Source organism: Amia ocellicauda, chromosome 5, assembly GCF_036373705.1.
Source record: "Amia ocellicauda isolate fAmiCal2 chromosome 5, fAmiCal2.hap1, whole genome shotgun sequence".
NCBI classification, from domain to species: Eukaryota; Metazoa; Chordata; class Actinopteri; order Amiiformes; family Amiidae; genus Amia; species Amia ocellicauda.
Genome location: NC_089854.1, coordinates 52,896,574 through 53,040,752, shown reverse-complemented (window position 1 = coordinate 53,040,752; position 144,179 = coordinate 52,896,574). Strand labels below are relative to the sequence as shown.

Here is a 144,179-nt window from a genome sequence, read left to right as displayed (position 1 = left end):
AAGAGGCTACAATTTGCACAAGCTCAAAAAAATTGGACAGTTGAAGACTGGAAAAATGTTGCCTGGTCTGATGAGTCTCGATTTCTGTTGAGACATTCAGATGGTAGAGTCAGAATTTGGCGTAAACAGAATGAGAACATGGATCCATCATGCCTTGTTACCACTGTGCAGGCTGGTGGTGGTGGTGTAATGGTGTGGGGGATGTTTTCTTGGCACACTTTAGGCCCCTTAGTGCCAATTGGGCATCGTTTAAATGCCACGGCCTACCTGAGCATTGTTTCTGACCATGTCCATCCCTTTATGACCACCATGTACCCATCCTCTGATGGCTACTTCCAGCAGGATAATGCACCATGTCACAAAGGTCGAATCATTTCAAATTGGTTTCTTGAACATGACAATGAGTTCACTGTACTAAACTGGCCCCCACAGTAACCAGATCTCAACCCAATAGAGCATCTTTGGGATGTGGTGGAACGGGAGCTTCGTGCCCTGGATGTGCATCCCACAAATCTCCATCAACTGCAAGATGCTATCCTATCAATATGGGCCAACATTTCTAAAGAATGCTTTCAGCACCTTGTTGAATCAATGCCACGTAGAATTAAGGCAGTTCTGAAGGCGAAAGGGGGTCAAACACAGTATTAGTATGGTGTTCCTAATAATCCTTTAGGTGAGTGTACAATGATCCATTGAATACACATATGCAACAGTTATTATTATTATTCTGTCTCTTGGTTGCGGTTGTGCTTATTATTATTATTATTATTATTATTATTATTATTATTATTATTATTATTATTATTATTACTTCTTGGCAGACACCCTTATCCAGGGAGACTTACAATGTAAGTGCAAACAAAGTGCAAAAATACAGTGAAGTACAAGGCATCAATCATTACAAATTCAATTTAACTAAAACATGAATTCAAAATAATACATTTCACAAATTCCAATTTACAATTTACACAAGTACAGTAAGTGACTTCCTACATCCTGGATGGTGAAAACTAAGTGCTGTCAAGATGTAGGGTTACAGACAAGGGCTACGGGAAAGGGAGAAAGGAGGAAAACAATCAAGAACGCGAGAAGCATAATAAAAACTGTGAAGTGCTATCTAGCAGGGATAGAGGACTAATATTACAAGTACTGTCGAAAAAGATGTGTCTTGAGTAAGCGCCGGAATGAGGTCAAGGACTCTGCTGTTTTGACTTCGGTGGGCAGGTCGTTCCACCATTGAGGGGCCAGGGATGAGAAGGAGCATCTCTGGAGGAAGGAGAGTGGAGAGGAGGTAGAGTTAGTCTTGAACTGAATGTGTGCTGCTATCGGGAGCCAGTGGAGGGAGCGGAGCAGTGGAGTAGCGTGTGCGAATTGTGGCAGAGAGAATACCAGACGAGCAGCAGAGTTCTGGATGAGCTGGAGCAGCAGGTAGTAGATGCAGGCAGGCCAGCCAGGAGGGAGTTGCACTAGTCCAGGCGGGAGAGGACCAGTGACTGGACGAGTACCTGAGTCGAGTAGTTGGTGAGGAAGGGACGGATCCGGCGTATGTTGCTCAGGAAGATGGGGAGGTCAGCAGAAGGTGAGGAAGAGTGGGGAAAAAAGAGGAGATCCGATTTGGAGAGGTTGAGCTTGAGGTGGTGCGAGTGCATCCAGGCGGAAATAGCAGACAAGCAGGAAGAGATGCGTGAGGGGATGAGAGAGTCAGAAGAGGGAAAAGACAGGAAGATCTGGGCATCATCAGCATAGAAGTGGTAGGAGAAACCATGGGAAGCGATGAGGGGGCCCAGGGAACGAGTGTAGAGAGAGAACAGGAGCGGGCTCAGGACGGAGCCTTGGGGAACGCCTGTGAGGAGAGGTTGGGGGGTGGATGAGGAGCCTCGCCATGTCACTTGGTAGGACCGGTCACTGAGGTAGGAGGAGAACCAGGTGAGAGCAGTCCAACGAGGCGATTGCTGTGCATGTCTGAAAAAGAAAGGCTTATTCTGTCGTATTCTAGTACTTTCATATGTTTATTTTGTCTAATTTACATAATTACAAAATGTATATACTTGTAGAAAACCTATACACTATTTTTTTATAATACAAAAAGAAAAGTTGAGCAGCTTAAGAAAAAATCAAACTCACTCTGGACAGCGCGGGGGGAACTCAGTGCGCATGCACACACATGACGCTCATGTGCAGATGCATGGATGTGCACAGAAAGAGGAATTGTCATCATACCATCAAACACATGCCTACAGTGGCCATTCACGTCTAGAAATTATGGACAATTCCCTGCAGTTTACCTTTGGCATAACTCGACAGCGCAGACTCTCCCATAGTGAAAACTTGAATCTTTTTCTTGCAAACCCTACAATGCTGTCTGCAAATGTGGACCTTGCTTTAACCATAGTGTATATTCAATTTTATCGAGCCACCTCTCTTTCAACGGCAGCACTGCGACACATTTGCCTCACTGGGCGCTGATGTGCGCTGTCTCAGCGGCTCACACTCGCAACCCATCAAACACACCAGCAGATCAAACAGGAGTCGTATTGGCCGCGGCATAAAGCAAGTAACTGGCTCTCTCCAACCACTGTAGTTATATCCCGAAGTTAATTCATTTAATCAGATTGCCGATTTATTTTGACGGTGATTAGCAAATTAAAAAATATATATTCACAAAATCCCAGCACTTTCAAGCACTTTATTCAAAATTCAAGCACTTTCACAACCTTGAAAATATCACCTTAAAATTCAAGCATTTGCAAGGATTTCAAGCACCCGTACGAACCCTGAATAATAATAATAATAATAATAATAATAATAATAATAATAATAATAATAATAATAATAATAATGTATGTATGTATGTATGTCACACACACACACACACACACACAGAGACACAGACACAGACACAAACACAGGGACAGACAGACACACACACACAGACAGACAGACACACACACACACACACACACACACACACACAGACGGACAGTTGTGTCATTTTGAACAGGTGATTTTAGTTCAATGAACAAATGATCTGAGGGTGATTTGTATTGTATCCCAGCAATTGGAAAAAAGTGTTAGAGTTTTGAAAAATGCGCATTTTGATCATCGGTTGTGAGTTTTGTGTCTAGAGTTTTGAAAAATGACATCAAGGTTCTGAAATAAGTGCCAAAGTGATTGTAAAAAACTGTAATATCAGGGGACAGTGGCTATTACTGATCTGGCCTTCCGTGGCCTCTGTATTAATGTAACAGGTCACATTGTATGTGTACACTGATACTTGATAGTATAATATAGTGCAACTAAAAAACATACATATGTATCATAGAAGTATTTTGCAGAAATGATTATGGATAGTTATCAAAATGGAGAGGAAATTCTAAATCCAGTCTCCCCAGGCTGAGCTTCTATTGCTGCACCTGCTAAGTCGCTGCTGGCCCCACTATATGGATAGGACCACACCAAGTACAGGAGTCTCCCCATTGCTATTTATATCTCCCTATCCAGCCTTCTTTATATGTCAGGGTGGGGTGCCTATTCCCCTTAATCCTTTGTAACCTATTGCACCTGGGACGCACACTTGGGTTCCGGTTCCTCTGCCCCTCACATTCACATGAGGAATCCTAGGTGCTCAACACGTCATACTGTCTCTTTCATCTCATTTGTAAACTATGGACAAAACATGCATTTTGTTGCTTTTCCCAGAATCCTTTGTGCAAATACGCAATACGCAAATTACAGGAACTGTGATTGGCTCCCTGACATTACCCACACTGCGACTGATGCTACCTATTTCACTACCCATCAAAGAGCCATAATATGTGTGTGTCTGTCTGTCTGTCTGTCTGTCAAAGTATGTGTGTGTGTGTCTGTGTGTGTGTGTGTGTGTGTGTGTGTGTGTGTGTGTGTGAAAGTGTGTGTGTGTGTCTGTCTGTCTGTCATGTAACTTGCACATCTGTGAGGGCACCATTAATGCAGAAAGAGATGTACACATATTGTTTCTTTTCCATACATATGTATTTATGTATGTATGTCCAATTGCTTTGACAATACAAATGCACTGAATTGAGAGAGACAGACAGACAGACAGACAGACACTAACTGTGATTAAACAATTATACCAAACGGGTGCTAATTTAAGTCATTTGTTAAGCCTACCCTACACCAGGCATAAATGGAAAAAAGTATGTTTTGCTATAGAAACTGACATGAAACCAACATGGCAGCAGATATGCCAGTTCATTTTGCATTTTTAAAGGGCATTTCATCGAGGAAAGATATTTAAGGACAGGTGTAGACAAACTGGTATTTTGTCCCTCTGTGCCAGCCATACTGTGATGACGTGTGATGACACCAGCGTGTGCATGTCATGGAAATATATACCTAATACCGATATACAGGCTTGCACCGTGGTCTGGTGGTTAATAAAGGTTACCTACTGTTCTCCAATACAAGTGCCTCCACTTGAAAAATAGCAGTTTATTTAGGTTCCATATGCCATGTGCTCTTCAGAATGGGACATGGGAAATGCCATTTCTTCACCTCCTCATCCAGGCTCTCCTGAATATCTTAAAGCGAGAGAGGAAAAAACAAGCGATATTACTTTGAAGCCTTTATGAATACATGAGTCCCTGCTCCTTTCCCCGGCTACATCATAGAGGTTTTATTCCATTTGTCAAAGGTTTAATTCTGCATTCTGTCTAACAAGATGTTAGAAACACGCCATCGACCCTTCAAAGCCAATGGATGAAGCGTGTGTCCACTCCCCACCAACTGACCAGAGAGATCTTGGTCTTCTCCTCCTGCTGACCCTCCTCCTCTTTCCAGACACCCCATGAATGTAGCATTGTGTGAAATTAACCCCCAGGGCAATTTCCTCATCACTCCCCCTAATTTGTCCTCAAGATGGAGAACACTTTTAAAATTAAATCCCTTTCAAGACTGCCATGGAGGAGAAAATGGAAACCTCTGCATTTAAAACCTAGATATGGTTTGAATGGCATCAAGCACCATGAAAACATAACCAAGATTTCCTGCAGATCTGGCTTGCAATTCCTAGATGTTGAAGTTACCTGAAATTATAAAATGGTGATGAAAGACACCTCAATTGGTCATCAATTTGCTAAGTTTTGGTACAAATTTCTAGTAATCTATACTACAGTAGTATATTCTTAAAATATAACCATCTATTTTCAACTGACTCTGTATCCAGTGTGCTCCAGTCTACCTCTTCTAAGTGCCGCCTCATACCTTCAAGGTTTGCTTTTCTAAAATTGTAGACCATTGTTTTAGACTTGGACCTTGTTTTTTGAAAGAATGTCTCAAAGCTAACCATATTGTGATCACAAGTTGCCATTGGTTCCCTAACTAGTGTCCCTCTGACTCTGACTGTCTTGGTCATTTGAAAATATCAAGTCAATGTATGCTCTCTCCCTGGTTGGTTCCCTGACAAATTGAGTTAGAAAGCAGTCATTTACCATCTCAACCATTTCTATGTCTGCTTCTGTAGTCCCACTGGGCTTTCCCAGTCTAAGTTTGGGAAATTGAAATCCCCCATTATAAAAGCCACATCCTTGCTACATGCAGTCCTGATTACATTGTGCAATGCAGCATCTTTCTGAATATCTGAGTTGGGTGGCCTGTAACACACTCCTACCATTAATCCTCAAGATCTTGTTTAAAAGTTTAACCCACAAAGATTCTGTTTTGTTACTGGGATTTAATTTGAGTTCTTCTGCCTCAATGTCATTATTCACATATAATGCTACCCCACCCCCTCTTTGATTTTGCCTGTCTCTCCTAAACTGTGTGTATCCTTCCAACTTGTATTCATCCCCATCATTTTCTGAGAGCCATGTTTCCGTCACTCCTACAACATCATAGTCACATGCTAGCACTGTGGCTTCCAAGTCTAACATCTTGTTCCTTATACTCCTGGCATTGAGGTACAAACATTTCAGGACTTTCCTACTAGCAGTTTCCCTTGGTTTTCTTTCCTTAGACGAACATCTCCCATTGTCAGAGCTCCCTGCCCCCCTGGTTCCTAGTTTAAATGATTCTCAATTTCACTGCACATACGCTCTCCCAATGCATTAGCCCCCCTTCTGTTTAGATGTAGACCGTCCAGTTTGTACAGGTCCCATCTATCCCAGAAGAAAGACAAATGCTCCATAAACCTAAACCCCTCTTCCCTACACCAGGATTTCAACCACGTGTTAAACTTTCTAATCTCTGCCTGTCTCCCTGGCCTGGCACGTGGTACTGGAAGTATTTCAGAGAAAACTACCGTGGAGGTTCTGCTCTTTAGTTTTGTTCCTAACTCTTTAAAATTGTCTTGCAGAACCTCTGTCCTACCTTTTCCTATGTCATTGGTTCCAATGTGGACCATGACCAGTGGATTCCCTCCGGCTTTGGCCAGTAGCCCATCTACTAGTTTAGGGAGATCTGCAACCTGAGCACCAGGGTAATTTTCACCTGGGTCAGTTTGCAAAAAAGGGGCATTATTTCAGTGTTATGTATATATGTTATTGAAAAACAATAATATATATATAAGATATCGAGTCTCCTTCTGTTCTGGGGGGAGTGGGCACCATGGTGCTCTGGTGCTCACCTGCCATCCCATCACCCTCTGAGCCGTCACTGTCCAATTTGGTGTCCAGCAGTTGGAACTTGTTGGGCATTTCTAGCTCTTGGGGTGTCTCTAGGGGTTGTGCGTGCCATTTTCCGCGGTCACGACCTACTGTAACCCAGCAGTTCTCTACGCTGTCCTGCTCTCCTAGGTTTTGGCTGCACACCATCTCTCTCATGGGCAGATTGACCAATTCTTCTATATCCCCAATGTAGCGCAGATCAACAACCTGATCACAAACCTTGATCTCTAGGATTTCAACATGCTGACAACGTTCACAAATGAAATCTTTTTATATGAGTTCATCCAGGAAGGCAATCATCCTGCAAACCCAACACTGTAGTGGCCACATGCTTCTAAACGTTAGTTTTTGTTATTGTTAAGGACAGCATTGATTATAATGTAAGTCCCTTAAAGATCAGCCACAGTGGTTTTATTAATTAATGGAACGTTTTTGTTATTTAATACTGAAACGCCTCTTTTTTGTGAGAGATGGGTCTCTTGCAAAATGCATACATCTGCCTGATCACTCTCCTGTAAGACTGCACTTAACAACATTTTTCATTCTACTTGCCTAGCATTACTAGTACTCATATTGTTAATTTGATTTCCCCTACGCTCGTTATCCCTTGGCCCTTGCCTGTGACCTAACATCTTGTCTGCATTTGGCTCTTACAATCCAGGATGTAAGTGCTCATTTTTTGTATTCACTTGTGTAAATTGGAATTTGTAAAGTATTTGCTTTGAATTGCACTTTATTATGTAAATTTGAATTTGTAATGTTTTATGCCTTGTGCTGAACTGTATTTTTGCACTTTGTATTGCGCTTATATTTTGTAAGTCGCCCTGGATAAGGGTGTCTGCCTAGAAATATAATAATAATAATAATAATAATAATAATAATAATAATAATAATAATAATAATAATAATATTCTGGGGTTATGGGGCTCTCTGTGAGTTCTGGGATGAGGTACCGCCGGGGAGCGGTGATTGGGCCATGCGAGTGACGAGGGCAGGGGGTGACGTCACTCTGATGTGTTCCGGGTCAGAACTGAGACTGGGGGACACGGGGTCCATGACAATTCGTCCCCGTGATAATTAGTCTGCGACAATTGGTCCCTGTGACAATTGATCCCTGATGACAATTAGTCCCCGCGTCAATTCGCCCCCATCATTATACGTTCTCCACTTTTTGCATTTGTAACCATGAGTGCATTCACTTATTGTAGAGCCATAGAACACATATATGTGTATAATATAGTAGGCAGGCTTTATATATATATATATATAAATACACACACACACACAACTATTTTGTATTATTTATTATATGTTTTTAATTGATACATTAATCTGATACTATAACCCCAGTAATTAAGTTTTATACAATTAGTTTTGACAGCTGGCTGTGAGTGAAGGGTAGGGTGTCGCTTAGTGGAACAGGTGCGCCCCATTAGCTGTCAGTGGCTATGTACTCAAACACACGTGATAATAAAGTGCAAACAATCATACAATTAATATTCAATTAGTGATACAAAGTGATAATAAACCAATTAGTGAATTAATAAGAAAATAAAAAAGAATAATAAAGAATACATAAGTGCATAAGTGAATTAAAGAGATATACAAAACACTGGGCACCCTTTGCGAAACACACATTTGTTTAAATATTTGTTATTTTTCGCTATCGTGCACAGTAAAACATTTATCATATATTCATTAATATTGTACCTTTTTTAAGTCTTGTACCACAATTCTCATAACCGACCCCTGTCCCCAAATTAGAATTTAGATTTGAAAGCTTGTTAAAATAAAACATGGTTATTATTTGTATTAAACCCTTCATGTGTGTCCCCCCATTTTCCACATAAAATCTCATAAACGACATCCTAAGGGATTTGTGTATGAAAACAGCATTTCAATAAAGTTTTCTGAATGAGGTGAAAGATCAAGGCCTTGTGTCAGTGAACACCACAGACCCAGGTACGGACTGATTAATATTTTCTTAAAAATATTAATTTAACTTAGAAGTGCCTGTTAGCACATTGCTGTAGCACATAACCAACACCCAAGGAAAAAAAATGAAACTGAAATATTAAAGGAGAATGAACGTATTTGACCAAAAACGGACTCTTTCTCAATGCTAATTTAGTTTTGAGCAAGAAATAAAATGGTTGCCACATGTGTTAAAATGGACAAGAGAGTGGAATTTCTCACAGCCGACACCTTGCAATTGATTTCATAGCTGACACTTTTCAGGAGATAGAAAATGTGTTGGTTGTGATAAGTTGGTGTCGGTTATTATTTTATAGTGTATTTTATTCAAATTCTTAGTTCAGTTGTTTGGTATTTCATGTTTTTATTTCTGTGTGTTTTCTAAAGCCAGTTTTAATGTTCATTATAATATTGGGCAAAGTTAAATGTAGCTGTAAAATCAGAAAAGTAGTATTATAGAACTGTAGAGGTTAAGGGTAAGTCTGAGGCCTTTAGCTAAAGCCTGACAATGGACAGCGGTTGAAAATGAGCTTTGGCATTTTTAAACATTTGTGTTTGCCATTATACAAAAAATAAGAAATTACAAAGAAGTAAGATAATTTGTGTCCGTGACTAGTGTGGTATTTCCAGAGTGGGAAAACAGTTATAACTGACTGTAGCACAAATAAAACAAGTAAATCGCCATTTTTCTTTTTGTTGTTTTGCTTAAGTTTTTTTTTTCTTCCTGTGGGACACTAGTTTGGGTGTTTATTCCCAGTTCCACAAACACTGCCCCAGCGTAACACTACTGTAGGTTTAAAGGGGACCCTTAATACTATAAATTGGACCTAACATAATTTTGGAGCCATTTGGAGCCTCTCGTGATTTTATTATTATTATTATTATTATTATTATTATTATTATTGTTGTTGTTGTTGTTGTTGTTGTTGCATTTCTCTTTATACTTCTTTTAGTACATGTCTTAATGCTACTGGGCACTGCAGCATGTACAGTGAGGAGCGGCCTGTCCATGCCCACTGAAGTGTATGTGTTACCTGTAGCCTTGATGTAGTGCTGCCCAGTTACAGAATGTAATGTTACTTCGTTACCATTTTTGGATGTGCTATTTATGTTTCTTCCAGATCAAATAGACAGAAATAAATAAAAGAAAAATAATGTCCTTCCTGGGTAAACAGAGTGGAATTCGGTTCAACCCCCCAGCCATCGTCTTAATGTATGAAGATGAAGCGCTGAAGAAGATGTGGAAGCATGTGATGTCTGAACTTCTCCATGTCTTCAGACGAATTGGCAGGCCTGTGCACAGCTGAACAGTACTGAAAACGACAAAGGATTCAGACCAGTGTTCAGTGTGCGACCCCGTGTTTTTCAATGATCGTGTAGCGCGACTCCTTCACCCGCGAAACACAGCAATTCAGCGAAAACCGGCCGTGAAGAGCGAGCTGCGCATGCCCGGAAATAAAAATCGGATCACGGTGTAAAAGTCGTGCAGTGAGAGCCGGGCTAAAGGCTGCTGTTCGCTTGTGGATGCTAACCGTTGGCGTGACTCAATTCAGTTTGTTTGGACAGAAATGGAAATTGGTCTTTAAGGCATTCAGGACAGAAAACAGTAGACACGTATTCACACAGAGAGTTTTTACAATCTGGGACAAACTTCCCAGCGATGTGGTTGAAGCTGCAAACTTGGGACATTCAACAAGAGACTGGAAAGCATCCTTGGATCACTTAGTTATTAATGGACATCAAACGAGCACGATGGGTCGATCTGCTGTGGTTTGTAAATGTATGATCTTACGATATCTGTTCGCTTATGACATCACAGTTGCCATGATTCGATGAGTTTTGCTTTGGAGCTCTGATAGCTCTGTTGGTGTATGGAGAATTAGCGAGTGGTCGTAGTTTTACAGTGAGAAACTCATTCTGAGTAGCAATATAATTTTCGAGTATTATCAGGATAAAATAATGAAAGGGATTGTGGACTTTCGTCTGATAGACAATCCCAGACTCAGGTAGGTCGTTTCATTAGTCAATGGGGTTTCTCTTATTGCAACAGGGTATGCTAAGCCTACATTTTGTGTGTAATAATGAAAGTAAAGTGTACAATGTGCGCACAAAATGTGACTAATAATGTATATGTTTTTCCGCCAGCTATTGTATTGAATCTTTTTCCATGTGATAATTAATTCACTGTCTTTGATAGATTCATAGTGAAACTGAAATATGGTATACACATGGTACCATGGTGTAAAATTTCAAACAAAGCTCTACGCTGGATGTATGTATATGCCACTGTACAGTTTCTGTTCATTTACCTTTGGCTGGCTATATATGCCCGTGCAGTTACAGTATGTGAAGTCTATACATGATCTTCAATTCAAAGTTTTAAAGCATGTATGTCATTCAATTCTTAGCTATCATTTGTCTGTTCTCTAAATGTTTATAAATGTTATTTGGTGCCATGGGTGCATAAAAGGGCTAAGTGCTTATATTCTATAAAAGGGCTTTTTGTTGCAGGATGATGTACCATTTTTTTCTTTAAATAAACATTAATTCTAAGGAAACCTTGCTGATTACTACTTAAAAAAGGTTTACAGAATACAGAATTAACTGCAGTCTGTTTTATAGATATTTGTGTCGTTTTTTTTCTTTGTTTCCTAGATTAGATTGAACCTATAGACTAGTCACGAACTCCAGGGCTGTATTATAAAATTCTAGAAAGGGTTTAAGAGAATGAGAACACAGTTACAATTAATAGCAAAAAAAAAAAAAAAAAAACTTCCAGTATTCAGTGTGTGCTTTGCAACTTTATCCAGAGTTAGACATTTTTTTTACAGCTGTAGCATAGGTTGCAAATGGCAGTTTCTTCTTGAAGTGCAACTTAATTCCAAGAAGTGGAACTGTGAGCCTTCAGAATTACAAATTATTTTCTTACCTGGATATTTTTATTTGTTTTATTGTTTTTGTCTTTTTTTGTTCTTCATTTTTTCCTGGTATTTTCACAGGGCACAGAGAGAACTGCTGCACCTGGAGTCCATGATGGATAAGGTGAGGAACCCTTCAGGATTTGAAACTGTCCTTGCATGATGAAGTCAGTTTAACATTATTTGCATTCCTGTAATTCTTAGCAGAGTATATTGGTAACCCATATGGCTGTAGGCCAGTGTGCATGTAAACACATTCATCTGTCTAAATGAATTGTAGGTGTGATTCTTCCTGTAAAAGTTTCCCTTTGAATATCCAACAGCTAATGTAAAGTGTCCACTTTAGTATAGCTCAAGTAAGCAATTCAGAGATTGTGTGCAATGAGAATCTATTTAGATTAATGTGCTACCCTGCCCTGACCAGCCAACTGACTCTTTGTCCCCCCAGCCCTCAAGAAGGGGCACCTGGAGCTCCCAGCAGGACCAGAGGAAGCAGCCACGTAAGATCATTACTGGAGTATCATTCACAGCTGAGGTGAAGCTCCACAAGACAGAGAAGGCCTGGAAGCCAAACATAAGGAAGGCTACCACAGAGGACACTGAGACCATCAAGACAGAGGTATGTAGGAGCAGTGGACACGGTTCTTGTTTGTGGGGTGGGATAAATAACTAGCTAGTCTTAAAGGGGATTGTGGGTAAACTTGGTGCCCCTGTAATGATCTTGTCTGGACCTCTAATGATGGAGAAGCGGAACTGAGAGACTACATATGCTCACAAGCACCCACCTCTCCAGTACAAATAAAACCATGGACTTGGCCAAGGTTTACAGAACTAACCCTTTTTCCTTCCTTCCCTCCTCCCTCCTTTCCCCTTCACCAGGAGCTATTCTGCAGGATGCGCAGTATCCTGAACAAGCTGACCCCACAGATGTTCCATCAGCTGATGCGTCAAGTGACCGAGCTGACCATCGACACAGAGGAGCGGCTCAAGGGTGTCGTTGACCTAATCTTTGAGAAGGCCATCTCCGAACCCAACTTCTCTGTCACATACGCCCATATGTGCTGCTGCCTTATGGAGGTGAGAGAAGGAGTGTGGCAGGGGTGAGAGTGAGGTAAAAGAGGGAGGCAGGGAATGATAGAAGGTTGCAGAGATGCTACATGGATCAGATTCGTTTTGCTATGGAGTTGCATGAATCCTGGACCCCTGTTCATCTGTGGGTTTTCTCTCTGTACCTGTTAAAGCAAGAAGCTAGCCTACCACACAGACCATGCTTAGCTAATTCAAGTTTCCATCTTGCTTATGGTTTATGTTCTCCCTCCTCCTCTTTCTGTAGCTCCACGTCCCTACCACTGGCAAGCTGGGCGTGACTGTGACTTTCCGCCAGCTGCTGTTGAGAAAATGTAAGACAGAGTTTGAGAAGGATCAGGGTGGCGCCGAGGTCGTTGAGAAGAAGCAGAAGGAGCTGGATGCATGCTTGGTAATAAAAACTAAATTAATATTTTTTAAATGTAAAGTACTGAAATTTGATAGTCCTTTATTGTAAATAAGGCACAGGTTGGTTGTGCAATCGCAGTATGAATAACATACACATATGTTAGTCCCAGTGAGAGATCGAGATCAGGCACGAGAAAGTTTTATGTGATCCTGCAGATTCAGCCCGAGTTCAGCCAATCAGCAGAAGAAGGCACTGCTGAGGTCTCGCGGACTCCAACTTTAAAGGGGCAGCTACAGTTCATGAGCTGTGTGAGTGACACAGCAGCAACACCATCGTGTGATTAACTGCATCAACTCAGAATTGTTCCTCTTAGAAAACGCAGGGGGACGGGGGCTGTACCTGCAATTAACATTAAGTTTCTGATGTCAACTCTACCAAACCAGTGTGGAGTCCAAAAACACATTTTAGCCGCCAGCAATATTATTTGGCCCCCAAAGCCCCCCAAATTAATTATAAATATATATTTTTAAAAAATGCTAAAAGTCCCAAATGCAATTTTCCAAGAAGGAAGTGACCCAACCTAAATAATGCAAAAGTTACATTTTAACTTAATCAACTTAACTTGTTATGCAAGTGGCGCCCAGCAGCAGATGGAGAAAAACGACACCAGTCAAGTAATTCATTTCAACAGTAATAATTTTGACTTCATTGACTTTACAAACAACAGGAGGGATTAATTGGAGTCTGTTTCTTCTGAGACAAGGCCCATATAACATAACTTCACTGGCTGAGGTAGGATATGTGGCTTAACAGCGTCTGATTTTATTTTTTATTAGGCCTAGTTACAATTGCAACTGGCCAGATAGGTAGCATCCTTCATAAAACAATAATTAAAAGAAAAAGAGGCAATGTCTGTGTCTTAATGTCTGTATCGGGAGTCTGGATAACCTGCTCCTGTAATGACAAAACAAACAGAAAATACTGTCAGCATGAGACCTAAAATAGCCCTGGATAAGCACTAATCATAATAATAATAATAATAATAATAATGATAATAATAATCACAATAATGTTAGGAGCCTATATGACTATTAAATACTAAGTTACTTACTTAATGGGAAAAGTTGCATTTCCCCTCGGACACGATCTTTTGGATGTCAGGTGAGAGGGATGTGATTCTGATGCGCAGGCAGTCCTCGATTGACTCGTGTGCAAGCCGGTTCCTGTCGTGAGTCTTCATTGCATTCAGAGAGGAAAATGAGGACTCACAGGTGTACGTTGGTCCAAAGATTGTTAGCACATAAAACGCAAGTTTCTTTATTATGCTGTATTCCTCTGAGCATGCCACCCAAAACGCACACAAGGACTCGGCACTCCTATGCGCATCCCTGATTTGGCTCGACGTCTGGAATTCAGTCAGCTCATAGGGGCGCCTTATCCAGCGAGGATATCGTTGTCTTATCAAGGGAGGAGAATTCTCCACCTGGACGGACTGTGAAAGGATCACGTACAAACGCAATGATGTCCTTGGGCATGCTGTAGTCTTCAAATCTGGTGTAGAAGTTGTCCCTCAGCTGCTTGATAAAATCTTTCATCACCTCTGTGACAATACTGCAGCCTGGTCCCTCTGCCTGTCGTTTCTTCAGTGTGCTGAAGTGCAGTAGCCTTCCAGATGACAAGTCCAAATCGAACAAGTCAAGCTTCCTAGTAAAGGTTTTCCACCATGTCCACGACTGTTGTTATTCTAACTACAGATTTAACCAGTTTAAGTGACAGAACATGTCAGCCAAGAAAGCATCATTAGAGAGGAATTCCACAATTTCCAAAATATGAAGGTGGTCAGCTGCAGTCCTCATTTTGCTTTTTCTGAGAAAATCCACAACCTGGTCATGCAGCTCACAGAATCGTTCTAGAGCTTTTCCTTTACTCAGCCAGCACACTAATCATTGTGGGTGGCCTCCTCTGATTCTGTCACAAGCTTGTGGTGTTGGGTGCTTGATGTAGTGATACATAAATAAAAACATTAACGTATTTAAGAAAGCAATAGGCTATTAGTCTTGTTGTTTTCATTGATTCTGTTGGTTGCATTATAATTATTACTGCATTTGAAAATGACCCCGCTAATACGCAGCGTTGCAGCAACTTAATAATACATGTGTTAGGTGGGAAGCTCTTTTTAATTGTTGTTTTATAAACAACAATCCCGAAATCCCGGGATTGATAAAAGTGCCCGGTATTGGATTCCCTACCCGGCACCCCTCCTTTCCACAATGTGCAGGGCCCCTCTCTGTGAATGCCAATGTGGACTGTCATTAAGTGCTGTCTGTGTGTGCAGGGCGAGGAGGCCAAGGGCAAGCGTCGCCGCCGGGCACTGGGCAATATCCAGTTCATCGGGCAGCTCCTCAAGGTGAAGATGCTCAATGAGAACACCATGCACAACTGCGTCATCGTCAAGCTGCTGAGAAAGCAGGATGAGGAGTCCCTGGAGTGCCTGTGCCGACTCCTCTCCACTATTGGCAAGGACCTGGACTCGGAGAAGGCAAAGGTAATGCCGCTATGCCAGACCGTGCCCTGGCTAAACATCCAGGAACGTCAGACTGCATACTGGTCCTCATATTCTTCTCTAGACATAATGAGCCAATACTGGAGTGGCAAGTTTGCCAGAAGAGTAAATTCCGTATCACCAGCACTCCTGCGTTGTTTTAAAATGAGCAAACTAGCCTTTCTTCTGCCATCAGCTTTCTAGAGTCACTGGGCCTCTAGACAGTGGTCTGAATAATTGCTTCTGTGCATCTGCAAGAGCTTTCCAGAAGGAACGCTGCTTCACTCAGTAGTATGAAGTTACTGCTCTGCCACGCTGTCTGGAATGTTTTCTAATCGTTCTGTCTGATCTTTTTACAAGCCCCCCATGGACCAGTACTTCAACCAGATGGAGCAGATCGTCAAAGAGAGGAAGACCTCCTCTCGAATCCACTTCATGCTGCAGGACGTCTTGGACCTGAGAAAGGTAATGACTGTTGAGAGAATAGAAACCTTCCTTGCTTTTAGCTTCCCACCCCCCCATTCCCTGCCTGGCTCTTGTTTTCTCTCTCTCCACTAATCACTGACTCATTCTCCCGTTCCTCAGGATAACTGGGTGTCCAGGAGGGGTGACCAGGGCCCTAAGACAATTGACCAGATCCACAAGGAAGCCCAGTTGGATGAGCACCGTGAGCAGATCAAGGTGCAACAGCAGCTCATGAACAAGCAGGACAACCGACGTGGGGACAGGAATAGTGTCCCTGTCTCCAAGAACAGGCCCATCGACACCACCAGCCTCAGCAAGATCTCAAAGGTAACTGAGAGACACACACATGCTGCCACCCACTACACCCATCCACTTTTGGAGATTTTACACTCATCTTTTCCACTGTCTGCATAACCCTAAGTATAGTGATACCAAATTGACTTTTACAATGACTTTCAGCAAAACCCCAGTTTCTGATCCCTGTTTTGTTGGCAGCACTTGAGTGGTTTGGCAGGCTGTGTACTTGTTTACCTGCTTTAACGTTGGCATTTTTGTTCTGTGGATCGTGCTTCTGCTGAACACCTCCATCAAAAATATACAGCATCATAGCTGAGGAAAGTTCAATGAATCTGCCTGCAATAGGATCAAGTCATGAATGTAACTCCAATAGAATGTATACTTAATACAGCTCAAGTAGGCAATTCAGAGATTGTGTGCAATGAGAATCTATTTAGATTGATGTGCTGCCCTGCCCTGCCCAGCTGACTGACTCTTTGTCCCCCCAGCCCTCAGGAATAGGCCACTGGGGCTCCCAGCAGGGCCAGAGGAAGCAGCCACGTAAGATCATTACTGGAGTGTCATTCACAGCTGAAGTGACGCTCAACAAGGCAGAGAAGGCATGGAAGCCAAACATAAGGAAGGCTACCACAGAGGACACCGAGACCATCAAGACAGAGGTATGTACAGGGTTCCAGTCATGGAAAATCCTGGAAAAGTCATGGAAAATGACCAAACAATTTTCAGTCATGGGAAATAGCTACACATATAACCCATTTACAACATACATGGGATATAATGTACACTCTGACAAAAAGAAACAGTTTCATGGTGCAGAATAAAATTGTATTAAATCCTGTTTAAACTTACCTTTTAGTACGTATTCTGTAACACACATGGTTATTATGAACGTCCCAGATGAATGTGCCAGATATTATGTATACAGGGATTTTCAAGACTTGGGAGAGTCTGTGTGAAGTACATATACGCTAAGCACAACTCCTATAACCATATAGCAACACAAAGAAGCTCGGTGCGTTCACAACACGCAGACTTCTGGCATTCTGCACAGATTCTCAAGATCATTGGTTGCGATCTTGTACTTCAAATTTACATAATTCTGAACAGAGTCTGACCATTCAGCCAGTAAACCCACAGTGTTTGTGTAGATTCTGAGCAGAATGACGTAAATCTGTGTACATGATCGTGACTAAATTGGTCAGGATCTGCCAGAATGAGGATCTCCCTTTTATGTGAAATAAAGTTAATAGTAAAAGTTAATCACACGCACGTCCAACTTAATTAGTAGGTGCAGGGTAGATAAAAATCCATATAAAGTAAAAAGAAAGAAATACCTGCACACTTACCACAGCTCCAATGCACAAATAAAAAGTATTTATGTAACCCATGCTTCACTGGTTTTTAGCTAAAACTTTTCGATCTACACAAGATCTTCAGGATATGGATGTATAGACCAGGATATGGATCCTGATGAAGATCTCTTGTAGATTGAAATGTTTTTGTGAAATATAGTTGAACCTCGGATTCAGGAGGAACAATGTGGATTCCGTCCGGGCCGCGGAGCAATGGACCTGCTCTTTGTCCTTTCACGAATATTTGAGGGGGCATGGGAGTATGCTAATCCAGTCTACATGTGTTTTGTGGACTTGGAGTAGGCATACGACCGTGTTCCCCGGGATTTCTTGTGAGAGATGTTGAGGGAGTATGGGGTGCCGGGGCCGCTTATGCGTGCCATCCGGTCCTTTTATTGCCAAAGCAAGAGCTGTGTCCATATACTCGGTGTTAGGTCGAAAACGTGGTGGGTGTTGGACTCCGCCAACGGTGCATCTTGTCTCCACTCCTGTTTGTGATTTTCATGGACAGGATATCAAGGCACAGCCGAGGTAGAGAGAGTATCCAGTTTGAGGGCGTGGAGGTGGCATCTCTGCTGTTTGCAGATGATGTTGTGCTTCTTGCCCCATCCGACTGTGATCTCCAACATGCACTCGAGCGTTTTGCTGCCGAGTGTGAAGCGGTTGGGATGAGAATCAGCACTTCTAAGTCTGTGGCTATGGATCTCTCTCGGAAAAGAGTGGATTGTCCGCTTCAGGTTAGGGGGGAGCAGCTGCTCTTAGTGGAGGAGTTTAAGTACCTCAGGGTTTTGCTCACGAGTGATGGAAAGGGGGAGCGTGAGATAGACAGGCGGATCGCTGCAGCGTCTGCAGTATTGCGGGCGCTCTATCTGTCCGTGGTGGTGAAGCGGGAGCTGAGACCTCGGACAAGGCTCGCGGTTTACACGTCAATCTACCTCCCCATCCTCACCTGTGGTCATGAACATTGGGTAATGACCAAAAGGACGAGATCGCGGGTGCAAGCGGTGAAAATGAGGTTTCTCCGCAGGGTTGCTGGACTCACCCTTTGGGATAGGGTGTGGAGCTCAGTAATCCAGGAGAGCCTCGGAGTAGAGTCGCTACTTCTCCAGATCGAGAAGAACCAGTTGAGGTGATTTGGGCATCTGGTAAGGATGCCCCCCGGGAGGCTGCCTGTGCAGCTCTACCGGGCACTCCCCAGTGGGCAGAGACCCCGAGGCCAACAAGTGAGCGCTCTGTTAGAACAAAAACCAGCAGACACAGGGGTTCACCAGGACCAGTGTTGAGAACCCCTGCCTACATCAAATGCTCAAACTTTATGTGTCCGTTGCATTTAAATTATGTAGCCAAATGTATGATATGCATATTTATTTAAAATCAAGTAAATAATAATACATATTGTTCTATTCAACAGATAAAAAAGAATTTCAAACCACAAACAAGTTCTACAAAAGTTACCAATATACACTGTTTATCCCAAAGCAGAGTTTCTTGTGCTGTTTGCACTGTCCTCAATGCCACAATGCTGACCAACCTTCATATGTGTGCCAATCATATAGCGCGATATTAATCACATGACCTCCAGCAAGCGTCTGTGTGTGCTGTACACTGCAAAACAGCTTCGATGTGAGTGCTGACAAGATAATGTCATAATATCAAACAAGCTTGTGAAGTAGTGTTTCATAACAAATAATTTCTGATAAGAAACTGAAAATAATATTGAGTGTTTAAAATGGGTATAAATCAGTAAAATCTAAACTCCTCAAATACAAAAATCAGGTAATTTATTGGTAAAAATCATTATTTATATATATTGTTTTAAAGAAAGAGAAAAATAATAGTAAAAGCTTTTAGGTTTAAACAATCTAAACAGGTTTAAATCTAAAATACTTCTTTAGCAGCGTACAGGAATGGATTACTGTAGGCCCTGGCCATTTGTATATAACAAGGTATGTTTTTATTAATTAATTGAGCTGATTTATAGAAGTTTATATTCAAGGCAATTCAGAATTAATAAAAATACAGACTGTTAATGTTGTTTTGTATAGTTTCTACTGTAATCAACATTTATACTACATATACATTGATCAGATAGTACTAGGTTTACTTTTGCATTTACATCTTTGTGTGCTCTTTATTAGTTGAGGGTAGCATGTTTTATAAAAGTGGATGGATTGGATGGCTGTAAGGGGAGGAGGAGGAGGCTGTCATGACAAAGCTGATTATGTGGTTCTTTCCTATTGTGTTTATCAATATCTTTATTATTTTCTGTGTGCATTTCCAACTTTCCCGCATTTTATTGTAATAATAATTTAGTTATGGAAAATCAGAAAATGACCATGGAAAAATCATGGACAAGTCATGGGAAAAAAAGATCTGATTTGCGTGGGAACCCTGTATGTAGGAGCAGTGGACACGGTTCTTGTTTGTGGGGTGGGATAAATAACTTGCTAGTCTTAAAGGGGATTGTGGGTAAACTTGGTGCCCCTGTGTTGATCTCCTTTTAGTGCCATCATGTCTGGACCGCTAATGATGGAAAAGCGGAACTGAGGGGCTACATATGCTCACAAGCATCCACTGCTCCAGTACAAATAAAACCATTGGCCAAGGTTTACAGAACTAACCCTTTTTCCTTCCTTCCCTCCTGCCTCCTTTCCCCTTCACCAGGAGCTATTCCACAGGATGCGCAGTATGCTGAACAAGCTGACCCCACAGATGTTCCATCAGCTGATGCGTCAAGTGACCGAGCTGACCATCGACACAGAGGAGCGGCTCAAGGGTGTCGTTGACCTAATCTTCGAGAAGGCCATCTCTGAACCCAACTTCTCCATCACATACGCCAATATGTGCCGCTGCCTTATGGAGGTGAGAGAAGGAGTGTGGCAGGGGTGAGTGAGGTAAAAGAGGGAGGAAGGGCATGGTAGAGGGTTGTGAAGATGCTACATGGATCAGATTCGCTTTGTTATGGAATTGTAATTTGTGGGAGCTCAGTTTTGAATGGACCAGCAGATGCCGGTCTTGTGAAGAGCATATCAAGAAGTATTGCTGAGATGGCACTAGTGCTCTTGCCATCACTCACCCACACTCTGTGTAAGCCAAGGTGTCGGTTTGTCCCAGTCCGTCTTAGTGTAGAGCTCCAGTGATGATCTCTTATTAGTGCCATGGTGTCTGGGCCTCTGGCATCTAGTGATGGAGGAGAGGAAATGAGGAGCCTCATTGAACACTTTCAGTTTCGTCCCACTCCAGAGTTATCTGGAATTTGTTTTGCATTCAATTCCAAACCATTCAATGAGATGAGCTGCATGAATCCTGGACCCCTGTTCATCTGTGGGTTTTCACCCTGATACCTGTTAAAGCTAGAAGCCAGCCTACCACACAGACTATGCTTAGCTAGTTCAAGTTTCCCTCTTTCTTAGGGTTTATGTTCTCCCTCCTCCCCGTTCTGTAGCTCAGCGTCCCTACCACTGGCAAGCCGGGCGTGACTGTGACTTTCCGCCAGCTGCTGTTGAGAAACTGCAAGACGGAGTTTGAGAAGGATCAGGGTGGAGACAAGGTCCTGGAGAAGAAGCAGAAAGAGCTGGATGCATGCTTGGTAATAAAAACTAAATTAATTATTTTTTTAATGTAAAGGACTGAAATTTGATAGTCCTTTATTGTAAATAAGGCACAGGTTGGTTGTGCAATCTCAGTATCAATGGGCCAATCATTAAGCAAGCATTTGAAGCATCGTGCAAGCATGAATGTAAGTGGTGTGTACGTTTATTTTAAGGACTTTCATTTAGTGCTTGGCCATTTTGGTTTTTGACAACCTCATGTAACACACACCTGTACAACGGGCACGTGGCACAACGGGCTCAGAAATGCAATTTGAGACTTCCCAAAACAATTAGCATTGTGCCTAATTGACCATTGTGGTGCGAGGGCGCCTGCCTGTGGTGCTCTGACTGTCAGTGTTGGCTGGGTGAGGGGGCGGACCTCTGCAGCTCGGTGCAGCAGAGCAGATTGTTGTGATCTGGAGTCGATAGCAAGGCTGGATTTAGTTAATATAAAAATAACACTAGTGAATTAGTCACTATGTGGACAGTAGATAGTCAACCTTTACACCTGTGTTAGTACCAGTGAGAGATCGAGATCAGGCACGAGAAAGTTTTATGTGATCCAGTAATTGCAGTCACATGATTTACTGTGTATGTAGCTCTGGGTCTGATCCAAACTGCAGCGATCTCCTGGCACTAGGGAATCCAATCCCGGGATCTTGGACAGTTTTCTAGTCCCAAAATACCAGTATTGAAAACGTGAAATACACGGGATCAGGCGATTGTGGCTAATGAAAAATGTGACAGCACAGTAATTCTTGAACTCCATGCTGTAAGCTATTTATCAAAGAAAATGTGCAATAATTAATACAGAGGCTCATGATCTGTTCAAAATGTGAATCTGAAGTACAACCACCTGCAGATTCAGCCCGAGTTCAGCCAATCAGCAGAAGAAGGCACTGCTGAGGTCTCGCGGACTCCAACTTTAAAGGGGCAGCTACAGTTCATGAGCTGTGTGAGTGACACAGCAGCAACACCATCGTGTGATTAACTGCATCAACACAGAATTGTTCCTCTTAGAAAACGCAGGGGGACGGGGGCTGTACCTGCAATTAACATTAAGTTTCTGATGTCAACTCTACCAAACCAGTGTGGAGTCCAAAAACACATTTTAGCCGCCAGCAATATTATTTGGCCCCCAAAGCCCCCCAAATTAATTATAAATATATATTTTTAAAAAATGCTAAAAGTCCCAAATGCAATTTTCCAAGAAGGAAGTGACCCAACCTAAATAATGCAAAAGTTACATTTTAACTTAATCAACTTAACTTGTTATGCAAGTGGCGCCCAGCAGCAGATGGAGAAAAACGACACCAGTCAAGTAATTCATTTCAACAGTAATAATTTTGACTTCATTGACTTTACAAACAACAGGAGGGATTAATTGGAGTCTGTTTCTTCTGAGACAAGGCCCATATAACATAACTTCACTGGCTGAGGTAGGATATGTGGCTTAACAGCATCTGATTTTATTTTTTATTAGGCCTAGTTACAATTGCAACTGGCCAGAAAGGTAGCATCCTACATAAAACAATAATTAAAAGAAAAAGAGGCAATGTCTGTGTCTTAATGTCTGTATCAGGAGTCGGGATAACCTGCTCCTGTAATGACAAAACAAACAGAAAATACTGTCAGCATGAGACCTAAAATAGCCCTGGATAAGCACTAATCATAATAATAATAATAATAATAATAATGATAATAATAATCACAATAATGTTAGGAGCCTATATGACTATTAAATACTAAGTTACTTACTTAATGGGAAAAGTTGCATTTCCCCTCGGACACGATCTTTTGGATGTCAGGTGAGAGGGATGTGATTCTGATGCGCAGGCAGTCCTCGATTGACTCGTGTGCAAGCCGGTTCCTGTCGTGAGTCTTCATTGCATTCAGAGAGGAAAATGAGGACTCACAGGTGTACGTTGGTCCAAAGATTGTTAGCACATAAAACGCAAGTTTCTTTATTATGCTGTATTCCTCTGAGCATGCCACCCAAAACGCACACAAGGACTCGGCACTCCTATGCGCATCCCTGATTTGGCTCGACGTCTGGAATTCAGTCAGCTCATAGGGGCGCCTTATCCAGCGAGGATATCGTTGTCTTATCAAGGGAGGAGAATTCTCCACCTGGACGGACTGTGAAAGGATCACGTACAAACGCAATGATGTCCTTGGGCATGCTGTAGTCTTCAAATCTGGTGTAGAAGTTGTCCCTCAGCTGCTTGATAAAATCTTTCATCACCTCTGTGACAATACTGCAGCCTGGTCCCTCTGCCTGTCGTTTCTTCAGTGTGCTGAAGAGCATGTAGCCTTCCAGATGACAAGTCCAAATCGAACAAGTCAAGCTTCCTAGTAAAGGTTTTCCACCATGTCCACGACTGTTGTTATTCTAACTACAGATTTAACCAGTTTAAGTGACAGAACATGTCAGCCAAGAAAGCATCATTAGAGAGGAATTCCACAATTTCCAAAATATGAAGGTGGTCAGCTGCAGTCCTCATTTTGCTTTTTCTGAGAAAATCCACAACCTGGTCATGCAGCTCACAGAATCGTTCTAGAGCTTTTCCTTTACTCAGCCAGCACACTAATCATTGTGGGTGGCCTCCTCTGATTCTGTCACAAGCTTTTGGTGTTGGGTGCTTGATGTAGTGATACATAAATAAAAACATTAACGTATTTAAGAAAGCAATAGGCTATTAGTCTTGTTGTTTTCGTTGATTCTGTTGGTTGCATTTTAATTATTACTGCATTTGAAAATGACCCCGCTAATATGCAGCGTTGCAGCAACTTAATAATACATGTGTTAGGTGGGAAGCTCTTTTTAATTGTTGTTTTATAAACAACAATCCCGAAATCCCGGGATTGATAAAAGTGCCCGGTATTGGATTCCCTACCCGGCACCCCTCCTTTCCACAATGTGCAGGGCCCCTCTCTGTGAATGCCAATGTGGACTGTCATTAAGTGCTGTCTGTGTGTGCAGGGCGAGGAGGCCAAGGGCAAGCGTCGCCGCCGGGCACTGGGCAACATCCAGTTCATCGGGCAGCTCCTCAAGGTGAAGATGCTCAATGAGAACACCATGCACAACTGCGTCATCGTCAAGCTGCTGAGAAAGCAGGATGAGGAGTCCCTGGAGTGCCTGTGCCGACTCCTCTCCACTATTGGCAAGGACCTGGACTCGGAGAAGGCAAAGGTAATGCTGCTATGCCAGACCGTGCCCTGGCTAAACATCCAGGAACGTCAGACTGCATACTGGTCCTCATATTCTTCTCTAGACATAATGAGCCAATACTAGAGTGGCAAGTTTGCCAGAAGAGTAAATTCCGTCTCACCAGCACTCCTGCGTTGTTTTAAAATGAGCAAACTAGCCTTTCTTCTGCCATCAGCTTTCTAGAGTCACTGGGCCTCTAGACAGTGGTCTGAATAACTGCTTCTGTGCATCTGCAAGAGCTTTCCAGAAGGAACGCTGCTTCACTCAGTAGTATGAAGTTACTGCTCTGCCACGCTGTCTGGACTGTTTTCTAATCGTTCTGTCTGATCTTTTTACAAGCCCCCCATGGACCAGTACTTCAACCAGATGGAGCAGATTGTCAAAGAGAGGAAGACCTCCTCTCGAATCCGCTTTATGCTGCAGGACGTCTTGGACCTGAGAAAGGTAATGACTGTTGAGAGAATAGAAACCTTCCTTGCTTTTAGCTTCCCACCCCCCCATTCCCTGTCTGCCTCTTGTTTTTTCTCTAGCCTCTAATCACTGACTCATTCTCCCATTCCTCAGGACAACTGGGTGCCCAGGAGGGGTGACCAGGGCCCTAAGACAATTGACCAGATCCACAAGGAAGCCCAGTTGGATGAGCACCGTGAGCAGATCAAGGTGCAACAGCAGCTCATGAACAAGCAGGACAACCGACGTGGGGACAGGAATAGTGTCCCTGTCACCAAGAACAGGCCCATCGACACCAGCAGCCTCAGCAAGATCTCAAAGGTAACTGAGAGACACACACCCACTACACCCATCCACTTTTGGAGATTTGACTCTTTTCTACTTTCTACATAACCCTAAGTATAGTGCTACCCAAATTACTTTCAGCAAAACCCCAGTTTCTGAGCCCTGTTTTGTTTTGTTGCAGCACTTGAGTGGTTTGGCAGGCTGTGTAGTTGTTTACATGCTTATATTACAGTTGAAGGCAAAGGGTGGTCACACCAAATATTGATTTGATGTAGATTTTCTTGTCTTCACTCACTTTGCATTTAGTTAATTGATAAATATAATCTATTAACATGTCTATTTGTGAAAGCATTCTTACTTTACAGCATTTTTTCACACCTGCCTAAAACTTTTCTACAGTACTGTGTATATATATGTGTATATTTTGTAAGTCACTCTGGATAAGAGCGTCTGCTAATAAATAATAGTTATATATAATCAGCACACATATTGTGGGGAAATTGAACAATTGTAGCATTTTTTTGCATTTCTCTCCATCCCTTCTTTCCAAGGAGACTGAGAAGAATAAATGTGAGCAGCAGTTCCTGCTGGACTTAGAGTCCATCTGTGCCGGCATGCAGAAACTCCACATTAGCGATGTGGTCCTGGAGAAGGTATGCAGCCCTCTGCTTGTGTAGAGGACCCTAGAGTTTTATATTCTTATTTTCTGCAATGTTCTGATGGATGTGTTTAATGCTGATATTGGACGGTCTCATTTGTACTTGTATACCATGTTGCATGTTTCTTGTCAGTTGCTTTGTAATTGTGATTGTAGTTGAATGCTGTGTGTGTGTTACCTGTCCACCGAGCCAGTTATTAGAAGACGTCCCAGTTTGCGTTGACTGATCCTCAGGAATGTCTTTTTGATTGAAAACATCAACTGAGTGTTATTTGACATCTGAAAATATGATATAGTGCAAAGTTGGTCAGCTGAAGCCATTCTGTATGTGGGGAAAGGACTCATTTGCATGCTCTGTTGCCTGTTTTTCTCTCTCTCCTGCAGCCCGGAGCGATGCACTCCAATAATCAGCAGGAGGAGAGCTTCTACAAATGGCGGTTCCGTAAAGACCTGCCCTCTCTGGGGTCCCTGGAGCGCCGTAGAGACAGAGCAGAGCAGGCCAGGAAGAGAGAGCGGAGGACTTCTGTGAAACATGGCTGGCATTAGAAAGTGAAGGGGGGGGCGGGGGGATGGTGTATATATACAGTTTACTGTACATCAATAAAAATGACAATTTCAAAAATTGAAGCACCAATCCTTCTCTGGCACCGATGAAAGCTGGAGAGTTATAATGGATCAACACACAATCATTTATTAATTTATTCTTCTCTGGCGAATGTCTAACCTACAAAAGGTGCCTAATCAATCCGAAACAGAAGTAGGATTGCTCTTAACAATGTATATATATATATATATATATATATATATATATATATATATATATACAGTATATATATGACACTGATAACAAAGTAGGTGATTATATATTTTTAGGTGTAGGACAGGGATGGGTAACTTTGACGGTGGTGAGGGCCAATACATTTGCATCTTTACTACCAGAGGGCCAGATTACAAACCCGCACTCTCATTAATAGAATATTGTAAACCACTTTCCTCTACTTGGCTAATATAACTACTAATTAATTAAATAATCCTACATGTGTGATTATTGTTTTAGTTTTTATTATAAAAGCACTCCAGTTGCCCAAAGCTTTAGTTTTAGTTTAAATAAAAAAGCAGACCCATTATAGTGATGTGTGAATTATAACACAAAAGCAACAAAAGCTTACAAAAGCTTTAGTTTTAGTTTAAATAAAAAAGATAATCTGTCTCCCATCTTGGCTGGAATACACGGTTCTCGTGATGAATTTTTTATTTTTTTAGAAGTCATTGTATCCCGGCTCCTCTACTGCTGGCTATAGTAGTTGTGTGAAGGTTAAAAGTGCTTTTAATATTATTATTAGCCTAATTATTCTTGTAGTAATTAACTGAGCAAGCAATTCTTGCATTGAACTGCGTTTGTAGCTGCCTGTTTGCTGGTAGGATGAAGCACAACTCCACCCCAATTAGGCTGTCCAAAATATTTCCGTGGGCCGCTATGACAGGTGATGCGGGCCGTATGTGGCCCCTGGGCCGCGAGTAGCCCATCCCTGGTGTAGGAAGATTGGAGTGCACTTATTTTTGATGAAGGAGAAATGTAAAAAAAAAAAAAACAGGTCAGTTGGAAATGCAGCTGGGACATTTCAGAAGACGACAGTGGATGTATGAAGAGTTGGGATTTCTCATGCGATGAGCCGGGCTGAGTCTGGACTGAACATTTTGATTTGCTGTTTGGAATCCACCCACCTCTCTGTCTGTCTGTCTGTCTTTTTTTTCCTCCTACACTTAACATGGGGACAAGAAGCCTTTAACAAGCCTGTAGTGGATTTAAAAAAATACAATACAAGTAAACAATACAAATCCTACATCCTAGACTGACTGGAATAACAGAAAGACACAGCGTGAATAAGAATGAAAAGTGCAGAAATGTCACAGATATGGAGCGTCGTGCTGACCTGGTTTATTCTGAGCAGATCCTTGATTCTTTCTTCTTTCTTGAGGGGCTCGTCCTGCCACTGCTTCAGGTAGGCTTGAAGGTCGACTTTGCCCTTCCCTGATATGGAGCAAAGCCCAGGTTAAATGCAGTAAAGTATATGTATTTCAATCCATCAATTTCCATTTGTATAGTGCCCTTTGCAGGGTAGCCACAGAGCGCTTTTACAGAGTGGTAAACATACAACAAACATAAAGCAAAAGAACAATACAATAAAATAAAAACTACAATAAAGTAAGCCAACATTAAATAAATAAACCATTAGGCACATTCTGTGAACATGTAATCAATAACTTAATAACTTAATAAACATATCTGACTGAACTGTCACATGGTTGTGTTTTGGGCGACACTCATGATTAGGCAACACCAGCTTCCTGCTTTCGGAGTGAAACACTATTGTTGACCATTCAGACTCATGACATGACACACAGGACTGTGTTGGTTATCTACAGGAGCTCAGTGTCTTTGGCACAACTGTCTTGAACTCTTTGAACTCAGCCCCATTGTTTTCAACCCACCAGCGGGTTGAGCTGTATCTATTAATAACGCATTATTATGGCCAGAAACATTGTTGTATCACTAGAAACTATCAAATGATAGCAAGATTGTAAAGATCACATGTTGCTGTGTGGAGATATTGACTTGCAAAGTAGGGGAAACATGTACTACATAATACATATCAAAAAAAATATCATAACTCCTTAAGTTTTCATCCAATTTTCACACAGTTTGTGTTAATGAGGGCTCTCTGTGAGTTCCGGGGTGAGGTACCGCCGGGGAGCGTTGACTGGGTGGTGGGAGTGATGAGGGCCGGAGAGAGAGAGAGAGCAAGAGAAAGCAAGAGAGAGAGAGTTTTGAGTTTTACAAAGCACTTTATTGAAACAAACACCAAGGAAACATGGAACAATCAGTAAAAGCAATTATACCATTAGACAACATAAACAAAACTTAGAATGGCAACATAAAGAGGAGTTCCCCCTCTCTGAGGGTACTTAGTGCATCATCTATGCACCACAATCGACTAAAAGTTTCAAGGTCCTTATTAAGTGTATAAAACCTATAATCAAGTAAAATCCTGGCCTTAATAAAACATTTAAACAACACAAAACAAGATTCTGCTCAACACTGGCACTAACTTTAGTTTTTCTTGACTTATAAATGGCCATTTTGGTCTGCCCAAAGGTGAAAGTAGCGATCTGCTGTCTCCCACACAGTTCCTTCCCACCACGAACACCATATATAAAAACAATAGTTAAAAAAACTGTTTAAGACCATTAAAAACTCTACTGACTGCACTCAAGTGAGGATCTAGCTGGGCACAATATAAAAAACAATGAAACACAGTCTCCCACTCCTCACAAAAAGGGCACCTGTCGGACTGTGCAGGGTTAATTACCGACAGGAGGGAGTTGACAGCAATGATGGTGTGGAGCACCTCCACTGCAAATCCCCAGCTCTCAAATTCAGCTGATACACACTGCGCCACACAGTGGAAGACACAAACACCACCACCGCGCTATTCACTCAAGAGGCTGAGCCAATGCTCTCGCCTCCGGTCACCTCTCCACGGGGCCCATCTTTACCCCGTACCAGCGAGGCAGCCTCTCAAAAGGGATTCCTTGACCTCGGCTTCCCCAGTCAGGGCCAACCCCCCCACAGAGACACCGATCTGCTGTTTAAACACCTCTTGTGAGAAAAAACTCCACCACAAAAAAAAAAAAACACGATAACAAAAGTGTAAAACCAGAGAAAAAAGACAAGGAAAACACAGTCCAGACCTGCAGCGCACTCCCACACACTCACACGAGAAGAGAGAGAGAGAGATTCTTTATAATTGTATTATTTATTTTCCATACATGTATGTAAGTTTAATTGCTTTGGCAATACACATTTGTTTGTTTGTCATGCCAATAAAACACCTTAAATTGAAATTGAAAATTGTGTGTGTGTGTGTGTGAGAGAGAGAGAGAGAGAGAGAGAGAGAGAGAGCTCCTGGATGGAAGAGACTGGGGAACACGGGTGCCTGTAAATGAGATGAACGGTCCTGTTTACATTTCAAATAATTATTCTCATCTCTTTATTTACTTCACCATCAAGAAGTAATTACCCTCTGGGTCGTTACAATAGTATCCACTTAGATCATGTCATGCTATTGTTCAGTGTGTAGGAGCATGTGATTTGTTTGATGTCATTTTGTCTAAAGTGTTATAAGCAGGAAGCAGTTGAAAAACACTTGGTGGGTTTAGTAGTTTTCGGGGATCACATGTCTCCTGATATGTCGGCTGCTACTACTACTATACTGGAGCGGTCAGAAGGATTTGTTTTGTTGGTGAACAGTGCTCAGGTTACAGTTGACGAGCAGATGGGTAGTGCTGGTGAGTTTTATGCCACTGAAATCTAATGTAATAAATAATAAGAGTGATCTTTAACAATCTCCAAAAAGGTGGAAGCACCTGGAATGTAGTGCTTTAAAGTCACCTGTTCTTTTACATTTTAGTTGATAAACAATATGTATTAGCTTATAAACCACAACAAAAAAAAAAAAAAAATATATATATATATATATATATATATATATATATATATATATATATATATATATATATATAGTTTTCAGGACAACCTCAGCAACACTTACATGCTTGTATAATGTAGTATTAAATGTGGCAAATGTGTAATAATGTTTTTTTTTTGTTTGTTTATTATTGATTGCACACCACATAAAGTAATATTGAAACGTTTTGACACTTAGAACATGCTTTGCATAGCCTTAGGTATTGAAATATGCATTGTTTTTCAATAAAATATATACATAACACTGAAATAATGCCCCTTTTTTGCAAACTGACCCAGGTGAAAATTCATTTCTATTTCCTCTTGAGTTATTCTAAGCCCTATAATATATGATCAAATATAATAATATAATATATACTGTGTTATAAGTACATAATACCTGTATATATGAATAGCTGTTCTGAATCCAGAGACACCTCATACATGACAGTAGCATCTCTAACAGCTGAGATATGAGCTGAATTGTATCTGCCTCTCTCTCCCTGCCAGCTCTGCCCCTCCACCTCTCTGCCTGCTCGTCTGTAACAGAACCTGTCACCTGACCTGTTCCACAGCAGCCTCAGGCAGGCTTCTCTGGATTGGCTATGAGTCAGGTCTCAGGCACATGACACGCCAGCGTCCTCTCCATTGGGCGATTCAGCCCCATGTGCTGCATTGCGTAGTGGATTTCTAAAACCAGGAAGTACGAGAGGTAAACAAACCGCATATGTATAGAAGTTTTAAGTGGAATCTCAGCTACACAGGTACAAAAAAACCGCGTTTTTATCTCTAATCGTTTAAAAGATAATTAATATTTGTTTTTAGGCGGTACCGCCTAATCCGTCTCCATTTAAATAAAACACGATCGGCCTATCGTTTTGTTCTCTGCACATTCATTAGCCTGGCAATCGATGGTCTGGCCATGCAGCTGAGTATTGAACTACACACCGAGCTGGACAGTGACAGCTCAGAGGGTGATGGGGGGGCAGTTGAGCACCAGAGCACAATGGTACCCACTCCCCCCCCAGAAGAAGGAGGTAGTTATAGTAGGAGACTCAATATTTAGAGGTGTAGATCACACAGTGTGTTCTAGTGACAAGGAGACCCGCATGGTATCTTGCCTGCCTGGTGCTCAGGTTGCAGATCTCCCTAAACTAGTAGACGGGCTACTGGCCAAAGCCGGGGGGAATCCACTGGTCATGGTCCACATTGGAACCAATGACATAGGAAAAGGTAGGACAGAGGTTCTGCAAGACAATTTTAAAGAGTTAGGAACAAAACTAAAGAGCAGAACCTCCACGGTAGTTTTCTCTGAAATACTTCCAGTACCACGTGCCAGGCCAGGGAGACAGGCAGAGATTAGAAAGTTTAACACGTGGTTGAAATCCTGGTGTAGGGAAGAGGGGTTTAGGTTTATGGAGCATTTGTCTTTCTTCTGGGATAGATGGGACCTGTACAAACTGGACGGTCTACATCTAAACAGAAGGGGGGCTAATGCATTGGGAGAGCGTATGTGCAGTGAAATTGAGAATCATTTAAACTAGGAACCAGGGGGGCAGGGAGCTCTGACAATGGGAGATGTTCGTCTAAGGAAAGAAAACCAAGGGAAACTGCTAGTAGGAAAGTCCTGAAATGTTTGTACCTCAATGCCAGGAGTATAAGGAACAAGATGTTAGACTTGGAAGCCACAGTGCTAGCATGTGACTATGATGTTGTAGGAGTGACGGAAACATGGCTTACAGAAAATGATGGGGATGAATACAAGTTGGAAGGATACACACAGTTTAGGAGAGACAGGCAAAATCGAAGAGGGGGTGGGGTAGCATTATATGGGAATAATGACATTGAGGCAGAAGAACTCAAATTAAATCCCAGTAACAAAACAGAATCTTTGTGGGTTAAACTTTTAAACAAGATCTTGAGGATTAATGGTAGGAGTGTGTTACAGGCCACCCAACTCAGATATTCAGAAAGATGCTGCATTGTACAATGTAATGAGGACTGCATGTAGCAAGGATGTGGCTGTTATAATGGGGTAGGGCTGTGCGATATCGTATGACAATAGAAAAACGTCTATCGTTTCATATTATGCTATATCGTGGTGTCGCAAATCGCACTCTTTACGGCACTATTTTTCGTCATTTGGACGCTTTGCGTTCTGCCCGGTTCTTCCACACGTGCCGGGTGCGGCAAGAAATGTGCATCAGAAACACAGACAGACACGAGGAGAGAGAACTGACAGAATAACCAACATAACCATGAGATACTTTATTGCGCAAGCGCACAAGGTCCGCCCCGCTCTCCTGCCGGACTAAACTCGATCTGCAAGCAGCACCCACGACAATACACGATCGCACCCCCACCCCCACTAATTTAGACGGATATAATTTGTATAAAATTAAAGAATAATAGTTTGTTTGCATTTTAATAAATTGGAAAGCAATTCAAACAGATGCAGAAAGTTTCATTAGATGGTAAAGTGGTATAACAGCTTTTATTATTATTATTATTATTATTATTATTATTATTATTATTATTATTATTAATAATAATAATAATAATAATAATAATAATAATATAACTATTTAGTATTAACACGTGCTGTAAGTAGAATCGAAACGCGACAGTCAAAGAAATGTCCCTGTCTAGCAGATGTTAATGCGCCACTGTAAACCCGACTGTGGTAAATATAACTGAATCTATACCATTTTACAGCACATGTGTAAAATTTTTTTCGCCTTCAGAACTTCCTTAATTCTACGTGGCATTGATTCAACAAGGTGCTGAAAGCATTCTTTAGAAATGTTGGCCCATATTGATAGGATAGCATCTTGCAGTTGATGGAGATTTGTGGGATGCACATCTAGGGCACGAAGCTCCCGTTCCACCACATCCCAAAGATGCTCTATTGGGTTGAGATCTGGTGACTGTGGGGGCCAGTTTAGTGCAGTGAACTCATTGTCATGTTCAAGAAACCAATTTGAAATGATTCGACCTTTGTGACATGGTGCATTATCCTGCTGGAAGTAGCCATCAGAGGATGGGTACATGGTGGTCATAAAGGGATGGACATGGTCAGAAACAATGCTCAGGTAGGCCGTGGCATTTAAACGATGCCCAATTGGCACTAAGGGGCCTAAAGTGTGCCAAGAAAACATCCCCCACACCATTACACCACCACCACCAGCCTGCACAGTGGTAACAAGGCATGATGGATCCATGTTCTCATTCTGTTTACGCCAAATTCTGACTCTACCATCTGAATGTCTCAACAGAAATCGAGATCATCAGACCAGGCAACATTTTTCCAGTCTTCAACTGTCCAATTTTGGTGAGCTTGTGCAAATTGTAGCCTCTTTTTCCTATTTGTAGTGGAGATGAGTGGTACCCGGTGGGGTCTTCTGCTGTTGTAGCCCATCCGCCTCAAGGTTGTACGTGTTGTGGCTTCACAAATGCTTTGCTGCATACCTCGGTTGTAACGAGTGGTTATTTCAGTCAAAGTTGCTCTTCTATCAGCTTGAATCAGTCGGCCCATTCTCCTCTGACCTCTAGCATCAACAAGGCATTTTTGCCCACAGGACTGCCGCATACTGGATGTTTTTCCCTTTTCACACCATTCTTTGTAAACCCTAGAAATGGTTGTGCGTGAAAATCCCAGTAACTGAGCAGATTGTGAAATACTCAGACCGGCCCGTCTGGCACCAACAACCATGCCACGCTCAAAACTGCTTAAATCACCTTTCTTTCCCATTCAGACATTCAGTTTGGAGTTCAGGAGATTGTCTTGACCAGGACCACACCCCTAAATGCATTGAAGCAACTGCCATGTGATTGGTTGGTTAGACAATTGCATTAATGAGAAATTGAACAGGTGTTCCTAATAATCCTTTAGGTGAGTGTATATATATATATATATATATATATATATATATATATATATATATATATATATATATATATATATCCCATAACATAACACACATAATAGTGATCACACACCACTTGCACTGTTATATATTGCATTCTGCATATATTTACCATGACAGCCTGCATGTAGTATTTGTTAGTTTTGCATATTTAATTATTAAATAAAGACTTGTTTAAATGTCTTTGGTCTTATTTTGTAGCTTGATTGGATAAAAACAAGGCATATCGAGGTATATATCATGTATCGCCCAAACTTCCAAAAAATATCGAGATATCATTTTTAAGTCATATCGCCCAGCCCTATAATGGGGGATTTCAATTTCCCAAACATAGACTGGGAAAGCCCAGTCGGGACTACAGAAGCAGAAATAGAAATGGTTGAGACTGCTTTCTAACTCAATTTGTCAGAGAACCAACCAGGGAGAGTGTATGTATTGACTTGATATTTTCAAATCACCAAGATAGAGTCAGAGGGACACTAGTTAGAGAACCAATGGAAAATTGTGATCACAATATGGTTAGCTTTGAGGCATTCTTTCAAAAAACAAGGTCCAAGTCTAAAACAATGGTCTACAATTTTAGAAAAGCAAACCTTGAAGGTATGAGGCGGCACTTAGAAGAGGTAGACTGGAGCACACTGGATACAGATTCAGTTGAAAATGGATGGGTATATTTTAAGAATATACTACTTGAGGCTCAGGAGCAATTTGTACCAAAAAACATTGGCCAAAATGGTTTAATAGAAGTATGACAAAAAATATCAAGAGATAGAAAATGTTGTATAGTGCATACTAAAGGGACGGAGACAAAACAAAACACAAAGAATATGTTGAGCTGCAAAGAGATCTTAAGAAAGGGATCAGGAAAGCAAAGAGGGAAATAGAAAGAAACATAGCTCTTGGAGCTAAAACTAATGCAAAGAGCTTTTTCAATATTACAACAGCAAGAGATCAATAAAGGAGAAAGTGAAACAGATAAAGGGCAAAAATGGAGGTATCTTGGAAAATGAACAGGATGTGGCAAATGTTCTAAATGAGTATTTCACAGAGGTTTTCACAAAAGAAAAAACAGATAACATGCCACAGGTTAACAATCAGTCCAGTCAAAGCCTAAATCAGGATAAATGAGGAGGAGGTACTAAAGGGACTAGCAGAATTAAAAACAAACAAATCACCTGGGCCAGATGGGATATTTCCAACAGTACTTAAAGAAATGAGGGAAATTATTTACAGGCCACTAACTCAAATATTCCAAATGACACTTAGAACAGGGGATGTGTCAACTGACTGGAAGACAGCAAATGTCATACCAATCCACAAGAAAGGGGACAAAACTGAACCAGGAAATTGCAGACCAATCAGTCTCGCCTGCATCAACTGTAAAATGTTGGAAAAGATTATTAGACTAGATTAGATTAGATGATTAGAGGAGCATCTTCATGAAAACCATATTCTTGGAGATAGTCAACATGGGTTTAGACAAGGCTGATCATGTCTTACTAATTTATTGGAGTTTTTTGAACATGCAACTGCAGCTGTAGATCAGGTGAAAGCATATTGTAGCGTTATGTTGGGTGTATTTTGATAAGAGCATTTGGGCTCTGAGCTGAAGCACTGATCTAAAGAAGACCTCTCCCCCCCCAAAGTTATCAGATTTCCTTAGCTCATCAGCTTGGAACTGGTTTGCATCAAAGTGACAGTTTTGGGGAGGATGGCACCGAGAAGAGGCCAAATAGGTTGGAATCCTGCTATGAGATGTCTGGAGAAAGGGGCCTGTAGGTGATAAAAAGTCTTTGAAGTGGACGAGAGCCGAAATTGATGGATTGACATCAGTCATAAATCAAGACCCCCTCCAATAGGACACTGGGGGCTGAAACCGAAATCCAATCTCAAAAACTCAAGAACCAATCACCTATTGATCTGACAGACTATAAGGAACAGCGCACAGTCTCTCTCTCTCTCTCTCTCTCTCTCACCTGAACCAGAAACTCACTGCCACACACTGCCACTAAGTCGACTGTATACGAAAGTGTCAGTCATTTAAATAGCTATTTGAGTCTTAAGAAACTTGACCCTTGGAACAAACAGGGCCCTGCTTTCCTCAAAGACTTTGTCTTCAAGTAACTACGGTGGAACCCTGCTTACAAAAAAGATTTTGTACACAACCTTGGAGCCTTCAAACCAGTGGAAAATCTGTTTGGAAAAGACTCTGTTTCGCGAAACCCCAACTTCCAGGTGCATCGACTGATTGGAAGTTCTTGGACGAAGCCGAACCGGACTGCCTTTGTTCCAAACCACACGGACCTCGTGCCGTGTGCTGTTATCTGAGCCCGAAGCCAGAGAGGCCTCTCTGTGACGAAGTTCAGATAAGTTTAACAGTTTGGAGTTCATGATTCATGACATTTGAGAAATCAATTAGAAATGTTAATCTGTGATTCATAACTCTAGAATGTGTAATATCATTTAGTTTTCTTAAATATAAATGTGTGTTGCATTAAACTGTTTTGTTGATAATTTTAGAAATAAAATCTGTCAACGCCGAGAAATATCTTCTCATTCCTGTTTAACTGTTTAGTCTGAAATTGACACAAGTTAATAGACGTTAGATTATAGGTGGCCCTGCCTATCCTTAATCATTGAATACTAATCAGTTAAGGGAAATTGTGGTAACAAGTAATGATAGGATCTTTCTCGGCACTTAAACGTAAATGAGACTGATATATATATAACGAGAAGTTACCTGACATAAATACTAACCTGCGTAGTTATTTGATGTCCGACTAACAATACTAATGAGAGACTCACCTTCGTCTTACTAACCGGTATTTTAGTCAATGTGTTTATAACCTTTTTTGTTTAACGATTTGTGTTATCATATGCGATCCCATGGTCTTTGATTTGGTCACGGAAGTGATTTGTCTTTGATTTGTTGATCTAGAGTTGAATTAGTTTTTCCCTTTTGTATAATTAGTGTAGTGCTACATTTAGTCTTTGTTTTTGAATAAATTTGACAATTTATATCTTTGGAATTGGTGTCTGCGTCCAATTATTACAGAAATTGAGATCTACAAGATTCCAGGATTCGTGATAAGGTGATACTATAAATTCACTTCTTTAATTGAAATTTATAAGCGTACCTTACGCTACAAAAGGGACTTGAATAATATTTAGTTGTGGGCCGACACCTGGCAGATGAAATTCAATGTGGACAAGTGCAAGGTAATACGTGCAGGTCACAAAAATGTCCACTGTAATTACACTATGGGAGGAATAGAACTAGATGAAGTATCGCATGAGAAAGACCTAGGAGTCTATGTGGACTCCTCACTTTCTCCATCCAAACAATGTGGGGAAGCAATACAAAAGGCAAACCGAATGTTAGGTTTTATCGTCAAAAGTGTAGAATTGAGAACAAGGGCAGTAATGTTCAGACTGTACAATGCACTAATTAGAGCTCATCTGGATACTGTAAACAGTTCTGGGCTCCACACTTCAAGAAAGATATCGCTGCTCTAGAGGCAGTTCAGAGGAGAGCAACCAGACTTATTCCAGGTCTGAAGGGAATGTCCTACTGAGAGACTGAGGAACTGAACCTTTTCACCCTGGAACAGAGGAGACTACGTGGGGACTTGATCCAAGTCTTCAAAATCATGAAAGGCATCGACCACGTCAAACCAGAGGAGCTTTTCCAGATCACCAGGGACACACGCACCCGGGGACACAAATGGAAATTAGGCTTCAAGGCATTCAAAATGCAAAACAGGAGATACTTCTTCACACAGAGAGTTGTCACAATCTGGAACAAACTCCCACAAACTGTGGTAGAAGCTGAAAATTTGGGAACATTTAAAGTCAGACTGGATAGAATCCTTGGATCACTCAGTTATTAATGGACACCAAAGGAGCACGATGGGTCGAATGGCCTCCTCTCGTTTGTAAACTTTCTTATGTTCTTATGACTTTATATTATATCAGTTGTATTTTGGTGTTACTAGTCATTGTGAATGTGTTCCTGCAGATTTGCGTCCAGAAGCTGGTATCAGTGTGGTTTGCCAGATCTTTATCCCATTCTCTGATTGAAAGGGATATTGCTGAATCATTTGTGGATAAGAGCTGATATCATTTTGATAAGGGTTTCTTGGAGAGGGATATTTTGTAGATTTTTCCCAGTAAAGGGGGTTGTTGTAAATTGTAATTGATTTAAATTAATTTTAGATTTTATAGCATTTTTCAGTTGGAGATATTGGAGAAATTGTTCTTTACCAATACCAAGCTTCTGTTTCAAATCAGTGAAGGTGAGGAGGTTGTTATTTTCAAATTTGTGATATAAATGTGTAATACCTTTAATTTTCAACATGCTAAAGACTTTTGGTGTTTTGTTAATAAGGAAGTCAGCATTAGACCATATTGGGGTGTACTTGCAAGGTAATTGTAAACTGAGTGATTTTGTTAGTTCTTCACCAAGATGTCAGAGTTGTGCAGATTACAGTGTTCTTAAAGCAGTTATGACGTTTTACAGTTGGGGTTATGAAGGGTAAGTCAATAATTGAAATGTATTTACATGCAGTCTGTTCGATTTCTATCCATGGGTTGATGTGTTTTTGAGTATAGCTATTTTGGAATATATTGTAGTTGATTAGCCATGTAGTATTGAAAAACAATTGGTGTATCCTTGTAGTTTACTTTTCTGTAATGTGGTTAACTTAATCTGATTTTGTTTTACATTTTTTAATGATTGAATCTAATGTTTGGAACCAAGTGGTTGTAGGTTGTACTGGAACCATGGTGAACATTTTGGGCAGAATGGACATTTTAATTGTTGCAATTCTGCCAATGATGGAGAGTGGCAGGTTCATCCATTGATTGAGGTCATCTTCTATGATTTTTATAAGTGGAGTAAAATGTAAATGGAATAACTCTGACAGATTGGTGGAGGTAGGTATTTTATATTTCCAGTGGTGAATGGGAGAGCAAGGAGTTCGGGCTGCATTATTTAGGAGTCTCCACATACGGGAAGGATTATAGATTTAGTCCAGTTTATGGAGTAATCAGATATATCTGAGCATGTATTCATGACTTTTTATTGTATTGAATCTAAGGGAGTTTGAAGGAAGAACAAAACTGTATCTGCATAAATACTGATCTTGTGGTTTGTACTGAGAGTTTGAATTCCAGAAATAATGTTGTTCTGTCTTATTGAAGCAGCTATGGGTTCAAGAAATATAGTGAGGGGGAGAGGACATCCTTGTCTGGTGCCCCTGTGCAATATGAAGCTTTGTGAACTTATCACCGCGAATTGAGGTGTATAGTGTCTTTATCCAGTGAATGAACGATTCTCCAAAACAATTATTTTTAGTGTTGCAAGTAGAAATGTCCATTGTTATTATTTCAACGAACAGTGTTTTCACCTGGCCTGACAAGGATGCTTTAAGTGCTGTCTCTAGTAGATGGATTCATGAATATTCATGAGCTCATTGCAATCCCACAATGCACTGTTTCGGGTAAGACGGAAGTTCCCATGTTAAAGAGACTGGTTGGCTGAGTTCACGACACGCATACTTTAACGAGTCTGCACAGACTCTGCGACATACCTGTCCAAACGCATACATTTTAACCTACTTTTCACTTATTATGTGCATTTGTGAGTTGCACACCTGGCAAGGAAATCCATAATAATGTTTTACATGTGTATTTCTTTCAAATCACACATTTAATGTAGATTTGAAACTACGGAAGAGCATTAGGGCCACTTAAGAGAGAAAAAAAATATATATTTTGAGAAAAAAGTTTGAGATTTAAAGTCGAAATAAACTTTTGAGAAAAAAAGTTGAAAGTTCAGGTTCAAACACCAACATATGGTGTTATAAGAGCCGAGGAGGCAGAGGGCAGAATGGAGCTGCCGCCGGTAACCTTTCATTATTGATCTGCTTTATTCACACACAGAGGGGTGAAAAGTAGTCACAAGTCATACTTCAGTAAAAGTAAAAATATTCTATCAAAAACTTACTCCAGTCAAAGCAAAAAGTCTCCCATTCAAACAGTACTTGAGTAACAGTAAAAAAGTAGCTGCTTTCAAGAGTACTCAATACCAAAAGTAAAAGTAAATTGTGCTTTTTAGTAATAATGTGCATGTGTTAGTGTGTGGGCCTTATAAAGGGGGCACGCAATAGGTTCATTTGATGTTTTAATCGAACATTTTCTTTTCCAATAATTATCTAGGTAATTTTATTTTTATGGTTCCTTAATTTTGTCATTTAGAAAACCACGTCCAACAAACAAATGTTATTTAGGCACATATCTGGAAATTACTTGAATTTGTATTCAATATTAACAAAGGATAACTTTGGGGGATTTATATAATATTCTATTTTGAGTTTTCTTGGCAAACTCACTGTTCACACACACACACATCCCAAAGAGTTGTATAAACACAAAACGCAAAACAAAATAAACAATATAAAATATGTACCCTTGTAGTGATCATATTTGTCATAATGTAATCTATTGCACTGTGGTGCAGGAGACTGGGTTTGAATCTCAAAACTCCCCAGGATGTTACTATACAGTGAGGGGAAAAAAGTATTTGATCCCCTGCTGATTTTGTACGTTTGGCCACTGACAAAGAAATGATCAGTCTATAATTTTAATGGTAGGTGTATTTTAACAGTGAGAGACAGAATAACAGCAAAAAAATCCAGAAAAACGCATTTCAAAAAAGCTATAAATTGATTTGCATGTTAATGAGGGAAATAAGTATTTGATCCCCTATCAATCAGCAAGATTTCTGGCTCCCAGGTGTCTTTTATACAGTTTTTCTGCTAAGGGGACAGGACAACTGCACCGCATCAAAGGGACGATGGACGGGGCCATGTACTGTCAAATCTTGGGTGAGAACCTCCTTCCCTCAGCCAGGGCATTGAAAATGGGTCGTGGATGGGTATTCCAGCATGACAATGACCCAAAACACAAAGCCAAGGCAACAAAGGAGTGGCTCAAGAAGAAGCACATTAAGGTCCTGGAGTGGCCTAGCCAGTCTCCAGACCTTAATCCCATAGAAAATCTGTGGAGGGAGCTGAAGGTTCAAGTTGCCAAACGTCAGCCTCGAGACCTTAATGACTTGGAGAGGATCTGCAAAGAGGAGTGGGACAAAATCCCTCCTGAAAAGTGTGCAAACCTGGTGGCCAACTACAAGAAACGTCTGACCTCTGTGATTGCCAACAAGGGTTTTGCCACCAAGTACTAAATCGAAGGGGTCAAATACTTATTTCCCTCATTAACATGCAAATCAATTTATAACTTTTTTGAAATGCATTTTTCTGGATTTTTTTGTTGTTATTCTGTCTCTCACTGTTAAAATACACCTACCATTAAAATTATAGACTGATCATTTCTTTGTCAGTGGGCAAACGTACAAAATCAGCAGGGGATCAAATACTTTTTTCCCCCACTGCATATATATATATATATATATATATATATATATATGTGTGTGTGTGTGTGTAAGTTTAAAAATGGCTGACGCTACAGTAGTTTTAATAAATCTTAAATGCGGGGTGCCTTATCCCAGGGAGTTTATATAGAAAAATTATCCAGTCAAGGAAGGATGGACAGCAGCTCCCATATAAAAAAAGTCCACATTCACCGATGTCTCAAAAAATTATTTATTGGAGAAACAGTGAACATCGTGATGCTTACGCCTTTCAACTTATCTTCCTCAGAGCATCGCACATACATATATATATACATACACTGATCAGCCATAGCATTATGACCACTGACAGGTGAAGTGAATAACACTGATAATCTCGTTATCATTGCACCTGTCAGTGGGTGGGATATATTAGGCAGCAAGTGAACAAGTTGATGTGTTAGAAGCAGGAAAAATGGGCAAGCGTAAGGATCTGAGCGACTTTGACAAGGGCCAAATAGCCACAGACCACTCAGGGTGCCCATGCTGACCCCTGTCCACTGCTGAAAGCGGCTACAATGGGCATGTGAGCATCAGAACTGGACCACGGAGCAATGGAAGAAGGTGGCCTGGTCTGATGAATCATGAGTTCAAGGTGTTGACTTGGTCTTCAAATTTCCCAGATTTCAATCCAATCGAGCATCTGTGGGATGTGCTGGACAAATAAGTCCGATCCATGGAGGCCCCACCTCGCAACTTACAGGACTTAAAGGATCTACTGCTAACGTCTTGGTGCCAGATACCACAGCACACCTTCAGAGGTCTAGTGGAGTCCATGCCTCAACAGGTCAGGGCTGTTTTGGCGGCAAAAGGGGGACCTACACAATATTAGGCAGGTGGTCATAATGTTATGGCTGATCGGTGTGTATATATATATATATATAACTTAAAAGCATGCGTGCACTGCAGCGTCTTCACTCCCATGAGGTGCTGTCCCAAATAAGGCAAAATATATAATACAAAATTTATTTTGTAGCCGCACTCTCACTTATTAGGCATTTAGACGGGATTCTTGTATTACAAAAAGTTTCACTTTAGTGAATAGCAACGCCTTTCGACACTACTGTGTCTTCATCTGGGCTACAAATGCCTAATAAGTGAGAGTGTGGCTACAAAATCAAATTTTGATTATATATAATTATAAAATTTGATGTCCTTACACATGCCATCTTAAAAACTTTTGTTTTATATAAAGTGTAAACATCACCATAGACATGATTTTGGGACCTTTTCTCATATACAATTATACTATTTATATCATAAAGTCAATAACAGTTTAGAACCCTGTTTAGATACCTCCAAATGATTTGAACACTTCTGCAACTCAAACCAAGACAGTTGTACAGTATTTAAAGATTAACAACTTCATGTTATGAAAGTGAGGTATCCTGACTGGACACTTTATTAGAACTTCTGAATAATGTTCTGATATAATGACTCATGTTGCATTAACTGTGTGAGTTTTCAGAGCTGCTGTTCTCAGTGCTGCTCTCCTGTGTCGTCTCTCCCCCAGGAGCTGTAGAGGCCAGTGCTCTCCCTGACTCTGGGGAAAGGGCTCCCATTGAGCAGCAGCACTGGGAGCAGGAGTGGGGCTCCAGTCTGAGGCAGGACACAGAGTCCACAGCTACTGAAGGCAACCAGGGGCTGAGTGAGCAGCCCAGGAGCAGCCCAATCTCAAATTGGAGAATATTACAGACATCCCCTGTGACCTGGGGCCTGAGCTGCCTGTAGGTCCACAGTGTGACCCAGAGTCCACTGCCCTGAGCCCAGGGCTCAGTGGGTGTAGTGAAAGTGCAGTGAGAGGGGAGAGCCCACCATCAAAGTGCAGACAGCTGTGTCCCAGGACCCCTAGACCACCTCGCTCCTCCAGTTCTCCCTCCTCATCTCCCTCACTGCTGCGTGGAAAACTGCATCGCCAGCCCCAGGGTGGGAGGAGCTACACTCACAGTGGAGTCTTAAGTAAACATCCGCGCACTCATACAGAAAAGAGACCATACTGCTGCGCACAGTGTGGGAAGAATTTTAGTAGATCAGGATATCTTAAAATCCACCAGTGCACCCACACAGGAGAGAAACCGTACTGCTGCGCCCAGTGTGGGAAGTACTTCACTCAGAAAGGAAACCTTAAAGCACACCAGCGCACTCACTGCTGACCCCTGCTCCCTGTGTGAGTTCCTCCCTGGGCTTTCCCAGTTGAGACAGTAACACTACCTTTCTCATCTCAGTGTATGTATCAGTTTGTCTGGCTTTTTAATTGTTATGTATTAAAATGAGTTTCCTTTGTTTACTTCTGACTGTTAAGTGCATTAAATTATGACACTGAGTAGAGCTGTTGCGATGATTGTAAAATCATGATTATAGGGCTAGACCTTGGTCAATTCATATAATAGTTTGATTCCACAATCATGTCATGCATTCATTTTTGCTGTTTGTACTTTCATAGTAACCTACAATTAAAGCAAGTGTGTTTGTACATTGATTGTGTCTTCCACAATTTCACTACTGTAGGTCTACAAGAGTTCTAGACCAAACTGCAACACATCATTTTTGTTCCTAGTGTAGTTATGGCAAAACCACACCCCGTTTCTACTAGGGATGTGTTCTAGCCTAAAAAAGCTGTGTCATTGGACAACAGCATGCGAGAGCGGTGATTGGATAGATTTGTATGCTCTCAGTACTGTCAAAGAGTATAGAAGCACAGGAGACAAAGCTCTGGTGCTTTTTTGACAACAGCCGCTAGATGGCGCAGAGGTAGCGCTGCCGCCATCTTGGACTGTGCGACAACAGTTACACAGCACACAAAAAGTGAAAAGTGAAGTCGAAGTGGGAAAACAACAGAAAGTTATGTTCATCAATTAACTGCAACAACTATCAGTTCGATAGTAAACATAGTCTTGCCTTTCACCGTTTCCCTAAAGACCCTGACAGGTAATTATTCACTAAAGTGTAGAAAGTATTTTCAAGTGTGAGCGATGCTAGTGCTAGCTACGTACACCTGCTAACATTACGTTTATTTAGCCTACTACTGTACTGTAGTCTTCCTTTTAGAAACTGCAGGTCCTACAGTAGCCATAAAAAATCATATTCATTTTAATTTATATGGATAGGCCTCTAAGTAAAAATGGGGTTATTAAATTACAGTGGCCGAATTCAATTAATTGATAACCTATTACTGTCTTGTAAGACATGCTATGGCGGGAGGACACCACTTTGTTAGGTGGTAAAGAATGATAACTTACAGTACCCAATCCAAATGTGCAAAAGCAGTCTTAAAATAATTGGAGACTACATAGTCTGCCTGTAGCCTAAACTTCCCCTCCTGCTTTAGAATTAATGTAGCCTTGGTTTTTTCTTATCAGTAGTTCTTGTTAGTTAATTGTAATGTAGCTACAAGGTAAATGAATGAATGAATGTACAGGTGTGCAAGGTGGGTGCAGAATCTCAGGAATGCATCTTTGATGGGGATGAGCTCTCAGCGGCTCCATCAGAGCTACAGGGTGTGCAGCGCACATTTTCACCCAGCCAGTTCAAGAGGCCATCTAATGTGTATGTATATACTGAAAAAAATATCACAATCAAATAGAAAATGCTTTTAGAAAAAAATCAGCCAATAAAGGGTATCAGTTTATTTTTTGGATTATCTTGTAGCCATGCTGGATTGAAATGGAGGTCAGAGGAGAATGGGCCGACTGATTCAAGCTGATAGAAGAGCAACTTTGACTGAAATAACCACTCATTACAACCGAGGTATGCAGCAAAGCATTTGTGAAGCCACAACACGTACAACCTTGAGGCGGATGGGCTACAACAGCAGAAGACCCCACCGGGTACCACTCATCTCCACTACAAATAGGAAAAAGAGGCTACAATTTGCACAAGCTCACCAAAATTGGACAGTTGAAGACTGGAAAAATGTTGCCTGGTCTGATGATCTCGATTTCTGTTGAGACATTCAGATGGTAGAGTCAGAATTTGGCGTAAACAGAATGAGAACATGGATCCATCATGCCTTGTTACCACTGTGCAGGCTGGTGGTGGTGGTGTAATGGTGTGGGGGATGTTTTCTTGGCACACTTTAGGCCCCTTAGTGCCAATTGGGCATCGTTTAAATGCCATGGCCTACCTGAGCATTGTTTCTGACCATGTCCATCCCTTTTTGACCACCATGTACCCATCCTGATGGCTACTTCCAGCAGGATAATGCACCATGTCACAAAGGTCGAATCATTTCAAATTGGTTTCTTGAACATGACAATGAGTTCACTGTACTAAACTGGCCCCCACAGTCACCAGATCTCAACCCAATAGAGCATCTTTGGGATGTGGTGGAACGGGAGCTTCGTGCCCTGGATGTGCATCCCACAAATCTCCATCAACTGCAAGATGCTATCCTATCAATATGGGCCAACATTTCTAAAGAATGCTTTCAGCACCTTGTTGAATCAATGCCACGTAGAATTAAGGCAGTTCTGAAGGCAAAAGGGGGTCAAACACAGTATTAGTATGGTGTTCCTAATAATCCTTTAGGTGAGTGTATGTCTACAATAATCTTCAACAAATTAAAACAAAAGTGTCTATTTCAACGTTTCATTTTTGTACTTTGTCAAATGAATGTACTAAAGCAATGTAAGCAACGGGGTATAATACTAATTCACAGAATTGTGTGTGTGTGTGTTGGAAAGGGGCATTTTCCAACTTATACAAATCAATTGATAACTTTTTTGAAATGTATTTTTCTGGATTTTTTTTTTTTTTGTTATTCTGTCTCTCACTGTCTCTCACTGTTAAAATACACCTACTATTAGGTTATTATCATTTCTTTGTCAGTGGGCAAACGTACAAAATCAGCAGGGGATCAAATACTTTTTTCCCTCACTGTATACATACACAAGAATAATAATAATAAAACACTTTACACAATAAATTGTGTAAACTGGTGTATACATCTGTATGCACATATCTTAGCAGTTTTACACAATTAAAAAAACAAAGAACCAGTTATGAAAATAGCATGCAACTGAAATATTAGCCTATATTATGCAATGTGAAAGCGCTTTGAAATGGCTCGGTGTTATAGCTGCGTACAACAATGCAGAAAATGCGCTTTCCAAAACTAGAGTGCCCTCTGACATGTAGAAAATCGTGTGTTTCACCAATAAATGCCATTTATTGGTCTATTTGTCCGTCATTCACTTTTTATTTTTTTTGGTGACAGCCTACACATTTTTTACTCTGTAACGAATGCCTTTTTAAAAGTAGCGGTTTCCAAATTTGAAAAATACTAAAAATAAATTTAAAAAAGTACACGAAAAAGCTACTCAATTACAGGAACGAAAGTAGTTGTAATTCGTTACTTTCCACCCCTGTTTATTGGTAGCAGGGGTGGTCGTTCTTTGGACTTGTATTTAAACTGGCATTATTTTATTTTTTGGCGGACATTCATGCAACTTGCCTGGCTGTAGTGTGGACTATTTTTTCGACACGGCCGACATTTTTTTTGCTTATTTGTTTTGTCTGCTTCCAGCACCAAGAACAAACGGCAAACGTACATGAGGACTTTGTTTTGCAATCTATTAAATGGAATACGTGTTACTCAGCATTGATCATACTGTGCTATATGGGAGCGAATGCTATGTGCTTTTATTGTTTAAAATCTCAGCACTTCGTGAATTGCATCAATACGCATTACAGCGCAAGCATTAAACACATTGAAGCTCGTCTGTCTCACTTGTCTTGTCTTTTTCCTGCTGTACTGTTCGATTTGCAAGCAAGTGCTGAATTTCAGTTTATTTTTTATTCAAACACTTTTTTTCTCTCTCTGCTGCTACGGATAACTGCGAAGTTCAATTGCAATTGTTCAACTCAACTACTAACAACTAAACTACTAAAAAAAAAAGTACATAAAGAGACCAATACACACGCAGAAATAAAATAAAAGTAAATAAAATGAAAACGGCAACAAGTAAAAACGAAAATAAATAAATAAATAAATAAAAATAACACCATGGCAGAGGGAGATGCAAATACAAAAGCAGTGCAGTTTAAGGCTGTCTTACCCCCACCTTTTACTGGTGATGGCAGTGAAAGTTTTTCTCAGTTTGCCCGCCGTCATAAGAAACAATGACTGGCATGGGGAACGACCAACTTGCTAAACTTTTACCATCAAGATTAGCAGGTGCTGCATTCAGTTACTGGGGCAGTCTTACTGATGCTGTGAAAAGGGATATGATGAAGTGTGTAAAAGTATGCAGTCTGTTTTTGGACAAAAGCAGATCCTTAACATATTTCAGACATACTTAAATGCTAGACCTCACCGAACCAATGAGCCACTGGAAGTGTATGCTGAATTAAGACATCTAGTGCAACAGGCTTTCCCTGATTATGGAGAAGTAACTATAGCAGGAGAAACCTTTCGACACTTAATTGCTGGACTTGACCCTGTATTGCAAGCTAAAATCTACAAGTTTGGAGCTACCACGCTGGATGATGCACTGAAAATTGCATGTCAATGTGAGAGAGCCCGCACAACATTACATGTTGCTCCTCTGCCAGGCTGCAGCTGAACTAACACACTGGCATACCAAGGCCCTGCATTGAATGTACCAATAATGACTGCTCCTACCACTGTTCATGGCCTCCCAGAATATAAAGCAGACAGGCTGGCTGAACAACTTCATAAACTCATATTTAAAGTGGAGCAACTGCAGTCTGATGTAAATTCCTGCTCAGACACAACCAAGAAGTATTGGCAACACACTAACAACAGAGCAAGCTTTGCATACTCACCTGAGCGTAGACCTACCGCACAGAGGAGAACACCATCTACTGAGAGGGACTGAGATGACACCTCCAGCTGGTTCCACAGTGATTATCAACGGCCAACTTCATGTGGCAGAACCCATGAGGCACAAGCAGAGCAGAACACCAGGGGCCGAATTCCCTCGCGCAGTGAACATGACCACCATGAGAGGTTCGGTCCCAGCCGACGTGAACGACTGGATTGCCATGACCACCCACCATTACAGATCCAACCAGAGTCCCAGTCCACATGACAGGAATGAGCGTTTTGTTTGTAGACATGAGGAGAGACCTCCACAGTATCGCCACAACTAACATGACCGGTCCAGCCAGAGTCCCAGTCCACGAGCCAAGTTTGAGCGTCCAGATCATAGAGACGAAGAGAGATCCCCCCAGTTTCATCGTCACTCACGCAGCCCAGGACCTCATCACAGACGTGTGCATTTCTCAGAGTCACAGAAGTCGGGAAACTGCCATTAGCTGGAGATGAGGGCCAGTCTCCAGCTACCTTGTTTGAGGCCCAACCTCAACCACCCGACCACCCCCAGCCATCACTTACAAGCAGACGTGAGTAAATCTTGCACTCCATATGTAAATGGCATTATTGAAGATCAGGAAGTAAGTATTTTTCTCGACACAGGAGCTGGTTTATCACTTATCAGTGACCATTAAGGCAGTGCATACCAGCCCTGAAATAATGCCCATTACAGAAAAATTTCCAGATTGCTCACACCCTTACAGGGGAATCCCTAGATATTCTTGGAATGCTGACAGTAACCTTAAGACTTGGTACAGAAGTCCTTAATACTAATGTTTATGTAGTACGGAACTCCAAGCAAGATGCATTGCTTGGGTGTGACTTTCTTCACAGACAAGGCGCCACAATTGACACTGAAAGAGGGGTCTGCACAATTCGGAATGAAATTCTTCCACTTTTAAATTTTTCAGTCACCACCTTCCTGCTGCAATGTGACAGCTGTCTCCTATGACAATACCCCTACAAACTGAGGTTGTTGTTGAGTTAACTGAAGCTGCATCTATTAAAGGTGGAACGTCATTGTATGGATTTCCTGGTGTGCTGGAACCTTACCTGCAACTGGAGGGTGACCTTGCAGTTGCCCGCAGCCTCTCATTGGTCAAGAATGGCCTCACAGTCATCCACCTGCTCAACCCTACCCCACCAGGATGTATAGCTACCACGAGAACTTGCCTTCTGACCTCTACCAACAAATGGACTGTACATTAGCAAATGTAACTACACGCACCACAGTATCTAATATCAGCTTACCCAATGTACACATCGACAAAGACCATCTCACTTCGTCACGGCCTCAGCGGGTGGATAAGCTTCTAGCCGACAACCATGAAGTTTTAACGGTTGTAATCGGTTGGGCACCAGGTGTGGAAAGAGCACACCAGGAAAAAAACAATAAAAGATTGACCAAGATCTAAGTAAAGAGGACAGCTAACTTGTGGAACATCACCAGGGCACAGGTAGTAAGAGCACTGACATAGAAAGTAAAGACAGAGAATAAAGATCACATAACCTGGACCCTGTGCCAGCTAGCCCGAGCATAAGATCCACAGGGTCAATAATTGCAGACAGATGTGAAGTCCACAATGATCCACACCATGCACTGTATAACGTAAACAATTAATTTAATGAAACAAAAAGCACAAATGCAATAAATACAATATCCAAAAATCCAAATCCTATCAAAAAATGTCTTGGCCAAAACAAACAAAAATGTTCAATAGTTGGATTAACAAAAAGTGATCACAACAACCAAATACCTTACATTTCAATTTAGGTATACATTTGCATATTATTCTCCCCTTAGTTGAGCTCAACATAACCCGAAATACACATACAAATGATTAACAAACTAAAAAAGGCAGCAACAAAAAACAAAAGGACAGTTGTCAGACAAGACATACAAAGTTGGAAAATATGAAGAAAATTAAACAAGATTACACAGAAGAAAGTACTAATAATGATGGGGAAAAAAGAAGGGAAAAAAAAATAGTTAAGCTTCTGGGGTATAGTAATAAGGAAAGAAGCTAGACTGCAAAAAATACAAACGAAATGATAAAGGAAAACCCGTTGCAAACAAGTTAGAAAGTAGAATATGCACTATAAAAAGAAACAAGGAAGACGAAAAGAAATAGAAAACAGCAAAAGAGCCAATCTTCCCAAAAACTAAACGATAGATATAATAACTAGACAATAAACCAAGCAAGAATAGAAACGAAGGTATAGAATAATACCAATAACAATAATAACCGCCAATGATAAACGCTAATGACAACGGCGTGACAGGACTGGTAGAGGCAGTCAGGGAAACAATACAAAAAGAACAAAATCAAACCAGTCCAGAAATCCGGTCCACATCCAGACGTAGACAGCACAGCGCAATCCTCTCCCAAAGACTAGCAGCAATGTCCACCGCAAGCAACATACTCAATAGCACATCTCCAAGAAAATAATGGAAAAAACACTCCCGACAAACACTGCAGCCTCGCCACCTCACCTTCTTGCCTGCATGTGCATGAACTAATGCCCCGTTTCCACTGGCGGGGCGTCCGGACGCGCCGTGTTTTGCGGAGTTAAATCTCTGCTGCTGTTCGCGTCCGTAACGTCCTGAGGACACGATTCACTGTCAGAAGAGAGGAGTGCGCTGGACTGAGACACAGGAGGACACCAGACACATTGTGTCGGAAGATATAATCTCAAGAAATGACAGTTTTATTAGCAGCGTGCAGTGAAATCCACGTACAGAGACAATGACTGATACAGTTAATATCCGAGTGCATTAAAGACTGATTTCACAGGACCGGTGCAGTGACTGACTAGTTAAAATAAACTGAAGGATAATAATCGGATTGTATTAATATTGTATGAACAGCTTGGCGTGTTTCAGGCTGTGTTGTGTGAATGGTGTGCAGTCTGTTGTATATCAGCCCAGCAGAGACAGTCAGTATGAAGGCGAACACGATTCATTAAAGTGCCCATTTACAAGTGACATGAATGAATAAATAAATACAGCAGATCTGGGTTTCCTCTAAAACATAAGGACTGGTTTAATAAATGCGTCCATAAACGCCATGACTGAGACACTTTAGTTCAATTATAACTGCTATATTGTATCTGGATGATTAATCGTGAAACGTGTGTATTTTGTTTCAACTGTATTACCCGGGTTAAGGACGTCTGATAAGTACATTATAACTAATACGGCAAAAAGTGTTGTTTGCAGTTACAAATCTGTAGAAAGAGTAATAAATGAAGGGGGTCACGCTGTGCGTTTAAAACACATATATACTAGCACAAATGATGACGATAATAATAACAATACATATTCGCTATTTAGTATTATTGTTGCACATGGAAACGTATTCTTATGGTAACATGCTTGTCTGAATATAATGTTGCCTCTACACGTTTATCTCTTCCGTATATCTCTAACAGAAACGTGTATTTATTACGCTGTTTCCAATCCTGTAAAGAAAGAATAAAACAGACACAAAGTCCTGTCCACTCAGGCTGTGTCGCTCTAGTGTCTCCTGTCTCTGTTTTGAACACAAACCAAGCACAGTCGCTGCTCCTGCATCAGAGGACGGATCACAGCGGCCTGGTTTACAGACACGACACGGCGCTTAAACCAGTGGAACCGAGGCATAAACAGTCCGTCTGGGAAAATAGTTCCCCAGTTCCCATCTCCACTTACTTCTTAGTTCCCCCTATTCCTTTACCCCCCCGCCCGCCACCTTTTTATAGGGAAACCCTACAGGACAATAGCAGCATAGCAGGTACAGTTGTTTGTTAAAGGAAAAGGGATTCTCTCTCTACTCCAGACTGTTACAACGTATTCAACTCCAATTCTACTAATTATGGCAGGACTGATTTAATCAAACATCACATCCATACTGCAACAGCATCCCCAGTCAGGCAGCGAGCATACCGCACCTCACCACCAGTGCGTGAAGAAATCAACCGGCAGGTTCAGAAGTTACCGGATGCTGATTTGACTGAGCCTAGCCACAGTCCCTGGGCATCTCCAGTGTTGTTAGTCAGGAAAAAGGATGGTTCATTCAGATTTTGTATTGACTACAGAAAGCTGAACTCGGTTACCATCAGGGATGCCCATCCTTTACCATGCGTTGACGATAGCCTGGATGCTTTGTCTGGAGCCACACTGTTTAGCACGCTTGATATGTCTAGTGGCTACTGGCAAATACAAATGGAAGAAAAGGACAGAGACAAGACTGCTTTCACTACTGGAGATGGATTATATCATTTCAAGGTCATGCCCATGGGGTTAAGTAATGCACCACCCACATTTCATCGCTTAATGGAGTTAGTGTTATGTGGCCTCCACTGGTCTAAGACATTAGTTTATCTCGATGACATTATTGTCTTCAGTAAGACATTTGAAGACCACCTCACTAGCCTGCAAGAAGTGTTCCACAGACTCCGTCAAGCTGGTTTGAAACTTCATCCTAAGAAATGTCAGCTGTTCTGTGCTTTTTTTGGGACATGTTGTTTCACAGTAGGGCATTCATCCAGACCATGCAATTACAGAAAAAGTCCTAAAATGGCCTCAGCCTACTACTGCTACCGAGGTAAGAGCCTTTCTTCTTCTCTGTTCATACTACAGACGCTTCATTAAGGGGTTTGCAAAAATTGACACAAAAGCACGTCGTGTTTCAGTGGAATGCTGAATATGAAGAAGCATTCAATTTCTTTCGACTGACTTTATCAGAACCACCAATACTGACCTATCCGGACTTCACCAACAGTTCATCCTACACACAGATGCATCACATGACGTCATTGGTGCTGTACTGGCTCAAGAACAGCAAGGTGTGGAGAAAGTGGTTGCCTACGCGAGCCATGTGTTAACATCTGCAAAGCGCAAGTGGTCTACATTTGACCGAGAATGGTGGGCTATAGTGTGGTTACTGAGGCGTTTCTGTCATTATCTGTCAGGTCGCCCCTTCACCATTGTTACTGACCACCATCCATTAGTTGGTCTACAGAAGCTACCAATTGATGGGCTCTGGAGTTGGATGTATATAACTGGGTCATCAAACACAGAGCGGGAAAGAGTCATGCCAATGCTGATTCTCTCTCCTGTCACCTGCGAGATGTCAGCGATACTCAGACCAGAATGGACAGGAACTGTAAGAATGTGAATTCCATCGCAACGCAGACGACTCCTGAAGCACCTTCAACTTGTGCTTGTTCAGTCCTTAGTAGACCTGTCCCAGGCATTGCCTGTTGACCTCTTTCAACATCAAAAGGAGGATGCCATACTATCCTAAATTCGAGAATGGCTAATTCAAGGGAAAAGACCACCTCTCTGGACATTGAGAAGTTCTCCAACACTTAGAGTGCTGTGGTTTCCTAAGCTGTGCCTGCAGAATGAGTTTTTGTGCCGACGTTATTACAAGAATTCACCTACCAGATCCTCATTCCAGGACTTTTAATACCACATGTCCTGCAATATTTGCATGGCCACCTGTCAGTCGCCCATTTAGGTTATAAAAAGACTTTAGCTCGTGCACAGGACCATTTTTATTGGTAATTTATGGCAAGAGACATTGAAAGCTACTGTCAACAATGCCTGGCATGTCAATCAAGAGCAATGCCAGTACCAGTTAATCAAGTTCCGCTTCAAACTGTCCAGGCCTGCCAACCTTTTCAAAAAGTCGCTGCTGACATCACTGAACTTCCAATAACTCAGACAGGAAATAGGTACATCTTGGTAATTCAAGACTACTTTACCAAGTACGTTAACCTGTACCCAATGAAGGATCAACATGCAGTCATTGTTGCTAAGTATATTGTCGAGGAATATGTACGAGATCATGGTGTTCCTGAATACCTTCATACTGACCATGGAAGACAGTTTGAGGCTGACTTAAAGAGTTGTGTTCCCTTCTGGGCATTAATACAATGAGGACTTCACAAGGTGATGGATTAATTGAACGTTTTAATTGCACTCTGAAAGATCAACTTGCTAAGTGCTTGTATGAACAGCAGGATTCATGGGACAGCCTCCTAAGCCAAATACAATTAGCCTATAACACCAGTGTGCATACCAGCACCGGCTACACTCCTTTCTTTTTAGTGCATGGTCGAGAAGCTCGTTTACCTGTGCATTTGATATTTTCCTGCCCTGAAGCCCCATCTACAGCTTCACCTGGAACACCTGCAGAGTATGTGACATCTGTTTGAAATAAGTTAGATAATTAAAAAATGAATATCTAAAAAACTATAACTGCACTGATGAAACAAAACATGGCACAAACCGGTACAGATGTAGTACAAACGAAAGAGACTATATTGGTGTGATTTGGATGTTGATGGGGTGCTGAGTGACGTCACAGCTCATAAAATATAATCTTTAGTATCTCGGGAATCATACCGGCACAAACAATGATTTTTGCGGCACAAACCAGCACAAATGCAGCACAAACAGATACATATATTTGTATTAATATTCTGAACACATGGGGTGCCAACTTCATGGAGGTAAATTGTTTGTATGACTTCTTGTTTGGATCTAGGAGTAATCTGCAAACTACATAGTGAAACACATATAGCAGACAGAAATAAGCACAGTGTTGTATTTATATGACGGACTGCATTTTACTAAACCCTGAAACCCAGACAATTCACTACAAACTCTACGTCTTGTAAAATGGTTTATTTTACATACACAGAAACAGATAGGCTCACCCTCAACATATTCCACACATATTCCAATATGTTGTAAATTTACAGGTTTACCAGTAGCACAGGTGTATTATTAATCTATTCATGCACTTTTAGACACTTGTCTAATACAGAGCCAACAACTGCATTGACAGCTGGTAGCAGGGCTTAGACAATGCTGTGAGCTGGGATTTAAAATGATTCTGTAGGCCAGGGCTTAAAAACTTTACCCCATTTAAACATTGTCAAATTTGCCTCCAACCCCTAAAATGCTATGGCATGTTTTTTGTATCATAAACATTGTATGTTAATGTGGTTTATACTTTTGATTTAAGGTGATAAACATAATTTTATCATATTTTGAATAACAAAATAATAATAATAATAATAATAATAATAATAATAATAATAATAATAATAATAATAATAATTCAAAAACATTAAACAAAACTCACCCTGACTATGTCACAACCCCAGGGTGGGGAACCTCTGCTATAGACCCTCATCCACTCTTTCAACAGTTTGTAGGTGACTTGTAACACAAGAGCAGAAACATGAAATCTCAGTCTTGGTGGGTGTTTCTGTCCAGTGGTCTGATCTGACACAACTGTCTATTATATTTTGTATTCTATTAAAATAGAAAAAAATTGTAGTTCATAAAAAAAGTGTTAAATCTGCTACTCTTATGAGTATCTCTACAGCCCCTCATTGATCCCTTGCAGTGCGTGTTCATGTTGATATAGAAGTCGTCAACACAAAATTGTAAAAAAATATGTGAAATAAGTAAACAAGACATTGAGAATAATAGGTCCCTAAGAGAGGACACTGTCAAATTTAACATTCAATAAAAAGCCACTGTTTTGACCATTTTCAGTTGAATTAATCCTCAGCATTAAGTGCACTGAGACTGTACACAGCTGTCAGATGCCTTGTACTTTAAGATATGTTGTATATTTAGGCTACCCTGTTATTGCATGAAAAAAATGTTATTTTATGAACGCAGTAAACAAAAGGGGAAACAAATATATAATTGAATTAATAATTTTAAGCAATCTTGCTATTACAAATAACTATGATGAAGGCCTTAACTGACTATCTAGTAACTGTTTAGAAAGAAATGGTTTTCTTTGAGTGTGCTAAAGAAATAAACTTCTAATTTCTGTCATTACAGTGAACTAACTTGAATACGTAAAGTATACACCTAAAAATTGCTTAGAATTAAATGATTTTCTTTATGAAATGTACAATTAGTGCTCAAAATAATTACACATCTATATTTCTGTGCTTTGCCATTAATCCAGATTTCACTTTATTCTCTATGGGTTGGTTTCACAGAGCATGATTAGCACTAGTTTAAGCACATTACTCAGAATATGGCACTCACCACTGTTTGGTATACAACATTATTTAGCCTGAAGGACAATAAAGCATATGCATGGTATATAGTAGTGTACTAGGCTAGCATACGTAATTTACCCATGTATGTAAACAACTTAGAGTCTGAATTAAACCTAGTCACAATGACATGTAGCTGAATTCAAGAGCCAGTGGCATGCTATTTTAGTTGACAAGGGCAAGAGTTTTAAAAAGTTTTCTAGTCTTTCGTGTAGTTTTTTTCTTGTCTGTATGTACGTGTGCGTGTGCGTGTGCGTGTGCGTGTGTGTGTGTGTCTGTGTGTTCAGCTCTTATGTTTTATATCATACACAGAGTATGGAACAAACTCCCCAGCCATGTTGTTGAAAGTGACTGTTTAACTTATTGGCTGTGTCTCAGCTTTTAAATCTCAATTTGACTGCCTAGTAAAAGTTACAAAGTGAGGGTAATTTAACCAAAGATAAAGAACTGTCTATTGTTTTAAATAAACCTTAATCATTGTTGCCATTATAAATAAGTTGAATACCTAAACTGAGCACATAGCCACAGCTTAGTCAGAAATGGTTTTATTTAAAGTGACTTTAGTCTTTACAAAAAACTAAGTTGAATACATATAAATTGGGAATATTCCCTGAAAGGGAACTGTATAGAAACAACTAAGACCCCGTTCACACTTGAGATTATGAACGGGGTCATAGATTTAGGCCGGCCCTGGGTCAGGTCAAAACTAGTCCCGCTTTTCAACCCAGCCTAAATCTTTCGACCCGGCCTAATGCTGGCCTAAATGTAAATGTGACGTGCAGGTGTTGTGACAAACTGAGCTTCCCTATCAGGATGGGCTGCCTGGTATCTGAAAACAATGGGCTACTGGCTGGAATGAGCTGCCCCGACTGAAAATATTAAGCAGCTCATCCCGTCAGACATAAAGGACCTGTCTGAATGCGCTACCAGCTGTTTTTCAACACTATTACTGTTTAGAAGCTTTCAAACGCTATGTAGCTCATCCTGTCATCTATGCATAAATAGCAAATTGGTCACTATGAAATAACACGGCCAAAATCATTTTAAATGTTCATAATTATTACCAACAGATTTTTTGGCGTGTTCACTGCGCACGCGTACTTTCGCTACGCAGCTCATTCTGACAAATTGGCTCAGTTTGTCACAACATCTGTGCTGGGAAGGTGAACAGCGTCAGCGTGTGACGCAACTCAAGCCCAGCCCACAGAGACTGCGTGTCTGAGAGACGCGGAATAAACACACAGTAAACACAGAGTAAACACAGAGTAAACACACAATAAACACACAGTAAACACAGAATAAACACACAATAAACACAGAGTAAACACACAGTAAACACAGAATAAACACACAATGAACACAGAGTAAACACAGAGTAAACACAGAGTAAACACACAATAAACACACAGTAAACACACAATAAACACACAGTAAACACAGAGTAAACACAATAAACACAGAGTAAACACACAATAAACACACAATAAACACAGAGTAAACACACAATAAACACACAATAAACACAGAGTAAACACAGAATAAACGCACAATAAACACAGTAAACACACAATAAACACACAATAAACACAGAGTAAACAGAATAAACACACAATAATCACACAGTAAACACACAATAATCACACAGTAAACACACAATAAACAGAATAAACACACAATAAACACAGAGTAAACACACAATAAACACAGAGTAAACACACAATAAACACACAGTAAACACACAATAAACACAGAATAAACACACAATGAACAGGGGCACCAAGCTCACACACTGCGGGACACACAGTATTGTCTCTATATTGTTTGAATGTCATATCGATCTATAGTCTTAAATGAACAGATACATTTCGCTAGCTCACATCTTTATATATATTATAAAAGTCTAGGCTAAGTAATGAGTTATAATGTAAACAGTTCAAACTACTCGGTCGATTAAAATAAAAGTGTGTAGCTGGTAAACTTGCTATTGTTTGTTCTTGTACTAAGTATGATTGAAGTCTGAAATTGAACAGTATGCATTTTACACGTGGAAATTGCATTGTGAAACTGTGAACGGGACCATAACTTTATTAATTATCCGCATTTTGCATTAAAACGATATAAATTTAACCGAAGCAGGTTTCCATTCAAATCAGTGCATTTTAATACGAGACCAGCTGTTTACTATGCAATCCGCAATGCGATTATATTGAGCTGAGCAGTACAATCACAAATGCCAGCGTCAGAGGAGACAACTGGGACGATGCAGAAATGAAAGCGCTGTTTACAATGTGGATGAAGATGCAGTTAAAACAGAAACCGCAGAAGTCACAGAGCCCTGAACGCGGCTATCAGTAGCACGCGATGGTGCCATTCTAGATAAGGCCCTACAAACAGGCCATAAGGCCATATCAACCCCACAACAGAGCCAGAGAGATCTAGTTTATGTAGCAGTCCTATGAACCCAGTACTCAGAGTGTTTGTTTTTTACTAAAAATGTTTTTATTTAAAACAGCCCTATACTTTCTCACTCTATATTGATACATGTACATCAAGTAAAAACATATTGTTGTGGTTATTGCATGAGCATTTCTCTTCTTTCCTATGTATTATATCTGCTTAGAAATGTTCAGTCCTGATCATTTATACAATTTCATTCTTAAACATGACCTATTTATCTAAATTGTGTATATATGGATTACCTTTAAATATATGTATCTTAAGAACATAAGAACATAAGAAAGTTTACAAACGAGAGGGGGCCATTCGACCCATCGTGCTCGTTTGGTGTTCATTAATATCTAAGTGATCCAAGGTTCCTTTCCAGACTATTGTTAAATGTTCCCAAACTTTCAGCTTCAACCACATCGCTGGGTAGTTTAATCCAGATTGTGACTACTCTCTGTGTAAAGAAGTGTCTCCTGTTTTCCGTTTTGAATGCCTTGAAGACCAATTTCCATTTGTGTCCCTGCTGATCTGGAAAAGCTCCTCTGGTTTGATGTGGTCGATGCCTTTCATGATTTTGAAGACTTGGATCAAGTCCCCACGTTGTCTCCTCTGTTCCAGGGTGAAAAGGTTCAGTTCCTCAGTCTCTCAGTAGGACATTCCCTTCAGACCTGGAATAAGTCTGGTTGCTCTCCTCTGAACTGCCTCTAAAGTAGCGATATCCTTCTTGAAGTGTGGAGCCCAGAACTGTACACAGTATCCAGATGAGGTCTTACTGTCTGTCTGTCTAATTGGAATTCATATTTTGTTTTTACCATTTTACCAGTATTTTACCATGCTACACTTACTATGCTCTCTTGTAATCTTAGTCTGTATTGCAGTTTGGGGTGTACAGTATTTCACCCTATTCAAACAAAACATGTATTCAGTCATGACCATTTTTTGTTGTAAAACAATGTAAACAAGTTGAAATCTTTTTAAAGAACGGCTGGGATTAAATCAAAACAAAACTTTCACACACCTGTTAATAGAAAACTACACAACTGTACTCAGTTGCGGCTCCATTTTTAGTAAGATGCTGCTTTCTCCTAATCAGAAATGTAACCGCTATGATGTACAGGTTTTTAGTTTGCTATTAGCGGGTGGATCAAAATTTTGATTTAATCTGGCCCCATGTCAAGGTAAACATGTTTATATTGGTTTATCCACAGAGAGATATATGTTTGGCACATGTATTCTTCTAGCTCATGTAAACCTAACAAAGAAACATAAAATACCATGATATTAAAACATGATGTACATAGAATGTTAAAACAATGAATGGTCATGTCAGCACCGAAGGCATTTGAAGTAGGAAGGGAGGCCTTTGTGTGATAGTTGAAGTAAAGAAACTGAAACTTTGAAGGCAATTATTTCTTTCTCTGTGAAGAGTAACATTTCAGGGCTAGCCTTGTCCCTCTGTGTGTATGGCTTCCTGTAGGAGATTTCAGACCAAAGCTGTTACACTGTCCTCTTACTCTGAGCTGCAAACTGCTGCTCTGGCTGCTTCTCAAAGCATTTCCAAATGCAGTAAATCAATGTTGGTCTAAACTTCATTGGGTGTCTCCAGGTTAGAGATGTACTCGATTTCCTCATGTGAATGAAACATATTCACTTTATTATAGAGCAAATAAGATATCAAAGGTAATATTTGGTCATAAAATCATGGCCTTACAAGGTAAACCATTGACATTAGTATTGTCTGTAGTTTTCCTAAATTGAAGTCAATTCAGCTGCACTGTTTCTTGGTCACAAACGTTAAGTTGACTAGGGATCTGAAAAGAAAAACTAATGTTTAGAAGCATGTGGCCACTACAGTGTCAAGTTTGCAGAATTATTGCCCTCCTGGATGAACTCATCCAAGAAGCTTTCATTTGTGAATGTTGTTGGCATGTTGAAATCCTAGAGATCAAGGTTCGTGATCTTGAGGCTCAGCTTGTCAATCTGCGCTGTATTAGGGATATAGAAGAATTAGTCAATCAGCCCATGAGAGAGATGGTGTGCACACCAAAACCTAGGAGAGTTGAGACCTTAGAGCAGGGCCGCGTAGAGAACTACTGGGTTACAGTAGGTCGTAACCACAGAAAAGGGTGCGCACAACATCTAGTTATCTTTCAAGTTGGAGGGGTTTCTGCGCACTGCCGTAGGAACCTGATCTAAACGTCACTCAGAACAGGTCCCTCCCCACATCCCGTTTACGTCCATGTCTATTTGTATTGTTTAGTTACGGCCTATTGCGTCTCTTCCTGCTTCTGCTGCTGCGCCGGCTGCTGCTACTGCACCTGCCACAGCAGCTGCACCCCCCGTGCCCCCCCGCCTGCTGTGCCTGTGGTGCACGCCACCCTCCTGCATGTGTACGTGACCAACAAGGAAGAGCGGCGGAACAACGCCCACGGGCTCACATTCTATTATCCATACTTCCTTGTGCCCAAGAAAGATGGCGGTTTCCACCCCATCTTGGATCTTAGGCGCCTGAACTGCCACCTCAAGGTGTTGCACTTCAAGATGCTCAACCTGCTTACTTTCACATTCCCATTGCACAGGCACACAGGAAGTTTCTCTGCTTTGCCTTCGAGGGCCGAGCGTTTGAGTTTTCTGTTCTCCCCTTTGGCCTGTCGCTAGCCCCACCTACTTTTTCCAAGTGCATGGACGTTGTGTTATCCCCCTTGTGTTGTCAGGAGGTCCGCGTCCTCAACTATCTAGATGACTGGCTAGTTTGTTCTCACTTGAGGGAGCAGGTTCAGAAACACACAAACCTGGGTCAATCAAGAGAAGAGCCGCCTGACGCCAACTCAGCAGGCACAGTTCCTCGGACTGCCCCTCGATTCCATTGCCATGCTCGCCACGCTGGTGCCAGAGAGTGTTGCCTCCATACACAAGTGTCTCTCCCTCTTCTGACTGAGAGCTCGTGTCAGGGTGTCCCTTTGCCAGGGGCTGCTGGGCCTCCCCCTTGGCCAAGGCCACTGCAGTGGTGGTTCAGGTCTCTCAGGATGCATCCTTTCCGCAATCAAGCACGCCGAGTCATAGTTACTCCGGCGTGCTGGAAGGCACTCCATTGGTGGCAGAGCCCTCACAATTTGACCCACGGTGTGCCCCTGGGGCCAGTCTACCACCAAGCAGTTATGACGACAGATGCCTCCAAGCAGGGTTGGGGAGCAGTCTGTGATGGACGTGGAGTCTGAGGCAGGTGGACGGAGCCCGCATGGGCCCTCCATATCAACGTCCTGGAGTTACAAGCAATACTCCTTGGACTGTCTAATTTCCTGCCAGTCCTGTGGGACATACATGTGCTGGTTCGGATGAACAACACAGCGGTCGTCGCCTATATTAACAGGCAAGGAGGTCTCCGGTCGCGCAGACTGTACTGTCTAGCACGTCGTCTGCTTCTGTGGGCCCAGCCACGGTTCCGCTCCATCAGAGCAGTTCACCTCCCAGGCCTAGCCAACACGGTAACGGACTTCCTCTCTTGGGGAGGCCCCCCGGTCTCGGAATGGCACCTCCACCCATCTGTGGTACAGCAACTGTGGAGCCGGTTCGGCAGGGCGGACGTGGATCTCTTTATCTCGGCAGAGTCCACACACTACCCACTATGAGTCTCCTTTATGTGTTCCCACCGTGCAACGAGCAACAGTTTTGCTGATAGCCCCTTGGTGGCCTCGCAGACTCTGGTTCACAGACCTGATCGCCCTCCTCCATGGATAGCCTTGGCAGCTCCCAGTGAGAGTGGACTTGTTGTCCAAGGTGCGGGGCATGCTTTGGCACCCCAATCCGGGCCTCCTCCAGCTCTGGGCCTGGCCCCTGAGTGGGAGCAGCTGATTGCCTGGGGTCTGTCAGACACGGTAGTAGCCACTATTCAGTCAGCGAGAGCTGCCTCTACGAGGTCGCAGTATTCCTACCGCTGGCAGACGTTTAGCACCTGGTGCCAAGACGGCGGTCAAGACCCAAGTCATTGCCCCATCGGGGTCATATTGCAATTTCTACAGGAGCTGTTGGACCAGGGCAAGTCCCCATCCACGCTCAAAGTGTATTTGGGGCGGCCATCTCCGCATGTCATGTCCAGATTGATGGTGAGCCCCCTTGGTCTCATTTCCTGGCTGTGCAGTTTTTAAAGGGAGCTCTATGGCTGCGGCCTCCTCGCACCCCTTCACTGCCTGCATAGCGTCTTGATGTAGTGCTGGATGCACTTTCCCAGACCCCATTTGAGCCACTGAACTCAGCTGAGCTGAGGCTAGTGTCACTTAAGACTGCGTTTTTGCTGGCAATCACCTCTGCAAAACGTGTGCGTGAGTTACACACCCTGTCCATACACCCATCATGTGTCCATTTTGTGGGAGATGGCTCCAGGGTCACGATACGGCCTAACCCTGCATTCCTCCCGAAATCTCCATTCCATGTCAACAGGCCTATTGAATTGATGGCTTTTCATCCTTCTCCCTCAGAGCAAGAGAGTCGGCTTCACCTGCTCTGCCCTGTGCGGGCCCTCAGATGCTATTTGGAACGCACTAAGGACTTTCGGCGCTCAGACCAACTGTTTGTGTCTTATGGAGTGTGGACACAGGGCCGGGCGCTTTCAAAGCAGCGCCTCTCGCATTGGATTGTGGACACCATTACCATGGCCTACAAGTCCACCGGGACCCCGGTGCCTGAACAGGTGGTGGCCCACTCGACTCAATGTTGCCACACAGTGGGCCCTTTTTCAAGGTGCCCTCTTGCCAGACATTTGTGCTGCTGCAGCTTGGTCCTTTCTGCTTACATTTGCCCAGTTCTACAGGTTGGATGTGATGGGACCAGTCCCTTCCATTGGGAACCCGGTGTTGGCTGCAGTCAAGCTCCAGTAGCCTACGGGCTCTGGCTCCTTCCTTTTCCTCTCCCAGTCTGCAAGTGCATCCTGAGGGAGCTAGTGAACCGTGTTTTCCCTTCCACCGGACTATGCCTTCCAGTCTAGCACCTGTGCGAGCTGCTCCTAGATTTACTGACAGCCCTGTCGATGTGTTCCCAGGGTCTGTCATGCGGCCTGCAGGCACGTTGCCTTACGAGGCCACCCTGTATATAGTTTGTTCATTATGCATTGTGTCGTGGTGGTCCATGTGTCTGGCCTGTACCCCGCTCTGTATATATGAAATGTGTTAAACAGCAGGACTGTTGCTCTGTCTGACCTGTGCAGCATGGAGCTCACTGCCGCTGTTCCCAGCTGATGGTGCTTGAGTTTCGCTGCCTTGCTGTGTATATAGTTCCTTGGTCAGCAGGTCTGTGACCCGCTCTGGCTGTGTATGCCATGGAGTAAGGGGACCGCTGCTGTTGTCCTCCAGCGGAGGGCGCTTGAGTTTCTCTAAGCAGGCACCTGCACCCCATGGTGTATATAGTTTGTTTGTACGAAATCTAGTTGTCAGCACAGTGGAACTCTTCCACTCTTCAGATGAGTTGGATGCTCCTGTGCTGTGCGCAGGCGGCATGAATGTTCCTGCTGCCATGCGATATATGGGTCTGTGGCCCTGCTCCTGCAGGATCAGGGGTTCACTGCCATGTTAACGCATAGAAGGCGCACAAGTTGCTTGATAGCCCGCACCATATTTTGTGCAGGTAGGTATACAGCCTTGCTCCTAGATGCACTAGTAGAGCAGCCAGCCTTGCTATTGTGAGCGGAGGGTGTAAGAGTTGACCTCTGTAGCCCCACTTTGTATATGCTGATTGCAGACAGTCCCTGGAAAAGCGTGACTACGGTCCCCGCTCCTGGACAGCCCAGCTGGCCCCAAGGGGCCTCTGTGCCTCCTGTCTGGACTTGTGTTGCCGAGGCCCCTAACGGTACACCTCGGGGCAGGCTCCCTTATCAGCTCGCTGCCTCCTCCCTTGCAACGGTTTTGTTATACAGTAACCCCTCCTCCTTGGGCAGTGCTTCCGACTTGAAACATAACGATAGGTTGTGTATACAACCCCGGTTATCTGAAAAAGGAAGCACTGCCCAAGGGTTGTAAGGTCGCGCGGGAGTCCTAGCTCCCGGCAAAAGAGGATGAACCTGCGCTGACGTCACATTATGGAACAGGATGTGGTAAGGGACCTGTTCTGAGTGATGAGCGCAGGGGCCAATGGAAGCTTTGATACAGTGACGTTTCGATCAGGTTTCTACGGCAGTGTGCAGAAACCCCTCCCCCTTGGGCAGTGCTTCCTTTTTCAGATAACCGGGGTAGCATATGCAACCTATCGATACAACCCAAGAGCTAGAATTGCCCAACGGTTTCAAACTGCTGGACACCGAGTTGGACAGTGACAGCTCAGAGGGTGATGGGAGGGCAGTTGAGCACCAGATCACCACTCCCCCAAGAACAGTGAGGTAGTTATAGTAGGAGATTCAACCTTAGAGGTGTAGGGCACACAATGTGTTATAGTGATAAGGAGACCTGCATGGTATCTTGCCTGCCTGGTGCTCAGGTTGCAGATCTCCCTAAACTAGTAGACGGGCTACTGGCGAAAGCCAGGGGGAATCCACTGGTCATGGTCCACATTGGAACCAATGACATAGGAGAAGGTAGGACAGAGGTTCTGCAAGACAAATTTAAAGAGTTAGGAACAAAACTAAAGAGCAGAACCTCCACAGTAGTTTTCTCTGAAATACTTCTGGTACCATGTGCCAGGCCAGTGAGACAGGCTGAGATTAGAAAGTTTAACATGTGGTTGAAATCTTGGTGTAGGGAAGAGGGTTTTAGGTTTATGGAGCATTTGTCTTTCTTCTGGGATAGATGGGACCTGTACAAACCGGACGGTCTACATCTAAACAGAAGGGGGCTAATGCATTGGGAGAGCATATGTGCAGAGTAATTCTGAATCTTTTAAACTAGGGACCAGGGGGGCAGGGAGCTCTGACAATGGGAGATGTTCCACTAAGGAAAGAAAACAAAGGGAAACTGCTAGTAGGAAAGTCCTGTTTCTAAATGTTCTAAATGAGTATTTCACAGAGGTTTTTACAAAAGAAAAAACAGATAACATGCCACAGGTTAACTATCAGTCCAGTCAAACCCTAAGAGAGATCAGGATAAATGAGGAGGAGGTACTAAAGAGACTAGCAGAATTAAAAACAAACAAATCACCTGGGCCAGATGGGATATTTCCAACAGTACTTAAAGAAATGAGGGATATTATTTACAGGCCGCTAACTCAAATATTCCAAATGACACTTAGAACAGGGGATGTGCCAACTGACTGGAAGACAGCAAATGTCATACCATCCACAAGAAAGGGGACAAAACTGAGCCAAGAAATTACAGACCAATCAGTCTCACCGGCATTACTTGTAAAATGTTGGAAAAAATGATTAGACAGAAAATAGAGGAGCATCTTAATGAAAACCATATTTTTGGAGATAGTCAACATGGGTTTAGATGAGGCAGATCATGTCTTACTAATTTATTATAATTTTTTGAACATGCAACTGCAGCTGTAGATCACGTGAAAGCATATGATATGATATACTTAGATTTTCAGAAAGCTTTTGATAAAGACTGATCCTCAAATTGGAAGCTGTAGGCATTCAGAGTAATGTAAGTAGATGGATTATGAACTGGTTGATGTATAGGAAACAGAGGGTGTCGATTAGAGGAGTCGCTTCTAACTGGAGTGAGGTTGTTAGTTGAGTTCCACAGGGATCAGTACTAGGGCCTTTGCTTTTTCTAATCTATATTAATGATCTGGACTCTGGGATAGTTAGCAAACTTGTCAAATTTGCAGATGATACTAAAATAGGTGGCTCAGCAGATACAATCTTGGCAGCACAGGTTATTCAGAGGGACTTAGATAATATTCAGTTGTGGGCTGACAGCTGGCAAATGAATTTCAATGTGGACAAGTGCAAGGTAATACATGCAGGTAACAAAAATGTCCACTATAATTACACTATAGGAGGTACAGCTCTAGATGAAGTAACGCATGAGAAAGACCTAGGAGTCTATGTGGACTCCTCACTTTCTCCATCCAAGCAATGTAGGGAAGCAATAAAAAAGGCAAACAGAATGCTAGGGTATATTGTCAAAAGTGTAGAATTGAGAACAAGGGCAGTAATGTTCAGACTGTACAATGCACTAGTTAGAGCTCATCTGGATACCGTGTACAGTTCTGGGCTCCACACTTCAAGAAGGATATTGCTGCTCTAGAGGCAGTTCAGAGGAGAGCAACAAGACTTATTCCAGGTCTGAAGGGAATGTCCTACTCGGAGAGACTGAGGAAACTGAACCTTTTCATCCTGGAACAGAGGAGACTACGTGGGGACTTGATCCAAGTCTTCAAAATCATGAAAGGCATCGACCACATCAAACCAGAGGAGCTTTTCCAGATCAGCAGGGACACACGGACCCGGGGACACAAAAGGAAATTGGGCTTCAAGGCATTCAAAACGGAAAACAGGAGACGCTTCTTCACACAGAGAGTAGTCACAATCTGGAACAAACTCCCCAGCGATCTGGTATAAGCTGAAAGTTTGGGAACATTTAAAAATAGACTGGATAGGATCCTTGGATCACTTAGATATTAATGGACAACAAACGAGCACGATGGGTCGAATGGCCTCCTCTCGTTTGTAAACTTTCTTATGTTCTTATTATTTGTCTGAAGTCCTTATTCAAGGCTTACCAGGTTTTCGAGCACTAAAATACAATGTCGTATATAAAATTATATAATTGTATAGTAATATACAACATTGTGCAGGGCGACTACCAACAATTGTGTGTTTCTATAGAAAATCTACTTTTGATTGTATGTGTATGGGTGTATATATATATATATATATACACAGACACACACACACACACACACACACACACACACACACACACACCAATCAGTCATAACATTATGACCAACTGCCTAATATTGTGTAGGTCCCCCTTTGCCACCAAAACAGCCCTGACCCGTCGAGGCATGGACTCCACTAGACCTTTGAAGGTGTGCTGTGGTATTTGGCACCAAGACGTTAGCAGCAGATCCTTTAAGTCCTGTAAGTTGCGAGGTGGGGACTCCATGGATCGGACTTGTTTGTCCAGCACATCCCACAGATGCTCGATTGGATTGAGATCTGGAGAATTTGGAGGCCAAGTCAACACCTTGAACTCGTGATTCATCAGCCCAGGCCACCTTCTTCCATTGCTCCATGGTCCAGTTCTGATGCTCACGTGCCCATTGTAGGCGCTTTCAGCAGTGGACAGGGGTCAGCATGGGCACCCTGACTAGTCTGCAGCTACGCAGCCCCATACGCAACAAACTGCAATGCACTGTGTGTTCTGACACCTTTCTAGCAGAACCAGCATTACATTTTTATGCAATCTGAGCTACACTAGCTCGTCTGTTGGATCGGACCACACGGGCCAGCCTTCGCTTCCCATGTGCATCAATGAGCCTTGGCCGCCCATGACCCTGTCGCCAGTTCACTGCTGTCATGGAAACCTCGGGGAGCACAGAAACAGGGGACCCAAGTGCAGTGCTGGATTGCGGGATGGTCGGACAGGCGCGGGTTGGGTGCTGGATCAGGGCAATACAGGAAAGGCGTAAACGTGGTCGTGGTCACAGGTGTTGGTCGTGGGATCAGGCTTACAGACAGGCAAAGGCGAGACGGAGTCGAGGTCGGGAAATCAGGCAGGAGATAAAGGGAACACTGAAAATACCAGGCACAGGTAAACAAGGCTACTGGGAGCAGAACCAAGGAGAAGGCTCAGAGTTGCAGTGACTACTGGCAAAACTTCGCTCCGACTAAGGGAAGTGAGGGGATTATAAGGGAACAGGAAACCAGGCTTGGGAGGTGCAGGGCGAATGGGAACATAGGGTGGAAGCAAGATATATATATATATATATATATATATATATATATATATATATATATATATATATATATATAGTGGCTCTCAAAAATATTCACCCTCCTTGGACTTTTCCACATTTCAATGTGTTACAACATGAAATTGATTTAATCAGGAGTTTTTGCCACTGATCAGCACAGAAAATGTCTATAATGTCAAAGTGAAAAATATAATTTGCATATTGTTCTAAATGAATTACAAATACAAAACAGTATTTTTTACTGTATATATATATTTTATAAAATAATTGAATGCATAAGTAATCACCTTATGACTAGGCCTATATATTTTTGTAATTAATATAATCAAATAAATCAAATAAGTTCTTCACTTACTGCATAAAACATATCCCCCACCTATGATATACTGACATGTATTTCAAAATAAATCAAATAACCAAATAACCTACTTTACCAAATAGTTAAGAGGTAGGCTATATATTTGTAATATGACCAAAGCATTGAAAAGGTAGCCCTATTGACAGTTTGGATATCATTCCTGGCCATAAAACGTCAATACATTCTAATTTGAATGTTGGGTCTCTCCATTTCACTCACAGTATAAATAATTGAGCTACAAACATTAAAAAATTCAAAGATTCAAGTTACTAATTTGCGTCTGTTAGACACAAATATAATCAACACTCACTTATAGCAACTACATTTTTGAAAATATATATACTTACTGTTGAAATAACATGCATACCAAGTTTTGCAATTCAGAAATAATCCAGTTTAAACATACTTTAAAAAGTGATAACATATATTGTACATTCTATCTATTTGTGTGTATAAAACATTGAGTTAACTTTTCTCTGAAAGAATGGGATTTTTTCAGGACCATATGAGGCGTTTTGCTTAAATGGCATTGCTTTGGAGACCTTAAACAGTTAAAGTGGAATCGGCAAAACCAACCCAAAGAAATAATTTCAATTGCACAAAAGTGTTTTGTTTTTCTGTAATTTATTGTGTTATGCACTGCATACAAATTTAAGAAAGCACAAACAAAGAAAGGGGTTAATTAAAGGTACTCTGTGAACTTTAACTTTACTTTACGCTGTCTGGTGAAATTTAAACCAACACCTTCATTCAGTCCCACCTAAACTGTAAGCCTCTTCTTCAAAAATCCAAATGATAACTAATCCAAATGAAAAACATCCATAATTAAAAGGATACTTTGGTATTTATATATAGCGTGATTGCTTACTCACTGAGAGTCATACGAATCCATGGAAACCTTTTTTAATTCAGTGCATCCAGTTTGAAGAAATTATTATTTTTCATTTTGTTAGCATAGCATGATTGCTATAAGTCAATGTTCGCAAAACGCTGACTCTCAAAAACTGGCTAATACCTTTTAAATACTCAAAAGACTGGCCATTTGTTTTGGAGACCTTGAACAGTTAAAGTGGAATTGGCAAAAACAACCCAATGAAAGGAAAAAAGTATCCCTTTAAATCAGATGTATGGTTCATACATCATATATATATTGATATACAAAATATAAATAAAATAAAAATGTGCTATGCTACGACCATGCACCACCGTCCGAATAATTAATCATTAGCAAATGTAATCATAATCATAACTAAACTTAACAAATTGCCATTATTTTTACTGGCAGTTCTAGTATTACGGTGTACTGCAGTTCTGCAGTTCTCCGCCGAAGGGAGCTCTGAAGGGACAAACAGTGTGATTAGGCTCCTTCACTCTGTCCCTGAGGGCCTGGGACAGCGCTTAAGATGGACAGTGGGCTGCCCTCCCGCAAGGGAAGGGGACGAGGGAGCGAGTGTGCAATTTGGGACTCAGCCCTACAATGCAATACGAGTGTTACGTAGGCTATATCACTGTCGATTGTGATAGTTTTAACATCAACGTCAATACATCATTGTGCGCTGGAACTGTAATCGTGGAAATACATAATATTTTGCTAAAAAAAGTTTAGTAATTGCATTGATTGGAAACTAACATTTTTGCTGAAAACTAGCCAATTTGCGATTGCTAATCAATCAACCATCACTAACGGTAGCTCTCATAGCTAAGTTACCTGAAATTAATTAGCCACACATTCACCAGCGACCCACAATGGTGCTCACGGGCGGGTTCAACTAATGTCAATGTCTTTATTACGTTATATTTGTCAGAAAGACCATACGAAGTCTCAGTAAAGTGTTGAGAGCAGTGGGAAAATGAGTACCAGTCAGATGATAGAAGTATGCAGTAGTAATCATTGCCATTCAGATCAGAAATGGTTAGTAATCCATTCCTGAACATCATGGCAAGAAACACCACTTGTTTACTGATCATATTTCTTTCATGTTCACTCTGGTGCGTTCAGAGTAAAGAGAGAGGGAGATAGAGAGCATGAGGATGCCAACAGGGCAGGGAGAGCAGGTGACATTGAGGTGAGAGAGAAAAGGAGCAAATATTGATGACTGATCTGATATCGCTGTGTTGGTATTGTTCCTATGACATCATAATTAATGTTGCTCCAGGACCATCATTGCACTATTAGACATTATTGTAAAAAATAAATAAAAAGGTTCATCCCATGTATTAGTGAATTTTCAAATATTTTTTTAAAAATTAGGTTTTTTTTCTGGGGGGGACCCGACAGAAAATTTGGTCCCCCCCAATGTTGACTCCATGGCTACAGCCTTGTCTCTCTGTCGGTGCTGGCCACTCTTTCAAGTTCAGGTAAGACTCCATGTTCTTCCTCTGGCTGCAGTTGCGGAAGTGTCACAGGCTCCTTGCTGTCAGACCCTGTGGACTTCAGTGGCATCATCACAGGGAACTTCAGGGAGCAGTAGTGGCCCTCTCCATTTGGTGGTGTGTCACTGCCTCTTCCTCTCCGGACTCTGATGCAGGCAGTCTTTCATGCATGGTCTCATGCCAAAACAAGGACTCGGTCAGCTGCTCCCTCCCTGCTTGCAGCCGGGCTTCCAGGTCTTTTAGGCATGTGTGGGCCTCATCTCTCTCTTGCTGCATGGTCTACAGGAGGAGGGTGACCCAGTGGCACCCTTTCTCCAGGCTGTTGGCCTTGACTTCAGCTTTGCCGAGCTGCTGGGACAAGCTGTTGCTGGAATACAGCTTGCTGGACAACTCCCCGTCATATTTCTCCTGCAGACGGAGCCACTCGTCTCTCTCCCGCTGCAGAAGGTGCTCAGCGTCCGCCCTGGCTGCCTGGCTGTGCGCTACTTCCTCCAAGGCTACAGGCAGCTGGAGCCTCAGAGACTCAACCTTTTTTTGTGATACAAAAACACAACAAAACAAAAAGGTTAATAAAATGAAGATGTGCCAAGGATTGATAAAATGATCCAAAAAAGCAGAATCCTTTAGGAGTAAATGATAAAGCATTTACAGTGATTAGAATTTCTCATTGATCCACTGAAATTATTCTCTTTACTTTGATTCCTCCAATTCCACCAGACTGAGAACAGTCCAGCAGGGTCTATATTTAATATTTAATTCAGAACAAACAATGTGAAGTCTGGTAGGGAAGACCAAGAGTTTACCTCATTCAGTGCCTCTGCAGCTTTAATGCAGTGGACACTTGCTTCATCCTCCAAAGCCAGGTGTTGTTCGGGGGCCTGCGTCTCATCTGATTGAATCAATTAAGCAGGAATCAGCAATGCACACACAAAACATACTGCACAATGTGGGAAATGTCAAGAAACTGTCACGGTTACCTCGTGGGAGGACCGTAAAGCTGTTAGAGAAAAGGACCCAAGTGCAGAGCTCCTGCAGTGAGCAGACAGAGACCAAGGAGAATCCAAAGGCGAGGTCGAGGTCACAGGCAAAAGGTCGTAATCCAGGAGGTCAAGAGAAACGGATACAGAACAGAAAGAGAGAGATAGAGACAAGGACAGGACAGAAAGCAAAAGAGGAAGGACAGGGTTACAGAGCAAGGCGCCAAGGAGAGCAAGGCGCCAAGGAGAGCAAGGCGCCAAGGAGAGCAAGGCGCCAAGGAGAGCAAGGCGCCAAGGAGAGCAAGGCGCCAAGGAGAGCAAGGCGCCAAGGAGAGCAAGGCGCCAAGGAGAGCAAGGCGCCAAGGAGAGCAAGGCGCCAAGGAGAGCAAGGCGCCAAGGAGAGCAAGGCGCCAAGGAGAGCAAGGCGCAGTGATGCAGGGAGAGCTGACAACACTTCACGAAGAGTGAGGGCAGTGAGGGGTTTATAAAGAACAGCAGAAACTAGGAAGACAAGAGCAGGACCAATGAGAACAAAGGACAGGAGCAGAAGTGCACGAGGGTTAGGAGGAATGTTAATTGATAGAGTGAAAAAAGGAAAGCAGTGAAGGGAGCAGGAAAAGGCAAGGGAACATTGGCAGCCTCTAGTGGGGGAAGAGGGTCAGGGGTAGGGAACTGTGACAGAAACATGTTAAATTGCTGTGGAGGCGATTTTCAAGTGTTTATAAACCCAGCTATAGTGTATTTGTGGTTTTATCTTCCAAAAGGCAATCGTTTTATTTTATACACTAATTTGGATAATGATCTGTTTGGATAATATGGATAGTTTTTTCATGTATCTATCCAGTTAGACACTCCCTCATGCTTTGGAAGCCAAGCAAATATAGTAAAGATGTCTCCAGGCAGCGAGCCAATATTTGTTATTGGAAAATGCTCAATACACAGGACTGAATTGTAATGGCTTACAATCAAAATGATAAGAATAACAATATCTGTACTATTGGGCTCAACCTGCATTTCAATCAGTGGCTTTAGTAGTTGAGTGAATCAGGAGAGAAGATGCATTTAAAAAAGGTTTTCTCTTTCACCACCATTATTGTTTTCATTACCTCCCCAGCTGCATCAAGTAAAGATGCACCTTTACCTCTTTTCACTTTTGAAGTGGTGTCTTTTTCCTGCATTGCTAAAGTGTCACAATCTCTGCCTTTCTCTTCCTCTGATGCACAGTCTCCCTATTGGACAAGATATATAGTCTTTATTGTGAGTTCAATCACATATGATGATGAAGGGGATATTTAAACTGTGACTTTAAGCCATTTATAATTTCAACGTGAAGGGATAAGGAAGATGATTAGCTGGTTTTTATTGTTACCCTGAACTGCCTCCTGTCAGGACATCTCTACAGCTTGTTTAAACAAAGTTATACTGAACATTTTATATTCATCAACATTTAATTACTTAAGGAAAGAGTTTAAGTTAATACTTTATCACAAGGGAAGCACAGTTACACTAAAACAGTGATAAGAAAGTCACAGTTGTTCTTAAGACTTGATACCTCTGGGCTAAAATCCAGTTCTTCCTCAGCTGATGCAAGCCAGAAGTCTTCGACTCCATCTTCATTCGATGCTCTGGAGAGGAGTATTAGGCAATAATCATAAAACCGCTCGTAGCAACTATGTGGGACCCAGTATTTCTCAAATAAGTTTTCCATTTTTTAATTTCATTTAAGTTTGATTAAGTCTACAGCCTCAACCAAATCAAAGCTTTGAACTACTCATTAACCGCAAAGTACAAACCTGTATTTATTCATAAACAGGAAAAAGTGGCTGCTGACAGACATTAAAGCGTGGTAAGGCACATGTTTGTACTTCGCGATTTGCAGGTAGGGCAAAGTCTTGATTTGGTCTAGGCCTATGTATAAACACTTCCCACACAGATCTATCACTTTTCTAGGTGTGTGTCAGATCTTTTAAATCCATTGAATCCACCTTGCAGGCCTTAGGACCACAGGGACGCTGTTTTAGGGCACTTCGATAAAGTGTCACTACCCCAAACCATCAGCACCCCCTATCCACCCCCCTGCTCAGCAGACCGACCCACCAGTGCTGAAACAAAAGCTACGCCCCTGGCCTCAAGAATAACTTGCAAAGAATAATCAGTTAATTAGTGTTTGCTATGCTACATGTGCTAGAAAGACAGGAGCTTCCACTACAAAACAATACTTTTATTAAAGTAATAATAACAACAATAATAATAAAAATTATTTCTTACCTGTTGTCTACACCCAGTTGATTGAAACCTTTCTTCTCCACAAGCGTGTTGACTTCGGACAGATGTACCCTAGTGGCAGCTTTATGTAGCTTTAGAAGATCTTTCTGGCTATGGTTATCATATCAATCAGGCCACGCTCTCCCCCTTGTCTGACGACCTTAAAATCCAACTTCTTGCTCTTCATAAATTGAAAGACCTTCTTCACTGGAAAACTCATTCTGTGTCGAATCTGTCAACTAACCTTCTACAAACAGTGTCAGCGAGTAATTAAACGTTATGTGAATGATGTAAAGACACCCAACTTGTGTTTGACCAGCATTATGACGTCACATTTGCGTTCACTTTGTGTACGATGAGGGAAAGAACAGGGACCAGTCAGGCTATCTCTTATGGTAATTTTCTCTGATGGATTTTAAGCTTGCTTTGAGGAATGGAAAAAGCCAGACTTCTGTCAAGTTATCCTGAAAGTTACGTGGCTAACTCAGTTAAACCAGTCAAGTCAGTCAGCCAGACATGGACCCTGTAACCATGGCAGCCAGCCACGTATCTGTAAACGCTATTCAAACAGATCAAACACGTGTCCTGTTTGTTTTCCCCCATCCATCTTAAAAATTAACGATCGGGAATATTATTTGTATCACCCCGGTGGTCATGTAAGATATGTTTGATTACATTTAAAACCTGTTTTTTTAACTTCCAACCTAGAGCCAAGTCCCACCTTCAAGAAGTATATAACCCAATCAAACGAGTGATACGTCCTGCCTTCTTAAGGCAAGTAACCAAATCAGAAGTATCATTCTGTTCTGCAACCAGGGCAGCTAAAAAATAAAAAAGTTTTTTAGTTTTATATTTATTCACTTTATTACTTATTGCATGGTTTCTTTTGTTTAATGTTATTTCACTAGGTGATCTCCCTTCCCCAGTCTGCTCTAAATAGCAAACATTTTAATTGATTGTTAATTAATTGGATAATTGAGAACAGCTTTTTCCTTTGGTATAAAACTCAGGTTTGGCCATCCTGGAGTGATTGTGTGCAGTAAATTGAATTTACATTAAAGTGATAATTGTCATTAGAAACATCTGCCTATTGTTTTATGTGAAAATAAAGATTTAACTCTTAAATTTCTGTGCCCACTTAACTGGTAAAAATATCCCGGGGGAGGTATTACAGAAATGAATGTAGGGGACCCTGACCCCTTAACCAAATCAACAGGGTGGCATAGTTTGATAGTGCCCTCGCCATGTTACACAAATGATCCCACAGCTCTGTGGTGCGCGACTGGCAATACGCAAAGATCCTGTCTCTTCTGCTTGTGCCAATGCATAAATACATACATGCATAACATGCAAGAGAAAGTGGACACACAACTTTGTAGATATTGAAATGCACATTTTGATATCAATCGATATAATGCATAGATAATATTCAGAGCTGTGTACCCACACACACAGATGATGTCACAGCAAACATCTCTGTCTCATCCCACGCCCCTGTGTGAAGAATTCTGTACTTTTGTAGCCAATCTTTATTCCACACTTGTTTTCTGTATATAGATTTTATTACATCATAAACTGTACCCCCTAAACCACTTTGAAGGTATCTATAATATAGTCCTTCATGCCAAATGGAACCAACATTTTTGATCTTGAGTTAGATCTTTTTGTTGGGTGTCTGCATAGAGGTCTGCAAAATAAATGTTCCAGATTGTTCAGTTTTTAATTGGTGGCCCTTGTTTTTCTGCTGTGTTTAGATTATTCCACATTTCCCAGAACTCGCTGTGATTGATATTGTTTTCTATGTCTGCGAGGGTTCTGTTGGTGTGTTTGTAGTGTTTTAGGGTCTCACAGTACGTAATTCTGGGTTTGGTGGTTTCTGGTTAGAGATAAATTTTTTAAATCTGTCCATATTTTTTTGCATTTGTGTTTGTGTTTATTCAGTATTTTTTATTATTATTTTTGGTTGCCATTATAGTGGCCTGTTAACATTTTTTGTTGATCTGTGCAACTGCCAGATTAAGTCCTGTCACATTTGGTTGGTACAGTGTGTTTAGGAAAGTATTAATTAAGTTAGTAATTTTGGTTCAACTAGTTGCTTCATTAAATTCCTGTGTTGTTTGGAGCCCATCAATATTGCACCGTTTCCACCGGCGGACGGTCCGGCCCCGGACGCTTAAACGGCTGTTTCCACTGGCGGGGCGTCCAGATGCGCCGTGTTTTGTGGCCGGTTAACAATCTGCTGTCGGACGCGTCCGTAACGTCCGTCACCCAAGCTGTGCGCTGGACTGAGACATAGGAGGACACCAGACACATTGTGTCGGAAGATATAATCTCAAGAAATGACGGTTTTATTAGCAGCGTGGAGTGAAATCCACGTACAGAGACAATGACTGATACAGTTAATATCCGAGTGCATTAAACACTTGTAGCGTAAGGTACACTTATAAAATTCAATTAAAGAAGTGAATTTATAGTATCACCTTATCACGAATCCTGGAATCTTGTAGAACTCAATTTCTGGAATAATTGGACGCAGACACCAATTCCAAAGATATAAATTGTCAAATTTATTCAAAACAAAGACTAAATGTAGCACTACACTAATTATACAAAAGGGAAAAACTAATTCAAATTCAACTCTAGATCAACAAATCAAAGACAAATCACTTCCGTGACCAAATCAAAGACCATGGGATCGCATATGATATCACACAAATCGTTAAACAAAAAAGGTTATAAACACATTGACTACAATACCGGTTAGTAAGACGAAGGTGAGTCTCTCATTAGTATTGTTAGTCAGACATTAAATAACTACGCAGGTTAGTATTTAATGTCAGGTAACTTCTCGTTATATATATATCAGTCTCATTTACGTTTAGGTGACGAGAAAGATCCTATCATTACTTGTTACCACAATTTCCCTTAACTGATTATTATTCAATGATTAAGGATAGGCAGGGCCACCAATAATCTAATGTCTATTAACTTGTGTCAATTTCAGACTAAACAGTTAAACAGGAATGAGAAGATATTTCTCGGCGTTGACAGATTTTATTTCTAAAATTATCAACAAAACAGTTTAATGCAACACACATTTATATTTAAGAAAACTAAATGATATTACACATTCTAGAGTTATGAATCACAGATTAACATTTCTAATTGATTTCTCAAATGTCATGAATCATGAACTCCAAACTGTTAAACTTATCTGAACTTCGTCGCAGAGAGGCCTCTCTGGCTTCGGGCTCAGATAACAGCACACGGCACGAGGTCTGTGTGGTTTGGAACAAAGGCAGTCCAGTTCAGCTTTGTCCAAGAACTTCCACTCAGTCGATGCACCTGGAAGTTGGGGTTTCGCGAATGTAGAGTCTTTTCCAAACAGATTTTCCACTGGTTTGAAGGCTCCAAGGTTGTGCACAAAATCTTCTTGGCAAGCAGGGTCTCTCACTGTACTTATTTGAAGACAAAGTCTTTGAGGAAAGCAGGGCCCTGTTTGTTCCAAGGGTCAAGTTTCTTAAGACTCAAATAGCTATGTAAATGACTGAACACTTTTGTATACAGTCGACTTAGTCAATTGTCCAGCTGTAAAACTCCACTGATCAGGTGGGCACAGGCGGGCAGCGCAGTCTGTAAAGTTCTTTATTTAATAAAGTCCTTTAAAAGAATTCTTCGTACGGCTCAATCTCCTTCTCCCAGTTTAACTCTTCTGTTGCCGGCAAAGACTTGGTTGGTTTCTGGTTCCGGTTCGGGCAACAGAGCTACAGGTTGAGCTGTGGCAGCGAGTTTCTGGTTCAGGTGAGAGAGAGAGAGAAAAAGGCCGTGCGCTGTTCCTTATAGTCTGTCAGATCAATAGGTGATTGGTTCTTGAGTTTTTGAGATTGGATTTCGGTTTCAGCCCCCAGTGTCCTATTGGAGGGAGGCTTGATTTATGACTGATGTCAATCCATGCCATCTTTTGGAAATGCCGGTTGGCCCGGGTTCGTAGCTCTATGTCGGGATTTCGGCTCTCGTCCACTTCAAAGAGTTTTTATCACCTACAGGCCCCTTTCTCCAGACATTTCACAGCAGGACTCTAAACCATTCGGCCCATTCTCGGTGCCATCCTCCCCAAAACTGTCACTCTGATGCAAACCAGTTCCAAGCTGATGAGCTAAGGAAATCTGATAACTTTGGGGGGGAGAGGTCTTCTTTAGATCAGTGCTTCAGCTCAGAGCCAAAATGCTCTTATCAAAATACACCCAACATAACGCTACACACTGATTTCACAGGACCGGTGCAGTGACTGACTAGTTAAAATAAACTGAAGGATAATAATCGGATTGTATTAATATTGTATGAACAGCTGGGCGTGTTTCAGGCTGTGTTGTGTGAATGGTGTGCAGTCTGTTGTATACATATATACTAGCACAAATGATGACGATAATAATAACAATACATATTCGCTATTTAATATTATTGTTGCACATGGAAACGTATTCTTATGGGAACATGCTTGTCTGAATATAATGTTGCCTCTACATGTTTATCTCTTCCTAATATCTCTAACAGAAATGTGTATTTATTACGCTGTTTCCAATCCTGTAAAGAAAGAATAAAACAGACACAAAGTCCTGTCCACTCAGGCTGTGTTGCTTTAGTGTCTCCTGTTTTGAACACAAACCAAGCACAGTCGCTGCTCCTGCATCAGAGGACGGATCACAGCGGCCTGGTTTACAGACACGACACGGCGCTTAAACCAGTGGAACCGAGGCACTACATTGCTTGAGGTTGTACAGTTTACCGGACTGTAGTATGTGGTGACTGTGGCCTGCTCTTTCCAGGAACATGATGATTTGATTATGATCAGAGAGTGGGGTTTGTGCTTTTTGACAGTAAAAGCATTTCTAAGACAGGGGTCCATGTCAGTGAGGGCATGTCAGTCGACTACACTAGACCCTACTATACCCAAGGGTCTCTCTCTCTCTCTCTCTCTCTCTCTCTCTCTCTCTCTCTCTCTCTCTCTCTCTCTCTCTCTCTCTCTCTCTTCAAATTCAAAACAAGCTTTATTGGCATGAGATATTTACACACAAGTATTGCCAAAGCAATTGGGAGCATTAAATTAAATAAAATAACATTAAAAAGAAAAAATTCACAAATATAAAATAAAATACATATATATATGTACATATTTACATATATTTTACATTATTAGTGTGCTGTGTTAGTGGTTTGGAGACATGGTTGTAGTTCTCTGGCCTTGTGGCAGGCTATGATGTACTTTGCTGCAACCACAGTGCAGTCTCTGTGCTCCCCCAGCACCACTCTGAGCCGTGCCTCTGTGCTGAGCTGGGGGAAGTCGGGGACTCTGCTGGCGAATCTGGGGAAGAAGGCATCTCTGACCTGTGTGTATTTGGAGCAGGTCAGGGCAAAGTGCGCCTCTGTCTCTGCCTCCCCAGACCCACACTGTCCACACAGGCATCTGTCTCTTTATGGTCCAGGTCTGCCTGTGCCGTCCGGTCTCCACCTCCAGGCTGTGGTCGCTCAGTCTGTACCTGGTCAGAGTCCGTCTCTGCTGGGGGTCTGTGACCAGTGTCAGGTATTCTGCCGAGCTGTATCCTCTGCCCAGGGCCCTGTAGCACTCCAGCTTGTTCTGCTGTTTGGTTTGTTCAGCCCAGTGCTCGATGTAGCTGCAGTGCAGCGCCGCAGTGATGTGCTGGAGCTGGGGGGGCTGTCTCCTGCCTCGGCAGCTCAGCAGCTCTGTGCAGTTGGTGTGGCTCTGGGCACAGAGCCTCAGGGCCAGCTGGCCGAGGGTGTCTGTGTGGGGGGTGCATTCCTGCTGCCTCAGGGCGCTGTACTGGATGGTCTCTGGGCTGCTGTGTTTCAGGTGCAGCCAGTATTTTAGGGCTCTCTTCTGCACTGCACAGCCCAGAGGCAGGTGCCCCAGTTCGGCTCGGCAGCCATTGTTGGGGCTGCTCCTGTGGAGCTTCAATATGTACCTGCAGAACTCGGCGTGCAGGGCTTCTGTGGGGCTCCTCTCCCATTTGTTGAAGTCGGTGCTGGATCCAGCAGGATGGGCAGGATCACACTGTCAGAGAGCTTTGTCCACAACGGCACCGAGGGGCTCAGGTAGATGATCCTCTTCCTGATGGTGTAGTACGCCCTGTGTGCTTTGTCAGCGAGGGTCTTGACAGCGAGGGTGAAGTTGCCTGAGGAGTTTATTAGCAGGCCCAGGTAGGTGTAGCTGGCTGTGTGCTCTATTGTGGTGCTGTTTAGGATGAAATTGTATTTTCTGCTTTGGATCCTGGCTGAGATTGAACAGCTGTACCAGGGCGCTCTGCAGGGCGGTGTTGCTGTATTTCAGCATCTTGTTTGGGATGCTGTCCTGACCGCAGGCTTTCCTGGGCTTGAGGCCCTGGAGTCTGTCTTTGACCACCTGTAGTGTGATGGCCAAGTCCAGGGGTGACTATGCATCTTTAATCACTCTCTGCAGTGTTTTAAGATCCTGAAGGAGTTCAGTTTGCTCTGGGTTTAGGTCTTTGTCTGGGATTGGCTGGTATAATGTTTCAAAGTAGTTTTTCCAGATGTTTCCATTTTGGATACCCAGCTATTTGTCATGTTTGTGAGGGTTCAGATTGTGCCAAAGATCCCAGAAAATGTTCTTGTCAATGGACTCCTCAATTTAATCAAGTTTATTTTTCTTGTACTTTAGTTTTTTCTGGATCAGCATGTGTTTGTACTGTTTCAGGGTTTGGCAGTACGTCTGCCGCAGTGCTGTGTTGTTGGGGTCGCGGTGCTTTTGCTTTGAAAGTGCTCTGAGTTTCTTGCGTATTTTGTTGCAGTCGTTGTCAAACCATTTTTCTGTCACGTTTTGTTTTTTGCTTTTGTGAGAATTTTTCTTGCGCCTCAGATTTGATGATACTGCCAGAGTTTTGAAGATGTGGTTAAGGTCTTTCACGGCCTGGTTGACTCCTGTCCTTTCCTTGGGATAGGTGTTTTGCAGGAACTGGGTCAGGAGCCGGTTTGGTTCTTCACTGCTCAGAGCGCTCTCGTACTGCTCTCTGCTGTCTGCTGTCCATCTGTAGCAGGGCTGGAGTTTGAGCAGGTGTGTCGAGGGGATGGGCTGTGTGTCCGTTTGGGTGCCTGTGCGCAGGTAGAGGACTGTTTGGTTGTGGTCTGAAAGTGCTGACTGTGGTCTGATTACATAGGCGTTGATGCTGTGAGGGTCGAGGTCAGTGATGGTGTAGTCTACCACACTGCACCCCAGAGCAGAGCTGTAGGTGTAGTTTCCCAAACAGTCCCCCCTGGTTCTCCCATTGACTATGTACACACCCAGGCTCTTACACAGTCTCAGCAGCTCTTTCCCACTCCTGTTGACTGTGCTGTCGAAGCTGTTCCTCGGGGTGGTCATGGTGCTGTGGCACGGGTTTGCATGTCTGAACAGGTGGCTGTTTCCATCGGGGCTGATGAAGTCTCTTTCTCTCCCTGTTCTGGCGTTGAAGTCTCCACAGAGCAGGATGTTTCCATTTGTTTGGTAAAAGGCCATTTCTGCCTCTATGTTTTGGAGGTACTCGTGCTTGTAGTAGGGCGAGTCTGCTGGGGGGATGTATGTTGCACACAGGTAGATGTCTGATGTGCTTTGGAAGATTTTTTTGTGGAGTTTCAGCCACAAGTGTGTGGTTCCCCTCTTCACCGGGGAGATGAGGTCAGAGTGCTCTCCTCTGTACCACACCACCATCCCTCCGGAGCTCCGACCACACTTAATGTTGCTGTGCTTGATGGGGGGCAGGAGGAGCTCTCTGTATCCATTTGGGCAGTTTGTGTTTAGGTCTGGTTTCAACCATGTCTCCAGTAGGATTATGATATCAATACTTTTTAAACTATTTATAAAGTGATTGTCTCTGCTTTTCAGCCCAAGGGCTGTGCTGTACAGTCTCTGGATGTTGCAAGTGCTGATGACGAAGGGTTTTTCATCATTTTCATCAATTTTAACGGCTGTAAGTTGCAAGTTGTAATTTGTTGTTGTTATTGTTAGGTGGTGTGGGCTGTGCGCTGTGTCCTCACCCCATCATGAGCCTGGAGCAGATGTCACTCAGTAGGTAGCGGATGTCGCTGAGCTCCGAGTTGCTGCCGTGTGTCGCTCCTGTGACAGCCTTGGCGTAGCTCATCGGCTGGGGGGCTGCTGTGGCCCCTGTACTGGGTGGTTGCTGTCTGGTTGGCGGGGAGGGTGGCGCTCGGTGGGTTCGCTGGTTCACTCTGCAGGGGGCTCCCAGAGTGCGCTGAGCAGGTGCCGTCCGGGGCCCCTGTGTGTGTTGCTGGTGTGTGGCGGGGGCCCTGGGTGTGTTGCTGGTGTGTGGCGGGGGGCCTGGGTGTGTTGCTGGTGTGTGGCGGGGGGCCTGGGTATGGCGTGGCTGTGGTGCTGTGACCCAGCAGCTCTGCTTTCCCCTCCCTCCCTCCCTCCCTCTCTCTCTCTCTCTCTCTCTGTATTTCAGCAGACTGTATACATGCACGGCTCCTTTAAATCCTGCCTGACTTTGCTGTGTATAGGCATCTCCTAGCAACGAGTCCTGGCCGGGGCGCCACGAGCCGAGAGATAAGCGCGCTGAGCCGCGTACAATAATTGTGTTAAATATACTGAACTGTATGTAATAGTACCTGTCTTCTGTGGTAAGTAAATGTTTTTATTTTCTCTCGATATAAACAAAATGATACAACTGAAAGATGAACTCAGTGCGGGTCTACAAAATGCTTTTCCTTTTGTTAATACAACTATTTTTAATACAACAGAGCCTGTCATTGTGATACATACAGTTATTTAAATTATGTTATTTTAATTCATAGTGGCAACGAATACGAATATTTTAAACAAACGAGACATTCCCATAGGTAATCTTTATAAATGTCGACACAACATACACACATACTGTTTCACTGCATACAATACAGAGAACTGGCATTAAATTAGTGCAAAACGAAAGATTGTACATTTGGGCTACTTTTGCAATTGCACAATGGGAATTAGGAACATGCACACATTCAAGTACGTTTTCCATTGCACTATGTGGTTTTCTATCTATATATAAGACAAGAAACATGCAAACCTTTTTAGGACACTGATGTGAAATATTGGGATAGACCCGAAAATTACAGACACTGCACACATAAGCAAGTATGGTTCTGCCATGTGACTAAAATGATCCTTATCTTTAACCACTTTACCATCAACTCCAGGAGGAAGACTGCTTCTTCTTACTTTGAAATTAGGCTATATTCAAAGAGATGGTTACCTAAAATAATAGCTCTCTGACAGCTTTCTCTTTGTCTGTGTTTACATGACTGGTAAATAAGTCATGCCACCAGAAAAAGTAGCCTTTATTTAAGGTGGTAGTGGCTGATTACTGTTTGAAACACTTTCAGTTTATGTCTGATTACAGTACATAACAGTCATGGCACTACCTCTAACTGCCATGACACTTAATCAGCACGTACATTTATATAAATAGACTCAGTGCCAAATATGACCAGCGGAGACGTGACTGCCCAGGGGGCAGTGTGTCCAGACAACCCAGGTCTCTGAAGAAGGATGGCTTGTTTCCTATGGCACAAACTGCAGCCACCAGCAGAGAGCTCCACCAGCACTATAGAGACCTTCTAGAACCCCTCTCCTTGTTCTCAGAGAACAGACCAGAATGTGAAGAAACATACGGTAATGTCTGTGTCATTTGTAATTGAGACATGTGTACACTGCATGCGTAACACCAAAACCCTTCTTCAGAGGGATTGCATATACAGTGGTTTCTAGAAGTATCTAAACATATAGAGTACAGAAACACAAAAGGAAAGCAGCAACACTTGGACTAGAGAGAGAGAAGTAGGTGCAAGGCTCCCAGATTAAAATATAAACATTTAAACTTCAACAATTTTGAACAGTGTTTTATTTTTAAGTGGACAGATAACATTTGCAGGGTATTTGGGCGAGTCATACAAAACCAGACCAAATTATGTAAACCAAGTAGTAACAGCGCACTGAGAATATTTATGTTATGTTGAATACTTTTGAAGATGTATCTAGATCCAGATGAAGATGTATCTCAATCTAGATGTCTTAATGTGTGGTAGGCAAAATCCAGGAGGAGCGCCCAGTGACTCCTATCAGAGGCAGTGTAAAAGCGCCCCCTGCATCCCTGTCCGAATTCTGTCAGCTGATCCATCGCAGAATTCAGGTCAAGCCAGAGATCCAGTCTGTGACTGAGGAGGATCAGCAAACACTGGTAGGTAAAGATAATGATGGCATACCATTCTTTTTCTGTAAAGATTTCCATTGTAAATAACTACAGGGGAGTCAAAGCATCGCACCTCTGAATCCCTGACCAGATTTGAGTTCACACAAACCCAGGAGTTGCTCGGCCACTTGTTGGAGTCTTGATCAGAGAGTTGGCATATCTCAGTCTTAGCTCATGCCTGAACTATGGGGTCCAATGCATGCACTAAGAGGAAGCTTTTAAAGTTTAGGGGAGCCAAAACATTTTCTGTTTCTGATTTAAAAAGTTTGATTTAGCATTTCAATCCACTGAAGCAGCCCTTGATGTGCCTGAAGGATTACTTTTTACCTGGCAGTTTGAAAGCAATGTTTTTTTGACAGGCAGCTTGGAGGATCTCTGTGTGGCCTCACTTTGTGCTGTCAGCACAATGCTTAGGAAGGGATTTACCCCCGAGTCAGTTTCAACTCTTTCAAACCTGCATTTGGTGTTCCCTGTTGGCTTTTAGACAAGGAAGATAACTGGAGTACTGTGGACAGCTGGACAACCTCTCACATCAGTTAATCACACAATGTATCAGTTTAAGGAGTAGGACATTTCTACACCAGCAGTAATTGTAATGTGTCTGTGGATAGATAAAAGATTTACCATTAATACGATAAACGCTGTGTTCTGCGTTTTCTTGTGCACAACAGAAATATAATGTTCTTGTTCTTCCAGGCCGGAATCATTCTAGAAGAAGTTAAATTAATTTGGCTGGACTTAAAAGCTTTAATTTCCGATCCATCCCTGAGCCCGGAAGAGAACAAGGACCTGCAATGTCAAATTGTCACCCACATCATTCTAGTATGCGAGCAGCTGTTTCTGCACTATCTGTACATGGTGGACATTCTCAGACAGCGCCGTGTCTTCACTGATCAGGCCAACCTTTCTCGACTGGGGTCGCAGCTGTCAACAGACTGCACCAGACTGTGAGTGTCTGTTTCTTTTACAGGTAAACCCTGGGATGCAAAGTATTGGAAGTCTATATATGTTAGTGTGTTTATGCTAGGGAATAGGTTGTTGTTGTTGCCATTAGGAAATCCCCATGGTTTTGAATATTCTACAAGAGGGGAATTCTAGGGAAGCCACGGACAAAAGATATGTCCTAGACGAAGAATTCTTCGCTATTCAGCAACTTTTTGATTCAGGTCTTGCTGTTTTCAGATCTGCTTTTAAAACACCCCTAAAATGGCAGTCTGGATTATGAAGAAAGATTAGGTTTAGATTAGATTAGATTTGTAGGTGCTGCATCTCCAAACTGAAGGTAGTAGTAGTTACCGAGGGACAAATATGCTGAATGTCATGTTGTTGCAGTTTTAAACCTACTATTATTAACGTAGTTCTTTCTTTCACAGGCATCTGAATCCATGCCAGACCTTCACAGTGAATCCCTCTCAGAAGAGCTTCAAATCAAACTACAAAGAACCTGTTCTGACTCTCCGGATGTGCTGTTACACACCACAGGACAAACAGCCAGCCTGGAGAAAACTATAAAACCAGCCGAGGATCTGAGAAGGTACCAGAACATAAGAACATAAGAACGTTTACAAACCAGAGGAGGCCATTCGACCCATCATGCTAGTTTGGTGTCCATTAATAACTAAGTGATCCAAGGATCCTCTCCAGTCTATTTTTAAATGTTCCCAAATTTTCAGCGTCAAACACATCGCTGGGGAGTTTGTTCCAGATTGTGACGACTCTCTGTGTGAAGAAGTGTCTCCTGTTTTCTGTCTTGAATGCCTTGAATGGCCAATTTCCATTTGTGTCCCCGGGTGCGTGTGTCCCTGCTGATCTGGAAAAGCTCCTCTGGTTTGATGTGGTCGATGCCTTTCATGATTTTGAAGACTTGAATCAAGTCCCCACGTAGTCTTCTCTGTTCCAGGGTGAAAAGGTTCAGTTCCTCAGTCTCTCAGTAGGACGTTACCTTCAGACCTGGAATCAGTCTGGTTGCTCTCCTCTGAACTGCCTCTAGAGCAGCGATTCGTAGACGTGACTTGTCTCACATGTCTCATTTGGGTGTTGTGGGTCAACAGTAGTAGCAACTGCTATATGCCATATGCCTATTATGTTCTGAATGATTTCTTCTAGAAATTATGAATATTATGTTTGTTTTGTAGACTATTGCAGGAAAGCAGCAGGGCCTCTTTGGAACAGTCTAATTTGTTAGAACCAGAAGCAGACTTGCCTGCGTTGATTAAAGCTATGAGCCACAGGAATGATTCAAGACTTCTACATTTACAGAACAATTTAAAGGTAATTATTTTGGGGAGAGAGTGAGAGAGATCAGAGTTCTTAGCGAACCAGTACAATATAGAATCATACAACCAGCAGAGAGGATAAAATGTGAAATGATGGCATGTCCTGATTTTGGAGAATATATGCAAAGATGTTGCATTGAAAGGATCATTTATGGCTGTATATGATTTATTTGCATACAAATCAAATGTCACTCATTGTAGAAAATGTCCACAAATTACACATTTTATTTCATAGGTGCACTATGAGGGGTGTTCGGGGTGTGTTTAAATGCCACAACATTTGTAAAGGCTGTGAGCATATGTATATAATACTAGCACAAATCACATTCCTGTATTATACCTGAAGTATATTATCTCTGTCTTGGGACTTGGGGCAGTTAGTGCATTTATGACATCACTTAATCCCCTTTTGGTTCTAGAAGTTGAAGGAAGAGGAGGAGTCTTCAGTGAAGGAAGTGTGTGTGAATGAGCCTCAGCTCCCCCAGGCAGCTGTTGTGACTTTCCACCTTCCCAACAAATCTGTTGCACGGACAGCTGATGTTCGGGTTTCTGACAGAGTGCTAACAGACACGATTGAGATAAAGACAAATCCCCCTGTCTATAACGATCTGACTGGAGAGGTAATGTTTCCATTGTTTAAAATATTCCTCTTTTGGAGTTTTTTAGCAGAAGCTTATTTTCTCCCTTTCTCTTAGATATTATTTATTTGTTTCTTAGATACATTTGAAATGGCACCTCACATGACATCACATGGCCATTTGGATTTACTAGGTATTGTCTCACCTGAATGGCAACAGGCTGCTAAAACTATTATCACACGCACATTGCATGTTAAAGTATGTCAGTAAGGGAGTAATTAAAAGGGCAAATGTGTGAAGTGCAAGGAGTGGCCTTTAGTGGTTAGGTAAAAAAGTAGACAGACAAACTAAATAATTACTTGATGCAAATCATTTATTTAGTGCAGACAGACCAAGACCAGACACAATAAACTATTCGCAGTAAATATAAATTCACAGCAAAATAGGTTCAGTTCACAATATCCTATAACAAGCTCTATTCAACACAGTGGTTAAACGTTACAAAGGGCATTACAATTGTTGAAAAACAATAGCACACGGATCAAACATGCTATCCCCGCCGTTTTATTCGATTTGATTAGACGTTTCGCGACCAAAATGTTTTGTGTGCGGACTGAACGCACACCTGAGCGGAGCACAATCACAATACATATCCACAGTTAATCTAAGCAGTATCGTATTGTAACCGTTTCGGTTTGTTATCAACCCTTCCAGATCCAAAACCAGGAGTCAGACACCCTTTTCGGTGGACACGCTGTTGACTTCTCACAAGCACCATCCGCCTTCACAGCGGCAGCGCTAGCAGTGGAAAGAACGAAGAACTGCAGGAGAAACGCCGGGGCTATTTAGAGCCCGATTATTCATCGCAGAGGGGGGAAACCAAAGCCAAATGAGACTTAGAGGAACAGGAGACATCCAACAACAGTACACAACGGTACAGTACACAATCAATACATAACAATGAACAGGCCCTTAATTCACTCTTTACAGTCCTTTCTCTTATCTCCCAGCAGCCCCTACGGAGATGGCCGCATATTAATCGAGAGGGGCGGTGCTGCCTCTCCATCTCCGTTACAGTATCAAAAAATTAAGCCTACCAAAAGGGCAAGAACAAACACATTGAATAATATTGATAAAATCGATTTCGTTCACCAGTCCAACTTAGAACAAGGACAAGCAGAGTGCAAGATGAAAAGGAATTCACCATCTGTCCCCTTATTCAATTGCCTTTCAGTACCACTGATAGCACTGCGACTCAGTGTAGGTGTGCGTTCAGTCCGGCAAACACAACATTTCAGTTATGAAACGCTTTCTACAGGTGATGTATGAATGTAACATTTTCGCAAATTTGAATAAGTTTGATTTGATACAAGATTTATGAAGTTGACCCAAAAAAATGACATCATATTTTTGAGGGGATAAAAATCTCACAACACAATTGGGTAGTCCTCACGGCACACGGGTTGAAAACCACTGAGCCAAGCCACGGTGCTTCTTGGCTTTGCACAGCCACTGAGACTGCCAGGGAAAGGCGGAGAGGAGCTTCCCTTCGGTAGCTCAGTTGTTAGAGCGGAGGACTGTAGGTTTAAGGCAGCGGGCACCCTTAGGGCGCTGGTTCAATTCTGTCTCGAAGGAAGCCGTGCTTATGGTTTGGCGTCGGTTTTGGACGAGCTCCCAAATGTCAAGCCATTGGAATTGCATGAGGACAAGGAGAAAACCCCGGCAATTCGGATTTGTTGTCGAGAACTCGCATTGCCCAAACATCTCGTATTGCATGTGACCCTTTTCACCCTGAGCCCAGTTTTCTAAACCGGCCAGAAAGCGGTCTGGAACAATCATGAAGCACTTCACTGAAGCCCGGGTAGCTCAGCCGGTAGAGCATCAGACTTTTAATCTGAGGGTCCAGGGTTCAAGTCCCTGTTCGGGCGCAGTGTTGAGACCTTGTTGACCGAGGGCCATGATGGTGAAAAGCCTGGACAGCCTTCCTTGGAACAATGAGATACGCAGTTGAGTCTAGGCGAGGTGTCCTGTCCTCTTTGCTTCCTTCGGCAAATTTCCAGCCTGGCCAGTGTTGTCTTCCAGAGGCAAGTCAAGCCAGGAACTCTGAGAGATGTTTTTGCTGTTGACGACGTGTCACTTTAGAACAGGACAACATGCATCTCTACTTGACTTGGCACAATCTGTGAGGGTTGGGCCAACACAACCTACTCAATGTGTCCACACATTTGCTGGCGTCTTGAAATACTTGGAATGACCTGTGGCCCCATGCCATGCAGAAGTCCACAGCTATGCGTGTCAGCATGCACTGCTCCTCATCCCCAATGTGCCACTTGTAAGAACTGTGTAAAAAGCGACAGAGAACGTGATCAGCAAACAAACACAATTCCCCTGAGAACAACAATCATCGTGCCGATCGTAATCTCAGTGCATACCTGAATGCCCAACAAGCCAAGCCAGTGGTTCCCAAGCGTTTTAATGCCACGGCACACTTTGCTGAGACCAAAAACCTTTGCGGCGCACCAACATGGAAAAAAAAAAGGATTTACTAGGTATTGTCTCACCTGAATGGCAACAGGCTGCTAAAACTATTATCACACGCACATTGCATGTTAAAGTATGTCAGTAAGGGAGTAATTAAAAGGGCAAATGTGTGAAGTGCAAGGAGTGGCCTTTAGTGGTTAGGTAAAAAAGTAGACAGACAAACTAAATAATTACTTCATGCAAATCATTTATTTAGTGCAGACAGACCAAGACCAGACACAATAAACTATTCGCAGTAAATATAAATTCACAGCAAAATAGGTTCAGTTCACAATATCCTATAACAAGCTCTATTCAACACAGTGGTTAAACGTTACAAAGGGCATTACAATTGTTGAAAAACAATAGCACACGGATCAAACATGCTATCCCCGCCGTTTTATTCGATTTGATTAGACGTTTCGCGACCGAAACGTTTTGTGTGCGGACTGAACGCACACCTGAGCCGAGCACGATCACAATACATATCCACAGTTAATCTAAGCGGTATCGTATTGTAACCGTTTCGGTTTGTTATCAACCCTTCCGGATCCAAAACCAGGAGTCAGACACCCTTTTCGGTGGACACGCTGTTGACTTCTCACAAGCACCATCCGCCTTCACAGAGGCAGCGCTAGCAGTGGAAAGAACGAAGAACTGCAGGAGAAACGCCGGGGCTATTTAGAGCCCGATTATTCATCGCAGAGGGGGGAAACCAAAGCCAAATGAGACTTAGAGGAACAGGAGACATCCAACAACAGTACACAACTGTACAGTACACAATCAATACATAACCATGAACAGGCCCTTAATTCACTCTTTACAGTCCTTTCTCTTATCTCCCAGCAGCCCCTACGGAGATGGCCGCATATTAATCGAGAGGGGCGGTGCTGCCTCTCCATCTCCGTTACAGTATCAAAAAATTAAGCCTACCAAAAGGGCAAGAACAAACACATTGAATAATATTGATAAAATCGATTTCGTTCACCAGTCCAACTTAGAACAAGGACAAGCAGAGTGCAAGATGAAAAGGAATTCACGATCTGTCCCTTTAATCAATTGCCTTTCAGTACCACTGATAGCACTGCGACTCAGTGTAGGTGTGCGTTCAGTCCGGCAAACACAACATTTCAGTTATGAAACGCTTTCTACAGGTGATGTATGAATGTAACATTTTCACAAATTTGAATAAGTTTGATTTGATACAAGATTTATGAAGTTGACCCAAAAAAATGACATCATATTTTGGAGGGGATAAAAATCTCAAGACACAATTGGGTAGTCCTCACGGCACACGGGTTGAAAACCACTGAGCCAAGCCACGGTGCTTCTTGGCTTTGCACGGCCACTGAGACTGCCAGGGGAAGGCGGTCAGGAGCTTCCCTTCGGTAGCTCAGTTGGTAGAGCGGAGGACTGTAGGTTTCAGGCAGCGGGCACCCTTAGGGCGCTGGGTCAATTCCGTCTCGAAGGAAGCCGTGCTTATGGTTTGGCGTCGGTTTTGGACGAGCTCCCAAATGTCAAGCCATTGGAATTGCATGAGGACAAGGAGAAAACCCCGGCAATTCGGATTTGTTGTCGAGAACTCGCATTGCCCAAACATCTCGTATTGCATGTGACCCTTTTCACCCTGAGCCCAGTTTTCTAAACCGGCCAGAAAGCGGTCTGGAACAATCATGAAGCCAACACATTGTGAAGCAGTTCACTGAAGCCCGGGTTGTTGACCGAGGGCCATGATGGTGAAAATCCGCTGCGACGCAGGAGTGCGAGAGGACTCGACGCCATCGAGCACGTGAGCGAGAGGGAGAGCTGCCCGCGGTGCGAGAAACCGCCCGCGACGCAAGCACCAGATGCCACGGTAGGCCAAGGGGAACCGGCGCGCTGCGGAGAACCTGACCAAAATATGGAACTCCTCACGAATTTGCGTGTCATCCTTGCGCCCAGATAGGCGTGTGTTCTGTATCGACATACTAAAATATAACCAATGGGAACGACTGCTTTTTCTAAAATTCCTCTGAATTTGGCAGCCTCACCCTATCAAAAGAGCTGTAATAAAAATTCACCAAGCAGCACAGCGCCTGTACTAACATTTATCCAATCACCGTGCACGGATTGCTTACTATTGCCGCTGGAACAACCCCCGATTCCCCACGCCACTCAACGTGTTTTCTTTCAGCTGGTTGGCTACAGGACCCCGGAGAGGCTGGCTTTGCGGGTGGACTTCTAATAGTAAATACGTGTTTTGTCAGATGTTGCCTTGGGAGTGAAAAGAAGGAGCTGAATCTTTGAGAAATACAGAGAGACAGACATCAATCAATCTCTCTCTCTCTCTCTCTCTCTCTCTGTGTGTGTGTCTCTATCTATATATATATAATTCTATCAGTCTAGCTTTATCTATTTATCTATCGATCTATATTTCTATCTATTCCTCCCTCCATCCCTCCTTCCTTCCTTCCTTCCTTCCTATTTTATTTTTTTGCTATCGATCCACGTAAGTAAGCATTTTCTTAATTGATCAATTGGTCTGTCGATTAATGTGTTAATACGATCTGTTTATATGACCTGCTGTGTTTGCGGTGTTATTTCATGCTTTTTATACATTTGATAATAACCCTGCTGTTTTGTGTAAGGTATGTGTCTTCTATACTGTTGAGAGAGAAGTGTTTTGAACCGTAAAAAAGTCAAAGAAACGTATGGTGTTTCACTGCGTCACATAATGATAATAATAAAAATAAGAATAGTATTAATAATAATGATTATTATTATTATTATTATTATTATTATTATTATTATTATTATTATTCCATCCATCCATCCATCCATCCATTCATTTTCGAAACTGCTTATCCTGGTGAGGGTCGTGGGGAAGCCGGAGACGATATTATTATTATTATTATTATTATTATTATTATTATTATTATTATTATTAGTCATTGCGTCACATCATCATCATAACAGTATTAATAATGGTATTAAAATACTAGTAGTAGTAGTAGTAGTAGTAGTAGTAGTAATAGTAATAGTATGTGCTGCATTGAAACATAAAACAGATAAAAAATCATCATCATCATAATAATAGTAATAATAATGAGGATGATGATAATAGTACTAGTACGAATCATAATATGAATAATTGTAGCAGTGATACAAGGTATATGATGAATTATAACATATCTTGTATTATTTGTTGTCATTTAATTGAAAGTATTGTTATGTTTTTTTATTATTATTATTATTATTATTATTATTATTATTACTATTATTATTACTATTCATAATAATAATAAAACATACTAATTGTAATGATCTCCTTATTCAATATTGTTTGTCAGTGACTTCCTGACTATTTGTACCTGCTGTACAGGAACATGAAGGCCACCCCACAGTTCCGCTGTAAGCCCTCCAGCAGGGAGCTGGTCCTGCAAGCCACAGCTGAAGCTAAAAGCGTCGCGTCTGCCACCAAGTCCTCCAGTGATCCATTTGTCCCCCTCACACCTCGTGAGGTCCGGAAGGATGCTGTGGCCCGCATCCTGTCTCAGGGGGGTGACCCCGGGAACACCAAACTGGTACTCAGCCAGAGTACCCTGCAGTTTGGCAGGTACCGCGGTCAGACATTCAAGTGGATCCTGGAGAACGACGGTGGGTACGCCGTGTCTCTCGTGGCCGCTCATCAGAAGGAGCGGGAGATGGACACGTCTGACACGGTGTACATGGCCAACAAGGACGCGCTGGCCAGCTACGCCTGTGGCTTCCCAAAAGTCGCCATCGCTGTGGGTGACCGGAGGGCCAGGAATGCCACCCGCGCCATGGTGTCCCAGAGTGGCCGGGAGGACCAGCAGGTGGTGGGCTTCGGGGCCCACAAGGGCCAGACCTGGCAGGAGCTCTACGAGGCCATAGACAAGGAGAGGAGAGGGTGTGTATTAATCTATTTTAATAACTATTGCCTACTCTAGTTTATGTATGTTTCAGGGAATTAAGAGCACCCTGGCCTGCAGTTGTATAGTCAGTGTAGTTGTAGTTAGAGAGAGAACTTGGGTTTATTACAGGTATGTGAGATGGATAAGGAGGCAGACTCCCCAGCCCGGAACGCAGATGGCCAAATTCCTGGCATACATCCTGCGGTGGGACAGGGAGTCACAGGCCCAGAAGCCAGCAGCACAGCCTGCCTCCTCCCAGCCCACACCCTCGGTGCCTGCGCCCTGCCAGCCTCCCAGGACGAGTGCCTCGCAGTCGGCTCCCACCCTCTCCTCGTCTGCCACCAAGTCCAGAGCTCCAGTGTCAAAAGGTTCATTTTGTGGAAGTGTGTGATTTGAGCAATTAGAATTAAATGTAGTTTATTAAGGCAGCAATTAGGTAAACAGTTATACCAGGGCTATCACACAATTTAAAGTTCACACTTAAAACAGACCGACGGCAAACACACGATAATCGCACACATTTTGTGATTTCAAAAACAAAATACACCAGTTACCATGACCCCTGTACCAAATGCCCACCATTACAGCGCACGTTTACTCCTCCTTCCAGCGGTGTCCAGGAAGGAGCGCCCATCACTGGCCTTCAGCAACGATGCACTCACTGACGCTGAGCTGCTGGCAGCTGTGGAGGACATGGCCCCCCCGCATAAGTCTTCACGCAGCTGTTACAAATATCAGCCTATTTCAATACATGTCTAAATGTCATTCATTTCAGGTTCAAGATGGAGTTCTTGCCATTTGGCACAAACTAACAAACAAGCACAAACATTTGGACTCGGGTTTCCCTCCAATAGTGAGAGAAACCTTTGTCCAGCAGGGGGCATCGAACTGTATTTGACAGTCTCTTTCTTTTCCTTGCAGGGAGCTGATCCATCAGGCCAGACCAGACAAGACGGGGAGGTGCCGGTTGACAGAGCTGCAGAGTCCTGGGTCCTTGGAGGCGAGTGGAGATTGGGACGGACCGGGAGCGACAGGGGACCTAGCCAGAGGAGTCGGCGGACTCCTCACGGAGTGGGTCCCATCCAGAAGCCCGGCCGACCATCTACCTGGAGCCCGGCCTGACCAGGACTGCTCCCTGCTGACGTCACCAGCCAGGATCCAGGAGAGGCCTCGGATCCCAGGGACCGACCAGGCCGATCGGCAACGTCCCTGAGGGAGGCCTCCTGCAGCCAGGGCCCGGACTTCTCCCTGCAAGGCCCGCTCCCTGCAAGAGCCCCGGAGGTGGAAGCTGCTCCCCAGCCAGGTGGACTTGCCCCGACCTCCGGATTGAGAGCCTCTGGACCCTTCTCCCAGGTAGGAAAGCGCAGCATGGCCCAGCGAACCGCCGGTGTGAGGCGCCATAATGCGGTGCGCTTCAGCCATGAGGCTGGAGCCGAGACCGCGGCCCTCACCCGGCTGGAGTTCAGCAGGTCCGTGCTGCAGAGGGGCCTGGCCTTTGCCCCTTCTGAGCTGAACTGCGTGGTTAAACTGCCTGGACCTAGGGACGTGTTTGAGGTGAGTTTTAAGAACCCTCAAGTGCTGGAGAGTTTTTGGAATCTATACAGAGAAAAAAAAGATAGTATGCCCCTGAGTGACTTTGTGGTCGATGCCCTGACTGATAGAGAGATTAAAATAGTAACTATCCAGTTTTATAATGAAGCAGTGGCAGAGTACGATGTAGAGGTATGGCTGAGGAGACACTGCGAGATCCTGTCTGAAAGCAGAAGAGTTAATGATGAGGACGGGGTCTGGACCGGTGCTCGGCGGTGGCAGGTGCACCTGCAGGTGGAAGTGGCCGCCATCGGCGGAGTACGCCATCTGCCGAGCACCGTGGTACTAGGAGCAAATAGGGGGCTTGTCTTCTACCATGGCATGCCCAAATTATGCAGGAACTGCGGGGCCCTGGGTCATTTAGCCGCAGCCTGCACTGTTGTTAAGTGCAAGGTCTGCGGCGGAGAACATCTGACAAGGGCCTGCAAGCAGGAGAGGGCCTGCAACCTGTGCGGTGGGGGAGGGCATCTCTTCAGGAATTGTCCCTCCTCCTATGCAAATAGAGCGCGGGCCCTCGGGGGTGGTGGAGAGAGAGGGAATCAAGTGGAGGCTCCTCCAAAGGTGATACCCCAAGATGGGGGTAGAGAGGAAACAGTCCTCAGGAGTCTCATAGGCTCCCTCTCTGACTCAGGGTCAGAAGTGGAGGCAGAGGGGGAGTGGACAGTGGTAGCAGGGAAGAGGAAGAGAGCAGAAAAGAGGAGCATGGGTAGGGGGGGTATGATGAATAAAAGGATCCACTCTGCAGATTCTCCCCCCCCTGCCAGCTCCTCCCCCGCTGCAGAGACCTCTCCCTCTAATTTCTACACGCCCCACTCTGACTCCGGAGAGGAGAGCAGTGGGCCTTCTCCACTGCCCCGAGTGGGCAGCCTGGTGGATGAGAGGCCCCCTAGAAATAAAATTCCTCCTGCCCCACAACTGAGACTCTCCCAGGGGAGGGGTCAGGTATGCCCTCCCAGCAGTAGTGGGAGAGCCGCAGGTCCTCAAGAGAGGAGAATCGGCGCCAGTGTCCTTTCCCATAAAGACCTAAGGGACGTAATGGCAAGGTCACTGGCGCTGGGGGAGGAGGCCTGCGGCGGCAGACAGCCGGGAAGGGAGAGACCACCCCCTCCCCCACCATTAGTTAAAAGAACAACTAGCGGGGTCTACACAGTTCTCTCCCCAGTTGTACACAAAGCCTCTGCCCTGCCATCTGCTCGTCGGGCCTCGGCCACAAAGGAACCAGGGAGAACCTCCAGCACCATGGGCCCTGAGCCCAGTGGAGTTTCGCCAGCCTTACCGGGTGGCGGGAGCCGAGCCCCCCCATAGTCTTCCTAGAGGATCAAGCGGTGAGGCAAATGATGGGTGCTAGCGCTAAGCTAGGTGAGGGAGAAGAGAGGAGTGGGGAAGAGAAAGGTTTCTTTACATGATTGTTACGGAGCGGGTAACTGCCCTCACAGCCATTATGGCACTAATTATTATATCAATAAATGTGAGGAGCATTGCTGAGGTGAAAAAGAGGACCGATGTTTTAAACTCTCTGGCTGGAATGAAGGCGGATATCATCTGTTTGCAGGAGTGCGGCATCCCGTTCCAAAAGGAATATAAAGATCTCCGGGACACTTGGACCCTAGGAGAATCCTTCTGGTCGGGGTCCAATGTGTCCCGAGCGGACGGGATTGCCGTACTCCTGAAAAACCCCTTCATAGAGGTAAAAGCATTTAAGGTTATAGAGGCGGGCAGACTGGCCAGCCTCGATTTTAAATACAAGGGGGCTGTATTGAGGCTGGTCAATGTCTATGCCCCCACCAGCCAGAGAGAGAGAGTCCTCTTTCTCCCTCAGCTACGCCCGCTCCTGATCGGCACCTTACCAGTTATCATTTCAGGTGATTTCAACTGTGCTCTGAGGGATGTTGACCGGAGTAAGCCCCGCAATGATAGATCCAGCAGGGACCTCGCTGCGTTCGTGGAGGACTTTGAACTCTGCGACGCAGGTCGGGACCTGGTCCCCTTGTTCACCTGGGTGAGTTCTTCTGGCTCCTCCTTCTCCAGGATAGATGTCATGTCTTCGGAGGCGGTCTTCTTTTCAGACCACAGGCTCCTGACGACAGAGGTGCTCATCCCGAGCACACGGGAGTCGGGGCCTGGGGTCTGGAAGCTCAACACCTCCCTGCTCGATGACCCTCGTGTTATTAAGACCTTTAGCAGACGCCTCGAGGAGTGGAGGACCCTGAAGGACCTTTTTGATTCTCGCATAGAGTGGTGGGAGATGGTGAAGAAAAGGACCAAGGGCTACTTCATTCAGCTAGGGAAACGGAAAGCTCGTGAGAGGCAGGCGAGATATTCCCATCTAAACGCCCACCTCCAGCGCCTGAGTCTTTTACAGCTCAGAGGCTTCGACCTAGCTGAGGAGGTGGCTCGGGTCAAACTGAGTCTCTCCGCCCTCTATCGGGAGGAGCAAGAGAAGATCAAGGTCCTTTCCAGGGTCTGCATCATGGAGGACGATGATAAATGCAGCCGCTTCTTCTTCAAGAAAACGAAGGAGAGGCGGCCTGCAATGTCCTCCATGATCGACTCCTCAGGGCAAGAGGTGGAGGGCAGAGAGGCTGTTGAGACAGTGATGCGGGATTTCTACAGGGAGTTGTATGATCAGAAGGTGGTGGATCAAAATCTGATCCATCACTTTCTGTCCCTGTTGGAGTCCCGCAATGAGGGGGACGAGGGCACCAGGAGCTGGGAGGAGGCCATATCTAAGGTCCAAAAGAAGATCCACGGCTGGAGCAGAAGGACCTTGACGATGGCTGGTAAGGTGCTGGTCGTAAAGGCCATCCTCTTCCTGATACTCCTCTACGTAGGAATGATCTTCCCCCCAGACAAGGTCATCGCAAAACTAGTGACCCGAATTATATTTCGGTTTGTCTGGGGGAGCAAAATGGAGAGGCTGAAAAGAGTGCAGATGGTGAAGGGTACCCTGGATGGAGGCAGGGGGGTCCCGGACGTTGTGCGGCTGATAAAGGCGCAGGGGCTGGCCTATGTGGTCAAGAACATCCAGGCTGCTGGCAAGAAAGTGAGTTTCATGAACCGCTTTTATTTTGCCAGCAGCCTGAGACCATTCGGCCTCTGCGCCATGGATAACACCAGGCCGCACTCGTGGGATCCCCCGCCGTTCTACAGGGCGCTCCGAGCCTTTGCGCTCGAAGTAGGCCTCCATAAAGTCGTGCTGGCCTCCTGGGATTATAAGACCATCTGTAGCCAGATGAGATCTACCCAGGAGACCAGCCGGATAGAAGATTTCCCTCCCGAAACCTGCCGGTTTATCTGGGCTAACGCTACGCACGTTTGCCTCACGAATACGCAGAAAGATGTCTCCTGGATGGCCGTGAGTCCGTGTCTCCCCACCCGAGTGTTCATGCACAGAAGGGGCATAGCTCCTTATGACACCTGCCCCTATAAGGGTTGCCTGGGGAAGGAGACGGAGGCTCACATCTTTAGAGATTGCCCCTCCGCCTACAGGGTCTGGCTCCTGTTTTCTCCGTTCCTCCACAGGTTTGCCGTTCCTGCGCGGGCGACCGCCCAGCAGATCTTATACGGTCCTGCCAGGGGATTAACATCTTCCACCCTGAGGTGCTGGTGGCGTGTCGTCTGCGCAGTGAAGCAGGCCCTGTGGGAGGGACGTAATATCTGTCTATTCAATAAGCAGGAGCTGGACCCGATTGTCATCGCGCGGAGGGGCATGGTGCTAGTGAGAGACTACGTCAATCTGGAGGTCCATCAGAGGGGCAAGGAGGAAGCCTATAAGAACTGGCATATACAAGATCTGGGGGAGCTTAGGATCCCATGATGGGACCCACCTCCGGGGACGGTCAGTTCCCCCTGCTGGAGCCCGAGTCCAAGATTTTTTAACCATTTAATGAATGATTATTTTTAAAATGACTTTTGAAAGTGAATCTTAACTGTTTTTAAAGATTTAGTTGTTTTTAAATCACTAATTGTTTAGGGTTTTTTTGGTTTAGTTTTGTTTTATTTTTTTGTCAAATAGATTGTCCGTTTTGGATTTAATTTTAAATGCATTGGACCTTTTTTGTTTGTTTTTTATTTTTACCTTTTTAATTGTTTCTTTATTTTGTCCAGTGCATTTTCAGTTATTTTCAATGTATTTGACTTTTATGTTGGTAGCAGTTTTGCTTTAATCACGTTTGTTTTGTTGTTTTGTGCACTTGTTTATTTGAAGTTAAGTATTTTGTTTTTCGTTAAATCACAAAGATTTAAAAAATTTTAAGTGATCTTAAGAATTGTATTTTAAAAAAAGTTTTTAATCATAAGTATTAAAAATTTGAATTGTTTTTATTTGTTAAATGTAAAATACTTCAAACAATAAAACAGTATTTGGCACAAACTAACTTGTATTGTTGTATTTTGTTAGCTTAAGATGGATGGATCTCCCAGTGTAAGGTAAGTGAGATGGACCCGGGGTCCCCACGGTGCTTTAGCTACATATCGCTTTACAGCCACCTCGTCTGCCCTGCCTCGACACCCCCAAGTATCTGTGACCCCTGGCTTTATGAGCTGAGCTGCATGTTTGCTATGCGCTGCATCCTCACCGTGTGTGCTGTGCATGTGGAGTGGCACGCTGTGATATAGTGTAGTGGCATGGTGTGATATGATGTAGTGGCACAGTAACATGGTTGATTGAATGATAAGGCTTCATAGACCTAGTCACCTTGGCATTAACATAGATTTGGATAATTTCACCATTAGTTACATCTCTGTTGTTGCGAGATTTTGAATCTCCCGTTTTATCTCTAGTGTCTTCAGTGCAGGAGCCGGGGGCAGCGGCCATGGCTAGCTCAGCTCAGCAGCCGACACCACTCGGTTCAGCGGAGCAGCCTGGTGGGGGTGTGTGTGTGTGTGTGTGTGAGTGTGTCTTCGTGTGTTTGTTAAATCTGGGTGCAGTATCCGTAGTGTCCTGGCAACTCCTGTCACTGTCTGTCTGTCTGTCTGTCTGTCTGTCTGTCCCTGTGTTTCTGCAGGTCCTGCTTCCTGAGGGCTGGAAGCAGATGCTGCCCGCTGAGCAGCTGCAGTGGGTCTCCAAGGCCCTGTTCACTAGGAGCAGGTTTGGGAAGCTGGTGCTGACCTCGGACCTGTGTCTGTGGTGGTTCCCTCCCCAGCCCTGCCCGGTGTATCGGCAGCCCCCGGCCTCTCCCAGCCTGCACTTCGCTCGGCCGCTGTTCCTATGGATGCCCTACCGCATGTGGGCTGTGAAGCTCACCTGCATCCAGCCCCAGTGTGAGGGACACAGGCTCACGGGGGCGGGGCTGTACAAGATGGCGCGCCAAGTGCTGAGCATCAAAGGCTGGTACGATATGGTCACGGAGTACCTGGAGTGCCGCCGGTGCTCAAAGAAGTACGCAGGCTGGTCCGGAGATGTGCTGCAGCAGCTGGATGTGGCTCATTGGAGCCAGTTCCCAGCCATCCTCACCTACCCGTATGGAGACAATTCACCACACAGCGTCTGTGCTTTCCCTCCCCCCCTCCCTCTCAGCCGAAATGTTTCCTGAACTCTAACTGCTGTACTGCTGTGTCTTGGGCAGGCTGTCCTGCGACTACACGGTGCTGAGTCTCATGAGGGAGCACACCCTGGGGAACAGCGCCACCCGGCTGTGCAAACAGCTGCAGGAGCAGCACAGCGAGGCGTGGCAGCATAAAACCCTGCGGTACCTCGCAGACTGCGAGCCCTTTGTGACCTCTGCACCTGTAGTCCCGAGCTTCCGGCCGCCGCCACCCATGCCACCAGTGCCTGGACCCAAGTGGCTGCTGGCAGTGTACGACCTCGACGTGCTGGAGCGGCTGGCCGAGGTAAAGGCCCAGGTCACGTCTGTGTTCGGGTCCATTTTAAAACTGGACTCGACAAAGAAGGTGAGTATCGTCAGTCAGATTTTTTGTGCTGCTGTCTCAGCGGCCGCTTGGTGCATCGTGGTGCCGCTCAGCTGAACGCATTACAATTAAAGACCTAATAACTTAATGTGTCTCATACATTTTTCAGTTGACCAGGAAGCTCACAGGAGCAGCCGCTGGCACGGCATCGTGGGCCACCAACGTCGGCAACGAGTTCGGGCAGGTCTTGAACTCGGTGCTAATGTGCGGAGAGGGTGAGGGGCTGCAGCCCATGGCTGCCGGGCTGGTGGAGTGGTACGGCTTGGCCGGAGAGGCTCCCCCTCAGATCCTGTATGTGGACTGGGACTGCTGCTCTGTGGCTGGACGGTCGAAGGGGGCCGAGGGGCACAGGAGATGGAGCGGCTCATCCAGGAGCTGCTGGACGTTTTTGACAGCAGGAGGGGGCTGGACACCATGGGCGTGCTGCTGCTGGACCACAAGCGGATCCAGGCCATCTGGAAGGCATAGCGGCCCCACCTCGCCTGCATTCAGGACTCCGAGGGGGTGCAGCTGTATACCCAGACAGGGCAGCTGCGGAAGGGGGGTGTGCTGCTGCCAGTATACCGCTGCGCCCGTGGATCGACCTCCTTGGAGTCTTTCCACCTCCACCTGGCCCTTTTCATCCCAGGTTAGTGCCAGCTGCACCGCAAATAAAGACGCCAGATTCTGTGATGCTTTTTGAACCCAGTGGATCAGTAGACTAGTTTTTTTTTCTGTAATTGTTACAGTACGTGTATTGTTATATACTATGGCTTTGTGAAGAGTATGTTTTGAACTGTATTGAAGTGTGTGTTTCTGTTTCCTCCTGCTCTGCTCAGGCACCAGTGCCAGCGATGTGCACTTCCAGGCATATCTGCTGGAGGGCCTGGTGAGGTGGAACGCGGACCGTGCAGTGGCGGCCGTGGAGGATGCTGGCAAGCTTCTGCGCTCCTACAGTGGCTCCTTGCAGAACGCCCTGGGCACCCTGAGCCAGAAGGTGCTGGCCAGGGACCTGTCGGAGGGGTTCGTGAAGTCAGGTGTGTACACGGGTCAGTGAGCGTGTCAGTGTGGGGGGTTGATTTGTAAGGTGCTCTTTAGCAGCGTTATGAAAATAATAAAAGCGGTGAACCCATGCTTCTGTTATGATTGTGTTGAAGGGGAGCTCATCGGGATCGAGTACCTGTACTCACAGACAGGGAAAGAGCTCCAACGTGTGCACAGCGACCCCGACGTCCCGGACGAGGCAGCTGGCCAAGACTCAGACAGGGAGGAGAGTGACGACGAGGGCTTTGAGGAGGACGATGACCCCACCATCTCCAACCCCGTCGCCCCGTCTCCAGCCCGACTGCCCACGTCTCCCGCCCGACTGCCCACGTCTCCCGCCCGACTGCCCCTGTCTCCTGCGCGGTCGACGGCCCGACTGCCCCCGTCTCCTGCGCGGTCGATGGCCTGACTGCCCCCGTCTCCCGAGATGGAGCACCCCTGCGCTGCAGGAGACGCCCCCCCTGTTGCTAATCCCGAGGTGAGGAGGCAGTGATGGCGCTCAGCTCGTCTCTTACATTGTAGTGCACAAAACCCTGGAATGATAGCTATTGCCAGAACATGGTCCTGTAACTGACTGTCGTCTGTATTCTGTTGTTTCAGGAATCGTGCGGCCCTGATGGCGTTCCTGGGCTCCAGCACGTCCAGCAGTTGGGCAGTTGTCTGGTGGACCTGAGAGCCCAGGCATTCCTGACCAATCGCCAGGTGGCGGAGCTGGTACACCTGTGGCAGCAGCTCCCCGAGGGAGACAAGCAGCGCCTCGTGTACCCGGCCCGCCACAAGGACAGGCTGACTCGGGGGCGCTTCAAAGCTGGGAGGAGGTCTTCAGTCGCTCCGGGAGTGGACAGCTTGAAGAGGTGTGATATACAGACACGTTTTAAATCACTGCCGAGAAGCAGACGAATACGAGTATGTGCCTGTAAGTAGTGACTGTGAGGTGTGAAGGATGCTTCCTAACACAGATCTCTTACCTGGTTGCAGGTGCATGGTGGGCGAGAACACCGGGCCAGCCCAGTGGCCGGACACGAGCCATTTGGTAGAGGCCATCTGCGCCCAGCTGTGCCTCATTCACCCGTCCCCCACCCAGACTGGAATGAAGCGCCTGTAATAGCTGGTGAGGCCAAGAAACGCACGTACCCGTTTCTTTGTCCGGGGGTTGAGGCCAAGGTTGAACAGCTGCCACTTTGTTCTCCTAGGGTTTGATAAGACCTCTGCCTATGGTGGAGCCTAAATATTGTGCTTCACTGACTGCAAGAGTACATTTTTTTGGGTTAGCTGTGAGGCCAGCAAGTCAGAGGGCGTTGACAACTGCTCAAAGATGAGACAGGTGATCGTCCCAGGTGTGACTGTGGATTATGACATCGAGATAGGTTGCAGCATAGGCTTGGTGGGGTCTGAGAATGCGGTCCATCATGCGTTCAAAAGTAGCTGGGGCCCCATGGAGTCCAAACGGAAGCACAGTATACTGATACAAGCCCTCCGGCGTGGCAGATGCAGTCTTTTCCTTGGCTGCTTGTGTCAATGGAAACTGCCAATAACCCTTTGTGAGATCTAGGGTGCTGATGACGTGAGCTGTACCCAGTCGCTCAATCATCTCATCAATGCGGGGCATGGGGTAGGCATCAAAGTTGGATAGCTCGTTCAACTTTCTGAAGTCGTTGCAAAAAACGAAGAGTCCCATCTGGTTTCGGGACGATCACTATTGGGCTGGACCAAACACTATGGGATTCTTCAATGACACCAAGCTCAAGCATTTTCCTTACCTCCTCTGTGATAGCGACCTTCCCTGGGCAGGGTTGCTGTTCCCAGTTTTCTTTTGTGATGTCGAGGAGGCCTCGCGGTCTGTGGGAAATAAAAAGCTTGGGGTACTTCCCAGATGGTGAATATGAGAAAAGGGAGCAGTTGATCCCAGTTACGCCCATCCCTTTCCATCGTCCTCCTCAGCATGCTTTTTAACGTTTTGTTAAACCGCTCCACTAGCCCGTCCGTCTGTTAATGGTAAACAGAAGTGTGAAGACTTTTAATTCGGAGAAGATGGCACACATCTTTCATTACCTTGGACATGAACGGTGTACCTTGGTCTGTCAAAATTTCTATTAATATAGATTAGAAAAAGCACAGGCCCTAGTACTGATCACAGTGGAACTGAACTAACAACCTCACTCCAGTTAGAAGCAACTCCTCTAATCGACACCCTCTGCTTCCTATACATCAACCAGTTCATAATCCATCTACTTACATTACCCTGAATGCCTACAGCTTCCAATTTGAGGCTCAGTCTTTGGTGTGGAACCTTATCAAATGCTTTTTGAAAATCTAAGTATATCATATCATATGCTTTCATGTGATCTACAGCTGCAGTTGCATGTTCAAAAAATTCTAATAAATTAGTATAACATGATCTGCCTCATCTAAACCCATGTTGACTATCTCCAAGAATATGGATTTCATTAAGATGCTCCTCTATTTTCTGTCTAATCATTTTTTCCAATATTTTACAGGTGATGCAGGTGAGACTGATTGGTCTGTAATTTCCTGGCTCAGTTTTGTCCCCTTTTTTGTGGATTGGTATGACATTTGCTGTCTTCCAGTCAGTTGGCACATCCCCTGTTTGAAGTGTCATTTGGAATATTTGAGTTAGAGGCCTATAAATAATTTCCCTAATTTCTTTAAGTACTGTTGGAAATATACCATCTGGCCCAGGTGATTTGTTTGTTTTTAATTCTGCTAGTCCCTTTAGTACCTCCTCATCCTTTACCCTAATCTCTCTTAGGATTTGACTGGACTGGTTGTTAACCTGTGGCATGTTATCTGTTTTTTTTTCTTTGTAAAAACCTCCAAAAAACATTTGCCACATCTTATTCATTTTCCAAGATACTTCAATTTTTGCCCTTTATCTGTTTCACTTCCTACTTTATTGACCTCTTGCTGTGTTAGTATTGAAAAGCTCTTTGCATTAGTTTTAGTTCCAAGAGCTATGTTTCTTTCTATTTCCCTCTTTGCTTTCCTGACCCGTTTCTTAAGGTCTCCTTGCAGCTCAACATATTCTATGTATTTTGTTTAATCTCCGTCCCTTTTGTATGCGCTATACAACATTGTTTTTCTCTTGATATTTTTTTGCATACCTCTATTAAACCATTTTGACCAATGTTTTTTGGTCCTCAATTTGCTAAGTTTTGGTACATAGACTCGTTCAACTTCCTAACCATTAAATTGAGCGGCCACTTTTTTAACATGGTCGAAACACAGAATTATAGAGGACCCTACCCAGCACCCAGTTATTACGGGGTTGAAACCAAGCAATCAATTAATCAGATTCCAAACTCTCCACCATGGCCAAGACCAAAGAGCTGTCCAAGGATGTCAGGGACAAGATTGTAGACCTACACAAGGCTGGAATGGGCTACAAGACCATCGCCAAGCAGCTTGGTGAGAAGGTGACAACAGTTGGTGCGATTATTCGCAAATGGAAGAAACATCAACTCGCTGTGTTTGGAGGAGGAGGAATGACCCCAAGAACACCATCCCCACTGTCAAACATGGAGGTGAAAACATTATGCTTTGGGGGTGTTTTTCTGCTAAGGTGACAGGACAACTGCAGTGCATCAAAGGGACGATGGACGGGGCCATGTACCGTCAAATCTTGGGTGAGAACCTCCTTCCCTCAGCCAGGGCATTGAAAATGGGTCTTGGATGGGTATTCCAGCATGACAATGACCCAAATCACACAGCCAAGGCAACACAGGAGTGGCTCAAGAAGAAGCACATTAAGGTCCTGGAGTGCCCTAGCCAGTCTGCAGACCTTAATCCCACAGAAAATCTGTGGAGGGAGCTGAAGGTTCGAGTTGCCAAACGTCAGCCTCAAAACCTTAATGACTTGGAGAGGATCTGCAAAGAGGAGTGTGACAAAATCCCTCCTGAGATGTGTGCAAACCTGGTGGCCAACTACAAGAAACGTCTGACCTCTGTGATTGCCAACAAGGGTTTTGCCACCAAGTCGAAGGGGTCAAATACTTATTTCCCTCATTAACATGCAAATCAAATTATAACTTTTTTGAAATGCGTTTTTCTGGATTTTTTTGTTGTTATTCTGTCTCTCACTGTTAAAATACACCTACCATTAAAATTATAGACTGATCATTTCTTTGTCAGTGGGCAAACGTACAAAATCAGCAGGGGATCAAATACTTTTTTCCCCCACTGTATCTTTTGAATTGTACGTGTGAGCAGAGGCCTCAGTGGGAGTTGACGTTATTCTCGTCTGTGTGGTAGCTGCTCAGTTCCATGTCTCTTGTTCGTTCAGCCAGTTTCCTTTCTCTTGCAGTGGTTCACACCTGAAGGCTTCCGGTCACTCTTTGCCTTAGTGGGAGCAAACGGCCAAGGCATCGGGACCAGGTAAAGACAGGAGAATATCTGCTTTTGTTTTTCCCCCTCCACACAGTCCATTCTACCAGTGCCATATATGTAAATGTGCAAACTAAATACCTCATTTGACTGTAAGACGTTTGCAAATTAGCAATGGGGGTGCATCTAGTGTAAAGGAGAGAACAAAATGTATCTGTCTTAATTAGGTCTTTGTTACTCATTAATCAGTATTTAATCAAATGGAACTGCTAATATGCCTTCTGTGTTGAGTAGCAAGGATGCTGATTATTGATGATGTTGAGCTGACAGACGACAAAATGAATATACTCTGATAATACACAGGACGTGACTGATGTCTGTGAAGAAAGACAACCTGCTTTTTTGGGATAGGCTTTAAGAGTTATTAATGGAGAGACCGCTGTACTAATTAAAATCCGTTCTTTGATTGAGAAGATGGTGCTTCAATCCTAGAGTGAATGTATGACTTTGTGAAATGTATGACTCATCTGAAAGTTTGCCGTCTTGGTTTCTCAGTTCTCTCAGTCAGTGGGTCCACGGCTGTGATGCACTGGAGCTGCCTGCCCAGCAGAGGGAGCAGTTGGATGCCTTCATTGACCAGCTATACAAGGACATAGAGAGAGGACAGGATGCCTGCCAACCCACAGGCAAGCAAACAAACCCGCAGCTTAATACAGTAAAGATTCACAGGCTGACCTTTGACCTTTATGATCAAATAATAAAGTGCCTTGTATTTTGAGCAGACCTTGAACTGGTGTTTATGAAGTGTAGAACTAACCTCCTACCTGTAAGCCTTGGTTGGCCATATATTTCTAGAGTAGTTTGAGCTCTAAATTTAGCTACTCCTTTTCACCTTATAAAAACAAACACGATCTGTTTACAGGGAATGTTATCCTGTTGAGCGGCCAGACCCACAGGAAGCATGTAGTACATAGAGGAACATAAATGAAGTACAGATAATTACCGGTTCAATCTTTAAAGATTCCTGTTTGCCATTAAAAGCAGCATCATTAATGTGAAGAGTAGTGCATGGAGAAATGGGCTCTTTTGGGGCTAATGGTTGATTTAGTTGAATGGGCTGTTGTTTCGGAGGGGGTCCCACAACTGTTGCACTTTTGGTCTTTTCCAGAGATGGGTGATTTCCTGAACTGTGAGGGTTCTGGCCTGTTCCTTCTGCAAAGCCCTTGTAAGTGACCCTGTAATGGATACTCCCGAGGTCAGCAAGTGTGACTCGGACAATCTGCTTCCGAGCTTGGCCTTCTCTCCTTGTGTATCCCCCCCGTCTCGCATTGAACTTGGAAATCCACTTCTTTCTCCCTCGTCTAGAGTTTGACTTAGCAGGAACCTCAGATGCCCTGGTTTTTGTGGGCTTCATAATTTGGACCTGGATCAAACATTTGGGCTGACTACATGTGTTTTTCTTTGAGTCACCTGCTACTTACCTTGTGTTGACTGTACAACGTACATTTTATTATTGGTTTTGACTGCTGCTTTGGAGGAGCCTGCTATTATCAATATCGGTGCACAACAAATCATAGTGCCTTGTCTCTGAGTCCTGTAAGTCAAGGGCCCATTAAGCAGAGATAAAAGGCTTCTGCACAGACATTTTCTCTTTGGGATTACAGTGTTTGTTAGAAAGTGAGATATAAGTATGTCTTCTTCAAGGCACAGAATTTTGTCTCCTAGCCTTGATGTTCAAAGTAGACAGAATAGGATGGTGGTTGGAGCTGTGTGCTGTCCAAAATGGTTCTTCTGGGAGTGTCATGTTTAGCCAAGGCCTTTTGTTTATAAAACTATACTATACATTTCAGATCGGTCACAACTACATTATGGTTTGACCTGACCAATGAATTACTTCTAGTCTGTACGATAGGTGTAAGAAAGTCTATACAAGAGATTTATACAAGAACCCTGCATGATTTGAAGAACACGTGAATCCAACAACCTCACCAAGGTGCCAACAACATTGCTTGTAAGTCTGTAGCCTGTTTAGGTTGTCCCTCAAATATATAGTCTTTGTTTACCCTGCCTTGTTGTGCACATTTCAGTTAAGAATCTACACACTGCATCGACAGCCAATGGCTTGAACAGAGGTCTGCTCGTTTCTTCCCCGATGGAGTCATCTCAAAGGCTGCTCAGCCGTGGCTTTTGCTCCCACCTCATGTGTTTTTGTGAATTGTCTTGTCTAGGCAACCACAGCTGCCTGCCCAATGCCGAGGCCTCATTCCCTGACAACAACTACCTGTTGCACATGACTGCCCTCTCTGATATCGCCCCTGGGAAGGTAAAGCCATCAGAATAATTGTGTGTGCGCGTGTATGTGGGGCAGTTCATAGTCTGTATATAAACAAGTATATGTCTGTGTGTGTCAATGCTTTTGTAAGGACCTGCAGGCACAGCTAGATTGATGTGCTGTTCCATAATTTCTCCTAGTATAGAAAAATAAGTTCAAAGTGTAATAATTGGGGGTTTTCAGGAAATCTCCATCACCTAGATTGCTGTCAAAGAGACTGGAGTAGGCACAGCCGCCACAAGATTCTCAGGTACATAGAGAGCCCAGAGACCGAGACTGAAGCCCCATTTACAGTGTCTGCTGCTACTTCACTGAAAGGCATTAGTGTCGAGGCACTGTTGGACTTTGTTTTTGGAAGCACAGTAAAGTCTAACACAGTGAAGTGTTAAGGATTTCTCTCTAACCCACTGTTGTTCTCTTTTGTTGTCAGGGAGAACTACCTGTTTGCCTGCTCCTGTCCCAAGGGTCTCTCCCAGGCTGGATGTGACCTCTGAGGAAGAGGAGGAGGAAGGCAAAGGGGAGGGCGAGACGGAGGGCGACGACCTGGAGGATGAGATGACAGACGTGTGACGGGCGGGTCGGCACACCAGCCCACACCACTGAAACGGCACCGAGTTGATGTTAGAACAGTGGAGGACAGCAGTGCCGGCAGTGGGTCAGCTCTTCGCATCCACAGAGCACACACGGGCTCACTCCACCTGCCTCATCCCTGACTGTCCTCTACAGCCTCTCACCGAATAAAACATTCATTAAAACTAGAACACATTTCACATCAGATTTTTTTTTTTTAACTGTCGAATTTCTGTCCATGTTATGTTTCTGCATATGAGATTCCAAAGAAAGAACACCACTTTTTAAACAGATTTAAAATAAATAACACTCATTCATGGCATTTGTATTAACTTTCCACTCCTGGTGCTTTCAGGAAGTGTTCTTCAGTGGGCATGACACAAGTTAGAAATTATGCATTTCTCAAAAATGTTTGTCTACCTACCTTTGATTTCAGTTAAAACTTGAATGCATGACATGAAAACTTATCCTGCAAGTTGTATGCCAATAGTTTTTTTTTTATTATTTTTTCTTTACAGATTCTAGGTAAGTCAAGTGATCTTGTCCCAAAGTCCAGTCTATTAACATCTTATCAAGACTTACTTGCAGAGCATTTTCTATTAGACTGCTATTGTGTAAGCTAACCAGAATAATTCCTAAACTCCCTGTTACATTTCAGTCCAGTACTACACTCACCTAAAGGATTATTAGGAACACCTGTTCAATTTCTCATTAATGCAATTATCTAACCAACCAATCACATGGCAGTTGCTTCAATGCATTTAGGGGTGTGGTCCTGGTCAAGACAATCTCCTGAACTCCAAACTGAATGTCTGAATGGGAAAGAAAGGTGATTTAAGCAATTTTGAGCGTGGCATGGTTGTTGGTGCCGGGGGGGCCGGTCTGAGTATTTCACAATCTGCTCAGTTACTGGGATTTTCACGCACAACCATTTCTAGGGTTTACAAAGAATGGTGTGAAAAGGGAAAAACATCCAGTATGCGGCAGTCCTGTGGGCGAAAATGCCTTGTTGATGCTAAAGGTCAGAGGAGAATGGGCCGACTGATTCAAGCTGATAGAAGAGCAACTTTGACTGAAATAACCACTCGTTACAACCGAGGTATGCAGCAAAGCATTTGTGAATACACAACACATACAACCTTGAGGCGGATGGGCTACAACAGCAGAAGACCCCACCGGGTACCACTCATCTCCACTACAAATAGGAAAAAGAGGCTACAATTTGCACAAGCTCACCAAAATTGGACAGTTGAAGACTGGAAAAATGTTGCCTGGTCTGATGAGTCTCGATTTCTGTTGAGTCAGAATTTGGCGTAAACAGAATGAGAACATGGATCCATCATGCCTTGTTACCACTGTGCAGGCTGGTGGTGGTGGTGTAATGGTGTGGGGGATGTTTTCTTGGCACACTTTAGGCCCCTTAGTGCCAATTGGGCATCGTTTAAATGCCACGGCCTACCTGAGCATTGTTTCTGACCATGTCCATCCCTTTATGACCACCATGTACCCATCCTCTGATGGCTACTTCCAGCAGGATAATGCACCATGTCACAAAGGTCGAATCATTTCAAATTGGTTTCTTGAACATGACAATGAGTTCACTGTACTAAACTGGCCCCCACAGTCACCAGATCTCAACCCAATAGAGCATCTTTGGGATGTGGTGGAACGGGAGCTTCGTGCCCTGGATGTGCATCCCACAAATCTCCATCAACTGCAAGATGCTATCCTATCAATATGGGCCAACATTTCTAAAGAATGCTTTCAGCACCTTGTTGAATCAATGCCACGTAGAATTAAGGCAGTTCTGAAGGCGAAAGGGGGTCAAACACAGTATTAGTATGGTGTTCCTAATAATCCTTTAGGTGAGTGTATATGCAGATTGTTTAACAAATGTCTTGGCACTGTGTTCAACTTAATGACTATTAGATCTGTCTGTCATTTCAATAGTTACAGGCAATAACTAAATAGCTGTTACTTTAAGAGACTGGGACCATTCACAGTGTAAATATGCCAGCTGTTCATAGGATTGCCTGCAGTATCTATCATTGCCAGTAACTCTTGACATAAAACAATTACTGTTTTACAAGTTGCATCCTCACAAGCTGAGAGTGCTGTAGTGCAGCAGTATGAATAGCACAGATGTCATATTTACTGGGGATATGAAGGCAGCTTTGTTTTCACGACACTAGGTGGCATTGCTGTAAAAGAGCGATCGACTTGCAGAGCTTCCGTAGTGTTCTTAGTTTTTTTTTTTTTTTTTTTAACTTCAAAGATCAGTAACAGTATGGAAATGCACATATGGTATATTTATACTTTTAAGACAGATCAATAACCCTTCCTAAAGGAGAATGACTGTTCACTCTCCCCTTTCCCAGAGAGATCTACCACTTTCTAAACACAAGGAATGGCCTGTAATATTTACTCTTACTACTTAATATATATATACACACTTTTTTTCTTATTAAGATGCCAGCTACCATTTTCCTAAATGGGATGTATAATCAAAGACCTATAACCAGACAGGTCATTCAAATACCCTTCATTCTTCCTCAGAGTGCATGCATGTCATTCAACCCAAATCAGAAACATCCATTCCTCGTAGGATAACGGTAGTTTGTGACCCTCGTGTGGCAGTCCTTGCTTCGTATGTTGGGAATGTTTCCACTCGCATGCAGACACAAGTGCGGAGTTAAATAAGTACACCATACTGTTTCGCACTTGCAAAATTAGTGTTCCCCTGTAATTAGATTGCATGGTGGAAAGTGAGTACCAGTATTTTTAAGCCTGAATTAATAAGTTCTAAATAGGTAATATTTTGACAGTGATTCTAGGTGTTACACAGTTAAAGATTTAAAAACTACCAGGCTGACTCTCCTGGCAGTTTGTCCTGTTATGTATATGTGGAATATGGTGAGGATATGAAATCTAATTATCACAAATTTATGGTCCTATCACACATAGATTCAACTGGATGCGTTTTGCTTGTAATGTTTGACTAATGGTGGGTTCTCTGGGGAACCCAGACTTGTGGCTGCGTTGTAGTTGTGCATGTCTGATAGGTACAAGATACAGAGTGTTTTCAGCTCTTTGGTCTTAAAATGTCCTGTAAAATAGCCACTTTGGTACCACAATCCTCTGTGGAGTCTTGATCTGAATCTTGAGGGAAATTCAGTCACCCGAATCCTTAATCCAAGTTTTAAAAGACTTTATTGATTAATAAACTATCATGAGGTTGTGCGTTTTCATATTACATACAGGTTAGCATGGGAAATGTTCCAAGTGATTCTTTTGTAAATCAGTTAGGTTCCAAAATGTTTGAGCAATAGCCCACTAATGTCATTTGGTAATCTCCAATAAAATATCACTGGATTAAGTTGTCTGAGGCCTGTCTGTCTGTTTCCCTCTGACCAATCACTCACTCACTCGCTCGCTGAAGACCTGGCTTAACCAACGGCAGAGTGTCTGGAGATAAATCCTGATGGAGAACGCTAGAATATCATTTAGATGTCACCAGGGGCAGAAAGACAGATGCCCCTCCCCAACAGGCACTCAAGTTATAGCTTTTCTATAGTGAGAAAAACAAAGCAAAATTACTTTTCAGACTTGTGCTGGTATGTAGCCTATAGTATTGATTTTGTTTGTAGCTCTTAAACATATGCACATAACTATAAGGCACCTCGACAAACTGATAATGACACGCATCACTTCAATCCTTCAGTATTCCTCCCAGCAATAAACAAAGACAAAATATCTTGAATGGATTTTCAAGAACTTAAATCCACCTTAAACTATTACGTAAACACCTCCAGTCCAGGAAAATGCATTTCTTCCCATTCTGTAGGGCAGGATCGCAACCTTCGATTTAAGAAGAGCAGTATCTGTATAGATAGGATTTGAAGCACATAACAGACACACACGTACAGATGCATAAATACAGATCTGTGTAAGTACATATGTATGTGTTATATTTCCATTTCTACAGAAAACAAACATCTGAAGAGTTAAACATACTTTCAGGAAAGAGAAGATCTCAATTCCTCAATCTTATGCCAGCAAGACTGAAGAGACACTCATTAATACTTATATGTTATATGGGCTATTCAGTTGATTTATGAACAATAAGCTATTCTGGATTCATATTAATTTGGGGCTCTTAGTGGTCATCTTTTATCTGATCAACAACATATGTTACCAGAATATCTTCCAAATTCATTGGAAGTAAAAGAAAAAATGAAGTATAGTTCCTGTGGTATGCACTAAGAATTGATGTCAATTTGTGACCATTTAGAGGAGGTACGCACGCCCAAGGGCTCTCTGGCCCGCAGAGAGTTGACGGTTGGCCCAAAAGTGAATCCGGGTTAGACTGGCACAACAGTAAAATGTCTGATCCATGTTGGGCACCCTGTTGGCCTGGGACAGCCAGAATTCATTTTACGCCACCACCATGGCCGCCAATGAGCCGAAGCACGGGAGCTCGACCACAAGGTCTGTTGTGAGATGGTCCAGGAGGGTGTGGGTCGCAAGGTGGGCGCAAATATGCCAGGAGGCAGGGTCCTCAGGATGTGCATGATGTGTGCTTTATAGCTCACAGATCTGGAGAGGAGTATCCACAATTGTGAATTGCAAAAAAGAGATAGAGTTACTGTATGTCACAGTAGTGTTGAAGAACAATCATCTTCAATCAGGTTGGAACGTGTTGCAATGCCTTTAATACACGCAGCTTGGAGAGGAACAGTGAATCAAGAAGATCCCAAAGTCGCTCTGCCTTCATTTTAACAGTCAATGCTTTTATACACAAAAATCAAAGAGCTGGTTATAATCAGAAAGTCATTACTATGGTATCTTAAAAGTTAGCTAAGCAGAATATATATAATTATAGGACAGAGTTCATAGGTCAACACATGGATTAGGGAGCAGGCACTTAAATCATACTGTTTGACATTGTCTCCAAGATTCTCATCGTAAATAACAAACAGAAATCAAGCTACCTTCTGGCCTGACTTTCTTAAATATACAAGAGAGATAAACAGGTATTAGAGAAAGAATTTCTAACTTTCCTTCCACAGTAGATAAAGCAAGCAGGGGAGGGCTGGCCTGAGTGACAGTATAGTAACCTATAGCCAATGGAAAGGACGTTACTGTCTGTCATCATCCCTAGAGATTATATATTTTTTACCCAACCATAGACCATGGCTCTATGAATATCTAGCCAATCCAATTAAATACTTTTAATGATGTGCAGAAACCCAGAGAAGGGAGTAGCAGTGAAGAGGAATACGAGTATGAAGAGCAATAATGCGTCACCTTATAACACCCCTTCTCATGTGTTAGTGTTTATACAGATCCCCATTAGCTGCCATGTTATTACATATGTGATTGATTAATTTGAAGAAGATGCTCCCACACACTGTCTCTACTAGCAAGTGTTATAATTCAATAGACTGCAATGTTTTGATCAAAGATCTTATAACACTTGCAAGTAGCATGTTTTTTCTATCCAGATCCTTTTCCCTCATACACACCTGTCTAGTCAATACATGTGTGCAATTAGCTTTTGTTATGGTGATTGATTAATTACCCAAATAAATGCCATGTTTTAACATGTTCACCACACATTTACGCACCCTCATGTATTTCTGGTGATGTTTGCCTTTGGCTGGTAAAAATACCAAATGGCTGGTAAGTTTTTTCCTTCTACCAGACACTGTGGCTAGTGGCCAAAAAAAGATAATTTTATCCCCTAATCCCCTGTGTTCCAATGGCACGTTGTGTTTGCTAATCAAGTTTATCATTTTAAAAGGCTAACTGATCATTAGAAAACCCTTTTGCAATTATGTTAGCATGGCTGAAAACTGTTGTGCTGATTAAAGAAGCAATTAAACTGGCCTTCTTTAGACTAGTTGAGTATCTGGAGCATCAGCAATTGTGGGTTTGATTACAGGCTCAAAATGGCAAGAAACAGAGAACTTTCTTCTGAAACTTGTCAGTCTATTCTTGTTCTGAGAAATGAAGGCTATTCCTTCAGAGAAATTACCAAGAAACTGAAGTACAACTTCGTACAACTCTGTGTACTACTCCCTTCACAGAACAGTGCAAAATGGCTCTAACCAGAACAGAAAGAGGAGTGGGAGGCCCTGGTGCACAACTGAGCAATAGGACAAATACATTAGAGTGTCTAGTTTGCAAAATGGACGCCTCACAGTTCCCCAACTGGCAGCTTCATTAAATAGTACCCGCAAAACACCAGTCTCACCGTCAACAGTGAAGAGGCGACTCCGGGATGCTGGTCTTCTAGGCAGAGTTGCAAAGAAAAAGCCATATCTTAGACTGGAGAATAAAAATAAAAATGTAAGAACACAGACACTGGACAGAGGCAGATTGGAAAAAAGTGTTATGGACAGATGAATCTAAGTTTGAGGTGTTCGGATCACAAAGAAGAACATTCGTCAGATGCAGAGCAAATGAAAAGATGCTGGAGGAGTGCTTGATGCCATCTGTCAAGCATGGTGGAGGCAATGTGATGCTCTGGGAGTGCTTTGGTGGTGGTAAAGTGGGAGATTTGCACAGGGTAAAATAGGGATGCACCGATAAGAAAATTATTGGCCGATACCGATAGCCGATGTTCATATAACATAATCGGCCGATGCCAATACCGATGTTATGACATTTCTGTAACTTTCTACCCTGTCATAAATTAAATAATGTTGTTTCTGATGAGGCTTCTAATATCAGCTCATTTTAATTATACAAGTTATTTTTCCATATATTTGAATAAGAAAAGACTTATACCCCATTCAGACATAGGATAAAAGGCCACCAACACCGACATATGGTGTATTTTTTGGAAATGAAAGGTACGCAAAGGGAGACCCATCTTCAAAGCCGATACATTTATTTTGTGCAACAGAGGTAGTCTATTTTACCTCGGATTTGTATGAATGGGGTACAAGCATTAGTGGCACAAGTAATCGCCATTTTATAGTAGTCGGCCGATACCGATTATTACATTTTTGGCCTGTAACCTGCCAATACCGATTGCTGGCCGATTAATCGGTGCATCCCTAGGGTAAAGGTATCTTGAAGAAGGAAGGCCATCACTCCATTTTGCAACGCCATGCCATACCCTGTGGATGGCGCTTGACTGGAGCCAGTTTCCTCCTGCACAGGACAATGACCCAAAAGTACAGCTCCAAACTATGCAAGAACTACTTAGGGAAGAAGCAGTCAGCTGGTATTCTGTCTATAATGGAGTGGCCAGCACAGTCACCGGATCGCAACCCTACTGAGCGGTTATGGGAGCAGCTTGACCGTATGGTACGTAAGAAGTGCCCATCAAGCCAATCCAACTTGTGGGAAGTGCTTCAGGAAGCATGGGGTGAAATCTCTTCAGATTACCTCAACAAATTGACAACTAGAATGACAAAGGTCTGCAAGGCTGTAATTGCTGCAAATGGAGGATTATTTGATGAAAGCAAAGTCTGAAGGACACAATTATTGTCAATGACTATATTTCCATTTTGCTATATTTCCTATTCAAACTCATTTCATGTATGTTTTCATGGAAAACAATGACATTTCTAAGTGACCCCAAACTTTTGAACAGTCGTGTACATTCACAGTGGTACCATGGTAATGACATAGGCCCCTTCCCCATTGGGCAGTATCCTCGATTTGAAAGATAAGTGGGATTTGAAGATCAAGCACGCAAGAAGTATACAGAGAAAACCCCTTACATGGTCAAATAAAATAATGTTCTCATTTGTATCAATTATTAAGCAGGTCAAGAAAAAAATACATAATAGTTATACATCAATCTCAAGGACGACAACTCTGTAGATTACAACAAATCTATGACCTTGTAAAGCACATCAATACATGCATCATGAAAGCCTGATTCTAGAGATTAAATTGAGAAACAAGCACTAGAACATCTGTGCTGAACGATTTTAAATGCAATAGAATCTAAAGAATGCTGAATGCCACCAAGAAGGCAGGTCCTTGTATCCAAATATTCCACTTGAAACCTAAATACTGGGTGAATATCCATAGAAGCATAATGTTAATGTAGAATAATTTGGACATGTTCTGATTATTACTCAAATTTCCTGGTGGTATTTGTACATTGCATATTACCATTTAAAATCCATTATATTTAATTAACTGGATGGGATTGGGGATTGTTGTGGGCAAGGGTACTCCACATTATAATTTCCCCTAGGCTACAAAGAAATACAAAGTTCCACACTGCTTCGAGAGAAAAAACAAGAGGAACAGAGAACATATTTTACAGTCCATTACCACTCAGACCCGGGGGCTTAGCTGTTGTAGTGCTATGCATTAACAGTGTATTTTCTCTGTCTATGGGAGAATATTGAGTACATCTCACATGTATTTGTCAGTATATATGATGGCCAAAATATTGAGGCTCCTAAAAATCTAATTTAAATTTCGAATTTAATTGCTTCTTCATTTAGCTTATATTCAAGTTATTTAATTTGACGGGCTTGGAATGCAAAGAGACATACATTTAATGTAGGCTAATGTCTTTATTTCATGAACAATAGCAAGGCTATTTGTTTTATTTAATTGTTGTAGCCTATATGCTTGTGAAGAGTTCATTCTGCTGACTACTTTAAATAAAATACATTTGTTGGATCATAGTGTTTATTGCTGTTTAAATGTATGCTATTATATGGCTATTTAAAACATATGTCCGATAGTTGTTCTATATGGCCGGAATTCTGGAATGTTAACGGCCATGTTGCCCATAAAAAAAAAAAAGGCTAGCGCAAACTCTGCCTAGATCACGGTATTCAGATATGAATTCTGTGAGGGAAATTGCAAGAAAACTAATAGTTTTACCTAATGGAATACAATCCTCAATTAATAGATGCAGAGAAAGTGTTAGCTGTGTAAACATTGCGGCAGAGGCAGAAAAAGGAACATGCATTACAACACCTTGAAGATCAAAGTACATTTATAAAGATACATGAAATGCATTTATTTTCAGCTCTTTCGAAGAAACAGTATTTGAGATGAAAATCAAATCAGAATTTTACAGTGCCATTAGTAAACGCCAGCAGAACAGCTATTCATCGGGTAAATGAGATCAGCAATGCTGGACTTCAAGATTGTAGTGTGTTCTTATATATTCTGATGGCTCTTCTCAGTCTAGTGCCGAGAGAGAAAAAGATAAATTGAGCAAGAGATGCTGACAATTCAAGTCAAGCAGAAGGTAAAAGACAACACTTTAGGTAGTGGAACAGTGCTCATTATGTAGGCTACACAAACCTGTTACTGAGCTTGTGTTACCTTAGACTTGAAAGAGCAGTCAACCTCGAACCAGGAGCCAGGCCTTTTGGATAATTATTTTGGATTCTTAACTTACTGACTGTGGCCCATTCATCTTTGGGATTCCCTTCATTGTCGTACACAGACCCTGTGCTAGTCTTTACTCTGACAGGATGAGCACCACATGCCTGCTTTAAGCTGCAAACAGCATTTCAAGCAGTTTTAACACCCCATTATGAGGCCTCATGTTAACAGTTCCTGAGAGGGGACAGCCTTGCAAACTGAAGTGTGTCTTAAGCACATGGACTTGTCGGGCTCAACAGTGTGGCAGGGTTTAATTGATTGTGCATGACAGTGATTAATGCATTAAATGGGCCAAACAATCTTGCAATAATAATTTTGCTCTTGGGACTTCTTTGCATCTTTGGTTTGGAACAATGCAAGACCGAGTTCTCGAATTGCACATTTCTTAATCTCTTAGTAGCTCATTCTTATGTGAGGTGGGATTGCATTGCACAATAATAATATCCCCTCTCAAACTCATTAGATAAGTATTTTCTGATTTACCATGCACAACGGAAGCTTCCCTGGAGACTCATTAGCCTGTCTCATTTATTTATTTATTTTCTACATTTTATTCCCCCCAGTTTCTTAATTATGGAGCAAAAATGACATTTTACAGCCACGAGGGGATCTTTGCTGTTTTTCTAAGATGTCCCATGAGATCTGGAAGGCTCAACTGGCTGATTGGTGCAGTTGTCAATTATTTTCTTTGGAATTAATGCATCAGGTTTTCACATTGGGAAACTTGACTTGCAACCTTTGTATTCTTTATTTAACAATTTATTGCGAAAGCATTGTAAAGTTTTAGCAGTCATTATTATTTAGTTACTTTATCTTCATATGTCTTTTCAATGGTATTTTATTTTAAATCGGAATGCAAATATGATTAGTTTTGGTTTCTCTTGTTTGTAGAACTTAACTGTTACGGTCAGATGGAAAATGCAATTAAAATCCTAAAAAACAGCTTTGGTAAGCTTTGGTCCTGTCTTTTAGGTTAGCTTGTATGTACTGCTTAATAAATATTATAACAAACACAAAGTAAAAACTGCTTTACTGGTCAGACATGTTCCTTTTAGTTATTTATTGATTCCTACCAGTGAAGATTAAAGGAGTATTGTACTTGAACCATAACAATGCCATTTCATGTACTGTTTCTTCAAGGGCAGGGAAGTTAAGATGGGCAGAATGTCAGCTAGATTAAAACGCTCCTTCTTTCAGAGGAGGGCAAGGACACTAAGAAGAGGGTGTATAATTGCAGTGCGACTACTAGTTCCTTATCATCTTCCTGTGTATTTGACATCTAATAGCTGCCCTCGTCTCCCCTCTACAGTGTGTCAGGGACTAGGGATTAGTGGCAGGGACTAGATTAATGGATGACTGATTTCTGCAGAAGGATAACATTGCTGCAAAGGTAACTAGAAATATGAATAAATAAACTATATCCACGCATGCTCATTTCCCACTCCCTTCCCAGTAGGTATTCTTACACAAATGTCTATATAAATAGTTTAAATTAATCCTGGACTTCAATGATTCTCCATTTAAACTGCTATAATCAAACAGGGCAGACTGTAACATTTTTGTGGCTGTGAGGCTGAAACCATTTTATTAGAATTGCTTTGTGCAGCTGCTTACCTTATTGACTGACCATTCACAATTTATAACACTTCACATATGAGGTCCTCCAAAAACATAACTCAATAACTATAATATAATCCTGATTAAAAAATTCAGGAGATTCAGGTGAAGTCTGAATTTCTAAAAAACAATGTTTTATATAGAGATGACAAAAGAAAAGGTAAGTATTGCATGTAGCACAAAAGTTATTTTAAATATTTAAATAGAAAGGTCAGTCTTTCAAACAGCAAACACAAAATTGTTCTTTCTAGCTTGTCACAGTGTATCAGTGAACAGATACAATCTGCTCAACACAGTCAACAAAATCATTTCAGATTCTCAGACACAGAAAAATGTACATAAAAGCAACCCAAAAAAGAAGCTACTGCAGCTACTTCTATTCATTAGAAAGAAATGCCCAGAATCTAAAAAAGGATGCACACTTTGTCTGATCAGTGACAGGAATCATGAGTACCGGTTTGTAAGTTTGTTTCCGGTTAAGGGGAACTTTGCAATCCTGTCCGGTCTCAAAGTTGCCTGGTGACTATTATTGTTATTATTTATTAGTTGACACCATTTCCCAAGGTGAATAACAGTCACCAAATATACAGCTATAAAAACAGAGCAAGAGCTATGAAATTACAATTTATTTCTTAGGCAGGGCAACTTAAAAAATGTGACAATATATCACATTATGTTTTACATACAATTACCCATTTAAACATGTTATTTTTCTACTGGAACAATCTAGGTGAGGTACCTTGCTGAAGGGAACAATGGCAGTGTCCCGAACCTAGGAATGATCCCACAACCTTCCACCCAGGAGGGAGCCCTGACCACTACTCCATTAGTAATATATTACTTCACTCCCAATAAGAGTAAAATTAACTTGGGGCAGATTAGCGGTAGTTTATCATGCCATATTATCATGCCATCTTTAAAGGCACACCGACCAATTGTTAAAAACCCACTGGGAGCATTGAATTGGTCTCAGACCTCAGGACTACATGTTACAGGCTATATGATTAACCCTGCTTTCCTTGTGTGGATTTTAGCCGCATAAGCCAGGGTGCAGGATCCTGGTCCTCTAGGGCTGTATTGGCTTAAGGTATTATTTGTACGTCAACTCCTAACTGCCTAGTTCAACTGATCATTGGCTTAATTGGACAAATTTGACCACTTTCCTCATTATTAAATTATGGGTGATTGAAGGAAACCTATAAAACCTGCTGGACTGCAGCCTTCCAGGACCAGACATCAGCCAATAAGGAGTCGGTTCTTTGATATTTTGTTAATGTATATTACATTTTCATCTAAGGTGCTGGTGGCAGGTTTTATATTAGAATGGTAGAAAAGTAAGTATTCAAATTCACAATTATCCCAAGTATACCATAGTTAGAAAAGGATCTGCACATTCCTGTCAAGCTGAATGTTAACAGGAGATGCCTACACTCACCTAAAGGATTATTAGGAACACCTGTTCAATTTCTCATTAATGCTATTATCTAACCAACCAATCACATGGCAGTTGCTTCAATGCATTTAGGGGTGTGGTCCTGGTCAAGACAATCTCCTGAACTCCAAACTGAATGTCTGAATGGGAAAGAAAGGTGATTTAAGCAATTTTGAGCGTGGCATTGTTGTTGGTGCCAGACGGGCCGGTCTGAGTATTTCACAATCTGCTCAGTTACTGGGATTTTCACGCACAACCATTTCTAGGGTTTACAAAGAATGGTGTGAAAAGGGAAAAACATCCAGTATGCGGCAGTCCTGTGGGCGAAAATGCCTTGTTGATGCTAGAGGTCAGAGGAGAATGGGCCGACTGATTCAAGCTGATAGAAGAGCAACTTTGACTGAAATAACCACTCGTTACAACCGAGGTATACAGCAAAGCATTTGTGAATACACAACACGTACAACCTTGAGGCGGATGGGCTACAACAGCAGAAGACCCAACCGGGTACCACTCATCTCCACTACAAATAGGAAAAAGAGGCTACAATTTGCACAAGCTCACCAAAATTGGACAGTTGAAGACTGGAAAAATGTTGCCTGGTCTGATGAGTCTCGATTTCTGTTGAGACATTCAGATGGTAGAGTCAGAATTTGGCGTAAACAGAATGAGAACATGGATCCATCATGCCTTGTTACCACTGTGCAGGCTGGTGGTGGTGGTGTAATGGTGTGGGGGATGTTTTCTTGGCACACTTTAGGCCCCTTAGTGCCAATTGGGCATCGTTTAAATGCCACGGCCTACCTGAGCATTGTTTCTTACCATGTCCATCCCTTTATGACCACCATGTACCCATCCTCTGATAGCTACTTCCAGCAGGATAATGCACCATGTCACAAAGGTCGAATCATTTCAAATTGGTTTCTTGAACATGACAATGAGTTCACTGTACTAAACTGGCCCCCACAGTCACCAGATCTCAACCCAATAGAGCATCTTTGGGATGTGGTGGAACGGGAGCTTCGTGCCCTGGATGTGCATCCCACAAATCTCCATCAACTGCAAAATGCTATCCTATCAATATGGGCCAACATTTCTAAAGAATGCTTTCAGCACCTTGTTGAATCAATGCCACGTAGAATTAAGGCAGTTCTGAAGGCGAAAGGGAGTCAAACACAGTATTAGTATGGTGTTCCTAATAATCCTTTAGGTGAGTGTATACTGCAGTAGGGCTGCGTTTTTTCATGAGAGCATGGATTCCATTTAAAGTCTTTCTCATGCAAACATTTATTTCAGTCGAGAACTTTAGGGCTTTAATAGCCTTCTTCATCTTCAATGACACCACAGCCAGCTAGAAGTGAACTGGGAATTTCGTGAAAAAGGACAATTATAGTACCCAAAGAAGTGCTTCCTTGCTGTGCTACTCTGCAGAAGAAAGTAGCAGTCCCTCTATCTGGAGAACTGCTAATGAAATGGCCCAAGAAGAGAAAACATCAAGCTTTATGTAAGGTACTCCTCCAGACTGCTGGACTGTGTCTGAAGAAAGCTGGAGAACTGCCACAATAGCCACTCCTAGAGCTGTTGAACCTCTGATAGAAGAAGCAACAGTAATTAACACTTCTCCATAGGAAATCTCTCAACGTAGGGAAATAATCTATGTCTCACTCCAAGTAAATTAGGATTCTTGTCAAGTCTTGTTTGGCAGCCCTAATTTATTCTCCTTGAGTTGTCTGTGATAACAGGCAAAATCTAAGCCTGTTCTCCTCATTCAAGAACTGCAAATACGCACAATCAGTGTTTAGCATCCATTTCACACTAGCATCCTCAACCCGTGTCAACCTGGTCACATGACAAAGACCACACCGACATCACTGTGAATTCTATTACAGTGATGACAATAAAAGTGCATGCCAACAGTAACAGCACCAGTCCTACAAAGAGCATCCCTGTCACAACGTATTACAGACCCAGCTACTTTATTTAAGCCTACTCTTTATTATTGGATAATATTGATAATAATACATTCTTGTTGAATTTGTGTCATGTTAGATGCTGTTTGTTTTGTTTTACAGAAGCTGCTTTTAACCCTCAGGCTAGATTTTATCTATAACTTATCATGTTCTCTATGAAGGCATCTTTTCTGCACACTTTTTCAATAAAGGCCTCCATAGGTGCAATTGTTGTTCATTGCCATTTTCATTTCTAGTTACCGGATCCTCAGATTGGTTAAACCAATAACTGCTCAGGTGAAACAAACCTTTTTAAAAAGTAAAGAAAAAGAGTGCAATCAATATAACTCGCTTACACGTTCTGTGCATTCCTATATACATTTATATCGAGATTTTATACTGCCCCTCAAATAAATAAATAGATAGATACAAACAGCCAGACACTAATCACCACTACATTGATCCAAAGTGTATGATACTGAAGTAAATAGAAAAAAGCCACATCTTGTTCATTAAACAATCCTTATACATTTCTTTAATTTACTTGTATTCTTCCCGAAATAGAAAAAAAAAAAAAACACATTACTTCTGGGGCAAAGACGAGAGAATTATAAGAAGTTTGTTTGGTGAATAATTATCCAGCTGCTACAACCACTTGTGTTTCGATATGACAGTAAAAAGAAGCTGCACTGAAATTAATTGAGCGATTTTTTAAATGTAATTTTTCAAGCATTATAATACTTTTTAATTTTAAAGTGAGCACTGAGCTTTATATATATATATATTTATATACATGCCCTGCATATATATTTATATTTAAAAACTGTGATTACTGCTAACAAGTGTATATGAATATAAAAGGTTTGTTTCAACCAAGCTGTAATTAGTTTAACTGATCTGAGGATCAACTGAGATTTGCATTTCACTCGGCAAAGAGATTGAAAAAGCTATTTAAAGACTAACAATCCAAAGTATAACATGGCTGAATAGGAATTTATTATTATTGTTCAATAAAAATGAAAATATCGAGTTCTTGGGTCTTAAAGGGGTTAATGCAGTGTAATGGTTGGCGCAGGGATGGAGCTCTTAATTGGATAGGTGCTATGTGTTGCTAATTTACCCAGCTGGACTTTAAGCTTGCTTTGAGATACAGAAAAAGCCAGACTTCTGTCAAGTTATCCTGAAAGGTATCTGGTTAACTGGCAGATCGGAAGACTAAGGGCCGAATTAAAATCAAAACTCTGACCCACCCGCTAATAACAAACTACAAACCTGTACATCATAGCGGTTACATTTGTGATTAGAAGAAAGTGGCATCTAACTGAAAATGAAGCCGCAACTGAGTACAGCTGTAGTTTTCTATTAGCGGATGGGTCAAAGTTTTGATTTAATCCGGCCCTAAGTTAATAACGTACATTGTATAAAAATGTACCAGATTAATTAATCAGTCTTATTAAACAGTAAGAGAAATCTAGTTTTAGTTAGCTAAGGTTAGCAAACTTAGATATCAGTACTGTTATATTAACTATAGCTTCTTACTAAATAATGTTAGTCTTCTGCCTTGAGTGATTCAGCATGTTATTCGTATGATGTATAAGTTATTTAAATGTAGCCTAAGTTATTTAAAGGTTGGTGTACTGGTGCCTCCATGCAATTTTAAGTTATTCAAATCTAAATTCATTTTAAATTGTCAATGGCTTGGTGTTGCCACAATATACATCTATACATTTTTAGTACATTTTCGTGTTATTTTCATTATTACTGTATCATAATCTTATTTTTTATTGGATGGGTTTGCGACACACACACAAATATGGAAATTAATCTTTCTCCACTTGGTTTTCACTTAAACTGAATTAAGGATGTCTGCAAAGAAATAAATAATAATAGCAATGATAATACTGTATGAGAGTCTCTGGTTTGCTCAGTCCTGGAATTGTTTACCTCAGTGAGTGAGTGACATCTACATTCGCCATCAATAAGAGCACAGTCCCATCAAGCTCCAGGCCTGGACATGGCAGTTCTAACCACTGGTACAGCTGTGACTGTGATGATGTTTCATATGGATTGAGTAACAGGAGGGGTTGGTTGACTCATATGAAAAAATAAAAGGGGAGAAAATATTCCCAGTTTTTTTCAAAATACAGGAGACTAGTAATCCAAGGAAGAATTATACCATTATCTACAATTCTACAGACAATGTTGGAAATGGGTTGCAAATCCAAGGGTAATTTGTGTGAAATTCTGCTACCTGATGTTTTACAGCCAATTGTTCTCATGTTAGATGGTATGTTTGCAAATCAGGCAAAGCTTTATTGTAAACATGTTTTGTTCAAGAATTAATCCAATACACAATGAAGTCATATATGAAAGAAAAAAAACACTTATCATTGATTTGATTATGGCAGTGGTGGGTAACCTAAATTAAGCAATGGGCCACAAGTCCAGGTGTCAAATAACTGCCTGTGCAACAAGACCCCTTTACCACAATTACAAGCCACAAATGCTACATTTAAAAAATAAAATAGCAATATCATGCAATAAATTCATATCAACAATCTATTAAAGAAGTAACACTGATACAAAATAAACAGTTGTCATAAATATACTACTTTATTCTTAATTTATTTTTTGGGAGGTGGAAGTGGATGTACTTTGGGCTACATTAGGCCTGCAAACCACAGAGGGACATGGGGGGTTCAAAGTGGGGGGAGGTTATCAGTGCATGCAGGTGGCAGGAGGGTGGATGCAGGGGTTCCATCTGTCCATAGTGTTTTGGATTATTCTGTATTGTAGATTGTGATTTGTTTTGTTGGCATGTTTGCTTAATTACCACAAAAAATAAATATAAATATTGTTTAAAGAAATTGCTGTTTAATCCCGAATTTATCATTGGCACCCTTGGCACTTAGTGAATTGAACAAACCAGACTATGGGCACTCCAGCCTAACAAAGGTTCGCCATCCCTGCTCTAGAACTGAGCTTCTGGCCACGTGATTCAATTATGACCATCTAAGGCCTGATGCCCTGCCTTTTCCTTCAATTATGACATTAGCAGCAGCTTTAATCAGTGGATGATTAACAGCTTGAGTGCTGCCTCCGGTCCCAGTTATGACATCATAAGCGGCAGACGCGTCACATCCCCACATGCTACAGGGTCAGGACACACTTGCAAATGCAACAGCGCCAGCGGATGCAAATCCTGAGCTCGGTGTATCATCCTTCCAGTTGTTTTCATTTGTATCACCCATCTCAGCGTGTAGAGGAGCGACTGGAGTAGCTAGCAGTCAGTGAAGAGTAGTCAGTGACATTTTCATTCAGTATGATTGCGAACTGTGGCAAATGGGTGAAACGGTTGCGCCAGCCGGCAAGGAAAGTGACCTTAGTGATGCTGGGTCTGGACAAAGCTGGGAAAACAGCGACTCTGGAAGGAATTTTGGGAGAAAATCCAGAAGACGTGGCCCCCACCGTGGGCTTCTCCAAAATCGACCTGAAGCAGGGGGACTCCGAGGTGACCATTTTTGACTTGGGTGGGGGCAAGTCGATCCGGGGCATCTGGCAAAATTACTACGCCAAGTCGCACGGCGTGGTGTTCCTGGTGGACTCCAGCGTTGTGGAGCGCATGCGTGAGAGCAGGGACACCCTGGCCGAGGTCCTGAGACACCCGCGCATCACCGGGAAGCCCATGCTTGTCCTGGGCAACAAGCAGGACCGCGACGGGGCCTTGTATGAGGGAGAACTCGTCCAGTCTCGTCCAGTCTCTCTCCCTGGATAAGCTAGTGAACAAGTACAAGTGTCGCTGTACAATCGAGACGTGCTGCGCTGTGATGGACAACAGCATGAATCGGGAGCACCCCGTCAAGAGGGGGCTGGGCTGGCTGCTCCGCATCATCCACTGCAAATACGCGGCCTTGAACGGGCGCGTAGAGAAGGACACGGCCGAGCAGAGGGCCCTGGAGGAGCAGGACAAGCGCGACAGAGCGGAGCGAGTGCGCCGGGTCCGAGAGGAGCGGGAGCAGAGAGAGAGGGAGGAGGCCGAGCGAGAGGGGAGGGCCGCGCCGGAGGAGCAGGTGGAGGACGAGGACGGCATCATGTCCAATCCTTTCCAGCCCATCGCTGATGTCATCACTTGCAACGAGGCCAAGCAGAGGACGGAGGCCAAGGAGAGGAAACGGTGCAGGTGACGGCAGTTCACCTGGATCCCGGGCCGGCGGACGACGGGGGTGGAGGAGGGGAGCCGTGAGAAGGAGGACAAGCGGAGGAGAGAGGAGGAGAGGGAGAGGAAGCCGAGGCGGTTCCCCTGGCGCTGGGGCTGGCGCAGGACATGCCCAATGACGACAGGCGAGGTGGAGGAGAGCAGCCCCTGGGAGGCTGACAGCGCTGTGTACAGTAACCCCACTCTGAGTAGCTGACCTACACCGACCACACACAGGTGGAGTAAACACTCCCAGAGAAGTGATCTGACATGTTACACTGCGAGAGATGCTCAAATCCGCTACAAACCCCATAGATTTGACTTCAGCAACACGCACCTAAACCAGACCCTGCGGCTGTACATTCAGGAACATCATAGCATGCAATTATTACACATCAACATAAAGTCTGGAGCTCCGGTTCTGCACAAACTTGAGAAACAAACCCGGTTTTCACACAGCCGGCGTCTTACTCACGCAGGCGATGTCCAAACGCTCCTGCTGTTGTTTTGGGAGCCGCACGGATCCTGTTCACAGCGCTTCTGAATCCATGTGTAAAGTATAGTGCCAGTTCATGCGCATTTCCCCACGACGTTTCCTTCTCGCTCTCCATCTTCCCCCTCACTTCCTGCTCTTGCTGCCACTTCCCGCCAACAAAACCTCACATGTCTCTCTAGCTCCGCCGCCCGCCCTTTCACCCGCCAGGCGCTCCGATATATATATCAGCATCAATTAAATAACACTTCCCACAGTGCTTCATTTAGTTAGAGCCCATCTGGACCAACACTAGTCCAATTATGATTGCCAGGCTCCCCTACATGACCCCCTGGAAAATAAAACTGCAATCAAGTCTCGAAAAAACATCATTATACATAGTTTTAAGTGTAATATGGATTTAGTGTTATTGGATTTAATAATATTCAGATTTACAAAGAGTATAACCAAAGTGCACATCCATCGCTTCCCTTTTGTATGCCAATATAATTATAATATGCAACAAATCGTGCATATGTGTATGTGTATCATATATGCAAGTTAATGTGTGTGTGTATATTATATATATATATATATATATATATATATATATATTACACAGTGTAAATAAGCATAGAGTGTGTTGTCAGTACTGAAGTGTTTTAGACTTGGAACAATCCCTTCAAGTGTTGTCAGATCCAGATTTAAACACAGAATGCATTGTATCGATTTCACGATTTTTATATCACTGTTAAAAGATACCTACATTACTATGTCCAAACAGAGGGGAATGTAGAGCAGAGTAGATTTTATTTAGATTGTTTTTGACATGCCCGGGTTAATTGCTGCATACAGTCTAGTCTTTCTACCACCGACCAATACATCTAACTTCTGTACATTGTGTGTTTTGTTTTTGTTCTATGAAAAGTAGGTAGCCAATCTGGACATACAATCCCCGGATCGAGCACCGTTACATCAGTGGCCCCAGGCAGCCCCTCCTCCGCCTCCCCATCAGCAGATTGCCGTATCTCTGCTCATGCATCTCGGGCTCAGTCTACTGCGCAATCTCGTGGTAGTGGAACCACAGTGACCTCCGGCACAGAGGTTACAGCTGAGTCGTGTGAGCTTGCAGATGTGGTCGTGCTGCTCCAGCTGTATAGTGAAGAGAGCAGACAGAGGGAAGAGGAAAGGCAAAGGAAGGAGGATGAGAAATTTGAAAGGCTGCTGGCAGTGTTGCAAAGGCAGCATGACAAGAAGATGGAGTTAATGAAAGCATGTCTTAGACATTTTAAATAATAATAAGTAGTACACATTTATCCATTTGGTCATATATATTGCAGGTAACCAAGTGTACAATTTTATTGGGGAGATGCACCACTTTTTTTTTTTTTTAATCTTAATTCTGTTAGCTGTATATATTGTTTTAAATTGAAAACCTTTCCACCCTGTTTCTGATGAAGAGATTAAGGTTTTCATGGCCATTCAAATCCTCATGGGCATTAAACAAATCCCCATCATATCACGATCACTGGTCTTCCCATGAAGAGTGGAGAGAAAAATAGCGCAGGCTGCTCTGGCACTTTGCTGATGTCCCCATTGTCAATGCAAAATCCTGTTCAACCAGCAATTTCCACATGATAAAATGACACTGAGGGATTTCTGTTGTGCTGTCTTGACAGGCTTGGTCAAGGCCAAAGTCCAAAAGATTGAGAAGAGAAGACTGTCTGGTGAGAGATGAGCAAGCCAGTCTCAGGCCCTGCAGTATAAACCTTATTTAGCAGTTGAAAAATGCATGTTTAGGGTCATATTGGTTAGGGTCAAGGTCAAAGGTCAGTTCTGAGGTGGTTTCTCATTGTTACCACTGTGAATTAATGGGCAATCACAGCACCATAATCTGTGCTGATCATTTTATCAGTTACTTCCATAAATTCTTCAGCTCTTTTTCATTTTTTGTGATGGAGAAAAAAGCTGATCAGCACAGATTATGGTGCTGTGATTGCCATATTGCCATTGCCATTGCAACAAAGCTATAACACGTTTGGAGCTGAAAATGTGTTAAAGGCCTTATTTATCGCCTAGTGTTTTCAATGTAATACTTTTATTTCATCATTGTAATGTGTGTTGGGGCAGATATTGCTCAGGCCTAGTATTATTATTTATTTTGTCTTATTTATTTCTTGGCCGATGCCCTTATCCAGTATTGTGTAAAGACCAAAAGCCAGCTGTTTCCTACAAAAAACTAGTTGGAGAGTATCAGAATGCCTCATTATAACGGACAGGAAACAGTATTGTTACTACCCAATAGGATCTGGCATGGTTGAGGCTACTACCAGCATGGCCAATCTTTGCCATCCTACTCTAAATATAAATGCAGCTAGAACACCGACTAAGACAAACAAATAAATGATACACAATAACAAATACCGAGATACAGACAGAACAAGAACTAAAAAAGAACTGTTCTGAACATTTACAACGTGTTTATTTCCTTTCAGTCTTTCCTCTCAGTTGGACAGATTCCTTTCTAAGACCTACAGTCATGTGTGGCTCTACACACACAAGTTCATGTACATACAAATTACCTGGCTCTCAGTACAAGACCTGAAGATATCAATCTGGCCCCTCAGTCAAAACTGATATGTAGATAATTATTAATTAGACCCTAATAAAACACATAAGTGATGTGTCTAATGTAAAATGCAAATATGCTCAACAGACCCTGAAAGGGACTCATGGATCTGATGAGGCTGTATAATTGAAATGAATAAAAAATTCTGTAGTTGTTGAATTTTACTTTAAAGCTTTTACAGCTCTGATGTCAGGTATGGTTGATCCCAAAATTATGACATTGCTAATACCTTTTGTTTGAATATTAATATTAATTAATATTCCACTTAGGCAATTAGTTAGGCAATGTACCCTGATTATATTAAAAAACAATATTTAATTTCTTACTGGCTGTTAGATATCACCTGTTGCAGGGCAGTACCACTCATCCCATTGGGATGGCTAATGGGAAAGAATGAGTTACAGTGGCAGTTTTAGGGTTAAATGTTAAATTATGGGATAATATCGAAATGCCCTTATAGCATATACCTGCATTTAAAATAACAAAACTGTTTTTATGTTCTGGTATGATTTGTATTTTGTATTACAGCTATTTAGAAATAAACAAATACATTTTGTCTCCAGGGGTGGGGACCTGGGTGGTCCACAGAAATGTTTGTACTGTATTTGGAAAACACTTAGTAGAATGGAATTGGCAGGAAATAGGTCACAAATGCTGTCATGTTCCTTAAATAACTGTAACAATACATATTATTGAATGTTATAGTATCCTGTATTAAAGTTTGTGTTGGAATTCTGGTATGTTCTATGTGAATTTGAGGGAAAACATACAGTAGATTATATCAGTTGATCCTTCAGGGTGGAAGAAAATCAGGACAATAATTTCTTCTTGTGTACAAGACACTCAATTTGTAAGTTGAGTATTACATGTACACTTTCATGAATACTCACACATATAGGCCAGTGTGTTCCTAATCCATTTTCCATGTTGATCGTATTTGATGGGCATGAATCATGCAGAATGGTTTTATTAAATTACCCATAAATCTCCCTTATTATACCTCATGTTGCCCTTGCACAAAGGTGTGTTTTGTGTTGCAATATTCAGGAATACTTACAAGCATCTGTCTAGAGAACTACAGTCAAGCATTGTAGTAAGTTTGAATTAATAATGACTTGTAAAATGCCTAGTGTCACTTCTGCTGTGTCCTTGGTGTTCATGTAAGAGAGACAATTGTGCATTTCAAAAGGAACCCTTCTTTCAGGATAGTTGGTGTTGGTAGTTGTGTGTTGTTTGTGCTTTCCCTGCCCCTGTGTTCTCTGATTAGGGAGAGATGTGTTTTAGCACACTGCCAACACTGAGATCAGCTGCAGCTAGCCAGCCCACATCAGCATTTCCAGTTGCTATATGTAAGTCTGTTTCAAGGCCCTCCAAGCAATGCAGTGGGAACAAACATGCAGAAGCGACTCCTTTACCAGAGACATTTCCTCTTGAATAAGTCACGGAAATCTGAAAAACCCTGTTGTGTAATACCAAGGCATAGAGCTGTGAATTTCAGCAGCCCTACACCCCCCTTCCACAGGCTCTCTCTTTGGTGGTAACAGTAAATAATGGACCATGAAAAACAAAACAAAAAAATCCCCCATTACATTTTTCAGGAGAAAACATATGTTGCATTGTGTGTATTTTGTTGTTCTCCGTGTGAACCTCTCTGGTAGTTTATTTTAAGGCTATTTTAAGTGACATTTCTCCCAAGTCAAACGTGCTCCTGAAAAGTATCTCGCAAAACCTTAATGATAAGAAAGAGAGTAATGTAGTGCATACTAATGGGCGTCGTGACACTGGACTGTAATAACTTGCTTCCAATGCCATTAGTAACCAAGTTAAAAATAACAAGAGATACATATTGATCAGCGACACATACAGCAGAGATTGAACAGGCTATGTAATGGAAATAAATGGAGTATAAAAACCCAAGGAAAACGGAGATGAGATGAATCACACATTAAACTTCAATTTGCAAATAACTGAGACCCAGCGAAGGGCAGTGGTCATGGATGATCAACACTCTTGAGCAAACACAAAGCAAAAAGATCAATATGACTTCTTCTCTGCGCATCTCTAGGTAGGATTAGACTTGTATTTTATAAAGGCAAATGCTGATGTTGTTGTTGGAGTATAAATACATAATTGTATGCTCTGGGTCAACATTGACAGCTCTAGGATATATTATATGTAAGACCCATGCATTTCACTGCTCCTTTGAACTGTAGTTCAATTTATAAACTTTCAATCCAGTTAAATCAATCTTATTATTAATTCAGCAAAGCAAGACATTACATTCTGTGATATTAGAAAATACCTCTCAATTATTAGAAAAGTTTTTATGCTGTTATTATCCAGATCCAGATTAAAACTTTCTCAGCAATACAAATTGCTCATGAAACAAACAGAAAATTTGAAGAATTAAATGCCCAAGCTGCCAAAAGTCCAACAGTCAACTGTACACAAATATAAAGTAGTAAAGGTAAGCTCCACTTTTTAGATAAAAAATCAAAATACAGCTTACACAGAAGGTAGTACAAACACATTCCACCTCCAAAGCGTCTTAGTAACAGAAAATTTTCATATCCTCGAACTAGGGTCTACTAAGGAAGAACAAGAGCAAAGAGAGGAGAGGTGGGTACACACTTAACACTATGAAACTGAAACAGTTTTTTTGTGCTTTATAATTCAGTATGTTATGTATATACACAATTGTATACATCCTATGATAACATCTCAATCAACATACAAAGATTTATGATAAACACATTCAAGTTACACCTAGATATAAGCGAGAATGTGACCCAATGCATCAGCTACAGAATGTCATTACAGCCACCCACCCACATAATTTACAACTATTTGTCATATATATTGCACACATGCAGTACTGTGCAAAAGTTTTAGGCATCTCTGAAAAAATGCTGTAAAGTAAGAATGCTTTCAAAAAAAGACGTTAATACAGACATGCTCAAATTTGTTGTTATTACAGCTCATTGAAATAATGCTTAATTCCTCCTGAAAAGTGATGAAATTAAAAGCTATTGCATCATGTATGCTTGCATGCCTTTGGTATGTCATAGAATAAAGCAAAGAAGCTGTGAAAAGAGATAAATTATTGCTCATTCTACAAAGATATTCTAAAATGGCCTGGACACATTTGTTGGTACCCCTAAGAAAAGATCATAAATAATTGGATTATAGTGATATTCCAAACTAATTCATTTTTTTAATTAGTATCACACATGTCTCCAATCTTGTAATCAGTCATTCAGTCTAGTTAAATGGAGGAAAGTAGTCACTGTGCCGTTTGGTATCATTGTGTGCACCACACTGAACATGGACTAGAGAAAGCAAAGGAGAGAGTTGTCTGAGGAGATCAGAAAGAAAATAACAGACAAGCATGGTAAAGGTAAAGGTTACAAGACCATCTCCAAGCAGCTTCATATTCCTGTGACAACAGTTGCAAATATTATTCAGAAGTTCAAGGTCCATGGAACTGAGCCAACCTCCCTGGGCACGGCAGCAAGAGAAACATCGACCCCAGATTGAACAAAAGGATAGTGCGAATGGCACCCATCAAACCTGAGGCTTTTGAGTAACTTTCCGTAGGTTCCAACCATGAAAAATGTAAACCGACTATATATATATTTAGAAAATATATAGAAAGTAAATGCTTATTTCACAGTAAAATTTTACCTTAGTCTCAGACAAACTCCAATAGTACAAGAGAAAAGTGTCTGCATTTGTGCCTGTGAAAATAAAATTGAACATGCATAAGACAATGTATTGCAGTAGATATGACATTTTTAAATGCAAGCAGGCTTGTCATGGTTATAAATTAAATTATAAACTTGAATAACTGATTGAGAACCCAAAGGTGCAACTGCCTGATACTGGCAGGAAACTAAATGTGTTTAATTTAGTGTATGTGTTACATGTTCCTGTGTGCTGCTTAGTGCTGTGCCAATACAACGATTTAATGTAGAATCGCGTTTGTTTTTTTCACAATATTGTATCGATATTCTGATCTCTAGAATTTATGTTTATTTATTTTTTATGCCGGTAATATGCGAGAAATAAGGTTTGCAGTTGAAGTAACACCAATGTAGTATTAAGCACAATCCTATAGATGACAGTAAGCAGGGGAGCCGCTTGGAGTTCTGGTCCCCCTTACCCCCCTTACCCAGGAACACTCATTTCTAGAAATCAGCCAATGTCACAAACACCATTATGGCAGAGATAATTCGACCAGCACCTGCGACATTTAAATCGAATGTATGCACGCATTTTGGATTCCTCAAAAAAACAGACAGCCATGATTTGGACACGAGCCATATCATTTGCAAAATGTGTCATATCAGAATCAAATATTGTGGAAACATGACCAATCTGCGCACACATTTATAAAAACACCATCCTGAGGTATGGCAGAGGCAACGAAACGTGTTCACCCTATGCAACAACGATTAGACACAATGCACACCGCAAAATTACCTCCGGGATCAGAGCATGCAAAGAAAAAGTTTCAGAAAAGGTTTCAGACACATACTGAACACATTGGGGCCTCGGTACACAATTCCTACCTATCGCTTTATCACTGACACAGCTGCATAGAGGAGTGCACTCACATCAGAGCATGTTGACCAATTACTGTTTTTGAACAAGCATTTTGACATTCAGAAGTAATTCATATATGTAGCAGTTTTTTCAGTATCTAGTTTACTTGTTTTAATTTCTCTAAATAATTATAATACAGTGCTTAAAGTTGCTCTATGCAACAATTTAGCATAGCGTAAGCTTTCAAAATTACACACTACTGCCCTTAAGTTATTTTAATGTAGCTTTTATTTATTAAAATAATTATATTAAGTTGCTTAAGGTTTCTCTAATAATGTATTTTTCAGAATTGTACACTGCTAAAGTCTTTGTGTTGACTGGTTTAACTGTCCTGAAGGTCAATCCTTAATATTAAATTTAGAAAATAGTAATTTAGTAATTTCAAATTGAGTGGTTGTTTTATTAGGGGTTGCTAATGGGGATTAGATAAAGATTGTCCTTTGAAGTATAGCCTAATATTATTTGAGGTTTTATTTAGCACTTCAGTAAGTATCGTGATTTGGTTGTAATATCACATGTGTATCACAAGGTACCCACCCCTAGTGCAGCTACAGTACAACTGTTTAAGTAATTGTTACAACCCCAGTTGGGACAGTATGGAAAATGCTAATAAAAACAAAGAGGAGTGATTTGTAAATGTACTTTGACGTACAACAAGTTATTTGATGTTTTACCTAATCAACTGCATAGTTTTCTGAAGGTAAATGTTTATTTGAAATTGATGCATGCAACACGTTCCAAAAAAGTTGAGACGGGCAATTTAGGACTAATAGGGATGTGACAAGTTGAAATAAGAAGGTGATGTGAGGCAATCGTGTAATCATAGTATATAAGGAGCCTCCAAAAAAGGCCTAGTCCTTCAAGAGCAAGGATGGATTGAGGCTCGCCAATCTGCCAACAGATGCGTCAGCGAATAAACCAACATTTTGAGAACAACATTCCCCAAAGACAAAATTGGTAGGATTTTGGGCATTTCACCTTCTGCAGTGCACAATATAATTAAAAGATTCAAGGGATCCGGTCAAATCTCGGTGCGTAAAGGGCAAGGCCGAAAACCACTTCTGAATGCGCGTGATCCCATCCCTCAGACGTCACTGTCTTAAAACCGTCATGAGTCTGTAATGGATATCCTGACATGGGCTCGGGAATACTTTGGTAAAACTTTGTCAGTCAACACCATTCGCCGCTGCATCCACAGATGCAAGTTAAGGCTTTACTATGCAAAGCAGAAGTCATACATCAACACTGTCCAGAAGCGCCGCCGACTTCTCTGGGCTCGGTCTCATCTGAGATGGACAGTAGCACAGTGGAATCGTGTTTTGTGGTCCGACAAGTCAACATTTCAAATAGTTTTTGGACAATGTTTACTATTCTATTATTACTATACTATTAATGATAAAAAGCATAATAGGTCACTAATATGTGGGTATAAATAGTGGTGACATTGGAACTAATATATCTAGTCATGTTAGATTGTTCAGTGAACAATGTTCACACACTGTGGTACAATAGCTCTACCTTCCACAGCAGGGATCCTTCTGGGCACATTACTGGGTCCTGGCACTGTCTCTAACACTAAATCAAATTTTAAAAATTAAATTGTTATAATTTAAGCCCCCCCTCCCTACAAAACAAAAGTATTCATCTTTAACATTTAGCAGTCCTACCTGCCCACTCTGGAGTTATGGGCTCATGGCTGGCGTTTGGTACTGCCTCTTCCTCAACGTCAGCAGCAAACTGGTCTACTGGCTGCTGCTTACTAGAGACTACAATAGACAAGTCTCCCACATGCGTCTTGACATACCAGTGTAGCGTAAGGTACACTTATACATTTCAATTAAAGAAATTAAATTCAATCACGAATCCTGGAATCTTGTAGAACTCAATTTCCGTAATAATTGGACGCAGACACCAATTCCAAAGATATAAATTGTCAAATTTATTAAAAACAAAGACTAAATGTAGCACTACACTAATCATACAAAAAGGGAAAAACTAATAAAAATTCAACTCTAGATCAACAAATCAAAGACAAATCACTTCCGTGACCAAATCAAAGACCATGGGATCGCATATGATAACACACAAATCGTTTAACAAAAAAGGTTATAAATACATTGACTACAATACCAGTTAGTAAGACGAAGGTGAGTCTCTCATTAGTATTGTTAGTCGGACATCAAATAACTACGCAGGATAATATTTATGTCAGGTAACTTCTCGTTATATATATATCAGTCTCATTTACATTTAGGTGCCGAGAAAGATCCTATCATTACTTGTTACCACAATTTCCCTTAACTGATTATTATTCAATGATTAAGGATAGGCAGGGCCACCAATAATCTAATGTCTATTAACGTGTGTCAATTTCAGACTAAACAGTTAAACAGGAATGAGAAGATATTTCTCGGCGTTTACAGATTTTATTTCTAAAATTGTCAACAAAACAGTTTAATGCAACACACATTGATATTTAAGCAAAACTAAATTATATTACACATTCTAGAGTTATGAATCACAGATTAACATTTCTAATTGATTTCTCAAATGTCATGAATCATGAACTCCAAACTGTTAAACTTATCTGAACTTCGTCGCAGAGAGGCCTCTCTGTCTTCGGGCTCAGATAACAGCACACGGCACGAGGTCCGTGTGGTTTGGATCAAAGGCAGTCCGGTTCGGCTTTGTCCAAGAACTTCCACTCAGTCGATGCACCTGGAAGTTGGGGTTTCGTGAAAGTAGAGTCTTTTCCAAACAGATTTTCCACTGGTTTGAAGGCTCCAAGGTTGTGCACAGGATCTTCTTTGCAAGGAGGGTTTCCACCGTAGTTACTTGAAGACAAAATGTTTGAGGAAAGCAGGGCCCTGTTAGTTTCCAAGGGTCAAGTTTCTTAAGACTCAATAGCTATTTAAATGACTGACACTTTCATATTGCAGTCAAACTCTACTGATCAGATGGGTACAGGCGGGCATGCGCAGTTTATAAAGTTCTTTAATTACTAAAGTCCTTTAAAATAATTCTTTGTAGGGATCAAACTCCTTCTGCCAATTTAACTCTTCTGTTGCCGGCAAAGACTTAGTTGGTTTCCTGATTCGGTTCTGGCAACAGATCTACAAGTTGAGCAGTGGCAGCGGGTTACTGGTTCAGGTGAGAGAGAGAGAGATGCCGTGCGCTAGCTTTTATGCCCCTTAAATCAAGAGGTGATTGGTTCTTGAGTTTGCGAGATTGGATTTCGGTTTCAGCCCCCAGTGTCCTATTGGAGGGGGCTCGATTTATGACTGATGTCAATCCATGCCATCCATGCCGTTTGGCCTAGGTTCCTAGGGATTTCGGCTCTCGTCCACTTCAAAGAATTTTATTTCCTCCACGCCATATTCCCCAGACATTTTCACAGCAGGGATTCCAAACCATTTGCCCATTCTCAGTGCCAACCTCCCAAGACGGCCACTTTGATTTAGAACAGTTCATGTGCCGATGAGCTCAAGAAATCTGGTAACTTTGGGGGAGAGGTCTTCTTCAGATCAGAGCTTCAGATCAGAGCTAGAATGCTCTTATCACAATACACCCCCCCTTAACGCTACAGCCCTAACACAGACTTTTTATTTAAATGCAAACTGTGTGAACATTGATGTGTAACGAACCAATTTTAAATAGAAATCAGAACTCAAAATTGTTTGCATTTCTAAACCTTGTATTCTTTTCACTAATTTAGCCTGTTTTTGGTGGTATGCAGAGGGCACAGAGAGAAGCAAGATAATGTTTTACTTCTCATTGTGCTTGGGTTCTGTTTGCTGCTTTTCCAGAGGGTTCTTATACTTTTGTACTTTCAATTTTTTCCCCAGAATTTAACCACTTAACCTGCACCAAAAACAATGTTTCTGTGTAATACCAAGTGTACTGTCAACACTGTTGTGTTGTTTCGCCCAGTGTTTGGTATCCCATGAAAGCTGAGACTCTCAACTTTGAAATATTCTGAAACCAGACAGTTTACTGATAAAAACACTACCATCCAAGTTTTGGTAGAATCTTGTACCAAAGTATTGAACCAAGTATTATATACTTGATTACTCATTAGGGTGTTCTGAACAAAACAAGTCTATTTGCAAAGAAATTTGATTGAATTTGAGGGATCTATGCCCATCTCTGTGGGTCCCCCCTCCTGCTGCGCCATGCCCCTATAGGCACAACATAGCGACGTGTGACAAGAAAACACTGATTGTGATGTCAGTGACATTGGCACAGGCATGTAGCCAATAAACTAAGCTTTCAAACGATGTGCAGATTTGGCGGTTAGCCAATAGCATCTCTGCACGAGAGGAATGTGTAAACCTGGATTAAATTATCAATGCCTGCCAGTACATTCACACACCGCTGGGAGGCCTTGTGGAAGGACTGGATCCTGCCGTGGATTTGCAAGTATTATTATTTGGATTTTTCTATTTCAGTTTGGCCACTTAGGTACGTGTTTGGACAGCACCTAGACACCACTCACAAAAGGACCCCCTTTAGAGTGGGTTCTGCTCATCCTGTCAACACACAAATTGGTACAGTTGTTGTCAATATGCCACTTGTTATGGACCCAGGGTCAGGTGTTATCAAGCAGGGAACAAGTAGGACCAGATAGACAGTTCTCCAGAAGAAAGTAATTTAATTCAGTAGCTGAACAGAATGATTGTAGCAAATCTATCCCTCCACAAGAGACCACAAAAACTCCCGAGAGCAGGGAAAACAAGAGCTACCCTCTGCACTAGCCACCTCCATGTAGTAACCCAACCTTCCAACTGCCCCCTAGCAGTTCTCACAATTCCTCTTTATACCCCAAGGTCTAAAACTCCTCCCCCCAGAACAGATCATTAATCAAATATAAATGTCTCAATATCTAAAAGTATGGACACAAATACAGTATTTATATCATGAGTGGGTAATGTAAACAATTATGTCTAATACCATAAAGAAAAAAAAACCAACATTAGTACAAAGAAAATAAAACAAAACATTATTGCAGACACCGCTTTCCTACAACCCCTTGAACCCTTCCCTTGTGGCCAGAGAACTAAGAGTGGCTACCTTAATACAATAAATATGGTAATGACCAAGCATATATTGCACTTCTCCTTCATGGCCTCTGTAACCACTTTTACCCTTCACCAACATGGCCACCCACACACCAACTCCAACAACTCCAACAACTCCAACAACTCCAGCCCAGCTCCCCCTTTCCCTCCACAACAGGTAAGTTCATAAGTGAGTTATTAATACCAACCATGCCCTTTTCTTAATACAACAAATTACCACCATTAGTAACTTAGTAAAAAACGTTTTAACTACAACACACTGCATCACACTAAACCAGCAACGAATAGTGTGGTTGTATTGGAGATGGGTTCACTCCATTACACCGCTAAATGGATATTTGGAGCTTCAGCCAGCTATACATATAGGTGCCTTCTTTATGTGTTGGGAAACCTAACTTTGCATTTTGAAGCAGAAAAAACTATTTTGTGTTATTTTTGTGTTATGTATTGTGTTACTCCAAGCTATGTCCTGAGCATTCAAGCAATTTCCTTTCAAATTATACCATCCATATGCATGTGATATTTTCAGAGCTATAGGTTTTTGAAATTGGGATGGTCCTTTTAGGAGGAAATTTAATGTCAGCTGAAGATAGGGGCGTAACAATTACAACCCCCCCAATATTTGTATCATGATCACATGAAAAATATGTAGAATTTATTTATTTTGTGGCAATATTTTTGTTCCTAATTGAATGTGAGTTTGTCATAATAAATCAGACAAAAATACTTAAGTCCCCCTCCATTGCACAAATTGGTAACACCCAATTTTCCTTTGCAAACGTTTATGCTTTCCTCAACACAGAGCTGAGCGCTTTGTCTGTAGATTGGGGAGCACAGGTAGCAGCTCTGAAAATGAAGAGATATACTTTTTATTTTAAAATAATTTCACAGCTATGACGTTAGAATTTAATAAAGTTATGCAGTCTGTAAGTTTTGAACGTTTTTATATCAGATTCAAGGTGAATATAACAGCATGGTAGAACAGTCAGAAGAGGGAGAGGAGAAAAAGTTGATCAGGTAAAGTTGATGTTATTCAAATAATATACTATAATATATAATATACAATACTTATGTACATGTGCTTTTTTTGTTTTTTCTTTTTAATAAATTTGCAAAGATTTAAAACAAACTTCTTTGACGTTGTCATTATGGGGTATTGTCTGTAGAATTTTGAGGAAAATAATTAATTTAATCCATTTTGGAATAAGGCTGTAACATAACAAAATGTGGAAAAAGTGAAGCGCTGTGAAAACAGCCATTTCAGATGAGCAGGCAAGAGTTAATCATATTTTATAGGGAATATTTTTTATATGATAAACTGTCAGTTTCAGGGTGAACCTAATGTTAGTGATCAGCTGAGCACAGGCAACAGGGACAGCGAAGGATTTAATGATTCAGAAATCATCACTTGCTTAAAGCCTGCACACCCTGATCCCAAGTTTATAGTACTACAGACTAGATCAAACTATGTATTACACTTTCAGCAAAAGTGGTTTCAGATGTTCCCCTGGCTGCACTATAGTGCCACTTTAAAAGTAAACAATGCTTGGTTCTAAGTTAGATGCTGCCTTTGTAAGTACTGGCTTTAGGAACTGGAAAAAGGTAGTCGAAAAGTTTACAGCCCATGCTAAAAGTCACTCCCACTGCCATGCAACAACTGTGTATGCTCAGGAAATTAACAGCATAGCTTCACAACTCACCTCATCTGTTTCTAGACAATAGGAGGAAGCAAGAAATGCATTGCTAAAAATTGTAGGATGTATTCAGTATTTAGCTCGAAAAGGTATTGCACTGAGAGGTTATGATGAAGAGAGGGGAAATTTTTCCCAACTTCTAAAATGCAAGGCAGCAGATGATCCAGCCCTAACCATAATTAAAAAATCCTCAAATTCAAAATGACATACTCAGTATAATGAGCAATGACATCATCAGAGGAATAGCTGATACAATTCATTCACTTCCAGTCAGTCACTCAGTTGATGGAACACAAGATGTCTCAGGCACAGAGAAAGAGTCTGTTTGTCTTCATTATGTTGACCACGACTTGATTCCGCATGAGGAATTCATTGGTTGTTACGCAGTGACAGAAACTACAGGAGAGAGTCTTCCAAAAATGGCAATAGATGTAATCGAGACAATACATTTGCCATTAACTGCATTGTGTGGCCAGACATATGATGGTGCAGCCAATATGTCTGGCAAATACTCAGGAGCACAGGCTGTAATTAGAAAGAAACAGCCTTTATCTTTATATGTGCCCTGTGCAGCTTATTGTGTAAACCTAGTTACTCAAAAGGCATGCACAGCTTCAAAACAGCTGAGCGATTCTCTTGACTGGGTGCATCAGCTAGGAAATCTGTGTAGCCTGTCTGGTAAATTCAAAGAAAAGTTCAACCAGATTGCTACGGCAGATCATGTTATCTCAAGCACTCTAAAGCCTCTGTCAAACACGATGGACAGTACGACACCAAGCAATCTGTTCTCAAGCAGTATGATTCTGTACTCACTTCCTTAGAGCAAATGTCAAACAGCAATGCTCCTAGTGCAGCCACCGCCAATGGCTTGCACCAACAGT

The 144,179-nt window shown here is 42.4% G+C and overlaps 1 protein-coding gene, 1 long non-coding RNA gene, 2 other non-coding genes and 2 pseudogenes across 4 annotated transcripts; all 6 read left to right on the top strand.

The window, feature by feature from the left end:
• The first annotated feature begins 20,108 nt into the window (after positions 1-20,108).
• On the top strand, positions 20,109-20,178 carry LOC136750657 (uncharacterized; annotated as a pseudogene).
• A 580-nt stretch (positions 20,179-20,758) lies between these two features.
• On the top strand, positions 20,759-20,835 carry LOC136750647 (small nucleolar RNA SNORD66). The gene has a single exon (XR_010816938.1). It is a non-coding gene; the product is annotated as a small nucleolar RNA SNORD66 (small nucleolar RNA).
• A 62,654-nt stretch (positions 20,836-83,489) lies between these two features.
• Positions 83,490-89,074, top strand: LOC136750619 (uncharacterized). Its single transcript, XR_010816920.1, has 8 exons — positions 83,490-83,579; positions 84,416-84,618; positions 85,032-85,183; positions 85,892-86,142; positions 86,569-86,729; positions 87,331-87,466; positions 87,891-88,091; positions 88,764-89,074. It is a non-coding gene; the product is annotated as an uncharacterized LOC136750619 (long non-coding RNA).
• An 830-nt stretch (positions 89,075-89,904) lies between these two features.
• Positions 89,905-89,977, top strand: trnak-uuu (transfer RNA lysine (anticodon UUU)). Its single transcript has one exon. It is a non-coding gene; the product is annotated as a tRNA-Lys (tRNA).
• A 9,232-nt stretch (positions 89,978-99,209) lies between these two features.
• On the top strand, positions 99,210-102,933 carry LOC136750480 (uncharacterized). The gene is made up of 6 exons (XM_066705641.1): positions 99,210-99,911; positions 100,473-100,501; positions 100,856-101,405; positions 101,641-101,965; positions 102,093-102,611; positions 102,802-102,933. The coding sequence occupies exons 3-6, from the start codon at positions 100,888-100,890 to the stop codon at positions 102,853-102,855; spliced, it is 1,416 nt and encodes a 471-aa protein (XP_066561738.1). The 5' UTR covers positions 99,210-99,911; positions 100,473-100,501; positions 100,856-100,887; the 3' UTR covers positions 102,856-102,933.
• An 11,709-nt stretch (positions 102,934-114,642) lies between these two features.
• On the top strand, positions 114,643-128,809 carry LOC136749060 (ADP-ribosylation factor-like protein 13B pseudogene; annotated as a pseudogene).
• Positions 128,810-144,179: the final 15,370 nt, after the last annotated feature.

Excerpts from the sequence above, each read along its gene's own strand:
- LOC136750480 (XM_066705641.1), top strand. The coding sequence starts at position 100,888 with ATGGCTAGCTCAGCTCAGCAGCCGACACCACTCGGTTCAGCGGAGCAG. Across the intron at positions 101,966-102,092 it reads AACTGGACTCGACAAAGAAG|TTGACCAGGAAGCTCACAGG; the intron begins GTGAGTATCGTC and ends TACATTTTTCAG. Across the intron at positions 102,612-102,801 it reads CCTGGCCCTTTTCATCCCAG|GCACCAGTGCCAGCGATGTG; the intron begins GTTAGTGCCAGC and ends TGCTCTGCTCAG.